The following is a 126,568-nucleotide window of genomic DNA, read 5'->3' as shown; positions in this document are numbered from 1 at the left end:
TGCTTCTATATTGCAGGTTAAATGTCATGGATTGATCCCTTGAATCCAATATTTTTTTTCTCCTGTTCTGAGAAGATAAAAATCACTGAGTAAGAGCAGTAAAATAAACAGCATCAATACAGACATTCTCTATTTTGAAATCTAGCAGGATGTTTATCTCTAAATGTTTAAATTACATTACAAAAGAGTGCTTAATTTGATTTCTATTTGAATAATTAATGGGTAGAGTAGATTTAGGGAGATATTAATGAATAAAAAATTCACTGTTTCAATTTGGGGATCTCCCCGCAGAAATATATGTCTTGAAGAGACGTGTGAAGAGATTATCCATTACTGGACAGAAGCTTGTGGCCAGTTAACAAACTACATTGTTTATTGTATTACAGTATTTTATTGTCAATAATGTAACACATTGTGAAGTTGGATTTTTTCCATTAAAAAAAGAAAATAAAGATTATTCTGTCACATATTTGTGTCCCTACCTTTAAGTTGTCAAGGCATAAATTCCTACATTCATCTTCTACTGGGATTGCAGTTCTTTTGGGCAACAGCGGGCAACTTTGCACATCTCAAAACTTAACTGTAATTAGGTGGGCACGTTGACTGAGTCATTCTGATCCAAAAACATGAGCTGATCTAAACATTCACATTGTAGTTCTGCTTGTATACTCAGGATGAGTCCTGATGGAAGTTCTCCACATTTTCTCAGGTCGATTGAAGTCTCTTGCTGGTTTTCTTCCAAGAAGTTTCTGTGCTTACTTTATTTCTTTCCATATTCCATTCAGTTCTTATACACATTGTTATGCCTTTCTAAAAGAAATACATCCCCTCATCACTATGCTGCCCTCAGCCTGTTACACCACTGGGTAGGTCTTATTACACATACACATAGTCTAAGATTTCAGAAAAACTACATAAAGGCTAAGAGATCTTTACATAGATGGAGCATTTGCTGATTATCTAAATTATAAAACAGTTGGTTGTATTTTATTTTTATTATTCATTGTAAAAGGTAAATTTTTATTTATTTGAATTAGGACAAGCGCTATTTAGCACAAGAGCTAATTTGCATCCACTGTCCTAATGAAGGGGAAAACAGGAAACATAAAAAGATGCTATAGGAGAGAACAGAGTAGACACAAACAGATAAGATGACAGTCACATAAAATCACACTAAAAGTAAGTGAACAGACCAAAGGAAATGGATGCATTCAGTTTTTAACACGTGTGGTTAGTTTTCAACCATTGTTTCAAGGAGGTTTTAAAACCTATGTAGGTTTCACATCTAACAAGGGCTGGCAGTGCAATACAGTGTCCATAAGGCTATCAGAATAAGTTATTTATATTTAAAAAAAAAACAAACTTATTTCTCTTTATATTTTTAACAATGACCATGTTTTTTTTTGTTTTTTTTTAAGTTTTTTGAAAGATTCCTTTTGTCCATTTGTCTTCTATTCCATTTTTCTGTTGTGTTTCAGGTGTTTTCAGGTGAAGCATCTGATTCAATAAACTCTCAAACTGTCATGAAGACTGACGAAAGCTGGCCACAAAGATAAAGTGATGAGAAAAGATGATGCAGTTCTGGGCAACATTCTTTCTGTAGATGAACGCTTTAGAGAATAAAGTACATGTGCCAATAAAAGAATTTAACACTGTGTTAAATGAGTTTCTTATTGGCTGCACTGGGAGCATCAAGCTTTATGCAACATATTTTTGTTGTACTGGCAATAGATTATGACATAGAGTCCCAGCAAGATAAGTTCCATGCATTGTGCGCTAAATGGAGATGGACAGAGAGTGAATGTGGACTGATAAGTGCAATCAAAGCCAGCTGTCTTCAGTTATTGACTCAAGACCCAGGGGTGTGTGAGAATGTGTTTAATATCGGTGTTGCAGGGGAATACTGAGAGTTACATCATTGCCACTTAACACTATAACAGGCCCCTCATCAGACTTTAGAAGCCCAGGGGAAAAATTGGAAGTGAAGTGTTAAATGACTTTAATATAAATGCAATTGGGAATATGTTATGAAGAGATTCCTTCGAGCTTCACATTGTTGATCTCTGGTTGTTGCTCAATCTCACTGTGCCTTTTTATAGGCACAAAGCTCCTCCTTTTCACGTAGATATCAAAACATGTTAGTATTTAAAAAAAATAAATAAATAAAAGTGTGGTTGAAAAAAAGGTTTAGGCAAGTGTGAATATGCCAGGAGAGTCAGCATATATTCCCCTAAAACACAGAAAAAAATATTTGCATGCTTTTGGTGTGGGGGGGTGGCTTGATGTATGTAACAGACTGAAGGAAGCAAACAAGGAGCAAATACTTTCAAAAAGAGCTCACCAACATGGCGTCTCATGTAATTCAGGACATACAGCAGCCTGTCTGAATTATATTCAGATCAAGGTAAAAGAAATTGCAAAATTATTAACAGCCATAAGTTAGGAGCAGTTGTCAATATCATCACTGTGACTAAAATTCTCAAAAGCATGTGGAACTCCTTACAGGTTTCATCTGTTCTTTTTTGTTTTTTGCTTAGTTTTTTTTATGTATCTTAACTGTTTTAAATATAAAAACCTTTAATACAGTAAAAAGTAATCCCCCCCCCCCTCACTAGATTGTACATACATTCATATTAACAGCATGAAGTAGTGTTTCTAAAGTTTACAGCAAACTAAAATTCAGAATTTTGAGCTCAACATCCAAACTTATACATTTGCAGAGCCAGGTGATATTAAACAAAAATTAAGGTTCATTCTGGATACAACAAATTGGTAACAAGTGTTAAGTCAAAGCAGAAGTGCATTAGGCAAACCTGTGTGTTTCCTATCCTAGTTCAATTAGCATATGGAAAACCTGGCATGAAGGAGATATAAGGATTTTCAAAAGACTTTGAATTACTGAATGTAAAGGCACAGCTGACTTAAAGGAGTTTAACAAAATACAATTTTGTCCTCACATGCAATTTGTATGACACTTGCGTATGTACATGCCTCCACGTGTTTTGGTTTAAAATTGACAACTCCAGCCATTTGATGTATTTGTGTAACTTGCACTTATGGCATTTTTTTTGGAGAACGCTAGTCCCAATTTGACAAGCATTGTCCATGTGTGTTCCCATTGCATGATAATGTTTGGGAGGCTAGAGGTTGTCTGATTAAGCACAGCAGTGTTCCTGTCCTACCCACAATAGTGTCATTACTGCTGACCCTCAAAAGAAGGAATAGGAGCCAGGGGCTACAGTTTGCTGTATTTGGATGGATTGAGCTTATCTCATCCTGATCATTACCTGTCCCAACTTCCCCCCTCTGGTAGGTGCTACAGAGCACTGTATGCCCAAAATAACAGCACTTTATTCCCTTAACTAGTCACCTTGATAAAAACCTTGCTTTGACTCAAAGTGTCAGGACCAACTCCTGTTAAAACCCAGTAACTCTACCTTGTAGAGGACCCAAATGCAGAGAAGGAGGCTGAGGTGGTTTCTTGCAGATTATGGCAACAGAAGCATCGATCCAGAACTAACCAGGGAATGCAGGAACCAGAGAAATGGAAAACAGAACAATGAATGGAGTAATCAACTGATTGGGAGCAGGTGTGGACAGAAGTAACTAAAAAGCAGCTAAGGGAAAGGAGAGGGGCACTAGGGGGCAACAGAGAGTAACCAAGAACTACAACAGGGCTTAGATATCTAGAAAATAACTTAAATGACACTAAAGGAAACATAATCTAATGACTTACACAACACAGAATGGAATGATTCAAAGTGTAACTGAAAACCCACTCTGCACTATTGCTTTAATGTGCATGTTTGTTTTCAGTGTGTAAAAATGGGTTCCCTATTCTGTAGCCTTTCATTACTGTTTTATTGTATTATTGCATTTATGTATAATCGAACACACAGTGCACAAATTCTTCATATGTGCACACATACCTGACAAATGAAGCTGATTCTACGGCAGATAATGTCAGGCAGAAAAACCAGGGAATACATATAGGAATTATATTTAGCATATATAAATAAAAAATATTTTTATAGGCCTATTCCCTACAGAACATTTGAACAGTTTTGAAAATAACATCATCCATAATTTGTATCATGTTAAACATTAAAAGTTATACACTTGCATGCTTTAAGTATCCCACATCATGAATAACCCCAACTCCTCTTTTTTTTTTAATAATGTGCAAAGTTGCTGGACAGTGCATTTGTATGCATTTCCCCAAATCTCCACACAGTAATTCATGTATGATGACACTATTGAACAGTATGGTATCTTTAGGGACTCCTGGTTTAGCACAAACCTTATATTTGCCAACACTGCAATACTCTTTGCTATATTTGCTCTATATATGTTTAATGCGAGGTTTCCAGTAGATTTTATTATCCAATATAACACTAAGGCATTTGTATTCTTATACAAGTTCCACACAGATATTATTTATAATTTTTTGTATTGGATGCAGTATTGTTTTTTATTTATTTATTTTTTTTTCATATCATTTATAGAAGCTGAAACTGAGATAATTTGTCAGCGTTAAATGATTATGTTAAATGTTAATGTTTCAGAGTGTACAGGTGAGGAGCCTTAAAGAAATTAGAAAGAAAGAAATAAAGAAGCAAACAAACAAAGCAATGGAAAAGTTTCAAGTTACTGGAGCCTGGGAGCTTGTTCTTCATCTAGCAGGGTAATCAAGAAGCTTTCCATCTTGAACGGAAAGAGCAACAGTCAGGATTAGTTTCACAAAAAAACATGGGAACAGGCAGAAAGTGACGCAGAGAGCTAGAAGTACCGCTGATGTTGACACTCAGGCGCCGAATACCCAGCAGCCAGCTGCTCTTAAGGTCTGCTCATTGAGTCAGAATGAATCACAGGTGCGAGGAGCTGCAGCACATCATCTCTGCCCATCAATTAAACCTGCACTCAGGAAAAAGAAGGACAACACAGGCAGGCCAACCAAAAACTCTGATAAACAATTGGGTAATATATTAGAAGACAGAAAGAGCTTTTTATTAAAGTGCACCCAAGTGCCTCCAAACATAACACCACCATAACACCAAAAAAAGGACATCATACCAACAGTCAACATGGTGGTATGATGGGAAGCTCTTCTGCTTCTTTAGGATGTAGGCAAATGGCTATAGTCTAGTGGAAAATCTTAATATATCAGAACTACTTTTTTTGTTTGTGTTTGTTTGATTTGTTTCTTTACCTTTTAAAATGTCCTTCTGGATTTGTTTAGCTAATCTTTTGCTCATAACATTTATTTTATTTACCTGAACATTATGTAAGACCAAAAAGCAAAAACAGATATCTTTGGGATAACAAAAAAAAACTTTTTTACATTTCTGTATTAATTGTTATAAAATGAAAGTCTTACCTCTATTTTCAAACACTTGTTTCTAAAAGATGAATTTTAAGATTGAAAATATTTGAATAATTTAGCTGGAAACTAAATGTTTTGTAGATATCTAAATTGGGCCATTGAGCTAAATACAGACACGTAAAACATTATTCTTAAAAGTAAAAAGAAAAATGAGATCAAATTATCAATTTATGCTCACTGCAAAGAAAAATGTTGACTTTTTGTCTCGGCACTAGCAAAGGGTTTAATAAAAAAAAAAACCTCCAGCAGTTAAGGTTGGATTTTTATGATTTTTTTTTCTTAACAACTAATGCTTCTAAAAACAAAATGAACAGCTTCTGCTCTAGTGATATAATGGTTTGTCCAGTAGATTCCAAGCATAGAAAGTGTGCTAATTCTATCTTCCACCAAAGTAGAAATATGCAAATAGATTGTTAAAACGCAATTTTTCTTAAACTTTCACTTTCAAATAAACATCTATACAGTCTTTTTTAACACATTCATAATTTTTTATTTGTGTATGTTTAACATCTATATGGTCCTGATGACTTTCTAACCCTTACAAGATAGGAAACCACTATCTTTTTCTGTTTACTTTAGCAATTTTTTCACCTTTGTACGAAATTGATTATTAAAAAAAACAACCTCTTGGCTCTTTGGTTTAGCTAGCATTAACTGCACATTGATCTTAGAGTCTAAATCAGAACCTACAATACATTTCAATTTTATCTTAGGCCCCCTTATATATTTAGCTTCTAAAAGAAACGTGTAAATCCTTCTGAATGATGAATTAAAATATTTTCCATGGATTTTTAGAAAGAGCGACTGCCAACATATCTGTTATCCATTTGTGTGGATGACAAAAGCAAAATTATAAATAAATGATTTGGATAACTACTTCACATGCATAATATGCATTGATGTATTATCATTACAGTTGCAGCAAAAGCTTGTTTTTAGTCTCTGTTTGAGTAAATGTAATTCCGCAATGGAAAATGTGTCTTTTATGTAAGGGTTTTTTAATCAGATACTATGAAACCAGGCAAAAACAGATCTCTTCAATGTTAAGGTGGCTTTGATCTGAAAATGTCACATCAGATCCTACAAACACCATTTAAAAAAAAAAAACTTTAAACAGCTGTCATATTTGGATAAGATGAATACGACCTTTCCTTGTGAAGCATTTACAGGAAACCAAACCACGTTAATCCGGTCCCTAGCAACTATCAATATAAATCAGCGTAAATGACACAAGTATTAAACTAGTTGAAGGGAGCACCAGCTTAGTACTTTTTCAAGGCCTTTAATTTTTTAGATATTTTGGGTGAATATGTGCAGTCAGAACTTAATGTTGTACATAGGAGGACCGATATCTTTAACTTTAATTCTAAATGTTGCTTCAAGCAATGGTCTAATAAGGTAGCGGATTATCTACAACTCTTTTTTAGAAACAATCCTCCAGGAAAAGAGACTGATGTCATCAAAATTTGTTTGTACACATCACTCAACATGATTTAAGGTTCTTCAAGGAGACAAAAAGGCCTTTTAAAAACAGATGACTGGGCTCAGGGCTTGGCTCCTGTAGCTTTATTAGCACCAGGTGAGGGACTCCATCCATCAGGTCTTTGGCATGGTGGTTGATCAGGTAACTGAGGTGGATTGGGCTTGGAGGAGAGGTTGGGTCAGGATAGGGGCCTACGTTTGCCAACTCATTGAGAAATGGATAAGAGATCCTTCTTAACCAGGCATTGCCTTCCACTCTATATATTCTTTTACCCAGATGCACCACAGAGTGCCACAGGAAATCATTCCTGCCTGTGGTCATCAATCTTTACAGCGCCTCCCTCAAGTGATTCAGACACCCCCCTCTGTAATTGACATATATTCATTCCTTGCACGTCACTATCACTTTACTTGGATTTATTTCTCTCTCTCTCTCACTCTCTCTCTCTCTCTTCACACACATATATATATATATATATATATATATATATATATATATATATATATATATATATATATATATATATATATATATATATATATATATATATATATTTAAAATGTTTTGTATATCTGGAGCGTGTAACAAAAGTAATTTCCCTTTGGGATTATTAAAGTATGACTGCTTCTGATTTTCTACCAACATGATGAATCTTTTTGGCATGTGTGACGGGATTTTGTAAATATTTGACACAACTAGAATTTGATTAGTCACATATTTTTATATAAATATGACATAATTCCTTTTTTTAGGGTCTTTATGCTGTTTGCAATCCTAGCTAATGCAGATGTCTGAGTCTTCTCCAGCCATCAGTATGGGTCTCCGAGCAGACCTGGTTTCTCTCTGACTGCATGGTCCCTTGTTTGGTTGTTACTGCATGGGTATGGTTGCTGGTGGGATAGTTGAGGGCAGTTAAGGAGCTGGATCCAAAGAAAGGATTCACTGAGATGAATTGTTCAAATCCAAGTTAGCTAAGTGATGTCTGATTTTCGATTTAAACTGTGATTTGTGTTACAGTGATGGATAAACTGTAATCCAAATGCTGAGGATAAACCCTGTCTTGGCAGGGTCTTGAGGGAGATGATAGACCAGGAACAAATGGATGTGCTGAATTAGGTCTTTATCCTATTTTCTAGAGGTTTTTTTATCTGCCCTCCTCATGTGTAGGGTCAGTGACACATGCTAGAGATAACATGGTCGAATCATTCATTGTGGTTTATTTTAGATGTTTTTATCTAGTTTAGTTTTTTTTCCCAATCAATAAGAAAACAAATACAGCACAATATCCTATTAATCCTGTACACTTGAAATAAATCTAAATGTTTCCTTATTTTTTACCAGTGAGACTTTTTTTTTTATTACTTTAAAATATACCATTTGTTTGAAGTATTGCGGTTTTCTAGCATAAAGTCTTGAAAGGAAGCGTTTTTTGCTCAGATTAGCTGTTTGTGTAACCCCCTCGGAAACATAAACCCATATATATGCAAAACAAATCAATTACAAGGCATATATTTTAAGATAAACACTAACTACTCCAAACCTCTCTGCAAAACTCCATAAAAATTCTTACTCTTTTCATTTGCACATTAAGCAATGTGATAGAATATATAATAAGATTTTAAAGGTAAAACAGGTATGAGAAATCAACAGGACTGATGTGCTGCATCAAAGATCGTGAATACATAACAAAAATAAATGCAGTTTTTCATTGACAAGATTCTTCTTAACTACATTTGTAGTAAGATAACTGATCCTCGAAGTTAAACCAGTTATTGAAATTATTCACAAGTCTGATATTGAAAGCTTCTAAAAACACAGATGTGTCCATCCACCAGCTAATGACTCTCTGTAAAAATCTTACAGCCAAGCAGAAGTGATGTTGTTTTTTTGCTATGGTGGTAAAACATTTTCTTTGCTATTCATTTCCGCATCGTTTGTCACCTAAAATCGTTTGCTCAAGTAAACATTTAGAAACTGCAGAGTAGCGGCTTGTTACCAGCTGTTCAAGGTTAATTGCCTTCTTCCAATTTGCTTGAACTTGTTTCAAAGATTTGTTTTTTTTGTTTTTTTTCCAACCCTTCTTTTTATGCTACAACATAGTTGGTGTCTAATTGGAACCAGAATGCATCTTAAGAAAACAGGGAATTTTTGTTGTGTTATTGACTAGCTTGGAGTGAAAGCATTCCTTATAAAGATTGTATTGAAAATCTACAAGGCTATCTGCAACCAGAGCCCACACATAACTTAAACCCAATCACCTGGGAAAAGATCTCTTTATTGAACTGAAAACGTTAGTGTCACTGATGAGTCTGCTCTTAAGAGGCAAAGTATGGGTATATCACTTGGAGTGTAAACCTCCCATTGTTTTTTCCATCACACTGCAGGGTCAAAAGTTTAAGCCTGTAATGCTCTCAAAATGGACGCAAATATAACTTATTGCTCCCTGGATTTTTAGTGGAGGAAAAAGTCTTTTTAGGTGATACAAAGTGAATTTAGAAATGACTCAAGGTTTTTCCTCTCTTTCTGAATATTGAATTATCATGCAAGGAATTGGCATGCCCTTGTCCCTGCCCTCACATTCTGCCTAGTCTACAAAAGCCCAAAAAAATCACTGTTCGGTTTTGCTGGCTTTACTGACGTTCAAGCAAACTATCTTAAGATGTAGAAAGAGATATCAAAGCCTTACAGCTCTTACAAGAAATGTATATAACACCTCCCCACCATAATCAGTGCAACTATGAGTCAAATTTCAGACATTTGAGAATAACATAACTAATCTAATGTTATGTGTTGTTAATCTAATTTTACCATCTTACAACATTCCTGAGGTTTTTCATTCTGGTTTCAATTCCCATCAAAAAACCTGCATTGATCCGGATTTTTAATGACACTCACTGGTAATTGTCTAATTCTGAGTTTTTTTTTCAGCTATATTTGACAGCATCTACTTACTCGGATCACTTTATAGGCATTTAGAGAACTGCCTTTGACTGGTTTAGGTCTTACTTGACCTGACTTTCTCTGCCAGCTTAGGAGATTTTACATTTTCTTTTGCTCCCCTTTCCTGTAGGGTCCCTCAAGGCTCTTGCACCACTACGTTTTTCATTATGCCTCCTTCATCAGGGCTCTATTTTTAGTTTGCACAGTTGCACCTTCCATCTTTATGCAAAAGATTGCCATGTTTATGTTTCTCTGAAACATCAGGAAACCCACTCTGCATTATTTAAGTTCCCTAAAGGAATACGATTCTGCATGACTCTTAACCTCCTTAATTTTAATGACAAAAAACTTTTTTGCATTTTAGTACACAGGGTCTCCACAGGGTCATCAGCCATGGAGTTTGACCCTTTGGAACAGTTTGTAAAACCCATTATTACCAGTCCTGAGGTAAAAATGGTCAGTGATTTTAATCCTGACAGGCAGATGATCATCTCCGTTGTGAAATTCAGTTTTTATCAATTGAGATATCCAGCGATGGTGAAACATATTCTTTTAAAATAGAACTTTGAATTGGCCGTCAATGTTTTTATTACAACCGGCCTTAACTACTGCAAATCTCTGTATTATGGTGTATCACAAACAGCCTTGTCTCATCAGGTGTATGCAGAATTCAGCTACTTGCCTTTTAACTGGTGCACGAAAGAGAGAGCGCATAGTTCTTGTTTTAACCTCATTGTATTGCATTTTTTTTTTATATTTAAATGGTCTGGCCCCACCCTTCCTCTCTTAGCTTCTGCAGTTGCTTAGCCTTTCCCGCTCACTCAGATCAGCAGATACAGCTTCCTCTGGACATGCCAAGGACTCAGCAGAAGCTCAGAGGAGACAGTTTCCAAGGCTTTGGAACTTGCTCTCATATAAATCCGACAGGCTCCTTCCATGTACATGTTAGATAAGCTGTGCTAATCTATAAGTGCTTATAAATAAAGTAAATTTAGCTTGGCTGAGCTAATCTAATTTTACCTATACATCTGGTTGACTTCATCAGAATTATAATTGCTCAAACTGAAAGTGAAACTCATTACTCTCTTATGTCTGTCATGAAGCAAGGACAGATGGACCCAGTATTCAAGGAGAGACAGTCAGTAGGCAAGTGCAAAACATTTATTAAATGAACAACAAAACTAAAAGGGGAGCTTCTAGGATCCGTAGCATGCTGCGACTGCAGGTGGGGGGCGGGCAGTGTTGTCCTAGTTACTGAAAAGCAGTAACTAGTTTCTGTTACTACGTAGTTACTTCATTTAAAAAGTAATTAGTTACTAACTCAGTTACTTACACCATAAGGTAATGCGTTACTGTGAAAAGTAACTATTTAGTTACTTTTTTTTTTTTTTAAAGGTTCACATTATGCCCTTATAGCCTTCATTTCAGAAATGTTATTGCACTGGAGAATAATACCATCTGTTGAAGAACTTGACATGCATTTGCATCATGAAACTCTGCTAAGCAATTCTATATACAAGCAACAAAGGTATGTTTCAAAGTGCCAATATATTTCAGGGCAGAACAAACTGACAATGCTACATAGAAGCATAGTAAAATTGCCCTTTACAGGTTAAAAATAAAGTGCTTTCAGCATGAAATAGGTATGAGGTATATAAATAAAAGTAGTCACTGTTTTTCCCTAAAGTTTAACTTTAAAGTCCAGGCAGCAAACATAAAACACGTGTTGTGAAATTTAACAGAATGTAAAACAGAAAAGGTGCTTATTGGCAAAGACCTGAATAATGTTTTATTGGAGGTTTACTCTTCGAAACACTGGTTGTATCTCATGAGAAGCAGCTTCTCAAATTTTTGGTCAGAGAGCCTGTTTCTCTTTGGAGATAGTACCAGGCTTCCCAGACTAAATAGTCTCTCCACAGGTGCGCTGGACAGGGTAGCTGCATTTTGCTTCAGACAAATTTCCTTTACTGTGGGAAATTGTTTGAGAATGTCCATACCTGTTTTGGTGGTTTTCAAGTAAGTCATTACCTCAGTCTCCACAATGACAAAGTTTTAATAACTGTCCTTAAAGGAAAAAAAAGTCCTGCTCTTTGTCTTTGGAGGAGCCTGAGTCTGGTGGAGTTGTGGGAAACACAGGATTCCCGGCAGGTTGCTGCTCAGGGCCAGGGAAAAAATTCCTTTGATCCTCTCCTTTTTCCTCTGGTCTCTCACCCACCGCAACTTGAATTTGGGAAGAGTGACAGCTGCCAGCATTGCATCGTTGCTTTCCAAGAGGGATGCAAATTGTCTTTTGATAGCCTTTAAAACACACACACAGAGTGACACAGACATTAGAATAAGTGAGATTCCCTTTTATCTATTTATTGTTGTGTACATTAATTTGTATAAAAGCTGTGATATTGAACTAGAGTATAGTTATTAAGTCAATAAAACTCACTTAGCCAAAAAGGTATTGCTATTTATTTCTGTTTCACCCTACTGTACAATTTATAAATATCATTCAGTTTACTAGTATGCTCAAGACTTATCATTTATGACATTAATGGGAATACATTGAAAGTTTTTTTTTTTTTTTTTTTGCATATTTCAACCGATTTCTTTGGCTATAATGCTCACTCGACTGAAATTATTCAATACATCTACTACTGTATGTTTAGAATAATGAGTGGTGTTCCATTAATTAAAGGTACACTATGCAACCGGTGTTGATTTTCCAGTGAGGCTCCCTCCAGAGGGCGAAAGTAAAAGTGCACTGTCGTAAATATGCACAGCTGTTCTCCTGGTTTCTCCGTCAAGCCAGGCGCGGTTGTTTTGAGCTTAGCAGCGAATGACTAATGCTGCGTTCACACTGGACGTAGCTGGCGCGACAGAAGCAGCGAGTTTACATGCAAAGTCAATGGTTGACGCGCGTCAAGGCGCAGCAAAAGGTCCCGCGGCGCGTTTTGAGCACCAGGCGCAGCACGTCTGAGCAGCTGAAGCAGCGCGTCGGGTGCGTTTAACGCAGGGAGAGAGACACAGCGCTGATGATCACTCCTCTTAAACAGTTTATTGACGCCTAAATTAACTTAAAATGCAGAAATCTGCCGGCAGAATATGCAGTTTGGATTATTTAGATGAAAAACACCTACCAGCTGCCGCGGTGAACCGCTGCTGATGAAGGGATCCATACTGTCGGCGCATCCCTGGTATGTGGGGGTCTGAGCGGCTCCGACAGAAAAAATATTGAAGGCAGGATAATAATCTGAATGAACTGACGGCACTGATTACGTTTTCAGGTGTATTTTCTCACTTAAACACATATTAAAACTACTTTATTCCCGCTGATCACAGCAAATATAGCTGCAAGGCAGAGAAAGGATAGTGAAGCTCCGCCCAACCCGCGTCAGACACACTTTTGCACCGCACAGCCAGAGCAGCAAAGCTGCTTCAGCCGCGCCTCAGAACTAACTGGTACAAGCAGCAAAAATGAAGCAGCAGACGCGATTTTGCTGCTTTTGCTGCGTGAACGTAGCATAACTGCACAAAGATCGCCACTGTGCTAGCAACGAGAATGCTTTTAACTGGGGGCGTGTAGCAGTTCTCGCCGTAAAGCAAGACTGACTCTCACGAGACTTCTGAGCCTGTGGGTGCGGGTCGGTGCTCCTGCAGTTGCAAGTGCAGTATTTCCCCCACAGACCACCAGGGCGGCCGAGAATACCTTTGTTCAACCTGAAATGACTCATTTAATCATCCATAACGTTATGGAACACATTAATTAACTGAAAAATGTTGCACAGTGTGCCTTTAAATACAGTCTTTCTGTACAATCATTAGGGTGAACCAGCTAACTAATACAAAAGTGTTTCAGGTAGGCCCGTTGCCACAGTAAGACTGTCTTTCACCTCCAGGATCTTTGACATCAGTGTCTAGAGAGTGGGCAGGAGAGTGCCAAAGTAACAGTTCTCCTCTCCTTGCAGGATGTCCAGAGCAACTGTGAGTGGCTTCATTGTGACACAATAATCCTTCAAAAAATGAAGTTCCCTGTCACTGATAGACTTCAGCTGTAAACGATCAGTGATGGCACTCAAATCAGTCATAGAAATTTCCACAATTCCGGCAACAGCTTCATAAAATGAATTCCACCTTGTTGTGCATGGCACAAGCAGCTTTTTAGTGACCACGTCGCTCACAACCTCTGCAGCCAGAGTGGACCTGTTTGCCTGGTTTCACAGTGCCGTGCATTTAGCGACCAAGCTTCTGTACAGTGCCTTAGTCCCAGGGTTTGAAACAAGCCACTTCTCTACGTCACTACATGAAATTAAGTTAAGCGTGTGAGATGCACACCGCTGGTGTGGAGGTAAAACAATCCCTTCCTCTGCTATGGTGTTGAGAACTTCTGCAACATCGGTAAAGGTAACATCATCATCATCATGATCTTCATCATCGTCATCAGAGAACGATTCCGGTTGATACATGGCAAAAGCCTTCACAAAATTAGAGCCGTTATCTGTAACGGTGGAAGTAACTTTTGTTGACACTCCATACAAAGAGTGAATGTGATCAATCTCACCAGCAATCAGATCATAGGTGTGCCTACCTTTTATCCGTTTGCAGGCTAACACAGCTTTCTGACGTTGTAAAGTGGTGGGGTTTATCCAGTGAGAGGTTATTCCCATGAAGCTCCTGTTGTGGGCAGACCAGATGTCTGCAGTAGTGGAGATGTAGTTCAGTCCCTCAAAAGATTTCTTTAGCTCGCTTTCCATTTATGTATATTCTCTCTCCAGGTACTTAGAGAATGTTTTCCGTCCCATCTGCCGTGTCGCCCCTGGTATCATACTAACTAGTCGCCTGAAGGCGGGTGACTCCAGAAATAGCCTGCATGTCTTCGACAACATATAACAATGGCTTTATCAACTTTATCCTGGCTAACAGTGCCACGGTTGAAATCCAGCCGCTGCTGCTTAGGTGGTGGAGGAGGTGAAGTGGCATCGGATAGTGAGCCTGTTTGTGTGCTGGTAGCTTCTAGCTTCATCGCAGCATGTTGTTTTTGTAGGTGTTTCAACAGATTAGAGTTGCTGTTCTGGGCTGTAGATAGAATCTTTGATCCAAGGCAGAAATTACATTTAACCAAAATGTTCCTTTCTTTTTTCTCGACAAAAGTAATGAGAATATCTCCAAGTGAAGAAACTCGACTTGGGCTCTGCAGCAGCCACCATGATGACTAGTGTTGGTAAACACAAACACGCCCTCCGCATGTTTCCTTCCTGTCTCCCTCTCTCTAACACAGGAAGACAATACTTTACTGCAGCTTTTAAGTCTCTAGCTGATCCTGAGACTATAAAATGACGCAGGAACGCATCATGTAGTAATGTTAATGGAGTTACTGAATTTAAAAACTAACGCGTTAGCATACTAGATAGTGAAAAAAATACCGCCGTTACAGTAACGCGTTACTTTGTAACCGATCCTGGTCAGGGATCCAGAATAGACAGGAACAGACAGAACAGGCAGGATCCAGGCCTCGTAGAGCTCCCAGGCAAATTCAGAGTCCAAAAGTCCGGAAGCATCACACACAGGAGCAGACAGGATCAGATGCAGACGGGGAGGCTCAGTGGAAGAGGGTAGCAGAGACAGGACGTGGAACCAGAACTTGATGCAGGACCTTTAAACTGGTCTCCACCTTGGAGCCAGGCTTACTTGGATAAAAACGGAACCTCCCCACATACAAAGCCAAAAACCCAGAGGGCTCAGCAGGGGAGGAACAGTGGACAAGCAAGAGACGACACAAAACCCTCCTTCGACTTGCCGCCAGGATCCAGGACAAGAACCTGGGAATCAACATAACAGAAAGGCTAACAGAAAAAGCAAATAATGATCTGGGCCTGAATACTCAGACTGAACAGAATATGAAACAGGTGAGAAGAATAAATGATAATTGAGGCAGGGAGGAAAAACAACGGGTGAAAGAAATAACCAATTAAGGAAGAGCAAACTGGCCAGATCATGACAATATCTGCACATTTAATTGAATCTAAATCTTTTTTTGAACTGAAGAAGAACAATGAAGTCTATTTAGAAACCCCAAACAGATTATTTTCAATATGCCAGCATACAGTGTTTGAACCTGCAACCTTAGTGGTGGTTGAAGAAGTTTTGGACTTTGGGTGGTCCACATAAGGGACTGCTTAGGATGGATGGATGGATGGATGGATGGATGGATGGATGGATGGATGGATGGATGGATGGATGGATGGATGGATGGATGGATGTTATTAAATAGTGCAAAACTAGTGACATGCTTTGAAAACAAATTAACTATAGTTCCATGCTCTTTCTTAAAGGTGTAGTCTGATTCTGTAGCCTCATTGCTTGACCATTTCAGATGATATATTGTAAGAGTTCAGAACCAGTATGAATGACATAACATTAGCACACAGCAAATATCTTCTGTTAAGTTATATCTACAAAGCATCCTTAACAAACTTGTCTTAGGACAGTCTGCTCTGAGGATGAAATCCCCAATGAGAAAGCAGTAAAGCCGCAGATAAGATGAGTCAAAGGGGGAAGGCAAAATGAGATCTGAATTATTTATAGGTAATGAACATTTTGCAGAGAGTACTTTCGTACCCGGAATTCTCTGCATCAGCTTCACTATTTTAAATATTCATACCTGTTTAAACAAATACAGCAGTTGCACAACTTGTATATGAGAGGATAAATATGTCACATATATTCCCCAAAGATGTAAATATTTCCCCCTACTAAAATGTATACAAATTATTCATAATGTCAAACAAAATGATGTCCCTATCTCTGGAGTTGGATGGACTTCCTGTCAAAAAAATATTACACATTTTCAAGTAGCTTCATTTGAAAACCACCCTTTCCCCGCCTCGGTGGACCTATGTTCTCCTCTCTCCCCAGAGAAAGTATTGCTGCAATATTTGATTCATTTATCAGTTTGTGCATTGCCATTGGCAGAATTTATGTCCAAATTAACTGTGCAAGAAATGTCTGCTCGGATTTGGAATGAGGATGTTGCCGGTAATATCTACAGCCACCTGCTGCTTTTCCAGTGTTCCCTGCTCTCAAGTGCAAAACTACCAGCTTTTACTCCAATTCTTTCAGCACTGTAAGTTTAGGATTTAGGGACCTTTTGACAGCATTATAAAGGCATCTCTAGATGATAGGGTAAGGAACTCCAGGGACGGCCCAAAGGCAGAGATAGCGCCTGCTAATAAACTACTTTAAGGAATTAGAATAAGATATTCTCTTAAGTTTAAGCGTAAGCCACCAACTGCAAAGTGTGTGTTGTTACAGATCACAAACACAGCTAAAGGGCCCTTGGGTAATTCACCTAAAGCCCCATATTACTGCAGGCATAATGTTCTGCTCAAAAAACTTTCTGCTCATTTTAAGTTACCTTATGTTGAGTTTGAAATGTACTCTAAAACTGTATTTTTTTCCCATTATCTACTGTTGTACTTTTACTATAATTAAGTAGACAAACTGTAGTTAAAAGCCTTCAGCTGATCCAAAGTTCTGATGAAAATTGAAAAGAGAGATCATATCTCTCCTACTGTATCCTAGCTTCTCTTCATTGTCTTCCTGCTAAATCCAGAATACACTTTAAAATCCTCCTATTCACATATAAAGTCGTAAATGGCCAGGCTCCATCTTACATCAGAGATCTGATTGTTGCTCATACTCCTAACAGAGTACTGTTCTGTCAATCTGCAGGTTTACTAGTGGTTCCTAGGATTTCTAAAAGTAGAATGGGAGGCAGATCTTTTAGTTATCAGGCTCCTCTCCATTGGAATCAACAACCAGTTTGAGTTCATACTGTAAGACAGACAGCCTGTCTACTGTTAAGGGCAGGCCTAAAACCTTTCTTTTTGATAAAGCTTATAGTTAGACCGGCTCAGGTTATCCTGAACTATCTCTATAGTTATGCTGCTATAGGTTCAGACTGCTGGATGACATAGGGACCCCTTTTTCATCATTCTGCTTCATTCTATCTCTATTCTCCCACTCTTTAGAATTAGTTAAATCAATCTCAATGCTATGCTCTCTCTGCTTTTTCTCATAGTAGCTTCATCTGGTAGTCATGGGTGCAGCAACACTGATGCGTCGGTGCATGCGTTGAGCCCATTGAGTAAAACACTGTATTGGTGCGTGTGTTGTTTCAAGAAAGTCATGTGAACGATACAGGAGTTGTTTCTAACTGACAGAGACCTTAAACTGTGTTTAAAACTTGTCTTTCAACATGATGCATCTGCTTTATCATTAAAATTATCAAGAATTTTGTAGCAGCCTAAAAGGCATAGGAACGTTATGTTTCAGCCGTTGCATTTTTATTTTAATTTTCTCATTGTGTCATACTTTTCCTCTCAGTTATCCCACAACTTATCTGAATTAAAGTTAATTTCAAAGTGACTCTTATTTTATTTACTATTTTTACTGTACTTATTGTTTTAAAATTATGATTTAAAAACCTAGTCCACAAGCATCCTCATTCACATTTTCCCCTTAATATTCACGTTATGATCGGCTATATGCTTACATTATATATTGGCAAGATATTTTGAGTCCAAACATAGATGTGAAATCCCAGCAATCAAAAAGTAAATAGTTTGATGATTTTTGGTGTGTATGATTGTGGAAAGAGAAAAAATTCCATATTTACACAAATAGACATGCTGCATAAATAAGTGCATAAATGCATCTGTTACTGTAAAGTACAAAGGAAAAATTCTAGCAATATATATTTATTTATTATTTAGAAAAGACTCACTTATATGAATCTACCCTTTTATGTTTAAGCTGTTTTCCCTATTGCAATTCCCTGTGCATCAATAACACAGTAAAATTACATAAGCTCTCCATGAAACATCTCCATAGATACCAATCACCTAATGGAATAATGCACAACTGGTCACAGAGAGTATTAGCAATAGAAAGCAATAACTGATGCTCGACAACAGTATAATCTCTGAAATACCATCAGGTTTACATAAACCTGTAGCACACACAGTTGATTTTAGCAAATACATTTTTTCAATGTTTTTGTTTTTTTTATTGATTTTTTAGATACATTCTGTAAACACCATATCCATAACTGGAGAGCAAACACCTAATATCCTACACATATTAGTTAAGCTGGACTTTCGAAATTAAATGTTGAAAAAATACTTAGAAAGAAATAAAACACTCATTCATGCTGGATTATTACTAGAAAATGCTTACAAGTCTGCATCAGTGATTAACAAAGAATCTATTTATAATAAAGCTAAAATTTGCACTTAAAAATAAAATACTACATTTTATATTTTTAACAGAAGTAGGTTTTGAACTTTATACAATAAATTCTTATTATCAAAATTAACTCCTCATCAGTGTTGACAAACTGAACTTTCAGAATAAGAACCTGAGTGTTTCATTAATAGGGGACTGTATAGCAGGCACAACTTGTAGCACTGTTGCCTTGCAGCAAGAAGGTTCTGGGTTTAAATGCTGGCCTTTGGTCTTTCTGCATAGGGTTTGCAGAAGTATACCTGTCATGATGGGTTCACTAATAGCGACCCAAGAATGCAGAACACCACTGACGGACACAGGGATGAAAGTTTAACAAGTTTATTTTGCACAAGCACACAGAATGTACTGGTTCAGGTTCGGGGCCTGGACACTGGTTCACCGGAGTCTGCGTGAGAGACAGTTCAGTTAGCGTTGCCAACAGAAGCTAGATTTCCTGAAGATTACTGATTGTACCTTGAGGGTTCTTGAGGTTAGCTTTGGGAGAGTCTCTGTTGGATCTGGAGAGGGGTTCATCAGCAGAGTCCGCTTGCTGCTTCAGCGTCTCACTTCTAGTAATGCTCAGACCTTGGCTTTGGGTTTTCCAGCTCTTAGTCCAGAGCTGCTTGGAGGTTCACTAAGATTCTTCAGGTTTGGCTCAGAGGATCGGCTCAGCAGGTTAGCTCTTCCTGAGCTTCACAGAGGAGTCACTGGTTTCCTGGAAGACAGAGACAATAGTTAGAATCCAGGCTGGATTCAAAGTCACAAAGTTTCTCTGAGGATCTAGGCTTAGGCGCTGACCAACTGGATCAACACTGCGGCGTTGAGGCAAGGTCTGAAGACAGCTTAAGTAGTGGATCCTCTGATGATCTTGATGAGCTGCAGCTGTGCAGGAGGCTCCCTCAGAGGATCCACGGCGGACTCTGCTGGAGAAAGGTGGAATTTCTCCAGCTCCCAACAATACCAATCTCCAGGTGTGACTTTGTATAGTCATGCTTTCATGCACGGGCTTTCTGGATACTCTGGATTCCTTCTACAGTCCAAAAATATGACTGTTTGGTGGATTTGGCTGTCTAAAGTGCTGTTAGGTGTGGGAGTGTGTGTGCATCTCTGTATCTCTAAGTGTTGTTTTGTCCACGGTATACCCTACCTTTTTCCCGTAGGCACCAGCTCGGGGTAAGATGAGCAGCAGAAGCTGCCGAAGATCGATGGATTGACCGATGGATCAATTGATGGATGTTTAATTAATCAAATTAGTTCTATATTACTTGTCTAGCTTAAAAAGTGTTGTAAAGGGCTTATGTAGGCTTAATGTAGTATCAAAGATACTCTTGTTCTCTTTGATGTGTCAAGTTTTAAGCATCACTTAAAACTGGAAATAAAAATACATAGAGGTTAGAAGTTGAGCACAAATAAAGCATTAAGAAGCCGTCAATGTAATCTTTTTTTTCTTTAAGTGATAATTAAGACACAGCAATGCACTAACATATTACTAGTCTGCCAATGAAGACACAAATGGGTTAAGCATCAAATAATCTCACCTGCTTTGTTTGTTTTTAACAACACTGAGATATAGTTAGGCCAAGGTAAAAGCTTTGATACACTGCTGTTGAGATGTATGTAATCCAAAACCTTTACCTCAATGATTCTAAGTTTTTTATATGCTCAACAATCTCACTGGAAAACATTAAAGAATCTAAAAAATACTTAACATGTGGCTTCAGCAGAAATATTAGCAGCCTCCTGTAAAATATTGAAAACTAGCTTCAAATTGCAAAAGAGATGGATGCTGTTTAGGTTTTACTGAGAGACTACTAAAATAGTGCCATGTGTATTTCAGCACTCTAGATACAGGAATAGATTGATAGAACCCTCCCTTCTGAAAATACTGGATTTTCCCCCAGGTCATACCTGACACGTTGGTTTTATTTGTAAGCCTCCTCTGCAACCAAGCGAATTTGTTATTGACCAAAAATAAGATTTATCTCTAAGTAGATCTTTCCCTTCAGCACTCCTAACCTTGTAACAAGCAATGCTGGAAGGTACGTTTTGGATCCCCAGTACCCATGAAACTCAGGACTGCAATAAAGTGGAGGCTGGCCCATTAGTCTTAGTTGCAAAAAGGGGGGAAAAAATAATAAATTGATAACGTACTGAAATGCAAAAGTCAACCAAATGCAATGGGTGATAACAATGTTCAAACTGAAATGCAAATGAAACAAAGATGACCTTATTGGGGATAAGTAATCATAAGACATAAAATAATGATGTCAGACAAATAGATAGATAGATAGATAGATAGATAGATAGATAGATAGATAGATAGATAGATAGATAGATAGATAGATAGATAGATAGATAGATAGATAGATAGATAGATAGATAGATAGATAGATAGATAGATAGATAGATAGATAGATAGATAGATAGATAGATAGATAGATAGATAGATAGATAGATAGATAGATAGATAGATAGATAGATAGATGATAGATAGATGATAGATAGATAGATAGATAGATAGATAGATAGATAGATAGATAGATAGATAGATAGATAGATAGATAGATAGATAGATAGATAGATAGATAGATAGATAGATAGATAGATAGATAGATAGATAGATAGATAGATAGATAGATAGATAGATAGATAGATGCAGTCATACTGTATACAGACATACAGTCAAATTGATTCAAAGTTTTCTATCTAAGGAAAACCAGTTGATTGCATCGACTCATTGACTTGAATGCAATTCCTCCAACTAAGCATGTTTGTAGCGACAGTGGAGAAGAAAAAAACCCTTTTAACAGGAAGAAACCTCCAGCAGAACCAGGCTCAGTGTGAGCCGCGATCTGCCGAGGCCGACTGGGGTTCAAGAAGAAAGTAGCAGAGATACCAATAGCAACTGCAAAAGGTGGCCCCGCAGAGGAAACACACAGCCAGGAAGACGAGCTCAGAGCCAACTCCGATGTCAGAGGATTAAGAGAGCACAAATACTGCCAGACACAATCAGAGAAACAGGACTACATTGAAAAAACAGGCTGATCTCCAACCTCTACAAACAAAGGTGTTGATGGCAGCAGCACAGCTGATATTTCTCTCCAGGATGGTGTCACAGCCAAATAGGAACAGACGAGGCGAAGCTACTATGAGAAAAAGCAGAAAGAGCATAGCATTAGAGATTGAACTAGCAGGTTCTGCAGAGTGGGAGAATAGAGATAGAATGAAGCAGAATAATGAAATTGGGGTCCCTATGTCCTCCAGAAGTCTAAGCATATAGCAGCATAACTATAGAGATAGCTCAGGATAACTTGAGCCACTCTAAATATAAGCTTTATCAAAAAGAAAAGTTTTATGCCTAGCCTTAAAAGTAGACAGGGTGTCTGCCTTACGGACTAAAACTGGTAGTTGGTTCCACAGGAGAGAAGTCTGTCTTGGTTCTGTTGGTTTCAGAGTATTCAGTTTTACTCTGCTCCATGTTTTCTAGTTTTATTGGTTTAATTCGTATTTTGTTGTTTTTTCTGGATATATTTGAGTTCTTAGGTTTTTATTTGTTGCCCTCTGTTTACCTCTTGTGTTGGTCTTCTTTTCCCCTGCTCCTTTCTAATCTCCTTTCTTCACACCTGCTCCCGATCTGCTCGTTAGTCCTCTCTTTGTTCAGTCTACCATAAATACCCTCCTTGTGCTCGTCAGTGCTGGTTCTTCATCTTACTTCGTCTTACCTCGTCTCTCCTCGCCTTTCCCTGACTCCACATGCTTGTTTCCCCTGATGTCTCCATGGTTCTGGTTTGTTTTTTCATGTTGGATTTTTGGATTCCTGCCTCAGTTGTTTGTGAACATTTAATTAAATCTTCAAGAAACTCACCTCTGCCTCCCTGCCTCTGCATTTGGGTCCTTTTAACCTCAACCAAACCCTGACAGAAGGAACCAGCCAACATGGACCCAGCAGAGCCACCTAACTTTGGCTGCAGCATTTTGGATCAGCTGAATGCTTTCAACTACAGTTTGTGGACTTCCTGATAGTAAAGAATTAGAATAGTCCAGCCCTGAAGTAACAAATGCATGGACTAGTTTCTCAGCATCACCACAGAGAGTTCAGGCAGAACATTCAGATGGGAACAGGCAAGCTCCGTGGTTGAGAGGCAAAACATGGCAGGATATCAGGAGCATACCGGTACGCAAAAACCTGCTCTCTCCACTGAGCCAAGACAGGAACAGAGCACACTCAGTGGATAAGAGACAGAACATGGTCAGGAAAACAGGAACACTACAAAACACTAAAAACCTCTCTCACCACTGTCCTCTGAGAATGAAATCATGATGATTACATGTTGATCACATCAATAATCTCAAACTCAAAGATCTGGACCCGATAGCTGGGACTGGGCCGTATATAAGAAGCAGGAACAGGTGAATTAGATGAGTGATAATTGGAAACCAGGCAGAGTTAGGCACATGAGTGAAATTAGCAATTAGGCCATCTGTCTGAGCCATGATCATGACACTATGTGCCTGTATGATCTCGCTACAATTCCTGGGCATGCTCCTGATGAGCTGGCATATGGTCTTCTAGACCTGGACTAAAGCATTCACCAACTCCTGGACAGTTTGTGTTGCAACGTGACGTTTGTGGATAAATCAGGACATAATGTCCAAGATGTGCTCTATTGTATTCAGGTCTGGGGAATGGAAAAGCCACCCCACACCATTACTGACCCATTGGAGGTAATTCGCAATTTTTGCAGTACTTTGCAGTAAGTGTAGTGATCAAGTATTGTATGTATGACATAAAATATGCCTTAGGTTTATTTTTTCTTTATAGTAAATTAACTGTCCTTTGTTACTTTTTAGTGCTGTCTCATAAAAGAGACTTCCTTAACACTTCAACTAAGACAGCAATGATTTTTTTTTTGACAGGTGCATATTCTGATATAAATAAAATAAAAAAATCCAGACCATAATTAACATCTTAAACCCCGTCTGAAGAGAGCACATTTGAGATACCCTCCTTAACGCCGAGGGAAATAGCTGTGCTTCACTGCTTATTAACCAACCAACAGAGTGAGGCAGAAAATTAGGTGGTGCTGTTTTCCTCTTCAAAACTGGGTTAAACAAGGGGGTCACTGCTTTGTGCAAGAAGTGCACATCTTGCAACCGTTTGCTGTTTTCTCTCTGCTTTTGAAAATTAGCTTAGGCAGTAACATAACAAGCGAGCTCAAACGTAAGTAATTTAAAGGTTTGAAAAATAAGAACTAATGACTTCTGCAGCTTAGCTGAAGCATTAAAGGTACGATGCCTACTGCAATCATAGGCATGAATACCACAAGAGCACAAATCTACACAAAAAAATACACTCAAACACAGTGAAGGAAGTAATACCTTTAGGGGGTTGCTATTAAGACGGGTAATCCATGGGCCTCAGGAGGAGCAGGATAATATATTCCAAAAGGAAGCTTTCCGCAACAAGCATCTCGGATGAAGAGCATGAATAAATTATAGTCGTAATTAAAGAAATGTCAAACAGCGGCTGTATAGAACATTATCAATTATGTTGTGTCTATGTTAGAGAATCCTGGGCTTGAATCAAGAATGGTGATCAATTTAAGTTAAATGTATTTTCTATTTAGAGGGGCTACTGCACCTAATACAGTTAAGCTTCACTGTGGATATTGACCTGTATCTCTGTGTATTTGGCAGAAAGAGCAGCATGATTTGCAGAAGACAGTTTTGGTGCTTGTGGTCGTAGAAAACTTGGAGCTAAAAAAAACAGGCTTGAAAACAGACACATGAAGTGTTAAGAGGATAATTTGTCTTGAAGTTCAAGCAAGTGGAACCTGAAACGGCGGAGGAAAAATGCAACTGAAATGAAAATCAATTTATAGTCTTAGGAAATATGCAGTTTTACTATGAACTGAAGCCATCTGTGCATGATGATCAACAGTGCAAAGTATCTGTATTTAGTCCTTCAGCCGTTGTGGTTGCTCAGATTGCTTTGTTTGGCTTTTGTTATGATTTATTGTCTATATTTTGTTAAAATGTTCATATCATGAGTGCGGCTCATACCTTCTCTTCACAAATGGTTTTGGTATGGGGAATTTAGAACCCAGAATTCTAGACAATCATAGAGTTAAAACCAGAAACTTACTTACACAGCATAAAAACATCCGTGTCGTACATTGAATTGAGCAGCATTAGAATTACAGTAGATTGCTAGTTAAAGCAGAGTGGGCCTCTATAAGTCTATACATTTAGCAATGCCATAAGTGTACAGTATGTATCTGTCCCAGTTATGCAATTGGGACAGATATTATGGCAATTATGGACAAGTGGAAATACTGTGGGTAGACAATGAAACACTTAAGTATGGGGACAGATTCAGGTTTCTCACTGTTTTTAATAAAAATGTTCATATCAAAAAGGACAATGTAAAGATGCTTGCTGAAACTGGCACAAGAGTGTCATTATCCACAATGAAACAAGTCTTATCCCAACACTGACTGAAAGGCCATGCATTGAGGAAAAAGCCATTCTTCTAAAAGAAAAAAGTGATTACTGTTTTACATGTTTGATGGTCTTACACAAACTTTACTTAGTAATACTGACCATGGTTGGATTCTGGATGCTTGCAAACTGAGATAGCTATCTAAGCTGTGAAGGAACATGACAACACGTGAAAGCATCATGCAGTGTTAGTATTTTACAACAGGAGGGAAAGGTGCACTTCCCAAAAATACTTTACAACCGGAGGACAGAACTGGTTTTATTTTTCTGCGATATACTAATAAAGTACAGTCATAGTTTTTATTGTACTTTCCCAAAAAGAAACATTCCAACTGTATTTTTGTTTATTCAATGTCTTTAAATGGGGCTAGCTTTTTTGTAATCTTTTAGAGTTGCATATGTCTGTAGTTTTACAGGCTTTGTGAAGTGTCTGTTCCCTTTCACTACTTTAGTCTTGATTTTGAGTCATTACTGCTGACCATGACAGCATGTTCTGCTTTGAATAGTATTTCAAATTATGAAAATGGATAATTGGGCGGTTAAAGAATGGACGAGGTATAAAAATACTCAACTACCTACAGTACTTACATGAACATCAAATAGTGTGGGTTGGCCAAGATTTCTAAGAGAAAATAAATAAATTTACAAGATTTCTCTCACAAACCAGCACAGAAACTAACTATAGTACAGCACAAGATGCATTGATCAGAATACATAACAGGAAGATCTGACAATCAGAGGATAAAATCCATGAGGATACATATATTATGAAATGATGTAGAACAGCTGATCTGATTACCAGATAACTAACAGGTCCGAGGACAGCAGGAAACTGAGGCACCAAGAGAAGGCACCTGAGGGAATAAATGACCAAATCAAAATAGGAAGGACACCCCAGACACAAGTCCTGTCTTTAAAAACAGCTTAAAATGTTATCAAAGATCTGACTCAGTACCTGAAAGATGCATCATCCTTAATGTTTACAAAGTATGCAGCAAAGAGTTTTCTAAAATGACTTTATCAATGCTTAAACACAAATGTATTTTTTTGTTTTGCAGTCCAGTATTAAATAGTTCCACCATCCAAGGTTTCATTGGATTTTTCTAACATTATATCAATGTGTTGTCGTTGTGTAAAATCTACAAGGATTAATTGCTGTGTTGTCTGTAATATGTACACAGAATAGTGGTTACCCTTTGAGATAAGGAGCCTTTTTAACCTTTAATGATTTATGGGATAGATTTATTGGAGACGAGACAACTGTTGGTCACGATTGTTTCATTATGTTCTGTCTCACTATAGACTATACATAATGGACGATTAAAGCAGTTTTGCTTACTTAAACTTTATTGGCGTGCCGACATCTACACTCTGCAGTAGCCACGTTATCCGAACATTCCCGTCTGCTGTGCAACCTCTAAATCCGTCCCCCGTGCAACAGTGCTTAATAAACAATCCTATTGTTACATCTTTCTTTTTCTTTTTTCACGTTATTCTCTTATTTGATCTATCAACATAAGCAATAATCACTCAACAAGCGTAAAACATCTGTTTTCCCCCAAGTGTAACAACATTTGCAACCGATCTAACAACATAAGCGATAGTAACTCAACATGTGTAAAACATCTGTTTTCCCACAAGTGTAACAAGTTTATAAAACAACACATTACAAGTGTAACAAGTGTATAAAACAACACATTTCCATTTCTCCATTTTTTTTTTTTTTTTTTTTCATAGACCATACTCTAATCACTGAGAATAGTCCATGAGGTAGTGGGGTCTGACAACTCGTCGTCCTGACCTGGTGACCGTCTCTTGGTTCACTGGGCCACCCGGTGGTATGGCCGCCTCCGTCACTGTTGGTGTGGGTGTGTTTTGTGTAATTGCGCACTTGGTGCGATCGTGCCTGAGGTGGCGACGATTTCGTCTCAACACCCCTCCTGACTCTAACTCCACCTTATATGATCTATGGCTAACCTGCTGAACCACTTTCGCTGGTCTCCAGCCCTGGTGTGTGTCACAGGGCTGTACTCTCACACTGGCCCCTCCTTCCAGTGAGTCCATGTCTTTTGCTGTGCGGTTGTAGTACTTTTCCTGTCTCTGTCTGTTGTATTTCAGTCCCTGTTCGTTGTGTGTTACCTCAGGCTTCAGCAGAGTGTCCTTAGTGGGAAGCAGGGTCCTGGTCCTCCTGCTTAGAAGTCTCTGCGCCGGGCTTGTGTTGAGGCCCTGGCTCGGTGTGTTGCGATGATCCAGCATGGCCAAGTACGGATCCTGTCTCGCTGCTGCAGCCTTCAACATCAGGCGTTTGGCTGTTTTCACCGCTGACTCTGCCTTCCCATTACTCTGCGGGTATCCCGGCGACGATGTCCTATGTTCAAAGCCCCACTTCTGGCTGAAGTGCTGAAACTCTAGTGATGCATATTGGGGTCCGTTATCTGAGATAACAATGTCTGGGATCCCCTGTCGGGCAAAGTGGGCTTTGAGTTTTTTGATCACTGTGTTACTTTTCGTGTCGGGCAGAAAATCAACCTCCCAAAAATTTGAATAATAGTCTACTGTTATCAGATAGTCTTTATTGTGAAAGGAGAAAAGGTCTGTTCCTACCTTGGCCCAGGGTCTGCTTGCCATGTCATGTGGGTGTAGTGTCTCTCTTTGTTGCTTTGGGTCCACTGACCTACATATGTCGCATTTGGAGATGAAGTTCTTGATCTCATCATTCATTCCAAGCCAGTATACACATTCTCTCGCCCGTCTCAGACATCCTTCTACTCCCAGGTGAGAGGAGTGGATCCTGTGAGTGATGTCCACCCTGAGTGCGTCCGGTATCACGGCTCTGTCTCCTCGGAACACAATGCCATCCTGGAAGCTCAGTTCCTCTTGGAAGGTGTGGTAGTGTCTGATGTCACTTGGTAGGTCTTGTTTCCTCTTGGGCCACCCTAACAGTATTCTATTTGCCACACTCTGCAACTTTGTGTCATCTTTTGTTGCAGCCCTGATGGCACTCAGCCTCTCTGCTGAAATGGGTAGGTAGTTGACCATATTTACAGTCTCTATATCTGTCTCACTCTCTCCTCTGATGCTCTCTGGTAAGTATGCTCTACTCAGCGTGTCTGCGAGTAGCATATCCCTGCCTGGAACATAGGTTACTCTAATATCATACTGCTGCAGCCTGAGTAGCATTCTCTGTAGTCTCTTAGGTGCACTAAGTAAGGGCTTACTGTGTATATTCTCGAGAGGCTTGTGGTCGCTCTGTACTGTGACCTCTCTGCCATAAGTATACTGATGAAATTTTTCCATACCAAACACGATGGCTAAGCATTCTTTTTCTATTTGGGCATAACCTTTTTCAGTTGGTGTGAGTGCCCTACTGCCAAAAGCTACCGGTTTGCCTTTCTGTGTCAGGGCTGCCCCCAGTCCTGTGTCTGATGCATCACATTGAAGTGTCAACTCCTCTTCCTTGTTGTAGTACTGTAGTACTGGTGCTTGAGCGATTTTGTCTTTCAGCCTTTGAAATGCCCCTTCTTGGATATCTGTCCATTCCCACAAGTTCTCCTTGCGCGTGAGTTGTCTCAGAATTTCACAGTCATCTGAGAGGTGGTCATAGAACTTAGACAGATAGTTGACCATCCCAACCAGTCTTTGTACCCCTCTTACATCTGTTGGTCTTGGCATCTCTCTGATTGCCCGTACTTTCTCCGGGTCAATCCTCAGTCCCTCGGCCGTGAGCAGATGACCTATGTAGGGTACCTCTTTTTGTCTGAGCTTTAATTTGTCAACGTTCAGTTTGATGTTGCGCTCTCTGCACCTGCTTAGAAAGATTCTGACTTTCTCGTCATGGTCCTTGTCTGCCTCCTCTTGTGTTACCCCTTCCCCCGTGATTAACACATCATCTGCTATGATGAAGACTCCTGGGAGGCCCTCCAGGGCCTGCATGAGCTTTCTTTGGAAAACTTCCGGTGCTGGGCTGATTCCCATTGGCATCCTTAGCCAACGGAAGCGACCAAATGGGGTGGCGAATGTTGTGAGGTAACTCGACTGTTCTTCTAGTTTGACGTGCCAGAAGCCTTGCTTCACGTCACAGACTGTGAACACCTTTGCCTTTGACATCTCCGGCAGGATGTCATCTATAGTTGGGAGTGGATAATGACTTCTTTTTAGTGCCCGATTCAGAGGTTTTGGGTCTATACAGATCCTCATCTTCCCATTAGGTTTTCTCACTGCAACCATGCTACTGATCCAGTCAGTGCTGCGTTCCACCGGTGCGATTATTTGTCGTCTCTCTAGATCTTTGAGTTCCTCTTGTAGAGGTGTCATCATAGCTACTGGCACTCTGCGCTTTGGCAGTTTCACTGGTGGTACTCTGTCATCTATTTCTATTTTATATTCACCCTCCATGCAGCCATCTCCGGTGAACACATCCCCAAACTCTTCCTTTATTTTGTCCATGGTCACGTGTTCTCCTCTTGTCACTGGGTTCGGCTTTTTCATCACTATGCTGTCTATAGCCAAAATGTTCTCGTACTGTACTTTTATCAACTTCATTGCCTCACTGGCCTTTCTGCCCAGTAAAGGGATTCTGCTATTCTGGTTAACCACTTGAAACTCTAATCTGTATAGCTTGTTGTTTCTGGGGTTTCTGACTTTAACCTTACATGTACCCAGAGGAGTCAGCTTGGTCTTGTTATACATCACTAACACTTTCTTAGTGTGCTCTAACTGTATATCTGGGTTTAGTAGGTCGATAGGGATGATATTGCAGGTGGCCCCACAGTCTATCTGGAAATTAACTAACTGTTCACCTATCTTCATTCCTGCAAAGAGCTGCTGGCTCTGACTGTGGCTGTCTTTAACTTGGTTTACAGTTTCATCCTCTCTATTTACTTCAGTTATGCTGTTGACATCCTCATATGAGTCACTGTCACTAGTCTGTTCTGTAACTGTATGCACGTTCTTGGTTTTCCGACTGCTCTCTCGTCTCGATCTGCACTGAGCTGCAAAATGATTGTCCTTTCCACACTGTTTACACTTTTTCCCAAAAGCTGGGCATTTTTTCTTATTCCTCTCGTGTGTTCTACCACAGAACTTGCACAATATCTCATTGTGTCTTTTTGTTTCTTCCACTGCCTGTTTTACTGTATGTACTTCCTCCGCTATCTGTCCTTGTAGCGTTCTGCTATTTTCCTTAGACAGCTCCGTAGCTCTACAAATGTGCAGGCATGTATTTAGAGTCAGCTTCTCTTCCCTGAGTAATCTCTCCCTCAGCGCTGAGCTATTTGTACCACACACGAGTCGGTCTCTAATCAGTGAATCTCTAATGTCCCCAAAATTGCAGCTGCTAGCAAGCCTTCTTAGCTCAGTTACATAGCTGTCCACATTTTCATCCAAGCCTTGGTTTCTTGTGAAGAATCGGTATCTTTCCACCGTTTCGTTTACCGTGGGATTGCAGTACTCATCAAACTGTTTGATCATTGAACTCACTGTGGTCCTCGCTGAAGGGCTAGCAGTCGACAGAGTTGTCCAAAGTTCCCTGCCTTTTTCTCCGATGAGATAGGTGAATAGTTTCACTTTCGTGGTTTCTTCGGCGTCTGGCATGGTAAGGTCCACGTACAGCGTGAACTCCTCCTTCCAACTTTTCCATGACTTCGCCAAGTTGTTGTAGTCCAAAACGAGAGGTCCCGGGGGTTTTAGCCCTTCCATAGCTAGCTAAACTTTCACTTTCACTTTCACTTTCCTTGTTACTTAATTCTGACAACTTTCGACGTGCACACCGCTGCCACCATGTTTCATTATGTTCTGTCTCACTATAGACTATACATAATGGACGATTAAAGCAGTTTTGCTTACTTAAACTTTATTGGCGTGCCGACATCTACACTCTGCAGTAGCCACGTTATCCGAACATTCCCGTCTGCTGTGCAACCTCTAAATCCGTCCCCCGTGCAACAGTGCTTAATAAACAATCCTATTGTTACAACGATCACCTTAAAAGAATCAGGCTCTGCATCCTTTCCAAGAAAAAAAAAAAACTAAGGAAGGACATAAGAACTTTGTGTAGGTAGTAATTTATTCAATAACTTTTTTTCTGTTGTAAACACTGATATTAAGTTGGAAATGTAAAGCAAGACTTTATTTGTTATAAAAGATATTGATGACTGTAATTACTGTCATGGTTGGTTTAGAAATCAAACTCACATGCAGAACATCACTTGGAGACTGATAAAAAGTTCAACAGAGTTTATTAAAGGTTTGCACAGAGATAACATGAACTGGATTCTGGAAACTGGTCCGGGCAGGATTCTCAGGCGTCTGCAGAGACGGATAGTTTGATTAGCCAGGTTAACAGATTAGTTGTTGAGTTTTCAGATGTTTCTGAAAATACCTTAAAGAGGTCCAGGCTTTCTTTTCTGAGAGAGGGAACCGGTTTGGTCCAGAGACTGTTGGTTCAGCAGAGTGCTCAGCAGCAGCAGCGTCTAGCTTCTGACTTTCTAGTGACAGACCTTGGTTTGAGGGATTAGCTCTTTCCTTAAGAGCAGCAGGTGGATTACAGAGTGAGATCTTCAGGTTTTGCTCTCTAGGGCAGGCAGGCAGGTAACAGGTTAAGCTCATCCAGAGCTTCAGACGAGAGACAGGTTTCCTGTGAGCGAGAAGACAGAGGCAGGTTAGAATTGGGTTTCTCTTAGAGACAAAGATTCTAGTAGTTCAGAGGCTCAGGTTCGCTAACCAAACTTGGTCAACACTGCGGCGTTGAAGGAAGGTGTGGCTGCTGATTATATAGGCAGGTCTCCTGATGGGCTGATGAACGTCAGCTGTGCTGGAGGGCTCCAGCCCAGGGGATTCACAGCGCACTCTGCTGGAGAAGGTGGAGAACCTCCAGATCCCAACAATTACTTTAATAAAAACATATTCACTAGATTACTGTCAAGAAGTATTCATGAAAACAATACTTAAATAACCTTAAGAGCTCATCCCAGCTCAGACCTAAAATGCTATAATGAGACATGGAATTAAAAAGGGAGAAAAACAATTGAATAGAGATATTGATTAAATTATAGAGTTTACTGATAAAACGTTATATCATGTGTTTAAATATTAGAAAATTATTAAATGATCTGTGAGGATGTAATTTAATCATCTGGGATAGATTAAGGCTGAGCAAAATAAGGACAAGTCAGTAATGGGGCCTATAGGATAGGTGGTTAGGTATGTATGGATGGGTGTAATAATTTTATAGTTGAAGATTGTTAAACAAATAACAAAAACAGCTGAAGAGGAAAAAACAAAGATTAAAACAGATAACAACTCCTTCTTATGTTTTTTGACTTATTTCCTCTTCAGGCCAATGCCAGTGAATGCGACTCCCGTCCAGTTTTCTCTGAAAGTGCCTCGATATTTGCTTAATACTTCCAGAGAACATTATTCCTGATGCTCTCGTGTTTACACCGTTACGCCTCTACAATCTCACTTGCCCAGGCAAAAAAAGAATATTCCTCTTATTACCTTTTTACCAGTCATTTACAGGCTCATTTCCCCTGACAACAAGAAGTTTTTTTTAGTGACAAGTAAAGTAGAAAAGAGGTTTATTTGTACCGCACTTCCGACCTATTTTGAAAAAAAAAAAAAAGCTGCTTTTTAAAAAGCTGCATGCAATGTTGATGGAACACTCACCATTTCTGAGTATATTTAACTTCCTACTTTGCAGCTTCATGTTTTGAACCTCTTACAGATCCTTTGCAATGTTTTTTAGTGCATGCATACTTAATTGCTAATGGCTCTCCTCAACCCTAGATATTATAAATGGCATCCACTCTTGCCACAAAAGCTTGCACATCTATACAGCTTTATGTTTTTGTAAAGTGCAAAACAAAGCCGTTAACTAAGACATTACTGTAAAAGAAAATAATCAAAGGTTTGTCCAGTTTCTGTTGTTTTTTTTTAAATACAAGTTTATCCCTAAATGTTAGCTAAAAAACCAGTTTGAGCAGATTATGAGAAATAATAGTTAAAGCAAGAGGAGAAAAAGTCAATGATGTGAGGATTTAACATTGATATAGTTGAGATTAATTTGCTGCTTCATTAAAGTTATGTAAGTTATTATCAGTCAAAGAGCTCTCTTTCTTCTTTTATTTTTTAATGATTTTTTTTTTGATAAGAGCAGACTCAGGACACACACCAAGCAAAACGTGATGGCTATATAAATTGTTTAAATAGAGTCACATCTTAAACCTGCACCGTTTCTCTAAGGTTTTGCTTTGTATTTCTATTGAGATGCATTAATCAGCACTTCATATTAACACATTCAATCAAGTGACAGAAGACGCACAGGTGGAACTAATAACATTAGGGGCTGTTCATGCAATAAATCACTTCAGGGAGCCGTCATGCTAAATAACTCATTCACCCAGTTTTGTTATTAACTACTCCTGTGCTCTTCAAGATATAATATGGCTAAATGTCTGGAAAGAAGCATATTCTACATCAGTAGGACTGTTGCTATGTTTCATGAAAATGTACCAATATATTGGAAAGTGTGCCTATTTTTAACTGACAATCATTGCACCGTGCTTCATGCTTTTAAGTTTGCATTTTCACACATTTTAACAATCCAGTCAATTTGTAATTAATAAGAAGTAGCACAACATTAGCAAGTTCCCATTATGAATTGGTTGACTGTAACATAGGGGGTACTATTATTATTAACTAGTAAGTATTGCTCCATTGATATTAACATTGAAAAAATATGCAACTGATCCAAAGAAATCAGAACAGATTATAGTGTTGACATTAAATAGGAGGAACATGGCAGAAATGGGGGCAATGGAGCTGAGGCATAACCAGAACATTTTTACAAGGGTGGCCAGGCAATAACCAATGTACACGGAGGAGTGGTTGAAAGTGAATAGGCGCCAGGACCTCAGGGTCTACACTGTTCCAACAGGAAAATTAATGAGCACAACGTCCATATTTTCTAAATAAAGACAAATCTTTCTAGGTAAAAGATATAGTGGATACATTTCTTTCAAGTTTGAGTTCTGGGGTGAACATCTTTTCCATTGTCATTAGTTACTTTTATCAATAATCATTCTGCAAAAAAATTATATTTACAACTTCTAATATTTAAATAAATTGATTACTTAATACCTTTTTATTAAAATAGTTATCTATGATTTCCCTGAATACTCCTATATGACTTGCAGCGAGAAATCATTTTCTCTTTACCCCATATAACACAAAATGTAATACTGAAAAGAGCATGAATTCTGTGATAATCTTCTTTAATTTCAGTACATTGATGCAATAATTAACCATAGTGTTTTTGTCGTCAAGTAAATGTTAATATATGAAAAATAAAATGTTTTGAAAATTCAACTTGAGAGTATTACTGTCACCACTATCTGTATTAGAGGGGGAAAATGGTAAGGATGGCCACAGCGGTGGCCAATGATTGGCTAAGGGTGGGGCATGGCCACCTCTGGCACCCCATCTAGCTCCGCCCCCTGCTCTGGAGTCAACAATTCATCTCTATTTCATGTATTTTATATTTTAGATACTGAAGCAGGAGAGTCCAATCTGCACAGTGAATTAACCAGTGTGTAGATTGGACGCTCCTGGATCAGTGGCTGAGTGTATAAAATGCATGACATAGAGATGACTTGTTGACTCCATAGCCCCATCTCTGGGGTTTCAAAATCCATTTCCGTTAAGGAAAAAAGAATCACAACATCTCAGCATCAAAAATTTCCTCCGATTTTTAAGACATGCTTTGGTTTTGGAATCTAGACCAAGGCAATCTCATTATCTTAGGTTGACCTTTTAACCTTAAGGGGGTAGACAAGAGAAAGGGATTGATTAGCCAAGTTAATGATCGGCCCAGATATAATGGCCAAGCCATGTTTAAAATCAGGTAAGCTTATACAGGAATGATTAGATCCTTTTCCAGGTTTCTGTAGAAGTGTTTAAGAAGAACTTTCAAAAATTAAATAAAGCTTGAGAAACTAGGTGTTATTGTTTTGTTTTTTTGGCTTATAGATGTCACTACAAACGTATACAGTGGAGCATAATGAGTAAAAACAATAATAAAGTAAAGACAGCTGAAAGGCTAAATCACAACTTTTATGAAAATTCTGCCAGCAGCTTTTGGCTTGGTTTAGCACTAAACTCAACTGACATCTTCAGAACTCACTAATTAACACTTTCTTATCTTGTGCGCTAAATCTGCACAAAAAGCAAAGTGTAAAAAGCTGTTCCTGTATGGCTTACTGTGACAACAAGGCTCCAGTGAGCTGCTCCGTGTACTGTAGAGTTATGTTTAATTAGTGCATATGTTCTTGATCACCTATATTTCTGCTAAAAAAAATATTTCCCCAAACATCAGACTTTTCAGTGTTTTTTTAAATGTAAACTGAGACAATATAACAATACGTTTCTAATTACTTTAAAAGTCTTAATCTATTTCTTGTTATGCATTATATGAAAGGATATCACCATATTCTTGTCAGATAAATGTTCACTCCATTGTAACTCTGGCTTAGGGCCATTGCTCTACCTGAAGGTGACCTCTCTCTTAAACTCTTCTTTTGCAGCCTTTAACAGGTTCCCTTAAAGGATTGTCGTGTATTTAACTACCATCTGCCCACCAACCCTGGACCGCTTCCCTCTCCCTGCTGCAGGAAGCAGCCATAGAGCCTGATAATGGTTTGTTAAGGGTGATGTACAGTGGGGCTTTTTTTAGTGCACATTGCACTTTGCATGAACACAAATGTCTTATTTGTGTGTCACCTGACCAGACCATCTTATTCCTCTTGTTTGTCCGTTCCATGGATTATCAAACTAATAAAGATACTATATGATGATACCGTAACACTTTTATTTTCAGACCTATTCTTATCGTCATTTTTGTGCATATAATAGTTCCTGTCAACTGATTGTTAGCTGCACATTTTTCAACTCCCTCCAGAGATACAATTGACCTCTTAGCTGCTTCTCAGTTTTTTCAGTTTTTTTGTTTTTTTTCTTAACCTGACAGTTTTTAAAGAAGACATAGCCTTGGTAGGTTGGCAGTTTTCTTTCTGGATGATTTTTTAAGTCGGAGGGTTATGATGATGATGATGATGACTTCCAAAAGGAGCTGAAAATCAAGCCAATAAATAGTAAATGGAATGAATAGAACTCTAGTAATATCAACCAGCTAAAGCTTTTTTTTTAAATCAAATCTTGATTGACCTCAAAACACAACCAACATACACTATATACAGGGATACAAATGTCTGAAACTGTGAGTGCCTTTACCACAGGGACATTAAGGTTTGTTGGGAGGAGGTAGGAAGCAAACCCATCAACTTTGTAATTGTAAAAGTACTTTTCAGGCTGAACCACAGTCGTATAAGAAAAGGATCCAAGCTTCTGCTGACTGCCTTTGAAATTTGCTATAAAAAAAGATCAAATTAAGAAACACAGACAGAAATCTGTGATATGAAACGGTTCATAAAACCTTGCCGTTCATCATAAGAGGCTGTTTGAGAAACAGACTTACAGAGGCTGTAAAACAGTTTGATGTTAACTGGCATAAAAATAGTAATTAGGTGATAATTCATATTAATTGAACTTGAGAGCAAAGAAATTATGTTTTTTTTTCTTAGTACCATGGGCTCCTGCTGCTGCTCTGAGTCAGAATTAAAGTGATTCCTGTAGATCTCATTAGCTTTGAAAGAGCCCTTAGTGATTGAAATTCTTCTGAGAGCATTTGACTTGTAATATCTCCTGCTACAACGCAAGTCTATACATTTTAGGTTTTAATCAAAAAAACATAAAATGTTCTTATGCAAGGGAGGAAAATTTGAGGTAAAGACATTTGCACGATTGAAGCCGCTGAGGCACTGCTGCTTGAATATCAGGAGCACTGGAAAAATGAAATAACTCAGGGTTGATTTGGAGACAGCACCTTGCAAAAGTATTCATACCTGCCAGTTTTATTCATTTTGTCATCTTGCAACCGCACACTTCAAATCACATATATGTCAGATCATTGCAAACTATAGTAGGCTTACATAATTATGAACAGAAAGAAAAGGGATTTTTGGTTTTCAAATGTATTAGAAAGAAATATTATTAGTCAAAGTCTGCTTGTGTTTATTGTAATCTATGATAGAAATAAATCATATTGTTTAAAAAAATAAAAGACCAAATAACACAGCAGACAGATATGGAATGAAGTTGTGGAGAGAAGTAAAATTAATTTACAAAAGTTAAGCTAGAAAACATCATAAAACTTCCAATAGAGGAGTGTCTACAAACTGCAAATCTACAGACATAATTATTTACTTGAAGTGGCAGGTTTGGCATGAATGCAAAACCATGTGGTGCAGAAATTACTGCAAACTTTGATCTCATTAAAATATGGAGGTTTTATCATCAGGATGCTCTTATTTAATAGAGACAGGGAATTTGGTTAAAGTCAATGGGAAGCTTGATTCCAAGAAGTAGTCAAAGAACAGATAAAAAAATAAATAAAAAAAAAGACTGAAGGTTCACGTTGGAGCAGGATAACAACCCTAAATACTGCCAGTGGAATGATTTTGATAAAGCACTTTAATGTGTGAGAGTGGTCCATTCAAACATGTATGTGAATGTAACTGAATATCTATCAAAAAGTGTCTGTTTTTTGGGGTTTTTTGGCTGCATGGACAGTTGCCCAGAGCAGCATTAGAATGGGGACCACATAGCGTTAGTAAAAGAGGAAAAAAAATTTTTGATTTGGTTTGAAGCACCTCTTTCATGCACTGAACTGTTTTACTTGCTTTTTTTTTTTTGCACATAATTTGATTGAGGAGGTTTCCAACCTTTACTGGGTAAGTATCCCTCTTGGGGTGCAGACATAAAGGCAGAGATGGCTGTGTGGTTGCATCAATCAAGCAAAATTTACATGGAGACAATAGAAAACTAAACTGCCTCATCATATCTGCCTTTAAGCTGCCATGTTAGGCTAGACTCAGCTGGGAAATGTTTTTGTTGTTGTTTATGAGGATAAATCGTGTGAAGCTAAATGTTTGTGATGAATTTTTATTATTTGGTTCACAATATTGCAATTCAGGAATCTGATGTCCAGTTATGTTTGCTGGCTGACTTCTGACAAGTTGCTTTCACTTGTTCTGTTGACACTTTGATCAGATGGTTTCATGAGGTGCTTATACTGCAAAGAATGGAAATCTAAATAAGACATTTTTGCTTAAATTAAGTGCATTTTTTATTGAATAGAGGAGGTAAGTGAGACACTTTGCCAATGGAAAAAGACAATTTACAATTAAAATAAAAAAAAAAACAATTGCTTTGTTTTTTTTCCATCGCATATTATCTAATTATCTTATTTTAGTGGTAAAAATACTTATTTCATTTGCAAATCATCTTCTTCACCTGCTCAGATTAAGGGTAAATATACTTCATTTAAGATTTTTTTTTTAACCTATTTCTAGATGGTTTTTGCAGTGTACCCAGTGCTTCACTTATGAAACACTGGTGGTAAGCCTTGAAAACTACTCTTTAAAGCAGGGGTCACCAACTTGACCCCTGCTTTACAAAATGGGCGCCCGTGGGGTGCCCATATTTGGGTGCCCTCAGTGTCCTCTGAAAACAGAGCAACTCAATAGTGGACTGTTTGGAATTCAATTTCATTCTGTTGCTCTTCTTTTTTAATACTTTTAGAGCATTTAATCATATAGAACATCTAAGAATTTATTTCAAAATGACATCTAAAAGAACAAAAAAAAAACAAAAAAATAAATAAAAATATTTTTACTATGTAAGTTTAGGTGAAAGCTGAATCCTCCAATTCATAGGTCAGTATTGGTAACTCCACTTATGACTTAGTACCCATGAAGTACTGTAGCCCTCAACCTTGGCGACCCTTGCTTTAAAGTTAGCATTTATCCCTTTGTACTAAGCTACAGCTCGTTTTCTACTGGGTGAGCAAAATACAGATTGATGTAGGGGAAAAAGGGTTACAGCTGTGACACAGCAAAATGTCCTTTAACAACATTTGGAGGTTTGTAAATGAAATCCGTGCTTTTTAGGGAATATTTGTAAAAGTGAAACCTGGTTTGATTTCTCCTTCAGTCTACAATTATGGACATATGCTAATTTTGTGAAGTAAATAAAATATGCAGAGATGTTTTGAAGCTGCCTGCCTATCACAGAGGCGTAGCCAGAAAATCTTTATAAGGGTGGGCAGGCAATAACCAATGGACACTGAGGAGTGGCCGAAAGCGGGTAGGCACCAGAACCTCAGGGTCAATCTACACTATTGCAACAGGAAAATTAAAAAGCACAACATCCATCCATCCATCCATCATCCATCATCTGACACGCTTGTCCCGAGTGGGGTCGCGAGGGATGCTGGTGCCTATCTCCAGCAGTCAATGGGCGAGAGGCGGGGTACACCCTGGACAGGTCGCCAGTCCATCGCAGGGCAACACAGAGACACACAGGACAAACAACCATTCACACCTAAGGACAATTTAGAGAAGCCAATTAACCTAACAGTCATGTTTTTGGACTGTGGGAGGAAGCCGGAGTACCCGGAGAGAACCCACGTATGCTCAGGGAGAACATGCAAACTCCATTCAGAAAGATCCTAGGCCGGGAATCGAACCCAGAACCTTCATGCTGCACTCAAGCACAACATCCATATTTTCTAAATAAAGACAAACCATACTTTCCTACAGCCTTTGCTAACAAATAGAGGATTATACTTAAACATCTGTGTGGCCACCCCTACCATTTTTTCCCTCTAATATAGATGGTGGCAGCAGTAATACTCCCAAGTGGAATATTCAAAACCTTTTAATTTTTTGTAGTTAATTATACACATCAATATACTAACATCAACAATGATAAGCACAGAATTCATTCTCTTTTCAGAACATTTTGTGTTTTATGGGGTAAAGAGAAAATTATGTGTCTCTAAAAGTTATGTAGGATTCTTCAGTGAATTCATAGATAATTAACCATTTTTATAAAAACTTGTAAAATAATCAGTTTATGTAGATATTAGTGCATATAAATATAAATTTTATGCAGAATGCTTATTGATACAAGTAGCTAAGTAATGACAATGGAAAATATATGAAAATATATGTATGCGTCTATTTGTTAGCAAAGGCTGTAGGAAATTATAGTTAGTCTTTATTTAGAAAATATGGATGTTTTGCTCATTCATTTTCCTGTTGGAACAGTGTAGATTGAGCCTGAGGTTCTGGTGCCTGTCTGCTTTCGGCCACCTGTCAGTGTACATTTATTACCTGGCCACCCTTATAAAAATTTTCTGGCTATGGCTCTGAGGGTAGGGATGGTCACAGGGGTGGCCAATGCTTGGCTAAGTTGGCCATGGCCACCCCTAGCCCCCCATCTAGCACCGCTCCTGTGTATAACATATATATATATATATATATATATATATATATATATATATATATATATATATATATATATATATATATATATATATATATATATATATATATATATATATATATATATATATATATATATGTTATACACAATAATATATATATATATATATATATATATATATATATATATATATATATATATATATATATATATATATATATATATATATATATATATATATATATATATATATATATATATATATATATATATATATATATATATATATATATATTATTGTTCATGGGAACAGCCTGCAGCACTGGCAACAACAGTCAGTGTGCCACGGCTCGTGGCTGCCCCACAGATGCGCAGCAGTATAGTGGTCTGACGCAGAGGGGCGCAATCTTCCCTCCAGGTGCGTCCGCCTCCCCATCCCCGCACCTTCCTCAGCCCAATCCCTGCTGCTGGTCGTGGCCGCTACCAGCCCACCCCTCCTCCTCCTCCTTCTCCTCTTCTTCGCAGCGGAGCGCCGACTTGATGCGCATAATAAATCATCTTTGCAAGATCCCTCTGTGAGCCCAGCTCCAGAAAGACGCGCGTTGGATTTCGGAGCGTAAACAGAGAGGCGAGGGTCTAACCTCGTATAGAAGACACGGAGATATGCTTTAAACGCGATTCAGTGCTGCAAAACAACGTGGGTGTAAGGGGTGTGTGAGTGCCTGTGCATTTTTCTTATTTTTTTATTTATTTTTGGTTAGGGAGTGGAGGAGAGGAGGCAGAGCAGCGATATGAGACGCATGTGTTTCAGCCTCTTTGCCACCGGCCAGCACAGACTCACTTGTACCTGTATGAACGACCTTGCGTTTGTGACCGAAATTTTTCTCACCAAATTATCCCCGTGGAAGATCAATTTTTCTCTGAGGGCTGAATTCAACTCCCGCTGGGCTCAAGACACTTCTGGGCAGGAGGTAAGACAAACAAGCTTCTTAGAGCGCGTGTGCGTGCGCGCAAATTTGGCAAGAAATCATCATGGAAGCGTTGGTTATTTGAACATTTTTAATTTCTGCTGAAACTGATGAATTTGATCAGATTTATGTGTGTTCAGACTGGAGCAGCGTAATCTTCCCTCTTCACCGCAGCCCTTTCCTCCACAGCAGCCTGATCTTTGGATGAGAAGCTTTCAAGAAAAACAATTAAAAAATATACATTTATGTGTTAGTAATACATCCTATGTGACTCAAGCATGCTTTTCTTTGTCAGAGTGATGAGCGGATGCAAGGATTTCAGCCTCATACTGTTCCTGGTGTGATGCCACACTGCAGCCAGGCTCCACATCAAGTCTGAAACACATGAACCCACAGGACATTTCCAATTGATTGGTTTGTAATAAAAGGGAGCTGAGCCTCCGGTAGAAATGAAACACATGATGTCTGTGTGTACTGAGTGGGAGAAATCAATCATGTTTTGTCAATGATGCTCTTTCATATGTGTATTGAAGCATAACACTTTCAGGGAGCCTTGCAAAGTATGTCTTACTCAACTAAAAATGAAGTGCTGGCGTACACATATGCAGGCAGCACTTTTACCTTGCAACATTCTCAAGTTAATTACATACTTGTTTGCCACAATGTCAGCTCGGATATATCTCTGATGAATACAGTCCAGGCCTTCAAACTAAATTGGACACCCACTCTTCCTGCTGGGGTGTTTTTTTTAAGCAAGGATGCAGGGCAGAGCAGGTGGAGTTAGTGGCTGATTTGGTGCTTTTGCACTAATGTTTGTGGCAGGTCAACCTGGTGTTGGTTCCCCTTCTTTGATTGAGGGATAGAGGGATTCACCCCTTGGGGCTTCTGCTACCATTAACATTTTCCAGGAGTGCAAGCTCAAAGTAAGCATGTATGTGTGTAGATGTGAGCGGGGGTGCACCTGTGAGCTCGTTTCTAAATGTGTTAAGAGCTTTTTACCCGTGTGTGTGATAAACATTATCGGTCTGTAAATATGGGCATAGGCTGGCATGAGATTCTAGTTGTATTGTAAGGGATCTTGAGTTTAAAAGTGACTGTTTCAATATTTGAAATGGAGATGTTTTATGTGACGTCATGTACATCAAAAACGTTTTCTCACTGATTCAGTCTGTCTTTTTTGTTGCCCTAACAAGAGATACTACAATGTACCTTTAAATTCTTTAAAATCAAGCCTGAAACAGGTTGAATATTTCATTATCTTCTTCCACTGAAGAAAATCGGCCCTAAATACAATAATACAACCAGACCCAGCATATTTTTTCCTAATCTGTCACAACAGGTTGTATAAAGAAAAACAACTTTATAGCCACCTTGACATTTCCTTACTTCATTTTTAAAGCAGCATTATCGTAATAAGAGTGATACGAGAAGCTCCTGGAGTCAGTACTAAACATGCATCAACGCAGCTATGGAGATGAGCCACTTCAACTTTGTAGATAAGCATGTTTAGTGATCATTTCTATATTATTGTTAAGCAGATGGTGTGTGTGTGTGTGTGTGTGTGTGTGTGAGGGGGGGCATTGCTCATGAAATTGTCCAAAAGTCCTTTGTGATTGTACTGCATACTGTATGTCTTCAAAAACTGGCTTTTTCTTCTTCTCGCCTGATTAGCTAATTTCTTTGACTGCTGACCGTTTGCTGCTATATTCTGATGGAGAGTATTAATGTCAATGCACTGAGCCAGTGTGATCAAAAATATCTGGGCCATATGCAAACATCAGCAGAAACCGCTCTTAGATCCTAGAGGACAAGAGCAGAGGATGACATTAACCACAAACAGGGTTAACTTCTTAGATGTCAATAGAAATACTTACAGAATAAAAAAGAAAAGTATTTTTCCTGTCTAAGGAAAATATAGCCAGCTCAACAGCAGTGCTCAGCAACAGGTGAGAGAAGAGGATGCTGCTTTATTTTTTGTTCCACTTCAATTACTGTATCCCCCTTTTCTTGCATCCCATGCTTGAAACTTAAGTTAAGCAACAATACAACCAAAAAATGTATTGGCTCTCTAGTTATAAGTTTTTAAAGCCTTCATATATAGTGGCTCAATGGGTTATATTGTTGTCTTTCAATCAGAAATTTGAGATTTTGATTGCAACCCTGTCTTATCTCATGTCGATGTGACTCTAGGGTCAGTACTTAATCTCAAGTTGCCTGTCAATCTTCGTATCAGCGTATAGATGTTTGTGCATTTGGAAAAATGTGGCTGTAGTGTAAAGTGCTTTGAGCAGTCACTATGACAAAAAAAGCCCTGTATAAATGAAGTCATTTTACCTCAGCTGCAACAAGTGGTAGGGTGTGAGTGCCTGTCATTTTTCAAAGTTTTTTATTTATTTTGGTTTAGAATAGAGTAGGAGCAAGTATGGATTGAGACAATGTGTTTCAGCTCTTTGTCACCGCACCATAGACTCACTTGTACCTGATGAACGACTTGGTATTGTTGACCGACAATTTCTGCAGAAATATACCCCATGGAAATCAATTTTCTCTAGAGGGCAGATATTTCAACTCCGCTGGTCAAGACACTTCTGGCAGGATTTAAGACAACAAGCTTTAGCGCGTGTCGTGCGCGCAAACTTGCAAGCAACATCATGAACGTGGTTATGAACATTTTAATTTCTGCTGAAACTTGAGAATTTGATAATTTATTGTGTCAACTGAGCAGTAATCATTCCCTCTTCACCGCATCCACTTTCTCACAGCAGCTGACTTGGATGAAACTTCAAGAAAAACATTAAAAATACATGTTTATGTGTTGAGTAATAACATCTATGTGACTCAACATGCCTTTTCTATTGTCAAGTGAAGCGGATGCAAGGATTCAGCCTCATACTTTCCTGTGTAGTACACGCAGCAGTCCACATCAAGTCTGAAACACATGACCTCATGACATTTCAATGATGGTTTGAATAAAAGGTAGCTGAGCCTCCGTAAAATGAAATCAATGATGTCTGTGGTATCTAGTTGGAGAATCAATATTTTGTCAATGATCTCTTTTCATATTGTATATGAAGCATAACACTTTCAGAGCCTATGCAAATAATATCTTATATCATACTATAAAATGAATGCTGGCTAAATATGAGGTCACACTTTTACCTTCAACATTTGCAAGTAATTTGCATCACTGCTTTGCTCACAATGTCAGCTCGATATATCTCTGATCAATCAGTCCAGGCTTCAACTAAACTTGGTACACCCCTTTCCAGCTGGAAGTTATTCTTTGAGAAGGTGTCAGCAGAGCTTGGAGTCATGGTGATTTGGTGCATTTTTGCACTAATTTTATGCAGGTCAACTGTGTTTGTTCGCACTCTTGATTGAGAGATAGAGGATTCCCTGGCTCTCGTACTCATTAACATTTCAGGGTGCAAGCCAAGAAGCATGTTTATCGGTTGTAGATGTGACAGGTGCACCTGTGAGGTCATCTAATGTAAAGTTATTACACCGTGTGATAACATACTCTGTAAATAGCACAGCTGCATTAGATCCTATTGCTATTGTAAGGATCTTGAGTTGAAAGTACAGTTACATATTGGAAGATGGAATGTGTCTTATGGACTCCATGTACATCAAAACGTTTGTCGAGCATGATTGTCAATGTCTTTTTGTTGCCTAACAAGAGATATACAAGTACCTTATTCTTTAAAATCAACTGGAAAACAGTGAATTTCATTACTTCTTCCTCTGAAGAAAATCGCCCTAAACTACATAATCAACCAACCCACATAACTTTACTTGGCCATAATCTAGTCACAACGTTGTCTAAAGGCAAAACAACTCATAAGCCAGACCCGTTGACATTTCCTACTTCATTTTAAAGCAGCATGATCGTATAAGAGTGAACGCGTCAACTGCTCTAGAGCAGTCGGTACTTTAAACAGCATCAACGCTTGCATGATTGGAGATGAGGCTTACTTCAACTTTGTAGATAACGCATTTAGTGATCATTCTATTTATGATGTTACAGCAGATGGTTTGTGGGTGTGTAGTGTTGATTGAGAAAGTGGCGATTGCTTCATGAATATGGTCAAGAAGTCCTTGATTGTCACGCTCAGTACTGTATTACTGTGGCAAAAACTGCTTTTCTGATTCTTCGTCGCCTGATAAACTAATTTCTATATGACTGCTGACCGTTGATGTGACATATTCTATGGAGCGAGTATTAATGTCATGCACTGAGCCATGTGTTGCACAAATATCGGGCCAATCACATCACAGAAACCGCTCTTAGATCCTAGAGACCAGCAGAGATGACATACCACAAACAGTTTAACTTCTTAGATGTCAAAAAATACTCTTACAGAATAAAAAGCAAAAGTATTTTACCTGTCTAGGAAAGTGATGTGAACACCTGCTATGAACCCAGCTAAATCTTTTGGTAATACTCAACTTAATGTATATAACATTCATCCAACCATGTAAGAATTATTCTGAAAATCCGATTGAATCCTATCTGCCTGAATTTAGGATTCAATCTGATTTTATCAGAATACTTTCTTAACATGTGTAAATGGTATTTAACATACGTTGATGATTCAACCAAAAAAATACTTTAAGCTAGGTTTTCCAAGCAGTCATTATATGCCACTCAACAGATGCTCACAACAGGTAGAGATATGGATGCTGCTTATTTTGTCCACTATCAAACGTATCCCCCTTTTCTTCATCCATGCTGAAAACTTAAGTTAAGCAAAAATACAACCAAAAATGTATTGCTCCTAGTTAATGTTTTAAAGCCTTCATATATATGGCTCATGGATATATTGGTTGTCTTCAATCAGAAATTTAGATTTGATTGCACCCTGTCTTAATTACAGTCGATGTTGACTTAGGTCAAGCTACTTAATCTAAGTCCTAACTCTATCACATAAACTTTAGTGCATTGGTGCAATGCATTGAGAGTCACTATACATAAAAGCCTGTATAAATGAAGTCCAATTTTCATCAACTGCTATACAATGTAGCTGTCCTGTCATTTGCACTAGATGAAGGTTTATCTTTTGTACTTAAATAATTGATCAATATTTTTTATGGATAAAATTGTATTATGATTTTTATCAGTCACCATAAGAGACACAATATGTGGTATTGATTTGACACCAACTGCAGGATCACTCCACCCAACGATCCCAAGATGCCGAAAGATTCTTCAACTCAGATGTTTTTCGTATTTCGTTCTACAGTGTACAGCACATACTGGCTTTATGAGAGTTTGCTGGTGCGGCAAACTTCAGCAAAGATAACAGAATTTTTTCTGCATTGAGACAGTTAAGTTATATTTTCAAAGCAAATCCATTTTAAAACCATAACTTTTCAATGAAAGGATGAATAATTAGACACAAAGTCATGTTGGCTGTGAGTAAAGAAGTTGTGACTAATGCCTTTTATAAAAGCAGGTAAGTGTATAGTACATTAATGATGACCTTATGACTTTTTGACCTTGTCAGCACATAGACTTGGAAATAAATGTGTTACACCCTCTAAATAGTTCAGATTAAGCTTGTCAATGTTTCTCATTGACCATATTTAGCATTTTATTATATATATATATATATATATATATATATATATATATATATATATATATATATATATATATATATATATATATATATATATATATATATATATATATATATATATATATATATATATTTATTATTTATTAGGCCTGTATACAGAATTCTATTAATGCTCCTGCAGGGAACAAATCACTTTGGAACAAATCGTAAATGCTGACTGCTCAGTTGTAGGTGAGACTCCTGGATGGATTTATACAGGGTGATTTCACGACAACTTAACAGATCACTTCCTTTTTGGCTACAAATCCCTCATTGAATGAGAGTTAGAGTCTAATAAGAACAAGAAATGGCCCTTACTGTGGAAAGACTAACCTATTCTAAAACCGTTGCTCTCTTAGAACAGTTTGTTAATAGTTTTGCACAAAACCAATAAATAATTAAATAAATAATGGGATTATCGGCCACCCTTATCACACATATTAATTCATCCTTAATTTTTTACATCATCATTAAGGTTTCCACTGTAAGTTAATACAAAGCATATATTTAAAAGTGCTTTCTTACTTTATTTTGTGATATCTGATCAAGAGTTGCTTATATTTATTACAAGCTAAAAATGAATTACATCATACTTTGCAGATTACATATGGTTTGAGCAGTTTGTGGGTTTTAGGGCTTTCTTGCCAGTAAGTCTACCTCAGATGGCAGAATTTCGAAGCTACAAAAAGCTTGAAACTGATTGTTTTATACTGAACATGCAAGAAAAAGAGAACATATAGCTGCATAAATCAGTAACGGTTAAGGTTGTTAATTCATGATATGTGATTGTGTTAAATATTTGATTTAAAGTAGCGCTGAACAACAGTTGTTCTGGTTCCTTAAAAGCAGAAAAATCCTCTTTTGCTTAAGTTTCAAGGTTTGGATTATTCACTTATTGACTTCTACTGCTAATGTTTTAGCAAACCTCAGTGAATTTTCCCATTAACCATCCTTTGTAATTTGGGGGTTAGGGGAATTCTTCTCAGTTTTGTTTCATTTTTAAGCATCACTGCTTCAGAATAAATTATCCATGGCTGATGACTGTTAATCTGTCCTATCCTGACAGTTGCAAAAGTAAAAATTTCACCTTCACTTCCTAATCGTTGTAATCCTGTACCTGAAACATTTGCACCTTGCTGAAAATGACCTGTAAGGAAAGAACATAAGGGATTTCTGGATATTGATGAAGGTAAAAACTAACCTTCTGGTTTACTCTAGTAGATTTCCTTACTAATTAATCTGCATTGTATTATTTTTAATTGGTGTTTTCAAAACTACAATTTTCAGTAAATCTTTAAAATCTGTGTTATGTAAAAAAACAAAAAACAAAAAAAAAACGTTGTGGATGTATTTTTTTTTTTTCTGCGGTCATGATCTGATTCACAGTGTTACCAATATGTATTTGGCCTTGCCCTTTGAAAGGGGCTATTATTTTATCAGCCGACTTGCACAGTCAGCACAGTCATAAAAATCCTGACTGCAGGAGAACATCTGTGGAGAGTCCAGGTAGATAGTTGGTACAGATGATGAAAGTGATGTCACGCAGGGTTTATGATGTTGCAGACAGTAGAGAGTTCTTGAAGACGTGATTCAGGAGCACTGGGTTTGTGTTATATCTTCAGGTGTTCAGCAGAACCACTATTAAAGCTGGTGCTTTCTAATTTCATCCTACTGATACACTAATCATTGCAGCTCTTTCACTGGTCAGACGTTCTTAAGAATCATCTGTTTGAACCATTCCTACTGAAAACATCTTTTTATAAATCTGAAGCATAACATGCAAGGTTGACAGCAGAGTGAGAGCAACTGCATTCTTACTTCTCCCTAACACCATTCCTCTGCACTGGAGGTGCCAGCAGTTTGCACACTATGCAGGGGACTATCACTGAGGTAAGGCATCCAGGACTCTTCTGGAGAGGAAGCATATCAATCCAATTTTGCAAGCTTTGGGGGAAGAAAAAAGGCTGAGCAAACATGAAAGGTAGAGAAGAAAATCCTGGCTGAGACCCCACACGTCTGGTTTGACATCCGGGCAGCTGACAAACAATTAGGCCTTCTATAAGTAGTACTCTGAACCAGACTTGCCTCAGGATTAAACCCCAAATGAGCTTCACATCATGGCTTATGTCTTCTAAATGGAAACTGAGAGTATGTGTGTGTGTGATGGTGTGTGGAGGCAAGCTTTCATACTGTATGTGATGCACATGGTTAGGGAGCAAGTTTAGTGTGTAGGTGTGTGTGGGCTGTGTGACATTCAGCAGATGGATGTTATTATCTGTCCCTGGCCTATCTTGGAACACCTCTCTAGGAGACTCTGTGTGTATGTGTGTGCACAGAAGAGCTTTATGCATGCACATAGCTTCATGCAGGTGTAGACTAATGTACTCAAATCTCCATATACTCCGCACATGCTGCACCGCTCACTTAACTGCTGCGTTATTGCCTGTTCTCCATTGTGTGTACGTTTGACATTTCATAATTGCATCATTACTTGCTCAGTGCATTGCAATTTGCAACACACGCTTCAAGCAGACAGACTCTTGCCCTTGATTATGGACCTGAGTGGAATGGGGTTCCTCATCAGGCTGTCTTGATTCGCCCCAGCATGTGGGGAGACACATGCTGCTGTGGGTGAATCTAATTGATTGGATGACACCCAATTCCCAGGTCCAAGTCTCCTCAGGCAGCCATCGTTGGATCCGTCCAAGTGAAGGATGAGCTGATGCGTCAGTTTCCCTGCTAATAGATTGGCATGTTCTTCCTCCCATATGCCTCAGATGTCTCGGAGGGCAGTATGATCACAATGCAGGGCACAAAGTGGCATTGTCACTGATTAGAAAAGTGTGAATGCAGTGATATTTGGAACATCTGATACCAAACTTCACGTCCAATTTAGCCCTGGTATGTGGGCACAGCGAGAAAACCCCCAAAAAACAAGAATATATTTAAGGTTGGATTTGCATGTGGACCACGCTTCAGGATCACAATGGATTTGAGTTGCTAATGGCACTGTCAAACCTTGACGATTTAACCAGCGTATGCTGACATACAAGAAATTTGGCAAAAACGCTGGCGTAAGTTGGATAATTTACTGGTATGTTTTGTATAAGTTATGAGTACGCTGAAGCACGCTGGCACACATCGACATACGATAAGTATGCCAGCGTATGCTCATATGTGGGGCATAAGTTACAGGTAGGTTATCTGATCGTTGACGCATGTTAATTGGAAGTTACTCATAAGTCTGGGTGTCTAGCTTATCCAACCTGTATCATCCCCATCATTCGGTCAGTGTGAAAGTTAGTGCAATGGATCCTCCCTGCGTTCACGGCCACAATAAACAAACTTCCTAGCAGACATGATACTGAATCTGCTGTTACTGCAAACCTCCTTTCTTTTAAATTTTTTTTTGGCAGGAGGTAAACAGCAGCTAGGTTAAAACTGTGACTGCAAAGTTTATAGGAATCTTCTCGTGCTTTTTATGCAGGCCTCAGGACACTAGCATGTGACATTTCATGGGCATTATGCAGCTGTGCGTTATGCATAATTTAGGCTGTTGCTGGACATAAGTTCTGGACTTGTTATGAATACTCTATGTATATGCACAAAATTGAAAAAATACATGGAAAGTTCAGTGTATGCCAGCGTTTTAGAAGATTCTGGGACGTCAGGCATACACTGGCTAAATTGTCAAGGTGTGACAGCGACATTAAGGGGAATGCAATCAAAAAATATCCACACTAACCTTATAAAAAAGCAGACAAAGCACACACTGTTAAAGAAAGATTGAGGACAGTCAAAAACTGGCAATAAATTCCTTACCTGGATCAAACGTGTTGAGTTTACTAAAATCAGCAGAAGACTACTTTTGCAGGGATACTTGTCAGGCGGAAGCTGAGATTCCACTTAAAGTTCGGGTTGAAGGCTTTTCTCCAGAAATGTTTTTCATGTAATGTGACTTTTTAAATATTCAGCACCGGATCTCTGTTTTGTCAGCCATCACTGTTCAGGTGAGCCACTGGAGGACCAAGCATCTGCTCCCGCATTGCAAAATGATGTTCCACCTGAGGAACACAAATATGGCTCACTTTGTATTGATTTTGATGAAAAGACTATCTAAACATTTTTCTGTTAATATTTTCTAAATATATTTATTAAAATTTTCCTCTCCTTTGGAAACCAGATAATCTATTTTAAGGTCCACAAAATGCATTGAATTTCAGCTTTAGGAACTGAATTTATGGTTTCCAGTTTTAGTCATCACCCTGTCTTTTATATGATCCATTCAATTACACAGCACTCCCTTTTACATTTGTTCATAATAATAAGGATTTACATGTTGTTATATCTTATTTGGAAAAAAAAATATTGAACTAATTATTAACGTTAATAAATCTGCTCAATTTAAATTAGTACAAACATTTATATATATTCAGTCAGGCAAGCAGACTGGACACTAAGAACCTGGCAATATTGTAAAGCCCTGTTCCAGCTGCATAAGTAAGAGTATGCTGTGACTAAATCTGTGATCCTATGAGGCCATTTATAATGTAAGCTGCAAAGGTATGGCCCCGTAGATCACAGCTGACATTCACTGTGTCTGTTTGTATGCTTTGCTTCAACTTGTTTGATCTTTTCCCAAACATGTTTAAAAAAGAATTATAGAAAACAGTTGGCATTTAGGGAGGGGTTAACTCGGAAATGCTTGTTTCAACAGGTCACGCTCTTTTCCCTCTGAGAACGCAAGTGCCATTTTAAAGCTTATTGGATGAAAGTCTCATTTACCCCTGGCTGCCAAAGATGACGCTGCCATGGAAACTGCTTATATTGCTATCAATCATCTACAGTCTGACAGGTAAAGCACCTTTTCATATGAATGATGATTTTTTTTTTTTTCTGTCCTTTGGACATTCACAGTTGTGGTATAGTGGGTGAAGAGATGTCAGAGATGATAGGAGGCTCTGGTTTAAAGGAGTACTCATCAGTATTGACTTCCATTCACACCACAGACACAATACTCTCAATCTTCTTCCTCGCTCCACTGAGATTATAACCCGATGGGGAGATATGATGCTTTTATTCTATAATCTTTTCCTGGGCAAAACATTGAGTGAAAGCTTTCCACTTCTACCAGTGAAATACATTGGTAATAAAAGTCAGAATGATTCTTTTCTCTAAGAACAAACAAAAGAAATTACTCCTTAGTCCTTCTTTGATATATTTTGCAGCATTGTTCTCTGTTTAGATGTAATTTTTTTTCTCTTTTATGTAAATTTATAGTTTTATTTTGTTTATTCACGTCTGAAGAGTGTATATTTACAATTGAAGCAACAAAAAAAGACATGCTGATTTAATAATGCACCCAGATCTGGAATATATGGAACTTTTGGATATCACTTCTAATGTTTCCTAATTTTTAAACTCCAATTTATGTGTTTTTCAATGTTGTCCATAAAAACAAGCATAAATGAGCAATGAAATTGCCATATAGTGTAATCTTCTTTGTACTCAGCCTGTTTCTGTTTTTCTGAAAGACTGTCTGGACAGTGCATCATACCATGGTCCACGGTGGAGGATGGAGCCTGCGGACCTGTTTATCCCTGTAGACTCCATAGAGGAAGAAGCCACCCTTACATGTGATGCTAAGGGAACACCTCCTCCTCAGTACAGGTAAAAGCAAATTTACCTGATAATAAAAATAAATAAATGTAATACAAACGTTGCCAGCGCTTTAGTGATGTAATTATTACAAGTCCTTATGAAAACAAGAGAATAATGGTTTGTAATCAGTATCCTTTTGATTAACAGTAATGTTCCCCCAATCAGATACAGTCCATCTTTTTCTTTCATTTTCCCCATTTGTTTTATCACTTTTGTTTGAAGACTGGTTTGTTGTTGTGAATAAAATCATACTTTTTTGGATCTGCACTTTAAAATGGCATTAAAAAAAAAGGTTAATGAAATGGCAATATTACTAAAAGCAGGTATGGAGGCATGCTGGCATTTTTTTTTTTATTAAGGTCTGTTTTTTGTGTGTTTTTTGATGTATTATTGTACAATAAAACATATTTTATAAGATACAAAAATAACACTGATTATCATGCTAATAGGCATAAATTCAGAAGTATATTGTAAAACATATCTTTGAATAGAAATACAGTTTTAATTTATTTAAAAAATGATGTTAACATAATCTAATTTACTTTTAAAACAGAAAAACAATATTTCAATATCTGCTATAAGATAACAACATATTGCTTAACAGAAAGATTTACCCCATTTTACATGTTTTTAAAGATCATAGTCACTTAAGATTAGATCTGTGCAATTACTGAGTCCCAGACTCAGCTTGCCGAATGCAAACCCACAGCAAATACATATTGTATTTGCTTTGCAATTACAAAATTACTGCAAACACAAAAAGGAGAAAAGGGTTAAGGACTACAAAAGAGAAATGCTGCAATCATAGAAAATAGACAGATGCAAAGTAGCTGCAAATATATAAAGGGGTTACAACCATAAAATGCACTGCAAGCATAAATAATGGTAACACAAAATACATGCAAAGAAAAGAAATTTTGCAAGTAGCACAAATAACTGCATTAACAAAAGCTGCAAACTTGGGAGAGAAGATCATCAACTTTTATGGGACCAGGCCCTTAGTAAAGACATAAAGCTTATTAACATTGTTTTAAAAAAAAAAGACTATAAAGAACTTGTACCTTTTTTTCTTTCTTTTTTGCCTTTCGTCTTTTTTCCAGTGAGTGTTTATTAAAAATGTACTATTCATGTGATCAGTGGATTATTTTCGGTTACCAACATATGTGGTTGAAGAATCTGAAATGTTAGCTTCTAAACTAAAGCCCATGTGTGAAATGTGGGCTTCTAAAAATGCCTTAAAATTAAAGGTCAGAGTTTTCTTATATCTTGGGCCAATCAAAATCCCCATGAAATTCCCTGTTTACTCATCTTATGAAAGAAATATCCTCAAATGAAAAAATCTCTTTTGCTGTTTGGAATTACTAACTCTGAGTGGGCTGCAGCAGTTTACTTGGTAAAAAAGAGAAAAGCAAAAAAAAAAAAGACTGTTAATTGTTGGACTCTGCTTTTTTGCATTGACGATATGGGCTTCTTTTTAAATTATTTTCTCATAATTAGATTGAAAGGCATATAGGCACTCCGAGCAGCGGTGTCATTATGGCTTTACTAACTCATATTGACTTACACACGACCGATCTGCCTCTTTTCTTGCCAACAGAGTATCTAGGAGACACGTGCAGCATCCAAATGATCGGCCCCTTTATTAAAACACCACGAGAGCTATGCAGGTTGCTAGACACCAGTTGGCGCTAAGAGACATTGATTATGATTGTCTTCTGCGTTTACCGTTGCATTTACTGCAGTGTGAGCTGGCCACCTGAGCTGCATTGGTAGCATTGTGCAGCGTGCATTCTCATTATTTCAGGCTTTTCACATTCCCGCTGCCTAAGACCAGGTATTTCCATGTACTGATTAAAGGTGAGATGTTTAATGTGCTGTCTCGTCAGACTGCCTGTGCAAGGCTCTGCGTGCCCCTATAACCTTTTTGGCTCAGCTCTTGAAGTGTAAATGGGCTCACGTTGCTCTACCATCCCCTCTTTTCTTCTTTACCTTCCTTTTCTTCCTTCTCTGTCACTCCTGTAAGACTCTTATTCTATGCACTCACAGGCAGCATAATAACTAAATGGAGAAAACCAGCTCTCCTATTTAAAAAAGCACAAAACCCCACAAACAACTTCTTTTTAACAGTATTTTGTAAATGTGAGCCTCTTCAAATCTTTACTGTAATATTCACTTGACCTGAGTTTTATGCCCTGTGGCTCGCACCGCAGGATTATACAGACCTTCTGTATCTGGAAGGTCAGTCTGTATTCTAAAAAGCATTTTTGAAGCAGTTGTTTGGTTTTCCCTTGTTGCCAGTCAATCCTGGCAGCACAGATTGTCAGAGGCTCTTCAAAGCGGGTCGAAAAGAGGTGAAAATCATAGCTGAGGGTCAAAAAGAAGGTGGAACATTGATATTGGCAGTATAGCTAGTGCAAGCAATCATTTAGGTAGATATTATGCTCCCTTAAAAAGAAGAAGGCTTAGGAAGAGTTTATTCAGCATTATAATATTTTTGGAAAGTGGCAAGATGTGTTAAATCCTTTAAAAATAATGTTAAAAGTTGGAATATATTGGGGAAAAAACTGTGGTTTTCACCTTAATTTATTCTATCCCCACATATATAAAAAGCAGTATATATCAATATAGCTGATGGTGCGAAATAGGTATTTTATAGGAGGGAAAAGTAACTGAAATAACGTTAATAGTTCTCCATATCATTTTCTAACCACATTCAAAAGAAGATACATAATGGCATTGTGGCAGAGAAAGAAACAGAGGAATTTCTCTCTTAAAAGATGAATGATTTAACCTGGTGCTTGGGTTCTTTCATGTGTCTCATTTATTTTTTTCAGTAGCTCAAACCTGCTGTGCAAATATTTTTGTCTCATACTCCCATGCCGACATGTCGCGAGAAATAGGAGCTTAAAAGGCGTTTTTAGTTGCATCAGCTCACTGTTACCTCTTGCCGATTGCTATGTTGGAAAGTCAAAGGTAGGATAGTGTCACATTATGTTAATATAATGTGACAAAAAGGAGGTGATTACAGTTAAACTGATGATAGCCTCCAAAACTGTGATCTTTGACTACCCTTTAATAGCAGAGAATAGCTCTGTGTGTGAGAGATACTAGAAGATTAAAACAGAACGATCCCTTTGGGGAGAATAAGATTGATAGTTCAGCGAGTGTTGCCATAGCTAAATAAAGGGAATGAAGTACAGAAAGGAAACAGAAGGTGAATTTAAAGAGATTTTTAGTTGTTTTTTTTTAAAGCAAACCTGTATCTATAATTAATGCATATTCTATTTAATGTTTCCTGTTTACATAATACCAATTTACAATGCATCAATATGCTTTAAAAAATCCAAACATATAGATGAATCAATTCTAAACATCAGAACTCAAATACGTTTGCTGTACACAGATGGATTCATTACATTTATTTTCCTTTCATTTGAGTTATGATGAAATAAAAAAAATAATAAACCCCTTTTTTAACACAGAGAATTACACCTGCAGAAAATAATGTCAATATCCTAGCCATTAAATGCTAACACAGAGGTAATCTTTGGCTCTGCTGTGGTGTTAGTAAAGACTAGGGTTATTTGATAATCATCTCTACATTTTTGGATATTGTGGCTCTAATTGTCTTGACAATAACTAATAGATTATCTGTTGGATTTAGGTCCAATCAGTTTGCAATCTTTTTTTCTCCTTAGACCAGGTAAGATTTGACCTTAACCATGGTTCAGAAGTGACTTAACACTAGGGATCTAACATTCGTAGCTCATATCCTATACATAGATTATCACTGTTCCATGATCTGCAAGTGCTCATTAAGCTTCATGTTCAACTGAAAGGGTCCCCGATGGAATGGGTGGGTTGAGATAATCAAGATTTATCATTAACTGTTTACTGAACTAAATTATCCCAGCTTTATTATTAGCTTATAGCAATCTGGAAAAACAACAAGGGAGTGTTACATTTTAGGCAATGGGTTAAGCTTGAAACCAGCCTATTTTTTCCACATTAAATGATTTTCCTCTCTAATGTATTTATATAAAATGACCTTTGACTTATTAAAAGGGCAGAATTTAGTTTTTATTCTTATTGTGCTTCCGGACTGGACATGTAATTGGCAAACAGAGCAGCTCCCCAATGGAAAAAGTGCTTTCAGGCTGATATAATGAGTTTGCAAACACTGGCTGCCCATCAAACAGAAATCATGGCCAGCTGCTTTATATCATTTACAGTACTGTGTTAAATCCCTGTCGCAGGGTGAGCAAGCAGATCTCAGGAGGCTAAAGCTGGACTAAGATGAAGTACAGCAGAAAATGTAGCAGATATTCTGCCACTTCTAATTTATTTTCTGATTAGTCACTTAAGGTTTCATTATAGACAAAGTTTGCTTATTGCTTTCAACTTAAACAAATGACTGCATATAATTAAAGTGTTTTCAGTCAAACTTACCAAACTGATGATATTTAAATTACATGAGAATCATGAGCAGAAAAACAGCTAGGTTTGAAATTAGTCTGAATCGAAAACCTGTATATGTTAAGTCAACAAATATCAGAGAAGCACGTGGAGCTAGGGGATTATATTTGCCTTGATATAGAAAACTAATATAACATGATGATGCTATGAGGTGATTCAACTTATAGTGGGATATTATGTGACTTTTTAGCTGCATTCTTTTGGCAATGCTAAGTGTGAATATCTATTTTTAAAAAAAGGTGTGATGGAAGAAGCATCTTTATTAAAGGTCTAAAGGTTAAAACCCAAGAAATAATTAATGGCAGACATGGTACCGGAAAAATAACTTGTTTAGTTTAAGATGCAGCTATGTACTTGAATATAAAATATTTTGTAAAGGTCATTTTTTATCTCCTAACTTTTTTAAATAGAACAACCACAACTTTAAATGTATCCTGGGTTTATAAACAAAGGACCAGGCATGTCCAAAGTCGGTATTTGAGGGTCGCCCTCCTGCGGCTTTTAGAGGTTTCTCTGCTTAAACACAGCTGATTCTGATTATTGCAGTTTAGCAAAAGCCTCTTAATCAGCTATCAATGTGCTTAAGTAGGAGAAGCCCAATGAATAATATAACCATACAATGCTCACCCTTAGTTTAACTTTGCCCCATCCTGCAACTCAGTTTTACTACACTGAAGACATAGAGCAATTACATGTAAATGAGCAATCATGGTATACATGTAACTCATGATATGCTACTGTTATTACTTAAAAAAGACATTCTAGGCAATAATGTTAAAATTGCAATACGTTTGGCTGAAGTTTGTGATTTTAACAAAAAAATGTTTTGGAAAGGAATGTAAAATGCCGGGCTGTACAGTGGTGCAATGCATAGCACTGTTGCCTTGCAGCAAGAAGGTTGTGGGTTTGATTCCTATATCGGGTTCTTTCTGCATGGAAGTTGCATTTTCTCCCTGTGCATGCATGAGTTGTCTCCGGGTACTCTGGCTTCCTCACCCAGTCCAAAAACATGACTGTTAGTTTAATTGGCTTCTCTAAACTGTCCTTAGGTGTGATTTTGTGTGTGCATGGTTGTGTGTCTTTGTGTGTCTCTGTGTTGCCCTGCGACAGATCGGTGACCCTCTCGCCCATAGACTGCCAGAGATAGGAAGACCCTGACAGGACTAAGCTGGAGAAAATGGATGGATGGATGTAAACTGCCATATAGTGAATGTGTTATTCCAAGTTGTGCTTTCCATTCACGCCTTGTAACACCTCCTTGGTTGCTAGAAAGCGATGCACCACATATTTGCCGCCAACTGATGATGTCTTTGCCCTCACAGATGGTCACTAAATGGGACTCTCATAAATCTGGGACTGGATCGTCGGCGTCGTCTGTCTGGGGGCAACCTCATTATAGGCAATCTGAACCGCTACCAGGATGTAGGGATGTATCAGTGTATGGCCTACAACACTGTAGGAGCTATACTCAGCAGGAGAGCGAGTCTACAGTTTGCCTGTAAGTTAATTAATTAGAATGTTTGGTATTTTTACTCCAAACTGCATCAAAGCTTTGCTGTATAAAGAAAAAGAAATGTGATTTGAATAAAGCAAAGATACAGTTGCCATGTTTCAATGTGTATTCCGGTGCAGTCTCTGCCACTGTGATTTCACTCTTTCCATAAACCTGTCAATGCCTTTTCTCAGTTTTCATGTCATGCATTAGATATCTATTCATTAGCAAAGTGAGCACTCTGACTTAATCATGTTTCCCGTGCACATTTTTCATGACAAGGTGCAAATTAACTGAAAATGTCATTAGAAGAAACAAACACACAGTCAGCCATAACACTCTAATGCTGTTGGATACGGTTTTCACAGGGCCAAATGTGAGGTGCTAAAAGATGTGGCAAAGAAAAAAAAAAATAGCCTGAAAGAGATTCAGAGGTTACATCATGCTTTTTGAGAAATAAATACCCTTTTTTTATGTTATGCAAAATAGTTTTTCTAAGGCTGAGATTATAATAGTGGGTCACTAATAGGTAGCAGTAGGGTGTAGAGGGGTTGTTGGTGTGAACTCAAATTGTTAACAATGAGCTTTTCAGTTTAACTATTCACTAAAATTAATCTGATCTAAGGACCATTTTATAAATCAGCAAAATAGATTTTAGCAAGGCCGTATTCATTAGCATGCATGAGTTCACATGATCCACTACAAAAAGTGGCCAAGGATAACCTTATGCTTCCTTATTTAATTGTTTCTGCAGCATTCTAATTGCCACTGAAAGGTTTAGAGGTCAATCCTACGTCTTTTTAATGTAATTCACCATTTATAAAGCTTAGTCTTTAAAGGGCATACATCAACATTTTCTAATCTTTTACATTTCATTTGTTCTTGGGGTTGTAGCTCATTTAAAATCTTTATATGTCTAAATCTGGGGGTGAAACTTTTAAAATAAGTAAACGGAGGACATGGCGGTTGGGGACATTCTTCAAAGTTGTAGATGGGGATAATGTTACATACAGAACATCAATTCTTTCATTGGCACCCGAGATAAAAAAAAAAAATGTTTTTTTAGAGCTTTATCTCCGATGTTAGTTTATAAGGATTTAAAAGTGAATGTGAATAAACTTGGTTGTTTAAACCATAACTACTAGGTGGGGACTCATCTGAAAATCTCACTTTCTTACATCTAATTGATCTGTGTATAATTTACTGGGTACTAAGTCTACTGAAATAAACTAGCTGTCAAAAAATGAGTGTGCAACCACTTAACCACTTATACTTTTTTCTTTCAACTACGCATTGTACTACTATGTCACCCAAACATGTAAAATTGGATGTTTGGAAGCAAAGTCGAATTACTAGTCATTCATTGGCTCAGACACGGAACAAAGAACTCCCAGCTGCACTTTATTTTGATTGATAAGCATGAAAAGATTTAAAACTGAGACCTCTGGAGATCAGAGGTTATAATGATAGTAGAAACACGAATATGGTAAAAAAAAAAAAGTCTCCACTCTTTCATATGCCACATGTTCATTCATATACATTTGTAATTTAATCTAGGTCGTAGAAATGCGTGACTTCAAAGCTCCTTTTTGTTTGTTTTTGAAACTGGGAGTAATATAACAGCCATTATGGTTTATTTGTGTTAAATTTATGGGTTTCCCAGCTTTGCAAGATGATATTTGCTCAAAGAATTGAAAAACCAACTAAAACTGAGGCTATATAAGGAACTTCTCCAAAGTCTTCTCGATTAATTCAGCTGCCTATTGTGTTTACTCAATTATTCCCCTGAGAAAGGCAAAACTTACTTTCCTATTGTTAAACATTGAGTTTTTGGTCTTAATAATGTAGCAGATTGCCTGAGAGCACTGTATTTGTTCAAAAATAATTGAATCCAGGTGAATACACTACCTGGTAATCTCACAGTAGCGTTTGGATTCAGCAGCTTTCTTTTTCTCTGGGAGAGCAGTTCTCATAGTTGGGTCATAGGACTGCAACAGTATTGTTTTTTTTTTGGCTTTCTTAATAAGTAAGATCACTAGCTTCTGTTTTTTGTTTCTTTTTCTCAGATTTAGACCATTTCAAGGTTCACACCAGAAGCGCTGTGTCAGTTCGAGAGGGACAAGGAGTGGTGTTATTATGTGGGACACCAACTTCATCTGGAGGTATAGTCTCATAGGGGAATTTAAAAAGCTATTTTGCAGGTGTGAAAATGTTTGCACGCTTGAGGCTTTGTGTGGATCAAATTCTGACACTGGACACAAAAGTAGTCCTGCTAAATTAACTTTCAAGCAAACCGTCTCTCTATGTTATTGTAGTTAGCATCTAATTTAGATAGGCCATTTTGAATGGATTTATGTCAAAGTCTTTTTATACTCACTGATTTTAATAGAAATTAAAGGCAGACAAAAAACATTGTTACAGTCTTATAGAAAAAAATACAATGCACTGAGACCAAGTGTAGATTTAGTTGCTGGAGAAGAAATAGGGGATGTAAAGCAACCTACAAAAAATGTTTAATATTGTCTCATGAAGAATCTATCGCCTCTTCCTATAACATATTTTAATCAGTTTCTGACCATCATAAAATCATGCAAATTATCTAAATCAACACATATAATTTAATAGAATAATTTTATGAATATTAAATTATTTTGGTTAATGAAGACCATTTACATTTACCCAAATAAATCAGTTAAGGTAATATAATAACATAAGGCAGTAAAGAGTGTATTTGCATAAAGATTGATAAGACCATTATCAAATTCAATCAAGACACAGAAACTGTTTTTTTTTTCTTTTTTTTTTTAGGCACATTCTTTTTTTTATGTGTTTTTATGGGGCAATATTATCAAAATCTTTCCTGTTCAATTTATACTGCTTGCAGCCCTGCTTTGAACTTCGAATTTTTGTTTCTAATTTGCACTTCATGTACTATTCACTGAAAAGCCCAGAGGTGATTATAGAAGCATGCACAGAAAACAAGTGATAAATGCAAACATGAGACTGAAACATTGGAAGGGACAGAAACAACAGTAAGCTGATTATTTCTTTGTTTATTTATGTTTTTTGGCACTGAGATGTATAATTTTTTTTTTTATGGGAGAGTATACTCAGTAACCTTTTCTTTATTTGTGCTAATTTAGTGTGCTGTTAATGTCTATATTATTTATTGCCATTAATTATAAATTTAGACAACATATTTATAGAGCTGAAAAAAATGACATTAACCAAGATTAATTCTATATTGAAATAATCATCAACTAATTTATTGATCTCATAATTGTTAATAATATAACAAATCTAAAATATGCAGTTTGCTGCAAGAACAATTCTATCAGCAATAATTAAGCCAACATTGGACAATAAATATACACATTTCCATTTAAAATGAAAACCCCTATTTCATATGATAATATGCTATCCGTTTCCTTTTCTGGTTGTTGAATATATATTTTTGCATTTTAGCCATTTATGACCAAGGTAAATCAGTAGATAATTGCTGAAGTAGTTAAATAAAAAGGACGGAATTGTCACAGGATCTGGAATAGTTTAATGAAATATTCTTAAGTTTTGCGTTTAAAAAATGTTTTCGTTTTTTTTTGTCAATTGAACTATTGTTGTTTGAAATAGCTTTAATTTGTTCAGCTTTCTCTTTCTGTATGCATTTAGTGCAGTCTGCCTTGTTAATTAATTAAAAATAATAATAAGCACATGCTGAACAGCTCCCAATACGTAGGAATTGTACTCCTTTGTTAATTACTCTGCTTTTTTCTAAATTACAGTTTTTCATATAAAGGCAATTAAATCCACTTAATGGTCAATCGAAATTTGAAATCATATAAAATTGCTGAAAGGCTCCATCACTAGCTCAAATGCATCCTTGTTTATCTTTTAGATCTTACTTATGCCTGGGTCTTCAATGAGTATCCATACTTTGTTCAGCAAGACAATCGGCGATTTGTCTCCCAGCAGACAGGAAACCTTTATATAGCTAAGGTGGAGCCCTCTGATGTGGGGAACTACACTTGTGTGGTGACGAACAGCATCACAAAAGGCAAGGTCCAGAGCTCACCGACATCTCTCATCCTCAGGACAGATGGTAAGATTCAGCATATGGTCCTGACGTTGCAACTTTTTCCTCTTAATGACCTTTTTATCACCAGATTAGCATACAACTATTTGGCATGTTGTCCATCAGTGCATTTGAGTCCCTGATTGCCAATAGCTCTTTGTAAATAGTTGCTGCTCAACAAAAAGGGTCCCTAAATATCCCCTATGCTGACTTAGCATTCTTATGATTTCCATTCCAATTTGCCTTCCTTCTGCTTTCACTTGAATTCTCACCACTGTTCTTGGTGCATCGTTGTTCTGTTCCCTGTTATGGTTTCATAGAAAGAGTGAATAAAGATTGCCTCAAATGAATTAAACATGAGTCATACGTCACTGGACCATTACATTGAGTGTTCTGGTGGCTCGACTAGTTAGTTTCCACTCAGTGTACTGTACATGTAGCGGCATAAATTTAAATCCCATTGCATCACTGTCTGATCTCCATCTTCTATGCCTTTCTTGAATACTGATATAGACAATAAAACTGCCCACTCAAGCTTTGAAGTAATAGATAAGAAGCCTGTGACCAAAAAAAAAAAAAAACAAGACAGTAATTCCCCCCCTCCCCTGTGGAGCTTGAAATTATTGTTTGCTGGCTTTGCACAACATCCCATGACTGTATATTTAAGTGATGCACTGCTAAGAGTTTACCCATGAGAGAATGTTTGTTCATGTGCCTTTTATTTGTCCTCAGCACCATAGCTTGAATCGCTGAGCCATTAGTATTGTTGGTAAGTCATAAATAATAGAAGACTGAGCCGGTTCTTGTGCTTGCTCCTCACAGGAGTGATGGGTGAATACGAGCCAAAAATAGAAGTTCATTTTCCAGACAATGTACCTTCTTCTAAAGGATCAACAGTTACTCTAGAGTGCTTCGCCCTTGGAAAGTAAGTCAAATTCCTTGTAGACTGTTTTCAATTTTCCTTAGCCTATCTTTCCAGACGAGAAACCTCCAGATTAAAAAAAATGTAAAAAGAAATTCCTCTGGCAATTATTTTCTGACTGTGTGGAGAAAAAAAATGATGGTCGGTATTAAAAGTGCTGAAAAGCTTTCATTTTTTATGGTTGGATTGGGCTTAATCTGAGCCATTCATCCACAAAATATACACAGAGGAAGCTTTTATAGTCAGTCAAATGCTTCATTAATGCTGGATTTTTACGGGAACCTGCAACCCAAGCTACTTTTTTGTTGCAGTCCTGTCCCAGAAATCACCTGGAGGAGGGCTAACGGAGTGCCTTTTCCCAGCAAAGTCAAAATGAAATACTCAAATGCAGTACTGGAGATTCCCAGCTTCCAAATGGATGATACAGGAGGGTACGAGTGTGTGGCCGAGAACAAGATGGGAAGGAACACGGCTGCCGGTCGACTGGCTTTTTACGGTAACACTACTTTGAGTTGTCTTACTGTAAAGTGTATCATCTATGGCAGGGGTCTTCAATGTTTTCAGTCTGAAACCCCGAAATTGATGGTCAATTTAGGGGTTCTTCGCAATGTCTGCCCTCTGTGGCATTTAGTGTTGAAGTTTTAGACAGCAGAAAAGGAGAAGCTGAAAAAGGTTAACATCAGACAGGGATCTAGGGTGCTGACATTAAAGATTTAATCTGTAAAACCTGTAAAATCTGCGTGTTTTTTTCAATCTAATTGCTGCTTGAAAACATGTAGCAAAAAACATTCATGGACTACTCAACAGCTTTCAAGTTTTAATGCAAACTCGTGGCCCCTCTGTATAAATAACATGTAAAAGTCAGCTTTTTTTCTTGTTTAAACAGATTTTACTACTATTGAAGATTTTAGTATTCTGGAGACAATTGTGGAATATTGCCATTTCCCCCCTACTGTTTCTCCATAACCAATTAGGGGACATCCTAATTGAGTATAGCAACTTTATGACACAATACCTAAACAAAAATCCAAGCATACTGTAAATTTTATAAGATTGGTAGAAACTCTGAAAAGTTCTTGAAAACTACAAAAATGTCTTACTTATTAGAAGCATAGTATTAAAAAAATGGTACCCGATTCAAGACTTTAGCAAAAGACTGGAATTTGCTTCAATTGCTGAAACAATTAGCAATCAGAGATGAAATAAACAACTTGCATATTTCTGTGTTTGATTTTTGCACTCTCATGTGCACCTATAACAGAATTTATTTTCACATTTAAATAAAGAAATTCAGTAAAAAAATGTATCTTGCTTTGAGCAATTCTAAGGAGAGTGTTTGTGGTGATAAATGTGGTTTAAATTATTAACCTGTACATGCAGAAGTTTTTTTCCTACATTTTTGAAAAGCTCTTTTATAATTTTAGCAGCTAGCTATGTTGCCTCACAGCGAGCTGTGTCTTTTCAGTTCTAATCTTGGTTTTGTGGCTTTTCTATTTAAGTTTGCATATTTTTCGCCTCGTGCTTGCTCCCAGCTTTTCTCCAGAGTCCGAAAAAACACTTGAAAGGGTTCTAAAAATGTTAACCCTTTCACATGTCAATTTGCTCACCTTATGTAACATTGTGAGAAAGATAGTTTAGTGATTTCATCGGTGTAGGAGCTTAAAAAACTGGAAAAAGAGATTAAAAAAATGTCTTGTTTTTGTATTTAGTATTAGTTTTATCTTACTAACTGTGTTGAGGTGTTTGATGAAATTTGGCCCCTTAGCTTTCCCCTGATGCTGTTTTTCTTTGTGAATTCATTAAAGAAGAGAAAATGACACCTATGACATTGGAAATGACAGTATATTTGGCACCTGCAAAAGAAACTGTGCTTATTATGAGCCCTCCATTCTTTCCATACAAACACAACAGGAGAAAAGTATAGAAAAGTTCTGCATATGTTATGCTGAAAGTTTTGTGCAGGAGTGATGGTTTTCCTACACACACTTAAGGTGACAGGTTGTGGTGGGCGAAGATGTTGTCTGCACTCCACCAGTGGTGAGAAGTTTTCCGCTTTGTGATTCAGTGTTTAATGGTAATCTTGTGTAGCCACAGGCTCGTGAAACCTTTGAGTGATAAAATATTCAACCGTTTCTCCTCCAGCCGCTTAAATACAAGCCCATCCCGTTTGAACTGCCAATCCATGCTTCCTTTGAACCATTTGGGAAGCAGCATACTTAATGGCTCGCTGCCGTTTCCTTGAAAGGCACTCCTCTGGGTTCACGTGTGATGTATCATGAGAGCGTGTTTCTGTGTCTTTAGCCAAGCCTCAGTGGATCCAGACCATGAAGGACACTGCCCTGGCCATAGAGGAGAGGCTGCACTGGGAGTGCCGTGCTAACGGCAAGCCTAAACCCTCCTACGCTTGGCTGAAGAACGGTCAGCAGCTTCTCTCACAGGTAAATCACAGCCAACTCAAAATGTTTCATATCTAATACTTAAGCTGCAGCTTTGACTCAGCATTTTTTTTATTTAAAAGAGCCCAACACAAGAGCTTGTTGCTGTTTTTTCCAGAGTGTTAGACGAGAGTGTAAACATATTACGAAGGTGTGCCAGTGATGAGACTTGGATTTCGCTGGGGCTGGTTCAGCTTCACCTTGGAAGATTACACCGTCTTAGAGAGTGGATCAGTCGAGTTCCCGGGAGATTGCTCCATTTCATTTGAATGGAGTCGAGAGTTGTTTTTCATTATTCATGATGCATGTTTAAGCTCCCTGAGATTTAGGGACAATGGGCTTAATCTACTGTGAAAATATACTATATGGAGCTGCACACCTCAGGTCCAAACCACAAGAGACACACACACAGTCTGGCACATTTTCTGCTGAGTTTCTTTAAACTTGGCTGATTCTAACTGGGCGGCTCCTGAGATGTATTTTTTTTTTGTTTTATGGTACTTGATAAGCCTCACAGCGAGACACTGAATTACACAACATATAAAATTTGTTTTTACATAATTGTTAAAGAGATTTTCTAAATATCACTTCTTATTTTCTTGGCATCGTAGCATTTATCATGTACAAAAAGAGTATCAACAGTGGCTTGGAAGAGTATTAATATAACTTTTTTCACATTTTGAAAGAGTTCAACTTCAAAATGAATTATATTTTATTGTGATTTAATAGACAAACAAGTTTTATATGCTAATAAAGTTGAAGGATGAGTTTTTTTTTTTTCATATTTCTAAGAATAACATTTCCTTAAAATTTTATCTCCATTTGTATCCATCCCCTTAAAACTCTTTATGGGGAGTGGTGGCCTAGTGGTTAGAGGATTGTGCTTGGGTCCCGGAGGTTGGGTCCCACAGACCGCCACTCTGGGTCCCTGATCAAGACCCTTAACCACAGATGCTCCGAGGGCGCCGAACAATGGAAGCCCACTGCTCCTCAAAGGGATGGGTTAAATGCAGAGAGTGAATTTCCCCATTACGGGACGAGAAAGGGATTAACATTTACCTTTCATGAATTTAAAATTTATTACGTATTCTTACGTATTCTTAACACATAGCTTAATTTTCTGAGGTTAGTTAGTGAAAATACTCAACAAATTGCTTTACATAGACAGTTGTTAACTTTGAACCTACAACACAGCCATCTACCTAAACAGAAAAGACGAAGAAAGTAGCCAAATGGGCTCATGGCTTCTTTTGGAGCTTCAGAGATCAACAGCTCAGGTGGAAAAATCTGTTAACAGAACAAATAATATTCATACACTGTACTTATTTTACCCTACTTACAAACTAACTCAGCATGCACACCATCCTGCTGGTGGCAGCATCATAACAGGCTCACTTTTGTGGATGTATTAAAATGTCTGGAAATTTAAAAGACCAAGTCTAGATGAGAAGAAGAAAAAAGTAAAATGCTTGATCTTCTAATATAGGTATGACATGCAGATGTAGATTTAGCACATGCAGCAAATGACTTGTGAAAACTGCTCTTGTGTCCCCAAATCCAGTTCAATTTATGGTGTTTGGAAAATGACAGACGGTGACAAAGTTCAAGAGGTTTAATACTTATGGAAGAAGCTATATATTCAGCTTCATATCCATGGCGTATGATACTGTTAAAAACACACACACACACACACACACACACATTTATATATATATATAGCTCTCATATAGTAGTTGCTCTAAGTATTAATGGTAAGAACAGCAGCCCTAAAATTTTGTGATTCCTACAAGCCTGGTTTGCTTTTATTTTGAAGCTCCTTCGCCCTTCTTGGCAGCAGGAATATTTCAGCTGTACCTGATGGGATGGGGAGCTGTAGTGCTGAGCCATATTCAGTTCTCTTCTGAGATCTTGTTTCAGAATCATTCCTAACTGGCTGATCCTTGAACAGTTTTAGATCTCCCCTGAAACAGCTTTTGTTATCTTAGTCCAACACATCAGTACCTTGGCTTATTACAATATACACCTCCGATCATAAGCACACATTTTCCTGGCTTGTTTCCCAGTTTCTCTTACAGAGAGGGGTTTCTAGAAGATGCTGCTATGAGAATAATGGTCGATCATGGTGTAGGTGAGGCTCAGGGGTTTTCTTTTATCCAAAACATTGTAAAGGAAGCTCAGAAATAGTTTGCTACACTCTGATATAAAGTTGTTTTTGTTTTACTGATTGTTCTTCTGTCTTTACTTAGAAGCTGGTGTTATTTAAACTGACCAAAGTCCTGTTGGTTACCTGCTGATTCCAGCCCTCCATTCTATCCTATTATGCTGAATAGGCCATTAAAAGGATTTGTTTCCCTTCCACAGATCTGTGCCCAGAAATAACCTTATTGTACATCTATAGATACTTTTTTATATCCCATATATGACCATTAGTGAGACCTGTGTTACTATCCTATTCGTACTGCTTTGCATGACCTTGTTGAGCATTGCTGACATTGTGTAAAAATCTTAAACAAATTTGTAGTTGAACTGTTAGCATGAGAATCTTTTCCGTTCTTTTATCCCTCTTTTCCATGGAATGTGGATGTTTTTTGGAAGCTCTGCAGTGAGCTGCACTGCGCCTCAACAGCATTTCTTGTCAGTTATGGCGTATTTTTTGTGCCACTGACTAGAGTGTGCAGTTAGCAGTCTGAGTGAGCAGTAAGACTGGTGTGCAGCGTTTAATCCCTCACCTGCTCAATCAAAATGTGTCTGGCCCACTCCTACTCCACTCCTTTTCTGCACTCACTCAACTACATTTCTCTGTACGCTTAGCTTTGTCTTCAATTTAAAAAATGACACAAAAAAAAAACATATTGGAACTCAGTTAATCAAGATAGATTCTAAGAAAACAAGGTTATTAAATGACGAGCAGACATGTAGCTGTGGGTAGTACTGGCCAAATAAACACTTTGCATGTTTATTGTTCTGTTTGCGGCCTTAAACAACACTACTACGATATGAAGATGCAATTCCTGTGTTATGCGAGTCAAACTGCACAGAGATGCTCCTCTATGAAGCACTGGTGGTGGAATAATACCTGACAGAAAGCATAGCACAGCTACAGTGCTCCCATGTATAATTGAGCCGAGGGATTACATTCCTTCTCTCTGTGTGGATCGAGATGATGAAGATGGATACTTAAAAAGTCCTGTTCGACACAATTAGCAGTTTTCCTGTTGCTATTTCATGAGTTTTGAAAAGCCATTTGTCTTCCTTTAATGCTGTGTTCACGTCTTTCCAGTTTTGATAGCAACTAAAAGATTAAGGTTTTCGTTTTTTCCCAATAAAAAATTTCATTACAGATTGATAATTAGGAGAACCTCATTGCTATAATGTTAAGTCTGTGTAAAAACCTCTACAGTATCAGGGTACCTACATAAAAACTACACATTGATTTGAATCCATCATGAGTGCTGATAAATGTGAAGGGATCTGTTTATTTCATGATTTGTATATTGTAAGCAGGACAAGCCTTTCAATGGTAAGAGTCAATTGTCATATATTTTTTTGTGAGGAACAATATGCACATAAAAATGAAAATACACAATTGTCTACAATGATGCTAACATTCATTAGTCTGATGTGCAAAAGCAAAGGACTACATTTAACTCGGGCAATAATAGCTTTTTTCATCCCTCTCCTCACAGGACAGGATCCATGTGGAGGATGGGGTCCTGACGGTGTCGCCACTCACTCTGTCAGATGCTGGCATGTACCAGTGTGTGGCTGAGAACAAACATGGCGTCATATATTTTGGAGCTGAGCTAATGGTTTTAGGTAGGATGGCATTTTTCTCTTAAATCCCCAATCATTCTAGAATCTAAAGGTAATCAAACAGTCTGTCTTAAAGGTTTTATGATTAGTGAATAAAGAGATCACAGAAAAAAATATGTTTCTGGTGTCAAAAACATTTAAATGTATTCTCCTCTTCCTGACTGTGCCTTGCAAAATGATTAATTGCTCTTGCCTTCTTTTTCTATGAACTGTGATATTACAACCTGAGTGTGATTTTAAATTTTTAAGTATCATGAATTACAAAGCAATTAATAATTGTAAAGTAGATGTTCTTTAAATAAAGATCTGGTAAGTGTTTATTTTTGCTCAAACCCTATTTATCCCAATGCCTAGAAATAAAATCCAAGGCATGAATTTGGAAATCACCAACAATGTAATTAGAGGGAAGGGAAGTCGTTGTGTTGAATTGGGAGGAGCTACAGAAACCCACAGCTCAGGTGGGACTATCTGTTGACAGGGCAACTCTAGGCCCTACATTGCCTTAGAAGCAAATATGAGTGTAGAGAAGATTCACCTTTCAACAGGATATCATGTCTAATCTTACTGGTAGAGCTGCATACAATTGTTTAAGGCTGTAATAAACAAAAATTGATTAATCTGTCAATTATTTTTCCGATTAATATATTAATAATCAGATATCAAAAGGTTTCTTAAAGGAATAGTACACCCAAAACATGATTAGCCTTCATTTTCTACTCACCCCCATGCTGAACAACACTCTGGAGTACTTTTTTGATATCTCAAATGCATCTGGAGATCTGGGAGGCTTCTTGCTGTCTGCTGACATTCAAATAATGGAGGTCTACGGTGCCCGAGACAGACAGGTCCATAAAAGTCCATAAAAAACGTGTCAATATTCCTCCATACTGCTCGTCCAATGTATTCCAAGTGTCCTGAGTGGGTAGCATCCAGAATTTACTCGAAACGAAGTCATTTAGAATGTTTTTAGAGCATAAACAGTAGTGTATAGGATTTCCTGAAAGCGCGCACATGCGCGTTCATGACGCTACGGAAGCCGGCAGACCAACCAGATGAAAGTGCGCATTCAGCGTCTGCTCTGCCAATAATGCAAGCGTAGAAGAAGAAATGTGCTGTTTACCTGTGCAAAGAAAGAAACAACGAAAGAAAAATGTCTGAGGACTTCAGTGTTGAGGAAGAGCATGAGTTCTTTGCCGAGCTGAATGCGCTGGTTTGGTCTGCCGGCTTACGTAGCGTCGTGAACGCGCACGTGCGCGCTTTCAGGAAATCCTATACACTACTGTTTATGCTCTAAAAACATTCTAAATGACTTCGTTTCGAGTAAATTCTGGATGCTACCCACTCAGGACACTTGGAATACATTGGACGAGCAGTATGGAGGAATATTGACACGTTTTTGTGGACTTTTATGGACCTTTCTGTCTCGGGCACAATAGACCTCCATTATTTGAATGTCAGCAGACAGCAAGAAGCCTCCCAGATCTCCAGATGCATTTGAGATATCAAAAAAGTACTCCAGAGTGTTGTTCAGCTTGGGGGTGAGTAGAAAATGAAGGCTAATCATGTTTTGGGTGTACTATTCCTTTAAAGAAGATCTATTACAGACTTAAACCAGGTGAAAAAAAAGTTTTTCAACTTGAGGAAATGTTTATATGTTTGTTTGTTTTGTTCTTTTTTAGTATAATTACTGCTCTAAGCCAGTTGCACTGTTAGCCAAAACAATGTTTTCGTCTCCATACTCCAGTTTACAATTAATCGATTACTAAAGTAGTTGATGATTATTTTAAAAATCAATGAATCACGATTAATCTGATTAATTATTTCAGCCCTGGTAACATGTAACCTTTGAGCCACGTATAACCTTACTTTGAGATCTACTAAATGACTTCTCAGATCAACACGTGTGTTTTGTATCAGTGCTCCATGCAGACTGTCCTTCTCTGAAACAAATGCGTAACTTGATTGAACCAGAGCCCTGCTGTACAACAGTCTGAATTCCCCTTAAGGAATGGAGCTAACTAAAATAAAAGTTGTAAGGGAAAAAAATTGTATGTCCTTTAATCTTATCAAACCTATTTTTGGTTCGCTGATGTAGGATTTATTCTTTACAAGTAACTCCATGACTTCTCAATCTGCTGGTCTAAAGTGGTCTGTTCCACTTCCAAAACATGGAGGGAGATTGTTTAATTTTGCAACAGTGCAGTGAAGTAGGCACCAAGCGTGAAAGTTACAGATGTAGCGCACCTTGGTAGCTAAAAATGACATTGTCGCTGTAAGAGTTGCAACCTATAAATTTGTTTTTTATCCAGTTTAACTATGTTTGGGGTGTTATTCAAAGACGAACTGCAAAATGTTCAGCCACATATTAAATGTTAGTTGAGAAATACCACAAATACCTTATAGTGTTGGAAATGCGTCTCTATAAACTATCGAATCAGGGGACAAGAGAAATAATGCACAAATAATTCACATGCTTAAACATAACATTGTATGGATCTGTTACATGAATCTGTTTTAGTATGGTCATTTTATAAATCAATAATTTAAAAAAAATCTATTTTATTTATGTTATTTAATAGTTGAGCAGTAAAACTGTAGTAGATCAAGTTGGAAGTGTTATTTTTAGTCAGAAATCCCTTCTAAATTTTTTAATTAATTAATATAACTGAGGTTTTTAATCAACAATACCAGACTAGATTAATAAAAAATCACAACATTGTTGCTATCTATTCCATTTTCATTGCAAATATTTAATCCTTCTGTCTTCATCTCTTCAACATTTATTGATTTTCACATATCGAATTACAGCATGCTTCAATTGCCCTGTGGGATCCACTGCAGTCTAGTGTTAAAAGACAGTTTGCTTTTCCCATCAGCTTCTCCTCCAGACTTCGCAGGAAACATCCTCAGAGCTTTGCTCAAAGCCAAAGCAGGAACAACTGTGGCTTTGGACTGCAAGCCCCTGGCCTATCCCACAGCAAGCATTTTGTGGAAGAAGGGGAATCTCCCTATTCCTATTCACACCGATGACAGGTAATCACAGAAACCGGTTACCATTCCTCCCTACCATGTAATCAGGATGACATTGGCATTTTTTCTCACGCTCTGCTCTCTTAGTGTGATCAATAATGACTCCTGATGCAAACACTGATTGACTATATCTTCATGTAAATGTACAACACAGTAAAATGAAATTATGGTGTATTTATTGATTAAATGTTGATTATACAAGCCTCAGTGGAAGCAAGATCTTTACTCCTGGCTTTATCTAAGATCTCAAAATAAGGAGTGATATTTTTTTTCTGCAAATGCAAATTGCATGTGCAATTAGGGGTTTTGTTGCAGGGGATCTACAAAGACTCCATGAGCAATTAACAGGGGCAAAGGTAGTGTGGCCCTACCTTTAAGAAAGTGGATTTCATGTGTATACCAGGTATTTGTAATTCACATCCACACTGATTGTCTTATGTTAATGGATTTAATTAGAGCCAGCACCCAAATTTTTGCGTTTGCACATTTTGGACGTCCATAACGCCATTGGTGTGAAAGCAGCATTAGTCATTCTCAAGTTCCCCACAATCTCTTTGGTTTTCATTTCGCTGACTCAATTGTCCAACACTGTCCTACTCTCACTTTCCTTATCACTAGTAATGCATCCAACCACTGCTGAGTCAGCAGAAAATTCCTACAGATAGCAGGTCTCCTTGCAGTGGTCGAAATCTGTGGTGTAGTAGAGAGTGAAAAGAAAGGGAGACGGGACAGTCCCCTGCAGCTGGGAGGTGTTGCTGACGTTTCTCTCTTATGTACACTGCTGTAGACACACTGAGGCCTGCCAGTCAGATAGTTCTTCTTGTCAGTACCTCAGCCAACAGTGATAAAAAACTTGAGAAATAAAACAAAACCATGATTTTCACAGAGTCTGAAAACACCACCCTAGCTGGGAAGGTGACAGCATCATGTGTGGTGATTGTTTTGCTACAGAAGGACCTAGAATCATAATTTTGCATTGTCAGATTGATATGTAGCTCAATATGAACAGTATCCTTCTGGAAAGGCTTCTGTGAAAAGTGTTTGCAAAACGGAGGGAGATTCAGTACAATTCTTTGAGCTGATTGAGTGAATCACCAAGTAGTACCTGCCTCCCATATCAAGCATTTAGCCAATCACGGCAGCAATAGCAGCTATGCTGTATCACATTCTTGATTTATATCACAACCAGCGGAGTTAACTGATAAATCAAACATCTTTCCTATACACAGAGGCACAAAAGTTGTCCTTTTTGTTTGTTTTTGAAAAAAGAAATAGAGGGTAGACCAGCTAAATCTAGTGCAGCCATGTTTGATTTGCCTTAGCCAACCTCTTTTCAATCGCTACATTTCATTGGTCTGAAACATTCAGTATTTGAGGCTAATGGATCTACTGGCTTCTGGCAATATGCTGTTTTGCGAGTTTGTGAATTCACACATCTGTCAACAACTCATCTTGCTTGCAATGTAACTGGAAGCAATCTTGGAAAAAAAAAATGTCTCCAAATGGGGCAGTCACTCTGATATTACCAGATTGTTTGTACAGTTTAATTGACAAAGATTCTAATGTTTTGAGAGGGCTATCTTAAAGCCTTCCACACAGGGCTTCTTAAGCACCAGTATACAAAGAATCATCCTCGCTGTATAAGGCTACATTCACACTGCAACCTGAAGTGCATCCTGTGTATTTCCATGACAGCCAGAACAACACAGATCTGATTTTTTCCAATGCGACCCAGGCCACTTGGCTATGTGGTCCTGAATCCAATACATATCTGATCTTTTCAAATGCAACTTGTGTCTGAACGTCCATGTCGCATTCATCTGACCTGAACGTCATTAATACGCAACAAAGGTTACTATTCTGCGTCTTGCTATGCAGAAGCGGCAAGAAAAACAACAACCATGGTGGATGATAATGCAGAGAGTAGTAAATATGTTTAAAAATCTTGAAAAGATTGTGTTTTTCGCTAGATGCGCTCCAGCACTACCATTAATGTCTGCATCCGTAAACACAGAGTCCTCTACTGCGCATGCAGGACACTTACCTTGTAAGAATGCAGTTCACACAGGAGACAAAAAAAAAAATCGGATTTCACAAAAAAAATCGGAATTGAGCATTAAGGCCTGCAGTGTGAACATAGCCTAAGCCAAGTGCAAATATTTAAATAAACATCGGAATTTTAAGTAAGTTATGAAATTACCCAAAATACTTTTGGTGACTAACTGACGAAAATTAAAGCAAAAAAAAAAAAAAAAAAATCCAACTGGTATACAGTAGTTATTTAGATTTTACTCTTTTTACTGAGTAAAATAGTGCTGTTAAGCTAAACTATGTTTAGACATCTGGTATCAACGTTGTTATTACTGTGTGTTTCCCTCCACCTGTATAGGATCACGCTTTCTCCCGATGGAACTCTAAGGCTTGCAAATGTGAGTAAATCGGATGCAGGCAGTTACACGTGCTTCGCCAGGAACAGATTTGGGATGTCAAGCACAACGGGAAGGCTCCTGGTTACGGGTGAGTTGTGCTATTAAATAAGCCTCCACTGAGTAAGCACAATTCACTGCTCGATATGCATCAGCACAAGAAGAAGCTGCTGCATTTAGGTCATTCACACACAAAAAAGGAATTTTGTAGCATGAAGCTTTTGCATATTTGGCAGCTCTGAAATTTAGTTTTTTTAGTTTCTGTTTGACAATCAACAGAAGCTTTGCAGCATGAAAAAGCTCATCTTTTAGGAGTTTTGTGAGGTTGCAGTAATCCACTCGGAACGTATTTGACAAAGTACTTGAACAGTGTTTTCCTCAAAGCAGCTGAAGCAACCAATTTACTGCGGCTAATGAAAGTGCCTTGAGTGGAAGCAATGAAAGCATTAGTGAGGTGGTGTCACAGATGCTGTTATTGTCAAAACGTGTGTTGTGTTTTGTTTTGTTTTTTTCTTTCGCCTCTGGAGGGACAGCTTAGTGTTGCCGGGGTTCTTATTGGTTTTGTTAATGTGCTGAATTATATTGTCTGCTGCCATAATTGCCAAGGCCAGTTATTTCTCTGAATGGCTCGAGAATTTCTCTTCGCTATAAACCAGTGCCGCAGAGCTCTGACCGAGACATTGATCCTTTACCAGCTTAGAAACAGCAGGTACCTTTCTTTCCTCTAAAACTTTTTTTTTTTTTTGCTACATCTTGACATTCAGAATAAGTAAGATGTAAGAGTACAAGTGCTCTTTCTTTGTGTTCCACCTTCTTTCTTTGATTCCCTCACTTTGATTATTTTGCCTTTTATGAAGCTCTAAATGATTGCTTTGGTAGATTTTAAAGCAACGCTCCTCGTTTTGGATACTTGATCTACACTGGAGCCTATTATGTGAAGCTTTATCTGATCAGCAGCGCATTGCAATTTCCATCAGGATTTCAGAAGATTATACAATCTGTGTCATCCTATTACCAATTCTAGAGGCAGCAGGCTGCATGTAATCACCCACTATTTGACTGGGACCTTTCTGTACAAAGACAACACAGCTAAGCCTGTGACTCACTGTTTTACAAAGCTTGTGTTCCAGAGAATGTTGCATTTCTGTTTCTCTTTCAGTGGATTCAAAAAAAGGTCGGCTCGTCCGTTTGCAATGAAACACCTTGTGTGCTTTTAAAGTCTGGCAGCTATCCTTCAGAATTGTACATTTTTTTTCTTTTTGTGGCAGATCCAACCAGAATTATTCAGGGACCGGTGGACATGGAAATCATTGTAGGGGAGAGCATTGTATTACCCTGCCAGGTGGCCAGTGATCCTGTCCTGGACGTCTCCTTCTCCTGGGCTTTTAACGGGCAGCTGATCACCAAAGGAGACGGCCACTTTGAGCTTGTGGGCGGCGTGAGTGACCCTTATTCAGAAGTGCATCGATTCTTCAAGAATTGTGACAGTAAAAAAATATCTCCAGTATTGCTAGTAATTACTTTGCACCAGTTATTTGTGTTTCCACTACCACAAACCCTGATTTTGGCACCAATCACCTAATCCTATCTTGGCTTCAACTTATACCTGAGTTGAAGCAGAGGAAAGAACTACCATCACAACATAGAAGCAGGGTCTTAAAGATTAAACACTGATCAAAATGTTTACAGTGTCATATCCAAAATCACTGATTTGCTTACAGTGGCTGTTTTTCCTTGAAACATTTCCAAGTCAGTTATTTAACACTATTAACTTTAAATGTCACCAGATAGTAAAAGTCTTGTGGTAAAAAAAGAATTTAACTGGTAATACCAAAGATCAGGCTGTCTGGATTGCATAGTACTGTTATCAACAACAAATAAAGAATAAATTAGATTGAAAATCAATCAGAATGAACATTTTGAGCTTCCTTCAGCACATTATAATAGAAAAGAGATAAGCCTTTTAGAGCAGTTAGCATTGGTAATTCTAAACAGCACTATTCCTGTTTATTTACAAAACAATGTGATAAATAAAAGTGAAAACACGTTTCTGTAAAACATTTAAATCCTACCTTTCAACTCCATTTTGATTAAACTTGTAGTCCTCAGAATAAGAGGCTGTTGGTAAAAAAAAAAAAATTGCCTCTTACAGTTTTATTTATTTTTGCTTTTTTTCCCTCTCCAGTATTCTGTTTACCAGTGTTTCTGCAAGTTTCAGTAAAATCTTCAGAAATGTTATTAAAATATTCGATAAGACCAAGTACATCACAAATTTACAACCTGCATCAATAATGAAAATAACAACGATGTTCAGTAATTTTTATTCATGAAGTAATTAAATTATTTAGATTGTTTTTTTGGCTCCAGTATTTAACTTAAATGCTTTAAATGCTTTTTCATTTAACTTTGCTTTTCCCCTAACTTCTCTGAACAGTAGTGAGAGTAGAAAGCATCATAACATTAATCGACAACAGTTTAACCCAGCTGCTAATCTTTTTTTTTTTTTTCAAAGTCTGTTTGAACCTCAGTAAAAATACATGACCTTGCAGAAGTTGGTAGCAGATCAGGTCACAAAAACATTGATTTCCATTACCCTAACATGCATAAGCCAGATTCAGAAACATTTTTGTGCGTGTTTGCACAAATAGTTTAATGTTGCTATAAAATCCCTTGCATTGGATTTTTTTCCCCTCACATTTCATTATGGGGGGAGAGGTGACCTCGTGGTTTGGGCAGAGGGTTTGGAATCCTGAGGTTGTGAGTTCAAAACTCGCACCCACAGACTGCCAGTCTGGGTGTCTGAGCAAGACTCTTAACCCCCTGGCGTTGCACAGTGGCAGCCCACTGCTTCCCAAAGGCGATGGATTAAATGCAGCGAGTTAATTTCTCCATTGTGAGATCAATACATTTCTATTTTTTTTTTATTTTTTTATTATTCCTTAATGGCTATTTTATTATTACTTACAGCCTTGTGTTAAACACCACTAAATTGCTTTTCAAAACAATTAAAAAGGTCAAATTAAAGAAGCAAAAAGAAGTACAAATTTAAGACCTTACTAAATTAATAGTTATCTAGATGTTCTGACCTGGTACGATTTAAACATTACTTAGATATAAAGAGTAGCTGGATGAGTCTTTCTTTTGCAGTTACAACTTCCAGAACAAAGTGTGCTAATGTTTGTGCCATCCTTTGGATCAAAGTTAAGATTTACTCTCTAAGTCGAAACTGGACAGAACCCCAAAAAGGGGAGAATGAACCAGTTCTGGTCACCATATCAGTCCTTGGTGCATCTCTTTGCAGATGCTTCCATTTTAAATCTGCAAATGGACATGTGCTTCACAGCATCTCTGCCATTTCTAAAGAGACCAGTTTATGGTTCTACGTGGGTTTCTTGGAAGTATTAACAGTGACCGGTATTACTGCAGCCAGTGTAATACTATCCAGTTTGCAACTTTAAAAGTGTCCTCTGAGGCATAAAAACCCTGTGCGCTTAGGAGAAAATCTATGAGAGAAAGTGCAAATAGATTATTGGAGTTCTATGTGCCGGCAATTGTATTTCTGTGAATGGAAACAAGTCAGTCCCTATGCTGAAATGCACTTCCCATATAAAATTCATTTTGTAGGTAATGTGCCAGGTGTTCAGCCATTGTGACAGGTGGAAGTCATTTTAAGTAGTCTTCTTCAACTCCAGCTCAGTCTCAGCTCAGCTCATCTACTTTTTAATAAGCTCTGGCTCGCCTTGAATTCTGCTTTGACATGGCCTGCTGCACAGCCTCATGTAACAGGAAGTGGATGCACATCATTAGATGTGTCTTCTGAAGGAATCAAAGCGTGGAAAACACCCAAAAGACTAAACACTTTCTGTACATCCTCACACCCTTGAGACCAACCAATCTTCCTGAGCGTGTCTCACTGACAGTGTTCTTATCTGAATAGAGATTCCTTACCCAGTCAAACCAGAATGTCTCCACTGCAAAGAGATTATCAACTAAACTTTGCTGCTTCGGGGAGTTTCATTTCCATCATTAAAACATGTTGGCTCTGTGGCCAATTTTTTTTCTTGTTTCACTGCAAATTCCTATAGAACAGTTTCCTCATCAATTTAGTTTTCTGCTTACCGGTGTCCTCTTAGATGTGAAAAAAAAAGTGTCCTTCTTTCATATCACTAAGAAAGAACCTACTAAATTCTTTTTTGTTATTATTTCCTAAATTCTTCTTCTTTTTTTATTTTTAAAGGACAGCTCATGACCTCTAGAAGTATTTCACACTGAAACCTTGTCAGTTAAAGAGACAAAAGTCTCTCAATTTTTTTTGTGTAAATTCTCCCCTTGCTACTTTTCATTCCAGCTTGATGTGATGTGCTCTGATTAGAAATTTGGTTCAAAAGCCTCCCCCCTTAAAACCTGCAAATGTTCACAGTATCACTATTTACTGAACCTTACACATGCTTCAGTACTTTCCTTAATAAGATGCCCCAGGGTCTGTTATCTTTCATGCTACATAAAGCCTTCTCTCCTCCTTAGCAGAGAACAGCCGGAGATCTGATGATCAGGAACATTCAGCTATACCATGCCGGCAAATATATCTGCGTAGTGGACACAGATGTGGAGAGCCTGTCAGCCGTAGCTGTATTGATTGTGAAAGGTAAGAAAACCTTCCCTCTGCTTGGCACCCTTTAATTAAAACAGGGCTTGCAGCCAAGAATTCCTAATTAGTTTCTCCTTTTTATAAAGAAAAAAAAAATCCACTCTTTCCTGTAATGTTATTGATAGAACGAGTTAAAATGAAAGGATATCTCTTGCTTGTAACAGTTGCCAAAAGGTAGGCTGTCTTTTTTTAGGAATTTTTTCCAGTGCCAAAATGTCAAGTGGAGCTTTTTGAAGTGAATATTCTTAGCTTATTGAGTTAAGAAAAAATATTTCTTAATTTTAAATCACATACCTGCTTTTTGGAAATTTGGTGTAAGATGAACTAAATTGAGGAGTCATGCTACACACTAGGGTTTAAAGTTGCATATGCCTATAAAAAAATAGACCAAAAACATTTTGATCATGATAAAATAATGTTATACACACACCAGGCGTCCGTCCTGATAAGGTAACCATAGTAAGCACCAGGGGCATTCAGCAGACATAAACAGACGTAGCCTCAAGAAGTAAAAGCTGTTTTGATCACTTTTTTATTCACACTAGATCTTGGACTTTCATTGTTTTCACACTTTAATGGGGGGGTTTCTAACTGGTGGCTGTGAGCTACGTCCTTGTTTAGCACTTATGCACATGCACAGTATCCTAGCGCCGTTATTATTGTAAATTAACACAAAGGGGTTTATTTGAGCAAAAACAAAGCGGAGTAAAGATGAAGGAATCTTTCAAAATAAAAATTTTGTATGCAACCAGAGTGAGCTCCCGGCATATAAATTACAAAAATGGAAAAAAGCTTATAACTCGACTAAGTGCCTTTAATATTTATAAATTGAAGTAATTATTAATAAAAAAATAACTACAACTATTAAAGGTATTGTGGAGGATTTTCTCGAATAATTTTCTTTTAAATTTACACGAGAGGGCATGCACGAGCCCATTTCTCCATGTTCATGCCCTGTTTAAAATGTGCTGCTCTCATAGCTCATACAAGCTTACTGTTCCCAAACATCTGCCCTAACCCCTAAATCCTATATAGATCACTATATAGAGCAGGGACTTTATAGTGGACTTTATAGTGAACTCAGGTAACAGAACGTTTGGACAGATGATCACTACTTTTTTCTCCCTGTTGGTCACGTAACTTCTCCTCTTTGTCATTAGTCGCCGCTGTCGGTTAGCGACAGCCTATGGTAACAGCAAATCTTATAATGCTTTGCGAGGAGAGCTCTCTGTGCAAAGCATTGTGGGATATATCAGCCTCTTCTGAGGCCTTTCTTTTCTTCTCATACGCTTCGTAGACACCTTTTCTCTTATGAACCTTGGCCATTTTCAAAGAATGCAGTGAGAAAGGTGAGCTTAAATAAATGTCTGAAACTGTGGCCTACCACAAATATACGCCCGTAAGTGTGCATGCACATATCACCAGAATGATTGACAATTAGGAAAACCACTTATTTAGATGATCCACCCGGAAATAAAAGGTCATCCTCTACTCCTTTAGGGTCGAGTATAATAGACAGATTTTGCACTGAAAAGACAAAAGGTACACCACATGATGTGTATGATGCATGTTCAAACTTCTTTGTCCTGGATGTTCTTCTGTTTTATCAATGGTCTCATTGCAACAGATTTTCTCAGAGTTTAGGAGCATATAAATCTTTTATCAGAGTGTAACACGATGCTGTAGAACACCAGCCATTGGTGCTATTTAAGTACCTTACAGTTAGGAAACTTTGCATGGGGTTTAGAGTTGAAGACTTTTTTTTTTTTTTATAGCAGCAGCTTTTTTTAATCCCTTAGCAGTTTGCCAGTGAGGAGGACAATCTTTAGCCCTGATCATTAACAGCAGAGATAATATATGTAAGGAACACAAGTATTCATCATAGTCCAGGTAACTTGTTGATGAATGATTTTTATTTGCATTTGCTTAATCTGAGCATGAAGTTATAAAATCAAGAATCACAGCGATACATTGTGAGTACTCATAGTTTGAACCCTCTGAATTTCAAGTGATAGGATGTCAAAGTATTTAATAATTTATCCTCTTTCGGCTTGGAAGTTGGATTTTAACAGTTTCAAGCCTTAAAAATTTCTATAGATCATTGTTTGAAATTTTAGCTGCTTCTTCATCAATCTGAAGTGCACATTCAGTACAGCTTTTGCAACCTTAATACATTGTAAAAGTTCTATAAATAAGTTTTATATGAATTTCTGGCAAGTTGTATATTACTCAAGCAGTAGCATACATAGTGATGGGGCAATATCTACTTTGAGAAAGTCCCTGTAGTATTTTTTGATTCAAAGAGTTAAAAACGATCATCTTGTTTTTCTAATTGTATTCAGCCTAGGGTGAAGGACAACAAATAGAAAATCTAAACTCGGATCACACAACAAGACAATCGTGCCAGTCTCTTCCCTAATGTCCCCCTTCTAAGAGACCTTGATATTAGTGCCTCTCACCCTGATTATCGGGGAGATCATCCTGGTGTGTGTGGTGTGTTCAGCTCTGCTCAGGAGAACATTGGGACCACTCATAAGAAAATCCAACATGTTAGATTATCCTGATATCCATGTGTGTGTAGTGTCCTCAGTCAAGCATGTTCAAATCTGATGCTGGATTTAAAAATAATCTCAGCTTGTATTGCTCAATCTGGCACATTACCCAATCAGAAGTTTATGCAGAAGCCGACAGGGAGATGCACCAAAGCCATGATCTCCCAACCTGCAGAGATATCATCATAAAGCAATGAAAGTAAACAAGAATTATATATAAAGAGGTTACACTTCACTTTATATATAATTCTTGTTTACTTTCATTGGTTTACTTTCAAGAGGTTACACTTAACTTAGGTTTACTTGAAAAGCTAGGAGAATGTATTTTTTCAAGTCTAAAGAAAAGTGAGTGGGCTCTGGGGATTCATGGATAAAAGAGCATGCAGCTTTCATTCTAAAAGTGGGCAGTGTAGAGAATTCTGCGGCAGAAAAAAAAGGCCGATGTATAAAACCGTGAGTATACGTGTTACCATACACCCGGACTTTATAAATCTCAAATCTCGGAGAATCAAATGCAGCTGGAGGAACTGCTTGGAATGCCCAGTGCTCACGTACAAATCATTTGTAAAGTAGTAGAAAGAGCCGGAATGCAGCAACGGTGCATCAAAATAACCATTGACAATAATGCTTCCATGCTGTGGCAGAGAGTAACACACCTCAGGGAGATTTATTACAGACAATCAAGTTATGTTAATGACATCAGTGACTCGCTGAAGCAACCAGCTAAAAGAAAAATAGTCTGCAGGTTCCCTTTTTTTTCAGTTTTTATAGAGTTCAAAAGGTGCTCTCTAGTTGCTCGATGGAGCTAAAATTTAGCAACATTTTTTATTAATGTATGGTTTAACAAATAATTAAGACGTGAATATGACCCCCTTTTTTTGTAGGAGCCACCATTCAAGCACCTGAAGCAGGCTACACTTAATATTTAAAAGTATTAAGGTCCCCCCCCCCCATTGTTATATTGTAGCTGCAAAAAAGGAATCCTTGGTTGAGCGCAGTGTAGGTACCTGAACCGCTTGGTTGGTCAGATCTGCTAGGGCTCTGCACATGCCTGTGACGTTCTGCTATATTATTGGCTTAACATTGCCACATGACCTATACATTGTGGTTGCCCAGACAAAGATAATCTTAATATCGTTCTTATCGATCTTAATAAAAAGAATAAGAAGAGACACTGAGACTTTTTCTGTCACCTTGTTAAATGGCAGAGCTCAGTCTATCTTAGAAGGCAGTGCTTTCCTTCAAGACTGAGAAAGATTGTTTTCTTTCTTCGGCTACTTTAGATGGCCAATGAAACATAAAATAGTAGCAAATATAGGTAATAGTATGTTAAGACTCCAAAAGAGATTTGATTCTTAAGAAACGAGAAAGGGGCAGGGCCCCGAGTAGATCTGACCACCCGAGCAGATCTGGTACCTACACCGGCCAATGTGCCACTATAAATACACATTTCTGCAACACATTTGTTGTAGCTTTGCTGCCATTTGTAAATGGCCTCCTTGATTCAAACTGGGATTTGATGTGTATCCTTTTTAAGCACTCCTTCTGGGAATTTTACATATCTTTACAACATACAGGTATGGCCGTCATGGGGACGGCTCAAGATGACTTTTAAACACTCAACATGTCAATCATCACCTTCAAAAATAAACACCTGTTACACAGAGGGGTAGTTACATTTTAAAATGGCATGGATACACGCTTCCTTAGCGCCCCTCTTTGACAATGAACAATTTAAACCAGCAAATAAGACAATCATCATCATTTACCTATAGGTTAGCAGCATCTTTAAGCACACACAACCCTCTGCTTTACTCCCCTGGTAATGTCTTCCAAGCAGTGCCAAGGTTGACCAGCATCAGCAGAGTTATCAATCACCAACCAAAGAAATTGTCTTTGCTCATTGAAATGCTAACCAAAAGTAGGGTGGATCTGACTTCAGTGATATAAACCACAGGTTATAACACAATGGTACCTTTATTAGCTAATAATGACACACAATAACTACATAAACGATAAACCTCCCTGAAAATAAGCACAGGTAAATAAAAGCAAATAAACAGGAGAAAAGGTACGTTCAAGAGTCTCTGAGGAATGTTCAATACGTGCCTGGTTCAGACGCGCAGTCCGGGCACCCCATCCATTCATCCAGCAGGTAGCTCTGGAAGAGACTTGAATTATTCAGATGTTAACAGCAGAATGAAACTTTGCAGTGCTTAACTTTGTAACGCACAATAGCCTCGTCCACGGGGGCCCCCTTAAGGCAGCGGATAGCTTGTAGCAGCGGCTCAGACGGCAGCAGCACAACTACAAACAGCTTCTGAATCAACAGCTCACAGTGTCATGTTTCACAGTTCAATGCAATAAAAGAACCAGTGTTGCATTCGTCGGACGCCCCTAGCGGCTTCTCGGCAGACAGCAATTGGGCCCTGCTATTATGTGGGTCAGCTAAAACTTGAGAGTTTCTCAACAGATTCAGCAGACCGGTTTACAAAACATTGCATTCAATCTGGTTTGAATAGGAGGAAAAACAAGACGCTGTGTTCAGTTCCTTGCGAATCGTAGGCAGGGTGCAGTTTGATTTCGCCTGCGGACACAGACTCTTCTCCAGAGGAGTTTTGGCAGTTACAAAGCAGCCTGAGCTGAAAACCGGTTTGTGTCTCCCCTTTCGAATCCCTAAAGCCTTAGGCAAGCGGGCATGGGTTTGGAGTCGGCTGCTTAAGTAGACTCCGTGGTAGGGATATGACATCAGGGGGTGTCGGTCTTGCTTACATCGCCATTTGATCCTCAACGATGTTTTGAGGTGTACAATCTCATTTAAAAACCAAAAAAAGAATTCTAACTTATCATAGAAAATAAAGCAATTATTATTATTATTAGCACTATTTATAGCATCTGCCATATCCATAGAGACTGACAACAGGCATCAGAAATGTCCGAATACAATTTGCTTGATGTGTGCCAAGAACTTCGAAAAAAGCTTGTGTGAGGTGTGCTTTCCTTGTTGTCCGGCTGGAGACAAAAAACTTTAAAAGTAAAACTATTTTAACTCTAACTAATTTTTTTATATCTTATATTTAAAAATCACCTGACAGATTTTAAATTGTGCCATTTGAATGACCCTTTACGAGACAAATAGAACACCAAATATTGGAGAAATTACAGTTTGTGTCTTGCAAGTCAAATTGGCATGTTAGGGTATAGTGATTAAATACTGTTTTTTACAGTTATTCCTAAAATGATGGTTATGAATAGTTTTTCTGGTGTGTTACATCCAGTAACAACTGCTTGTTGGGTTACCCCTTTCTTCCCTTTTTTTACTCAGACATGTTTGTTGGCAATGAGGTTTAAATTTTGAAAAATAACAGAACCAGAAACATTTCACATTTTTCTGTCTCCTCTAAATGACTAATATCCAATATTGATGCAATCGAGCTGACAGAAAAATATGTTGACAGGGAACTTGCTCTTGTTTATGCAGTATGCATTGCTCCAGCAACACGGTTATGGAAAACCACACTTGGCAGAACAAAATAACTTCTATTACCAGGAGTTACAGCTTATATTTGAGGGAGTGGCAGTTTTTTAATGCAGGGGCGAGAAGAGATTGTTATTTCTGGCTTAGATCAATAACAGCCTTGCAAATTGACACACCGCAAATATGCTAAATGTCAGATGAGGTGAGGGATGATCTTGGTGTCAGGATTTGAAAAGGTTGGATCCATAACTTTATCTTGTAAACATACCTATCAGTGATTTAGCCTGGCATGGCATGTTAAGGCAAATTGCAGCAATGAGCTATAAGAACTAATGAGAAATAACGCTTGCTTTTCAAGTCGAGGTAGGAGAATGGAAAGGAAAATAGATTGGCCTGGAACTGACTGGAAACAAACTTCACTGTGACTCAGACTGTGCATTATTTACACTTCCTGCTCACGGCAGCTGTCACGGATGTCTCATGGTTTGGATTGAATTGCTTCAAAAAAGCATGAAGCTGAGTTAGAGAGCCGGCAATGGAGGTTGAAAATGTCTTTATTTGATCACTGCGGACCTTTAACAAAATGGCAGGGGATGCATGCATGTGTGCAGAATACACGTGTTATCTAGCTTCAGACGCTAATATCCCTACACCTGTGTGATCCACAGATGACAGAAAAAGCAAAATCATCAATTCATTGATAGGTTCAGCTAAAACTAAATAGGCTATTTTTTGTTTTTTGTTTTTGTGAAGCTCCTTTTGTTTTTAAAGCTTGTGCATGTAATTTGTAGAGGATTACAATCAATGTTTGCTGTGAAATGATTCATTCTGCGGATATGTTATTTAGATGACTCAGACATGATATTTGGATTCTATTCAAAGTTGTGCTGTAGTTTATCCTCGAATTCAAACCCACTTGAACAATTCCGAGAAATCCATCTTGATGCTGCTGCCTGTAGAAAATCTATTACTGCTGAAGATTTGATTGCAATGCATTGTCCAAGTGGTTTACTGTAGATCCATTTAGACAGTGTTCAGTAGTATGAACTTATGCTTGCTTGCCAGCACCGAAAACCCTTTAACCCTTTTTATTCTCTTTTTTTTATCCTGACTTACTTGTTCCAATTTAATTGGCACAAGTAGCTTTGTCCTCGATGGCCATACGAACTGTAATATAAAGCCAAGAACAGCATGCAAATTACACGACAAATTAGGTGGATTTGCATTTAATGTAAGACGCATTATGAGACATTTGTTAGTGCTTTGGAATTTGGAGGGGCTCATAAATTCTGAGAAAAATAAGAGCATGGTCACAGTGGACGCAATCTTGTTAAGTCACATTAGCCCCTTTTCCATGACAATTCTGGCTAGATGCATGATGATTAGAGAAATTTGATGCACAAAAATTTTCAAAGTTCCTGTTAAGGGACAGAAGTTAGTTCAACTTTGTGCTGGAATTCTAAAAGAGGTCATGCACTATTATTTATCAGCTAAAATAACAGTGTGTTATAAAGGGAAAGATCAGTGTTATTAATCTATTAGGCGCAAGGACTAAAGGATAAAACCAGTTGTGTTATCTTGTATCTGCCACTTGTTGGAGTGAATGTTTAGTGAGCTTTTTTTAAGTCGAACTCTTGCAGAGACAAAAATGTCATCCTTTTGCTCATTTTTCAAAATAGAATTAATTGTTTTGCTATCTTTGTTTTGCTTAAGCCTGGCATTTCTGGTTGCCATTATACACGTCACTGCATTTAATTGGTTTGAAATATTTCTGTTTTCAATGCTAATTCATCTATTGACTTCTGTATTTTTTGGGAAGTTTATGAATTCACTAATGTTTCAACAATTCATTAGGCTTATATGGTTAATGAAGGCAAAATACAATAGTATTTGAGGAAGTTCACTCTATCTGCCTTTTTTGTTGTTCCTTAATCAGGCATGCCCATTGTTGGTTGTTTAGAGGTTTTCCTGCTTTAACATAGCTGATTCTGAAAATTGCAGTTCAGCAAAAAAAAAACTGTTCATCAGCTATCAATCAAAACCAGATGTGCTGGATCTGGGAACCTCTAAAACCTGCAGGACAGCAGCCTTCGAGGACTGACACTCGGCATGCCTACTAGCTGAATATACATAAGCTATACCTATTGCACTTCACTGCCCCCATGATTACAGGTAGTAGCTTGCTTTGTTTTGGAACACTTCTGCAAGCTCCCTGATGATACGCTAAAATAAATAAAATGCTGAAGATTGACAAAAGGCTCCACCTTTATGATTCTGCATATTTAATGTTGAATATGAGCATTCTCTTAAGATCCTTGGTTTGTTTTCATTTATACACTGTTCTCTGAATGTTTTCTAGTTGCTGCCATTTTGGTTATTTCCCTAGTGTATATTTCTTAATGCCTTCCTGTGCTCTTTGTACACTGAGAGCCTGAGCCCGATTTTCAAAGATCCCAAATAAGAGGTGGTAAATTGCACAATATTTTTTTTTCATACGTGCAATAAGTGGGCGTGCTGCAGGTCACCTAATAAAGCTGATGTGCAAATGTTAAGACACTCAAACCAATTTGATTCCCTGCATTAAAATGAGCAGATTGTCTATTCTACAGGCAGTTTGAGAGTGGCTGTAAAATAAATATGAGGTCCAAAGCCATGGAGATGGAGCAGATAATGGCAATTATAGCAATGATAGGGGTATATCTCTGTAGGCTCTTTTCATGTTCTATTTTACATAAACATACCACACTGTATAAGTCAAGTCAATTTTTTGGATTCGTTTGAATTTTTTTGAGACTATCTGCTGTCCAGTCGCATTAATCTGTGCCGGCCTGTAGACATTCTAGACATTTTTCTTTATTCATATTATTCTACTAGTGTTATTTTTTAACTGTCAAAATATGTCCGAATGCACAATGTATCTCTCTCTACTCTCTGTCAATGTACAATTCCGCCTTTGTGGCAACAATCACAGATAATTTTGCCAGTCAGTTTAACCAGTGTTGTTTTTGACAACCAACTTAGATTCGGTCTATTATTAGTTTTATTAACGTTTAGTCATTACTATATGTGAAAGTTTTAGTCCAGTTTTACTCGACTAAAACTCAAAAAAGTTTTAGTCTAATTTTATGCTGCAATTCATAAAACAGCTATCCTTTACAATTTCTAATAATAACAAGATTCTCTACCAGACTGACCGCTCTTGCCTAGCCACTACAGTTGCTGGAGATACAATGCCGTGGCAATCCAGACATAAGTTTTATGAATATGTGAACTAAAATGTTGAAAAAATATTTAAAGATCTACTTACCTTTTCATTTGGGTCTTTATCCAAAAATAAAAAGCATGTTATTAAATATTTGCTTTTGATATAATTTAGGGATTCGTTTGTTAGAAATGAAAGAAGGTTTTGCATCACCTCTTGTGAGCTAGAAGAAATAAAATCCTGATAGACGAAATAACTTTTTACGCCTGGCAGAAGATGATCAGCAACATATAGTTTATTAAGTAGTGAGGGAAGGATTAGCCTTACTGCTGAGAGCGAACCATCAGTGTGGAGCATGAAGCGCAGACTCAGCTAAGCGCATGCAAAGACGCATTTCTACACAAGCACAGCTGGAAGAGCAGAGTTTGTCAGAGTGAAGCGCTCATTCCGGTTTATTTTCACCCCTGCCACTGCTGTCACGGTCCATCTGTGGTCCTAAAGAATGTGCATCGCTGCAGGCCAGGTGAACGGCATGACCAAACAGGACGCAGTAGCAAGGGTGATACTGCTTAGCTTCTCTGTCAGTTTACATAATGAGGCATTTTAAACGTCTGACAGACCGCAGGCTAGCTTTTTCTATTCAGTCTTGTCCCGTCAATGAAAACTCACACCCATGACTCGTCATGTTTTCGTCATCAAAGATCCACGTTTAGCTCGTCATTTGTCGTTATCGTCACGGAAAAAATTAAGCATCCACAAAATAATTTCGTCATTGTTGTCATTGACTGAAAAAACATTGGTCTACACTAGGGGTGGAACGGTTCACAAACTCCACGGTTCGGTTCGGTTCACGGTTTTGTGGTCACGGTTTTCGGTTGGGTTCGGTATATGTTGATTGTTAGCCTGACATGTTGGTCGTGTTGCTATTAACATAAACAAAACGTGTTGCACAATGCTTGCACACTGTTTTTATCCACAACTTTCTTTCCGCCATCATCGTAGGTCAATCTAAAAGCAAAGTGGTCCCATACAGCAGACCTATAAAGTGCTGCTGGCACATCTTCCAACTCCTGTTCTTTCCCACTCGCCATACCCACACAAAACTCCACAACAACAGATTTTTTTCTGCTACATCTGGCTATGCGGCTTAGCTTCTTCTTCTTGTTTACTACTGGTGGTTGGCTTTGGTCGCAGTACCACCACCTTCTGCTCTGGAGTGTACACGCTTCGCCTATGAGAAAAAGGAGCAGCGCATGAACCGAACGCAACACACGCGAATCGAACCGAGACAGTCGAACTGAACGGTTTGGACAGATTTCATAAACCGTTCCATCCCTAGTTTGCACCTGACTTTCAGAAGTACTTAAAAAAATGCAAAAAAACTGTTACTGGGTTTCTGTTTCTGAAGATCATTTTGCACATGGGAAATGTTTACATTTGCATATCCACCACCCATAAATTTGTGCAGTTTGGTCATTAGATTTTTGATTAAGTCAAAACCTTCAAAAAATGGTTTGCACATAGCAGTATCATCATTGCTTTCTCCTTTAAGAGGTAGTTTGAGGTTGCTATGATCCTGCCAGATTCTATTTGAATCATGGAGAGGAATTTAATCCTCTGATAGTGTGTTCTTACTTTAAATGTCAACTCTATTCCAGGTAATCTCCTTAGCTATGTTTGGTTTCTTTGTTGATTCTCTTCTAAGGTAAACTGGTTAACTTTTTAAAAAACAGTTGAGTTGCCCATTCTACTTTGCTTCAATTGCCTGCAAGAGCAAATAATATCTTGCTTTACAGCTCACATCTTTTGCTTTACAGCAATTGACAAAGCCTGCTGCAAATAGCTATAATTTCCTTATATTATGTTAAGTTTGACACCCAAATTAAAGTCTGCACTTCAGGCAAATATCACCACGACATTGTTTGTAAACAACTGAAATTGTGTAAATGGGAATTGTCTTAACATCAAGCTGCTTTTAAAGCTTTCTAAATGGAAATGATGATTTTCCTAATTGGATGCACAAGATGCAGCTGACATGCATACAGAATTTAATGTGATTATGATGCCTCACCATCATCATTTCAGCTACATTAAGTATATGCAATCAAAGAGATTTTAAAGCTTGGTCAATCTTTACTTTCATCATTCTTTTTATATGAAAATAGGACTCAGCTTAAGGGCTTTTAATAATTATGTATGGGTATACTATATGCTGATGCAGTATAACATCAGCCAAACCACTCATTTACAAATGAAAAAGGGTCATCTTACAGACCTTTATTTTTTTGTTTACACATTAGATAAAACAATCCATTAAGAACCCTTGAACAGCATTGAGGGTTGTTGAAGAGAATAATGTAATTTAATTCATAGCTAATCTTCTCCTATTAAAATAAAAGCTTAACAAAAAATAGGTTCAAATTTGTTTAGATAAATGAAGCTGCAATCTCTATTGGCACCATTTGAATCATAGAAGCATCTACATTAGCCTGATAATAAGTTAAAATGGTTATGGTTTGGATTTGTAATAATACTTGATTTTAGAAGAATATGTTGAGTTACAGCTCAGAATTTGATGTAAATTAATACATTTACATTAATTATATCCAACTTAACCTCAGAAACACCTTACAATGTATGGTTACTGCTTTGTGACACAGATTGCAGTTGTTTGAGACTTATTTTCAGGTTGTTTGAAGCTCCAGCCATCATATGTTATTTATCACCAAGTGATTTAATTAAAAGCATTCAGAACTTTGTTCTTAAGCAATAGCTGTTTGAACTTATATTTAATTAAACATTGGTAATGCATTTAGTGCATTTAGATGTTTATTAAAAAAAGATTGCAAAAGATTTTAACAAAAGTCTGTTTTACAATTAGATGCATAATGTGAAAGACTACTTTAATTTGATGGTCAGTATACTGATTCCTCCAGGTGATAGATATTTTTTTAGGAACAAATATAATGTTTAAAATGTTTTTGTGAGAGAGAATAGATATTGCACATTATGGAGCTCTGCTCCAATATATAATTTTGCCCTATTAATAAAACAATGATGTAATATTTTCAGGGTAGCCTTTTTTACCTGGTCTTTCAAACATTTTATTATATAATTATTAGCAGCTGGCAACAGTTTTTGTGTTGTCTTTATGAGTAGTTCCTCCATTCATATTTTCAGGCAGCAGCCCAGGAACTATCTACAGTTAAAACCAGATTGGTACATATTTTGTAAAACAAAAAAAAAAGACATTTATTTATTTTAACAGTTGTCATTAAATCAGCCCAAATCAACTTTGTGTTGCTTGTAAGTCAAAATATGAAAACATTTTGTGGTGGTTTGTTTCTTTGTTTTTACACAGAATTTTACAGAGATTCATTCCATCTGACAGGACTGGATATGACTAAAGCCTCTTCCTTCTGAAATAAGCGGGTTAACCCGGGTTTTTCAAACATGGATCGACCCGCTAACAAGCGCAATTTGGCTGGGTCTTACCGCCACTGGCAAGCTGCGTGGCATCTGTCCCTACGTAGCTGCGTGTCGGGTGACACCATGACGCTGGGTTAGCGTTAATGGTGACATCAGTGTAACAGAAATCAGGGAAGTAAACAACAGAGAGAAGCAGGTATGGAAGCCAGGGCGTAGTCAGTGTGCTTTATTGTTTCACTCTTTTGTTCCTTTGAATCCCTTCTACCAGTGCTGCGCCAAGTTTATCGAATGTAAACAGAGTTGTTTGGGTGACTGGTGCGGTGACCTCCATATGTTGGGTTCAATGGTGTCATGTAATTTAGTGGGTCAACCCAGGTCTGGTGTTGCCACAGCATGCCGATCAGAGTCGAGGCGATTTAAACATAAGTCTCTTGCCGAGTTGTTTGACCCGAGTAGAGACAAGTCAATGAGCCGATCCTTCCTCATGTATGAGAGTTTTAGTTTCAACTGGTTTAATTCCATTAAAAACTTATCTTTAAGGAACCATTTGCAATATAATTATTAATCCAAAAAATAATGAGCAAATAATAGTTAGTTGCAGTCCTAATTGTTAGTATGGTCATGGAGTTTAATTTTATTTATATTATACTACCAGACATGATTCTAGAAATAAAGGTCCCTAGGGATATTGTGAACTAAGATCTGGCTTCACCTATGGTGTTTTGCAGAGGAAATGACACGGTCAACAAAACTAACTTAATTTAAAACATTGTGTCTTACTATGATCAATAATTATACTACAAATGTGAAAAATATAAATGTATAAAATCACAGGGCAAATGGGGTCCCAAGAAAAAGCAATGGGATTCAGACGCTCTATTGTCCTTTCAGATTCGCTTCCAGCAAACCAAATCTCTTACTGTAGGAAAAGTCTGTTAGTTAGGAATAGCCAATGGGTCATTATTTATACCTAAATCTAATACGGTTGTGGGGATTTAATTAATTTAGCATTTATGAGTGAAAAAATGAAAACGATATTTTTCGTTGTGATCACTGAGTCCAGGAGCGGCCATTTTTACCCAAATATAGTAACACTTCACTCCTGACATCTTCTGGCAGTGACGTCACGGTGCAGTACGCCTAGCGCCATTCTCCCCGCTTTACAAGCAAAATCAATGGGAACTACTAGACACATCTGCAATCAACAACAATTATTAAATATTTTGATAGGACTTCACTATTGAAATTTGTGACAGCTATAGTTAAACCAACGATTTATGTGCATGACAGTTGGATATTGTAATATATCAGGTAAAATTGGAAAAAAAATCTGTTATTTCACCTTGCCAATTCGTGATCCTCCACGGACGGGTTCGTCGTGGGATTGCCAACTTGAAGAGGGAGGATTAGCCATCGAACTTCTGGCCAGAGAAAAAACACATCAATAATCCGTTACTCTCTGCTTCGCATAGTGCACTGGTCGTCACCATCATGGATAATAGCGTGTTATGACAAACACCAAATACAGCACTGGGACTTGCTCAACAGCTGATACCGCACCATGACGTCACAAACCAGTAGGTGGCAGTAGTGCTCTTTGACAAACATGGATGTCTCCGGAAAAGCACATGCAAATGAAATTACTCTTACCATTTATTAAAAAGTATGTAACAATTTCATACTTAAGGTACTTTCAGAGGTTTGTATTCTGAATGTGACCGGACTTTTCCTTTAAGTGTTTTACGGTTGGTATTACCAATGTATCAACTGGTAGCTACAGAAACAGCCAACCCTGCGACAATACTACTTAGAGTTCTACAACAGGGCAGTGCGTCGGCCACAAAATTATAAGCAATAATACGTTTTTTTTTCTGTTTTACGTTTATAATTTTCACATTTGTAATACAATTTTTTATGGCAGTAAGAAACGATCTTGTACACTATGTTGGTTTGGTTGACTGTTTTATTTCCCCTTTAATGTCCCATTGTGGTTTTGTGTAGGGATGCACGATATAATCGACCCCCTATCTAGGGCTTCGGTTCTTTTATGGTACCGACCGAAATGCTTCGGTTCTACAGAGTATCGAAACATGCCTCGTCTTTCGGTACCAAGTTTCGGTGATTGGCTGTAACACTTAACGTGATTGCGTCATCCAGGAAAAATACACAGGTGGTCACGCCTACAGCCAGGGTTCATGTGTATCTGTTGTGAACTGGTTGTAGCGTCGTGGAACCCCTTTAAAATGCCCCCCAGGTCAAAAGTGCGGCTTCACTTTATTAAGACTGATGCCAATAGTGTGCAATGCAATACATCGTGCACGGAAACAATTTAAGAGCAGAAAGTTGCTCGGTGTTTGACTGCAAGAAGAGCGGACCGCAGCCGGCGCGACCATCCTCCTCTCAGCAGCCCGTGGGCGGAGCAAAGCCAGAGCGGAGTGAATCATGCTGCTTTCAAACTGGACGCAGCAAGAACATCAAAATTGCGTCTGCTGCTTCCTTTTTGCTGCTTGTACCAGCTTCTGATGCGCGGCTGAAGAAGCTTTGCTGCTCTGGCTACGCGGTCGAAAAGTGGCTCTGACGTGCGTTTGGCGGAGCTACTCTATCCTTTATTTGCCTTGCAGCTATATTTGCTGTGATCAGTGGGAATAAAGTAGTTTTATTATGTTTTTAAGTGGGAAAATCCACCTGAAAACTTAATCACTGTAGTCAGTTCATCCTGCCTTCCAATATTTCTGTCGGAGCCGCTCAGAACCCCACATACCAGCAGTGCGCTGTCAGTAGGATCCCATTCAACGGGCTTGTTTGTCAGACATGGTAATTTTTCTAAAGGAAAACTGCTAAGTAAAAAGGTCCTCACAATGTAACAGTGAATATTAGAAACTGAAATTTTTTTTTATGTAAGAGGAAAAATGTAAATGGTAAAATCAGAGCTTAAAATAAAACTCAAGATTTGTACTTTTTTATGTTGTGTAATTTTCTTTTTCTTCGAATTGATATTATAAAACTGGTATCGAAAAAAGTATCGTTCAGGAACCGGTATCGAAGTGAAGGTATCGGTATTGGTACCGGAACCGAAAATTTTTGAACAATACCCAGCCCTACCCCTATCGGTATCGGCCTTAAAACTGAATATCGGACATCGGCCACCCCACCGATATTTAACCATATATTTGATCAGCTTCTGAGTTTCTAAAGTCTAAAAAAAATATATATATATATACTACTTCTTCTTCTTCCTCAAAAACGTCTTTTTTACAGACTTAAAAACTTCTAAAGACGAGGGAAAAAATATTGATACATTAAAATATCACAATATCTTCATATGCTGATATATTGCCATTTAAAAACACCATATCAATCTCTTTTACTAATGAAATATTGCTATAGGACATTGTTATGCTACAAAATCCCCCGAAAATTCACAAAATTTGGCATATTTTTATATGTTGATATATTGATGCGGTATCGATCTATTTTACTAACAAAATCTCACAAGAATTTGCAAAATATCACGAGAGTTTGTAACAGAACTATGAAATTTCATGAGATTTTGAAAGTAAAATAGATCGATACCGCGTTTTTAAAAATCAATTTGATATCAGCATATGAAAATATATTTGAGTTTATTATTTTTCAAAGTGTCAGAAATGGATAACAAAACTGCTATTTTCAATGACTACTTATTTTTGTCCAGCTTTAACATCGGTATCGATATCGGTTATCGGCTACATGAGTTTTAAAATATCGGATATCAGCCAAAATCCCAATATCGTGCATCCCTAGTTTTGTGCGTTTTTTTGTCTTTTATTTACACATAAACATCTGCAAATTGTACCACAGGATTACTCAGTTGTTAATCTAGCAGAAGCTGGTTATACAGCTATGATATCATCATCTAAATTTCCTGGAATGGTTTAAAGTCAAAGTATCGTAGTGTAGGAAAACACTTTAATACAAAGAAGAAGGGAAAAGAAATCCGTGATCCAAACAATCTTGCTATAAATGTAGTTGTCAGATTTAACGTAGGATGGCAATAAATGGCTATAGGAACAAGGTTGCTATATGTAAAGTTATATATATATGTTTTGTGTGTGTGTGTGTGAGTATTTAACACAAAGGTATATTAATCACAACTTTTAAGTGTTTTCAATCTGAACAACAATAATTATTTAGTATTTTTAAGAATTAAATAAAAGCTAACTTAGCCTTATGTTATCTGAGGCAACAATCCAATGTGCTTAACACTACAAATACTTTTCTGTTTATATTACTTGACTAAGGAAATGACAGCACATGCTTTCATTTGTAATGATAGTCCTAGTTTTGTTTGCAATACCTCATATTTCACAATCTTATACTTTGTTTATGTTGTAGAGTGGGGTTTTCAGTCTTCTTTTTGGTCCCCTCCCCTCGCCGCACTGAAGGTCAATGATAATCGCTTCTGACACAAAAGGCTCCTGAGTGATCATTTGGGTGCTTGTTTTCAACAATAGCAGCAGTTAATGCTTCAGAGGATGCCTCACAAACACTCCTTCAGACGAGGAGGATGCTTACAGAGAAGGTCACTGTGTAAAGATAACATCATTGTCAATAACGTTCAAACCATGTGGAGAACACTCTCGCTAAAGTTTGACAGCTGCATTCCCATTATGGCCCTCAAAAAGAAGTGCGTCGGTCCCTCTGTTTTGTGTGCTGCTGGAGCTTTATCATTGTTTCACCAGTGTTATTCAGACCTGAGAAGAGATTTCACAAACTTTGATAGGGTTCCAATAATCTCAGTATAATATATAAATCTGTCTCTGCAGAGTAAGAAATAAAAACCCAGACTGACGCTTGTCTCTCCATGTTATTGAAAGACCATTGAAACGCTCCAGGGAGACATCCTGTTGCCTTCAGCCAACCAAATATAATTAAGAGGATAAGGAATTGGTCCTTGATTGTCTGCCCCATTAATATGTATTAATGGTGCTAGTGTATTAAAGTTTTTTGTTATCGAAAGCCACTAATGAGTTTTAAAACGATCAATATCTCTAAAGCCAAAGCTTTAAGGCCAAACATGAGGGAAGCATGAGGTGTAAGCTGTAGATTACTTGTTATGGGGCATTCATACTAATTTTGTAGTTGTTACTTTTTTATGATAACTAATTAAAATATTGTCAAAAATTTATCAGCTATAAATAAAAAGGTGGGTTTTTTGAGCAAAGTGTTTTTTTTTTGTTGTTGTCTCATTATTCTGCAGACTGACTCAATGTTCTCCAGTGGTCCATTATTTCTGAGAAGCCAGCACATTCAATAAAACAGGGAACTAAAGTAAAACATCACACCGCTTAATTGGTGGGATAATTCAAATAAATGATAAAAGTTTGGCTCCTTTGGGCTGGAAGGGCCCGTCTTCATCTTTTAGCTTTTAATTTGACTCCCTGCTTCTCTGCTGTTCAATCGATCCATTACTGCGAGCACTATGAAAGGCAGGGATTACATGTTGGGAGAAAGAGGAGGATAAATCCTGAATTAACTTTTAATTCTTTGTGAAGGGCACTGCTTCGAATGGAAGTTATTTTTTCCCTTTTTCTTTTCCGGAATGTTCTCCTGCTAATGTTGATATGAAGACCTAAAGGCTGTGGAGGATTACAATATGACTGGGATGTATTTCTTAATCATTGTTAGTCACGTATGTCTCATAGAATGTGAAGGCACACTCATCCTTTTGGTGAAAAATTGGCGTCTTTGCACGTGCGATTCCCTCACCGTGTCCTTTCCCATGTTTGAGCCAGGTCCCCCCAGCCCCCCGGACTCGGTGACGGTGGAGGAGGTGACAGACAGCACGGCCCAGCTAGCGTGGAGCCCTGGCAAAGACAACGGCAGCCCCATCATCAACTACATAATTCAGACAAAGACTCCGTTCACGGTGGGCTGGCAGAGGGTCAATACAGGTACTCCATGCTTGTTAATACATTTACATTTTAAAGCATAGTCACTGATTTCTACTATGTATGTAACAACTTGAAGGTCCTTGCAGGGAGGTTTTTGTGTCCTAGGGTTTAACGCTATTTAATTTGTGATTTAATATGCTTTAGTACAAAAATATACACAATTGAAACTAGATATTACACATAAAATGAATGGATATTTTTTCTTCCGACTGTCGCTTGGCATGAAGAACAGATAGCTTGTCATATTTTAGGTCAGTTAGGATTATTTTAACTATTGAAAAAATATAAAGCTTTTTTATGTCAAAATATTACATACATTTCTTTAATGTTTGGTTAAACTGCCCTTTAAACTGTATGTTCAGAACTTCCTCAAGCTTCTCCAAAGCCTTTTCTAAGATTTTGGCCCATCTCTTTGAACCAGTGAAACTGAGTGAAGTTTTGAAGGCAGCCTTTCCCTTGGGACTAAAAATTGGTCTTTGTTATTGTCACTCCAAAACATTGGATAAGTTCTCTTTTAGCCACGTTGTAACAGATTTTGCAGTCATTGTCAGATTTAAAAAACCCATTGGTGCCCAAGCTTTAATATCCTGTCTGATTTCTTCAGTTTTTGCACATTGCTTTTCCCTCGTGATGCAATCTATTTAGTGAAAAGTAGATTTGTCCATTCTGCTGCAATGTCCCACTTGTAACAGTATTCTTCTACCCACGTACTTCACATCAGGTATGATGTTCTCATCATTGTAGGGTTCAAAATATTTTATTCATTGGTGACACCTAAATGTAGCTATACAAATTAGGGTGGCTATTTTGATTAATCAAAAAAGCAGATTAATAGATTCATAATCAGATGGCAAAAGGTTCTTTAAAGAAGGTTTTACACTGAATTCAAACCAGGTGAAGCTAAATTTGTGCACTTAGAGGACTTCTGGATAGAGCATGTTAATAGACAAAAAAAAAGTTTTTCATCTTACAAGCAAACATTTTTATTTATTTTTTTTACAATTTTGGAATAATGACTGCTTTGAGTGGGTTTCTCTTTCAGCTAAAGGTATGTTTTAATGTCTCTATAATCAAGATAATATCTAATCGATTACTTAATTAGTTGATGATTATTTCAATAATCAATTAATTTCTATCAATCCAAATAGTTCTTTAAACCAAATGTAAGGGCATTTTGAATAATTTTCAGAGCTTAAAAGCCTATGGGTTCAGTATAAATAAAGATTTAGAACCGCAGAAATGTTGTTCCATTGACACATTTAAGATGTGTTGCACTTGCAATATGCAGCACATATAAAAGCAAAGATTTAAAAATAGAAACATAACATGCAAACAACTGTATGGTTCAATCTGTGAAGTATATAGAGTGCATTTATATCCACAACTAGCTACTATAAGACCAAAATATTTAATAAAAATTTGATAAAGGGCAGTTTATTATTATCCAACCTCATACAGTGTGTGTAGATCTATTATTATTAATAGATTATTATTTTTGTCCTTATTATTGTTCTTACTTATGTTATACACATTGATCAAATGTGTTGACTATTTCCAAGTTCAATTGTGTTGAATAATCCTTAAGCATTTAGGATTTTTATTTATTGAAATAGTAAGAGGATAAATAACATATTTGTATTCCAAACAACCATAAAAGCATTAGAAATATTGTCATTCCAAAAGTACTGATATGTGCATTTATTTCAGTAGCAGCCATAAGTTGGGAAAAAAAATTATTTAAAGCTACGAAATAAAATTGATAAAATAATATGAAATAAAATTGAAAAGCTGCTTCTGCTCCCTACAAGCGTAGTTTAAAATGGAATTAAAGTGCTTTGCAGACACCAATGCCAACAGCAAAACCTTTTTTTCCTAAATTATACATTCATTTTTTACAGCATTTATCCTTTTTATATGCATGAAAAAAGTTGATAGTCATTTTGAATTAATTTTGAACTCTATGGGGAATTTATCTATTTTCAAACCCTTAGAAATTTTAAACCTGCAAGAAAATCTTGGGGTGGCAAATAGGAAGCCATGCACAGATTGGTTTTAAATGCAGTTCTGGGTATGATAGATTTACACCTTAGTGAAAAATTCAGCTTCTAAACTCACTTTGATCCACCTTTCCGGTTTTTATGTGTTTTAGTCTTAAATCCACTTTATGATGTAGCTGAAATGCTTTATGTGTATTTATGTTGTTATCTCTTTCCACTGTGGTTGTATGTTTGATAGGGTTTGGACTCTATAACAATGTCTTATTTCTTACAGTTCCAGAGGTAATTGATGGTAAAATTCTCACTGCTACTGTGGTTGACCTGAACGCCTGGGTTGAGTACGAGTTCAGAGTATTGGCCAAAAACGGTGTTGGTGTTGGTGAACCTAGTCCCGTGTCAGTGAAGACTAGAACAGAGGATGCAGGTGCAGAAAAATCGTTGAAATTGAATCCTACTGCTTTGTTTATATATATGCAGATGAGTAGGGCAAGTTGTCTTGTTTTGCAGTTCCAGATGCAGCCCCAGGTGATGTAGGTGGAGGGGGAGGAAGCAGATATGAACTGGTCATCACATGGGAGGTAAGTCATCAGTCTTATGTTCTTCTCTATCTATTATTTACTGCTTACAGTCAGTCTTTTTTTATCTTTGCGAGAGGTCAGGGGAAATCTGACGATGCCTTTGATTTGGTTTATTTCTGCGCTGTTATTGTAGAGAAAGTATAAACAGTTGTGTCCAGTTTGTTGAAGACAAATACTTTGTTGAACCAATTTCTCAAGGCAGTTATGGTGAAAAATGTGTTTTGTTTTGCTTTGTTGTTGTAACCATCTAGAACAGTTTTTACCTGCTGTTCTTTATAAAACTGTTCTAAGCTGTCAGATTGGATGGAAAGGGTCGGTGAACATCCATTTTAATGCCACTGATATTAAATCTTATTATAATTTAGTTCCAGATGTGGCCTGGGTCATTGTAGCACATTAATATGTTTTTGAACTTATCTCCTTAGTGTAGCTTTAGATGTATATGTAGAGTTATTGACCTATTTGAAACTTGTCTGAACCATTTTTCTCCAGCCTCCAACTGATTTTCTGTCCAATCAGCACTGACCAGCTGTTCTTTTCAAATAAAAAGCATTTCTTGAGCTCACGCACAATTATATAGTACTCTGTTTGCTTTTCACGTTAAATTCAGATAACATAAAAAAGGTTTGCCGTAGTATTACACTGCAAAATTTTCTGAAAATGAGTAAAAATGTCTTAAATTAAGTAAATTTACCCTTAATTCGATGATGGAATTTGTATTTTCTACTTTTAAATAGGATAATTAGATAATAAGCACTTGAAATAAGAAACTGCAATTGTCTTGTTCCATTTGCAAATTGTCTCTCTTACCTCCCATTTAAGAAGAAATTCACTTATTTTAAGAAAAAAATGACTTATTTAGATTTTATTTTTTGCGGCGTACACATAAAATTGAGAAATGCTCAATGGTACTTCTGTAAGTCTGTATGCAGTTTATGAAGATCGGGTGGGTTTTCAATTCTTTTAGCTTATTTAAATCCACACCTTTTAAGTCTGCCATTGAAGCAAACTGGTTTTGTGGCTGGATAATAAGATTCTAAGGTTCTGAGTTACAGGGCTAATTTAGTACTTTATTAAGTGCCAATTAACTTTTATTTCAAAAAACAGCTTGCTTGGTCTGTAATAAGCACAGAGGCATTTTGAAACAGTATCTTACTTCTCATTTCATTATCTCAGGTAGGTCATGAAAGCAATTTGTGGGTCATGTCTGAGTGTGCAGTGATTGCATAAGCCCAGTGCCGGAGTGAATGTGACTGGTCTGTATATATTTTAATATCACTATAGTTTTGTGTTTCACTCTCAGCCTGTCCCCGAAGAACTGCAGAATGGCGAAAGCTTTGGCTACATCATTGCTTTTCGCGCCTTCGGAGAAGTCAGCTGGACTCACGTGGCCACCTCGGCCCCCGGTGCGTCCCGCTACGTGTACCGCAACGATAGCCTCGCACCCTTCTCTCCTTTCCATGTGAAGGTGGGCACTTACAACAGCAAAGGACAAGGCCCCTTTAGCCCTGTTGTCACCATCTACTCTGCAGAGACAGGTAAGTATGGATATAATGGGGGCCGAACTAAGAAAAGCTTGAAAGCTACTTGTTTCTGGGAAAAAAGGACAAAGATCACAAAAGTGGTTTTACTGCATCTACTGCTTTAGAAATCACTTTTAAAGCAAGAGAAAGGCAGAAAATGTGGAACACAATTGCAAGACATTTATGTAAGAGTGGGTAGTGCGTTTTCATCCAAATATCACCACTCACTTCAATGGTTTTACCAAGGTAAAAAACCAGTTGGCATTTAGCTCGATGCTCCCTCTCAGCTCATGGAGAGGCAGTCAGTTTGTGCTGTAGTGTGGGTCTATTTACCAGCAGCACCTTTGTGCGGTGACTCATCTGTGCTCGGATCAAGATTTATAAATGTAAAAATGAATAAATATATATCTGCTTATCTCCATGATGCTGCATCCTGACAGAAATGCCGGGTCTCATGTTTTCTGTTTTTCAGAGCCAAGCGGAATGCCAGCGGGGGTTTGGGCCGGGAGTGTCTCAACCTCTGAGATTGAGGTGAATTGGCAGGCTCTCACCATCACCCCTGAAAGGGTCCTGGGCTATGAGGTACTTTTCTTTTTACCCATATAAATGGAAGCAGATATCAAAGACGACACAATTCAAAACGCTTGTCATCACCTCAGTTTTCACCTCAAAGCCATCTCTTCAAAACTGCGTCGCTATGGAAATGCTATCCTCGCTTCTCTTCCAGACTGGAATTACACACTTCTTTGTATCAGCTTGACAGGAAAACATGTCAGAATTTTTTTCAGGAGAAGAAAGGAAAATTACCCATCTGCATGCTCGCTCTGATCTAGCTGTCATTTATGCAAAATCATGACACACATGACCTTAAAGAAACACTGGTCTTCATGTCAGTGAATAGTATTTCACAACCCAGATTCTAGTAACTATAACAATTTTTCGCTTTTAATTGTAATGCTAAGGAAATACAGGATGGATTGATTTTGAACTCAAAAAGCTAATATTATTTAAATTTATTGGCGGACACTCGGGCAACCTGATTAATCTAATTAAACCCGAACCATTCAATAGTTCCCAATTTCTTCACAGAAAACATATACTGTCTTTCTTTTTCATAAATCACTTGTTTACAATTATCAAACAAAGAGAGAAGCATAGGATATAAGAGTGGGCTTCATGTTCACTAGTGTTATTTATTGTTATTCTAATGATTAGGAGTGATAAAAGCGATAAAGTACGGTACGTGTCAATTTAGAATTTAATCAGTCAGACTTCAATTAGTGTAATTATTTAAATTTCATACTTTATTACGCACAACATGATGTATTGCAGAGTTAAATTATGGGACAGTAAATCCACGAGTTGAGTGACAAATTGTTAATTTCTCTAATTGTTTTCATCATTTAGATTGATTAAACGGTTGAACATTTGCTTAATTCCATGTTTTCATAATGTTCCTTTGATTACAGCCAAAATCACAGAATGTCTGTGTGACTGTGTGATATCCCCTTTCAAAAGAGCGAGTTTAGAGAAAGACTCTACATTTACAGTAGAAATAAAATGATCAACTATATCTGGCCTAACGTATGCTGCCATTCTTGGTCTGATGTGAGCAAGTGGAAAAATGCAACAGCCCGTCTTGTTAGATCATCAAAGCTGACCTCTCTTTGGAAGATTCACCCAGAAGCATCATTTTAAAGTCAAGCTTTCTGCCGGTTGACATGAAATAAGTCCAAAAGTTGCCATTTCCGTCCAGATACACATGAACATGTTTCTGAAGATTTAACATCGTCTTAGAAAAGTATTCATATCCCTTCATCTTATATGTAGGTTGTGACTTAATAAGGCTCAAACTTCAATGTATTTTATTTACATTTTTAATAGAAACTGAAAATGTCATGGTCTTAGTTCTGCCGTTCTTTACTTTGCTCCTTGTTTTCTAGATTTATTGGTTTAATTCCAGTTTTGTTGTATTTCTAGTTTATATTAGTTCTCATGTTTTTCTGTTGTCCCCTTTTGCCCTCTTGTGTGTGTATGTTCCTTTCCCCTTGGCTCCCTCGTTGTCTCCTCTCACACCTGTTCCTTGTCTGCTCGTTAGCCCTCCCTTTGTCTCTCTCTCCTATATATGCTCTCCCTCTGCTCTCACTCTTTGTTGGTTCCTTGTCTTTGCTGTCCTCCCGTGCTGTTGTCCACATTCCTCGTCTCTCCCTGGCTCCTCGTGTTCGGTTTCCCCCAGGTGTCTCCATAGTTCTGGTTTGCTTTGATTATTAGTTGGATTTTTGCATTCCTGCCTTTGTTACTGTTTTTGCCCCCATTAAACTTCCCAAGAGTTGTCCTCAGCCTCTGCCTCTGCATTTGGGTCCAAACCACAACTAAACCGTGACAATAGGAACCAACCACAATGGACCCAGCAGAGCCCAGTCTGGACACCCTAAGGGACTTTTTCCTCAATCTAGGCAATACTCTGGACTCAATATCCAACCTTACACCGCCTTGGAAGAGGGTGAGTGCAACCAGCCAACTTAAACAGATTCTCCTCTCAAACTCCACACTCATTTCTCCCCCAGTACTATCTGAACTGTTTGAAGAGTTGGAGTGGAACCACCAAGCAGCCAGCGCCCAGCTCTTCAGCAGACCTCCACCACCCAAACCATCTCTTCATCTCCTCCCTACCCTGCTGTCAATCGCCTCCGGTCCAGTTCCACCATCTTCACCAGCTGTTGGTCCCCCCATGCCGTCTGCCTCCTCCAGGCGTAGAAAGGCCGCCGGGGGAGGAAATCCACTCCCTCTCCGGCGGGTCAGCCTGACGCCTCCACTCCCTCTCCGGCGAGTCAGCCTGACGCCTCCACTCCCTCTCCGGCGGGTCAGCCTGACGCCTCCACTCCCTCTCCGGCGGGTCAGCCTGACGCCTCCACTCCCTCTCCGGCGGGTCAGCCTGACGCCTCCACTCCCTCTCCGGCGGGTCAGCCTGACGCCTCCACTCCCTCTCCGGCGGGTCAGCCTGACGCCTCCACTCCCTCTCCGGCGGGTCAGCCTGACGCCTCCACTCCCTCTCCGGCGGGTCAGCCTGACGCCTCCACTCCCTCTCCGGCGGGTCAGCCTGACGCCTCCACTCCCTCTCCGGCGGGTCAGCCTGACGCCTCCACTCCCTCTCCGGCGGGTCAGCCTGACGCCTGCTTCAATCCCACTCTTCTTCAGGTCAGTTTCCCCTATGGCCTTGGCCGTCACCTCCATGACCAACAGCTAGCCCCATCCTTAAAGAAACTCATTATTACACCCCCTACAGTCAGTGCTCCCCATATTGAGGAGTCTCAATTATGGACCTTCTTTTATGGGGAGAGGGAGGATCTATTCCCTTTCCTTCCACCTCCATCAGTTCCCTGTCAGCCAGCACATCTCAAGCCCTTTAGCGGGCCGGTTTCCCTAGCTCCAGAGCCCTTTAGCGGGCCGGTTTCCCTAGCTCCAGAGCCCAGTAGAGGGCCGGTTTCCCTAGCTCCAGAGCCCAGTAGAGGGCCGGTTTCCCTAGCTCCAGAGCCCAGTAGAGGGCCGGTTTCCCTAGCTCCAGAGCCCAGTAGTGGGCCAGATTCCCTAGCTCCAGAGCCCAGTAGTGGGCCAGATTCCCTAGCTCCAGAGCCCAGTAGAGGGCCAGATTCCCTAGCTCCAGTGCCCAGTAGAGGGCCAGATTCCCTAGCTCCAGTGCCCATTAGAGGGCCAGATTCCCTAGCTCCAGTGCCCATTAGAGGGCCAGTTTCCCTAGCTCCAGAGCCCATTAGAGGGCCAGCTTCCCTAGCTCCAGAGCCCATTAGAGGGCCAGTTTCCCTAGCTCCAGAGCCCATTAGAGGGCCAGCTTCCCTAGCTCCAGAGCCCATTAGAGGGCCAGTTTCCCTAGCTCCAGAGCCCATTAGAGGGCCAGTTTCCCTAGCTCCAGAGCCCATTAGAGGGCCAGTTTCCCTAGCTTCAGAGCCCATTAGAGGGCCAGTTTCCCTAGCTCCAGAGCCCATTAGAGGGCCAGTTTCCCTAGCTCCAGTCCCCCTTGGCGGTCCTGTTTCCCTAGCTCCAGTCCCCCTTAGCGGTCCTGTTTCCCTAGCTCCAGTCCCCCTTAGCGGTCCTGTTTCCCTAGCTCCAGTCCCCCTTAGCGGTCCTGTTTCCCTAGCTCCAGTCCCCCTTAGCGGTCCTGTTTCCCTACCTCCAGTCCCCATTATCGGTCCTGTTTCCCTAGCTCCAGCTTCCCCAGTGCCTGTGCCCATTAGCGGTCCAGCTTTCCCAGTGCCCATTAGCGGGACAGCTTCCCCAGTGCCTGAGCCCATTAGCGGGCCGTTTTGCCTAGCGCCAGAGACTCCTGAGCCCATTAGCGGGCCGTTTTGCCTAGCGCCAGAGACTCCTGAGCCCATTAGCGGGCCGTTTTGCCTAGCGCCAGAGACTCCTGTGGCCATTAGCGGGCCGTTTAGCCTAGCGCCTGAGACTCCTGTGGCCATTAGCGGGCCGTTTAGCCTAGCGCCTGGGACCCCTGAGCCCGCTCAGAGTCATCCTGATATCCCTGAGCACACAAGTAAAAGGCTCTCTAAAATAAAGCTCAGCGGGCGCTCCAAGCCTCCACGGCCCCTCAGCGGGCGCTCCAAGCCTCCACGGCCCCTCAGCGGGCGCTCCAAGCCTCCACGGCCCCTCAGCGGGCGCTCCAAGCCTCCACGGCCCCTCAGCGGGCGCTCCAAGCCTCCACGGCCCCTCAGCGGGCGCTCCAAGCCTCCTCTGAGGCTGTTCCCGTGCCGCAGTCGGCGGCCCCCTCTGAGGCTGTTCCCGTGCCGCAGTCGGCGGCCCCCTCTGAGGCTGTTCCCGTGCCGCAGTCGGCGGCCCCCTCTGAGGCTGTTCCCGTGCCGCAGTCGGCGGCCCCCTCTGAGGCTGTTCCCGTGCCGCAGTCGGCGGCCCCCTCTGAGGCTGTTCCCGTGCCGCAGTCGGCGGCCCCCTCTGAGGCTGTTCCCGTGCCGCAGTCGGCGGCCCCCAAGGTTCCTGCAGCTGCGTCTGAGACGGCGTCCCCCAAGGTTCCGGCAGCTGCGTCTGAGACGGCGTCCCCCAAGGTTCCGGCAGCTGCGTCTGAGACGGCGTCCCCCAAGGTTCCGGCAGCTGCGTCTGAGACGGCGTGCCCCAAGGTTCCGGCAGCTGCGTCTGAGACGGCGTGCCCCAAGGTTCCGGCAGCTGCGTCTGAGACGGCGTGCCCCAAGGTTCCGGCAGCTGCGTCTGAGACGGCGTGCCCCAAGGTTCCGGCAGCTGCGTCTGAGACGGCGTGCCCCAAGGTTCCGGCAGCTGCGTCTGAGACGGCGTGCCCCAAGGTTCCGGCAGCTGCGTCTGAGACGGCGTGCCCCAAGGTTCCGGCAGCTGCGTCTGAGACGGCGTGCCCCAAGGTTCCGGCAGCTGCGTCTGAGACGGCGTGCCCCAAGGTTCCGGCAGCTGCGTCTGAGACGGCGTGCCCCAAGGTTCCGGCAGCTGCGTCTGAGACGGCGTCGCCGGTGCCTCCAGAGGCCCTCCTCCGTCCTCCAGAGGCCCTCCTCCGTCCTCCAGAGGCCCTCCTCCGTCCTCCAGAGGCCCTCCTCCGTCCTCCAGAGGCCCTCCTCCGTCCTCCAGAGGCCCTCCTCCTTCAGAGACGGCGTCGCCGCCGGCGACCTCCAGGGGCCCTCCTCCTTCAGAGACGGCGTCGCCGCCGGCGACCTCCAGGGGCCCTCCTCCTTCAGAGACGGCGTCGCCGCCGGCGACCTCCAGGGGCCCTCCTCCTTCAGAGACGGCGTCGCCGCCGGCGACCTCCAGGGGCCCTCCTCCTTCAGAGACGGCGTCGCCGCCGGCGACCTCCAGGGGCCCTCCTCCTTCAGAGACGGCGTCGCCGCCGGCGACCTCCAGGGGCCCTCCTCCTTCAGAGACGGCGTCGCCGCCGGCCCCCTCCAGAGAGCCTCCTTCGTCAGAGACGGCGTCACCGCCGGCCCCCTCCAGAGAGCCTCCTTCGTCAGAGACGGCGTCGCCGTCCTCCTGAGCTTCTGCCTCGCCTCCGGCCTCATGGCCGCCCTCCAGAGACTCTTCCTGGCCTCCGGCCTCACGGCCGCCCTCCAGAGACTCTTCCTGGCCTCCGGCCTCACGGCCGCCCTCCAGAGACTCTTCCTGGCCTCCGGCCTCACGGCCGCCCTCCAGAGACTCTTCCTGGCCTCCGGCCTCACGGCCGCCCTCCAGAGACTCTTCCTGGCCTCCGGCCTCACGGCCGCCCTCCAGAGACTCTTCCTGGCCTCCGGCCACACGGCCGCCCTCCAGAGACTTTGTTTGCCCTCGCCCACCTTGGGTGGGTTGTTTTGGTTTTGTTTGGACTCTGCGTTTGGTTTTGTATTTCGTGCCCTCCTTCCTGGTTCCCCCTCCGCCCACCCAGGGTGGGTTGTTTTTTGTTTCTGGACATTTTAGGGCGTCTGGGATCCGCCCTTAAGTGGGGGGCACTGTCATGGTCTTAGTTCTGCCGTTCTTTACTTTGCTCCTTGTTTTCTAGATTTATTGGTTTAATTCCAGTTTTGTTGTATTTCTAGTTTATATTAGTTCTCATGTTTTTCTGTTGTCCCCTTTTGCCCTCTTGTGTGTGTATGTTCCTTTCCCCTTGGCTCCCTCGTTGTCTCCTCTCACACCTGTTCCTTGTCTGCTCGTTAGCCCTCCCTTTGTCTCTCTCTCCTATATATGCTCTCCCTCTGCTCTCACTCTTTGTTGGTTCCTTGTCTTTGCTGTCCTCCCGTGCTGTTGTCCACATTCCTCGTCTCTCCCTGGCTCCTCGTGTTCGGTTTCCCCCAGGTGTCTCCATAGTTCTGGTTTGCTTTGATTATTAGTTGGATTTTTGCATTCCTGCCTTTGTTACTGTTTTTGCCCCCATTAAACTTCCCAAGAGTTGTCCTCAGCCTCTGCCTCTGCATTTGGGTCCAAACCACAACTAAACCGTGACAGAAAACAGTGTTTCAGCAGTTGCTGCTCAGTTAGCCATTGGTTGCTGGTTATATTAATCTCTGAATTCTGACTTTGTTTAAGGTTATTAATGGAGAGTAGACTTCTTTTCCATGTTTTAATATTTTGCAGCCATTTTTCTCTTTCACTTTATCATCCAAATGTGCTTAAAAAAAAACCTTATCCATGATCTGTGTGGTTGCTACCTTGGTCCTGGTGATAAAACTTACCATCTATCGTATTTATAGCTAAGTACAAATTCACATTACAGTCTGCCCATTTTATTTGCATAAAGGAAAAAAAATCCCTTTTCTTCCTTAACATAAAACCTTTCTAAAATACTTTAGAAGATTCAGTAAAAATATGGCTAACTGTAAAAATAGTCCAAAAGACAATTGTATTTTTTGCAAGTTATTGTATAAATTTTTTATTTTTTGCATTTGCTTTCTGTTTCAAAAAGGTGGTTTACTGGGAGGATGATACCAAACCAGAAACGATGGGGAAAGTTAGAGTGCCTTGGAACCAAACCTCAGTAACAGTAAACAACCTGGAAGGAAACACGCAGTACTTTTTAACAGTTAGCGCCTTCAACACAGCGGGGACCGGCCCCTTTCTCCCTGCAATCAATGTCACAACAAAAAAGCCACGTAAGATGCATACATTTATGTAACAGTAATTGTTTTTGTAAAACCTTATGTTCCCTTTAAATTTAGGCTTTTCTTAGTAAACCAAAAAATGCACATCCTTTACTCATACTTCTTTAAAAAGATAACCTGATATAGTAATAGGATGGTTCCATTATGCCGATAATGCAATCATGTGCTTCTGTGCCCACACTTTGAAATAAATCATTTTTATATCATGCAGCGCCTGCCCAACCACCGCTGAATGTAGAATGGACCCTAATTGGCTCTCAGCTGTCTCTTTACTGGGAGCCTGTGGTGGCAATGGAATCAGAGTCAGAAGTTACGGGATATCAAGTGAGTTTCTCTGCACTTGATGATGCCACGTTTATTAGTGCTGTATATTTGGCTGCAAGAACAGAGCTGGAGGTAGGGATACCTATTTATATTGCGTATTTTTCCTTGTCTCCCCTCCCACGTTCAGCTTTCATACTGGAGACAGAGACATAAAGAGGTAAACAGGTTCACATCAGCCAATTCCACAGCAGACCTGACCCTCCCAGAGAACGACGATGACTACATCATTCGCATTCAGACGCTGAGTGAGGGAGGACTGGGTCCAGCTTCAGATCCCATACGAATCCACAGACTGAGTGAGTTATTTGTTGTTGTATTTTTTTTTTATTCCTGTCAAGTTGAAAAGACAAAATATGTGCTATCCCAGTTTGTCTGCTTTTGCTTTGGTTAAGTAAATAAATAAAACATATTTATTTAATAGTTCATCATTGTCACATAGCCTGTTTTATATAATTTTTTACTGACTTTTTGAATGAAAGCAGTCAACACTTTTAATTCTGACAGGGACGTTTTGTCCTCCATTAACTCAACAGTACTAATGTCCTTTACCACCCTCATTTGGCTCTACTGTGCTCATGTTTTGCTGAAATATGCAGCCCCATCCATCTCTGTCACCAGCGCTCTTTTTACTAGAAGCTATTACTGTCTCTCGGAGCTCCAGGGGGGCTAGTTTTCTCCTCTTAATGCTGCTGTACATTGTTGGGTGTTCTACGTAGAATCCCTTAAAAACAGCAGTTTAGGGAGCTTTTCTTTTAGATAAACACTTTTTTTCCCCTTTTTCTTTTGGACACAGAGTGAAAGCTGCGTGCAAAACACATTAGCAGGGAAATATAGAGCACTGTTTACAGAAAGTGGATTTTCTTGAAGTAGTTTCAAATGCTTGTCCAGCCATTAAACATTTCTTATCCCAGGGGGGAAATTTTTCTTAGAATGTTATTTCATAATAAATTGGAATCCAGCTGCACGTTACTATTAATTAAGTCACAAATGTCATAAAAATGTTGGAAATCAAACTCAAGACATAAATTAGTTTTACTACTTTTATGATGGGGCAGTTTGAGTATTCTTTTTAGTGAATACAATCTCTTTAATCATTCATCTACCATGACTATAAGTCATCCAATAAAACATATTGATAAGATTTGCTAACCCCAAAAACTGATACCATGCTTTGAATATTTTATATGTTTTTTTATTCTTCTAAATGTTTTTGATAGCAGTCATTACTGTTTTCTGTTCCCCAGGAGCGTCAAACATCTTAAAGTAATTGTTTTAATAAAGAACCATATAGGGTTCCCACCAGGATGTTTATGAGCGTAGCAGGATAGGGGGTTCGCTAATTGACTTTATCACATTATATAGGTAGATCAACTTTAGCAAGACTCTAAATAAGTTTAAAAACTCAAGATGAACTATATAAAATTATATCTAGCATTCCAGAGGGTTATTTTAACCTGAATTAAATCAGGTTTATGTAAATCAATTTTATGTTATCCAATTCCACTCAATGAATTAAATAGATTGGGCATGTATTTTAGTGCAACAGGTTAAAAAAATACAGAGTTTTACTATTTACATCCCTCTTTTCAATTAAGGGGAGATTGGTGGAAGCTTTGTGCATGGTGACTATTTTTCAATGGTGAAACGGTCCATCTTCTCTCTCTGGCTGCAGAAATGTCCTGCAGCTGCTGCGTCTGACTCAGGAGGGGCTCGCTCACTCACTGCCCCCTGAAGAGAGTAAACGCAACTGCTTTCATCTTGTCACCAAGACAGAAAATAGATGCTAGATTTGTCCCTAGTCATTTAAAAAAAGAAAAGAAAAAAAGAGTCACTGAAAGGGTCTTAAAGTCACTAAATATTGCAACAAAGTCGCTGAGTTGGTAAAACCTGCTTTGGGGAGCAGAGCCAATAGAAGTCTTTGCACATATTATTTGCACATATCCTCATGATATGTACAAGTAAAAACGTAAATGTGTTTAAAAACACCGTTTTCGCTGCCATTGTGCTCATTAAAAGTCAGAGAATTGGCGTTTTTCCATTGTCATTTTACGGGTTTCAGCTTAATCTGCTGCTCTGCCAAAATGTGCTGAGGAGGAAGCCCAGATGTCAGTCAAAGGGCCGCTAGATAATAAAACAATTTATGTAATGACCAAAATTTTTGTGTAACCGTGACCTTTTTTGAGCGTAATTGCCTGTTACCCAAAAAGCACTGGCGAGAACCCTGCCATTCTTGGTAACTTAAAGTTACATTTGATTTGGGAGGCCTAGGCGGTGATGATTTTTGTGATTAGCTGAAATGGGAAGCATCCCTCTTACACCGCAGTTCTTCTTGTCAATTGACTCTGGATCTAAGCAATGAAGTTTGCAAAGACGAGACAGAATACTGGATACAAGGCATGATGGGTAGTTTTATTATAAGTGTTTGACACTGGAACTGAGGAAGTCGAGCAATAGGTGGAAATAGACAACGAGAGAGGAAGGATGACATGCAGCAAATGTTGTTCGCTTGTTGATTCTCTCTAGTGTTGATCCCCTTAATATTTCAAACCATCTCTAGTGTCTTTTGACTAATTAACATGATAAGTGCCATTACCAAAGACAGGTACTGAATTAAAGAGAGCAACTTTCCTGTGCTTTATTCAGTCTTGCTGCTATCAGATGAACTTTGCCCCACGTCAGTTTGCTCCTTCAGCTGTTCAACAATACGTACCCATGGTCAGTATGAATTGACCACAGTATTTATGCACAAAGAAGTACGTAAGAAATTAAATTTAAAATGCCAACACATTTAAATGAGCAGCACTTTAATCTCTATTATAGGAGCCTGAAAGAAAACCAAACATGCCAAAGTAGAAAATTGTTTCCTTTTATGAATAGCTTGGCTTCAAACAAAAGGCTGGACCTAAAAAGACACCAAACAAGGAGAAGCTTTACTTGTCTGCAAAGTACTTCAGCCAAATTCCTGCCAGCTCCTCTGGACAAGATGCATGACAGATTGAAAACCAGATACTGCTAAAGCGGACATACACTGCGCGATATTTTCAATCATTGCACGCAGCTACAGCTCAAACTGTACGATTAAAACCTCAGGGTTTAAAAGTTCACAGCTCACCATGCATGTTCTCACACTGTGGCGATCTTACGATGGCCGACTGAATTTCAAACATGTTTGATTTTCTCCCAACCTTGCAATTCCTGATCGGGAGGTGGAAGTGAGAGGCCCAATCGAAAAATTCTCGGAACAAGCGGAGAATCGGCCCGAAAAGGGCCCAGCTTAAAGAAGTCACACCAGTTTTGTTGTTTGTTTTTCTGCTATTATTAGACATTTCTGAGTTGTTAAGAATTATACCAATCAGAAACATTAAATTAGGATAAAAATGTAATAGTTTTATCAGAATAATAAGTCAGGATAAACAGAGGAGCAATCAAAACAGCATTTGTTATAACTGTAATTGAGCATCATACAAAGATTTTCTTGATATAAAGCCCCACCATGTTTAGTATTTTTACCTGTTAAGCCCGAAAATTTTCAGCTAAACAGGCCTGCATATTTTCACATAGATTGCTATAAATTATGCTCTTATGGTAACCGCATTAAAAAAACAGTCCAAAGCTATAAATCATACCATTATAAAACATACCTAAGGTTTGCAATCATTATCAATTACAGATGATTATCATCACAATAAATCACAGAAGTAATACCATTATTTATTTCTTTAATAACAATGAACAAAATGATAATTTTCTATCCATACTGGTGTCGGAAAGCTTACTTTGAAAACACATTTGCGTATTTCAGATAAGCTACTGCAACTATTATGCAAAACCTCCATGGAAAAGAAACTTCCCAATTCTTCCTTTATTATTTTGAATTGTTAAAACCAATTTCATATTGAGTACGGTTCTATGTATAGATGGGTTGTGACTCAGAAGAGCATAAGAAAGTGTAGGGAACCATCATTAGATCTAAAAAGTATACTTTTTCTGTCAGTGGTGCCTTGAAAAGGTTTTCTATTGTTTTTGTGACTGTGAAGACAGTGTGGAGTTAGTGGTTCCTTCTTTCTACTGAGAACAGAGAGACTTTTTAAAGAGCTTTTTGCTGCATAGCACTGCATATTATCCAGCTCCAGAATTAAGGTGGTTTCCTGTATTTTAGTTGGTTATCTAAACAGAATGAGCAGCTCCTCGTTAAAAAAAAGCAGCCACAGGTCATATTTAACAGTTTCCATTTCTGTTCAAATGTTTTCAGTCTTCTAGTATTTTGTAAGTTAGAAATAAAAACAGTTCATCACATGAATGTAAGCATAAGGAAATTAAGTTTTAACCATTTTCTTCTGTTTTTGTGTGCTGCAGGTATGAGCGCCCGTGGCTCCAAAGGCCTGAGTGTGGACACATCCCCTCTCTCCTTAATCCTCACTATTTCAATATGTACATTCAGGTCAATGTTGTGACACAACCTCTCTGCTTTATTTTCCCACATTTTTTCTTTCCTTTTAAAAAGTAGCCATGTTTTATTTTTCTTCTTGCTTGGAAATGACAGTTTTATCGTGCTCTATAGAAATGTGTGAAGAAGTTGGAGCGTGCTGCTGAGTTAATTCACATTATTTGCTTGCCTTTATTTACTAATTTTTACTTGTGGGTGTGACATTTTTGCCAGTTGGGAACAATATACCATTTCGGCTCTTTACTTTAATTCTTGAATAACACAGATGCCTTACTTCCATTCATGTGCCAAAGTAGTTTCAGCCTTCTTTTTGTAAAAAAAAAAAGGATAGCATCATGCTTTTCTCAGCATTCAGTTTCATGCAGTTTACAATCATTAAGCACTCGGTGTAACTTTTAGAGGGCCTCGGTGAGAGATTTTAGTTTTGATCTCCAAAATTTCTGTATTCTCCTTCATGCCTAAATCCGACCGTTTTAACATGTTAATTCTCACATGCTTGTGCCTTTGAACATTCTCGCAACGGCCCCAATTATAAAGACATCCAGCAGCCTGTATTTATACATATATATGCTCCATTAGAAATTGGTTGTGTCCAGAAGTTTTTTCATAAAACACCCCATAGTGTTACCCATTTAGCTTATTATGGTTTAATTCCGTAAAGCTGAATGTTGGCTCCTTAAGGCTTTAACGTTTAAAAAATAAATAAATAAATAGCTGCAGTGGATCGCTGCCTAAAAATCTGGACTTGGCATCTAGAGACATGGCATGAGCCTGCAAACGGCAGTAGGAGCAGTGCTGCATTGTACAAGCGCCAGAGTGTTTTTTTTCTTTTCAAATTATCAGACGACTACAACAACAAAACTCTGGCATTTTTATGTCCAAATAGTAGATTCTTTCATTTGAAAAATTTGACAGTTAAATATATGATGTATTGTGTCTTTCACTTCCATTTTATAGGAAGGAATAAAACAGGTGAGCCATGAAACATAGATGTCTCAAAACGTTGTGTTTTGCCTCAGTTTCCCCCTGAGCAAAAACCTTAATGAAAATGTAGAGAGGACAAAATTCACTTCAATCTATACAGCAAGAAAATGTAGCCGGCGGGCGAAAAGATGTTGAAATAGAGATGTTTATTGAGATGTAAATGATTTTCAAAGGCTTTCTTCCAACATTTCCGCTCAAGTTCAATTTGAACAGAATGTACGGACAATACACAATGACTACCTGAACTAAAACAGGCATAAAAAGCCTATCGTTTAGAGGGTTAATCGTTCTGTATCATAAACTAAAAAGCTGTAGAGTGACTTTTAAATCAAATATAAATTTATTTATCTTTTCCAAATAAAACACCCCACTTTAAATCCAATGTAAATGAAGCTGTTATACACTATATTGCCAAAAGTATTTGCTCACCTGCCTTGACTCACATATGAGCTTAAGTGACATCCCGTTCCTAATCCATAGGGTTCAATATGACGTCGGTCCACCCTTTGCAGCTAGAACAGCTTCAACTCTTCTGGGAAGGCTGTCCACAAGGTTTAGGAGTGTGTTTATGGGAATTTTTGACCATTCTTCCAGAAGCGCATTTGTGAGGTCGCACACTGATGTTGGACGAGAAGGCCTGGCTCTCAGTCTCCGCTCTAACTCATCCCAAAGGTGTTCTATCGGGTTGAGGTCAGGACTCTGTGCAGGCCAGTCAAGTTCATCCACACCAGACTCTGTCATCCATGTCTTTATGGACCTTGCTTTGTGCACTGGTGCACAGTCATGTTGGAAGAGGAAGGGGCCAGCTCCAAACTGTTCCCACAAAGTTGGGAGCATGGAATTGTCCAAAATGTCTTGGTATGCTGAAGCATTCAGAGTTCCTTTCACTGGAACTAAGGGGCCAAGCCCAGCTCCTGAAAAACAACCCCACACCATAATCCCCCCTCCACCAAACTTTACACTTGGCACAATGCAGTCAGACAAGTACCGTTCTCCTGGCAACCGCCAAACCCAGACCCGTCCATCAGATTGCCAGATGGAGAAGCGCGATTCGTCACTCCAGAGAACGCGTCTCCACTGCTCTAGAGTCCAGTGGCGGCGTGCTTTACACCACCGCATCCGACGCTTTGCATTGCACTTGGTGATGTATGGCTTGGATGCAGCTGCTCGCCCATGGAAACCCATTCCATGAAGCTCTCTGCGCACTGTTCTTGAGCTAATCTGAAGGCCACATGAAGTTTGGAGGTCTGTAGTGATTGACTCTGCAGAAAGTTGGCGACCTCTTCGCACTATGCGCGTCAGCATCCGCTGACCCCGCTCCGTCAGTTTACGTGGCCTACCACTTCGTGGCTGAGTTGCTGTCGTTCCCAAACACTTCCATTTTCTTATAATACAGCTGACAGTTGACTGTGGAATATTTAGGAGCGAGGAAATTTCACGACTGGATTTGTTGCACAGGTGGCATCCTATCACAGTTCCACGCTGGAATTCACTGAGCTCCTGAGAGCGACCCATTCTTTCACAAATGTTTGTAAAAACAGTCTGCATGCCTAGGTGCTTGAATTTATACACCTGTGGCCATGGAAGTGATTGGAACACCTGATTCCAATAATTTGGATGGGTGAGCAAATACTTTTGGCAATATAGTGTATCAACATTTACAGTTCGTTCAGAATTCACTGATACGGATTCCAAAATATATTGTGCCAAATTTGGATGTACATTGAAGTTTACAAAAAAAAGTATTCACTGCTCACTTATAAGTTACCTGTTTGTTAACAGTGAGTCAGCATGGCAGCAAAAATGCACTCAGGTATCTAGGTGTGATGGAGATGACTTTCAACCATGTGAAATGGGCTGGTCTGAGAATTTCAGAAAGTGCAATTCATTGTCTTGACTTCACACAAAAATTGTCCAAAATGAGAAGAAATGTCCAATAAGCAGCAGCTGTAGGGATAAGAAAATGCCCCTTTTGGATTTTAGAGGTCTGGAAAGAATAGACACACCGGTTTAAGAGCATAGAAATAACCCTCTTTACACTGTATACAGAACAATAGTCTGCACACAAACAATGCAGCAAAAATCCAAAAATGCATGTCACTAATATCAGCTAAAAAAAAAACTATGCTACAGTTTGCGCAGGCCCAATAAAATTGGACATAAACAGATTGGATCAACATTTTGTGTATATATGAGACCCGACTTTAACTGCAGCATTCAGAGTTGGTATAAACAACATGACAGCATGGATCAGAAATGCTTTTTATCAATGATTCAAGCTGCAGCTGCAGGGGGCACAGTAGTGCGGGAGATATTTTCTTAGTTTATTGAGCACATACTACCAGGGCATCTTTACTGAGTATACCAAGCTCACAGCCTAAAGAGCCAGTTAGTTTAATTGGAAAACAATTTTGGAAACAAATTACAGTTGTTATTGTTCAAAAGTATTTATGTCATTTAAGGTTTGTGTCATTTAAGGTTTGTGGGTTGATTAAGAGCTTGCAAAGTATTGAATTATGATCGTATCACATTTAAATTCTGACTTTCCAGGTAAAATATACTAAATATCAAGGAACAAGGAGATCTTTCTCTATTTTATATATACAGTATTTTAAAGTTATTATTTATATTGACTTTACCTTACAAAGGAAAGAAGATAAGATCAATATAGAGACCAATGCTGTAGATATAGAAAGGACAGAGTGGCAAGGTGCAGAAACTGTGAGCTTTTGGAATATCGAACACAACATACTGCGTGAATCGCATTGTGACACACAACTGCATAAAGAAAAAACGACCTAATTCCTTAAATTGAACCATGTCAACCTGGACATAAAGCATAGAGCTTAGCTATGTGTCTAATAGGCTGGATTTTAAAGCGCCTCAGGGCTCGGAACCATCTGACGTCAAGGACCAGCAGCCACAGAGAGCCCTCCCGCTGTGTTTTTTTCTCACATCTCTAGTATTTGAGAAAATAATGGAAATGAATTCACCACGCAGATGACCTCTAACAGCCAACTCCAACAGGCATTTTGCTCTAGCACAAAACGACTTCACCTATAAATAATTAAATATCGTAGCTGTTTATACAGTTTGTAAAAGCCAGGATATTATTAGTTCATCTTTTAAGTGGTGTTTTATGTCTGATCCAACAAATGTAGCACAAGTAAATGTGAGAATTACCTTGAAGTCCATTGATCACCACTGTATACTATTATTTACTCTGTATTCAAATTTAGTCAAAGGCAGGAGAGATGTTCATGGTTGAAAAAGATATCGTGCTTTTCAAAGAATGAGATGAAAGTCAAAAAGAGTGAAGAAAAATATCCTCATCGGGTAAAACAACTTCCACATTTGTGTGACTTTTCATAGCCAGTAGCTACGTCCATCTGTTATACCGTCTAGCATTTTCTGTCACCAAAACCGATAATCTGACGTTCCCCTCACATCCACTTTACACCCTCTTCACACCACCACCAGGCAAGTGGAGGTGAGAAAAGAAGATGGCTTTCAACATCTTTCTCACTTGTTTTTGGTAACAGATCCTTGCATTTAGAAAGGAGTTAAACACTGAAAAAGCCTTCACTAAAAGACGACAGTTTGAACAGTTTTTGCAATTTTCTAATATCTGGCAGATCAAAATACTCATGAATAGTCAAATGGTGTCCTAACTATAAATTTATCTTTTCTATTTCCTAAGTTCCTAAGAAACATATAATAATACATCTCTCTCCCAGCTAAAGTAAGCGCAGTTGTAGGCCACAGTTTGTATATATATTTGCTTTGCTCAATGAAATTGGTAAAAGTTAAAATAAATTATATTTTACTTAATTGATTCGCTCAAAGGAATAAGCACGTTTCTGGCAATGTTGACATAATTCTACACTACAAATCATATTTGTCCATTTAAATGTTACTATTTAAGACCAAGTGCTCAACATCTGGACATCCAATAGTTCAATAACAGCATTATGGCAGAAGCATAATAATAGCATGTTACTGAATTTTTAACACCTACAAGCTCAGATTGAAGAAAATATTTTAACAGTCATTGTTATGCACAGATGATTTTCTTTAGACGAAGAGAATTGACAGACACCGCAGCTGACTTTTTCATTAAATCAACTTTTTTTTTTTTTATCTAAAGTAGAAAATAAAAGTAAAATATAACAATTGGCTTGTGATCAAGGCATTAAAATATTCTAAAATCTTAAACAACCTTTTTGTAGTTTCCTCTAACAAAGAGGCATGTTTCTAGTCACCACAGCTACGTTGATTGCCAAACATAGCTTGGCAGATAGTTGACTTCAGGATTAGCACTGCTACTAAATTCACAAAAACTGGAAACAAGCTTAGATTCGTTATCCAAAATCAACTCTCTGAACCACATGACATACAGCAGCTGTTTTCTTGTACTAATTTGATATATTCATTTACAATGCAGCCTCTATAGCAAATCAGCCTTACTGGCTTGTTTACAGTAAATGATAATGGAGAATAACAGCCAATCCAATTAAACCTCAGTTATGTTTTAATCAAAATGTTTAGTTAGTATTTGCTAAATACTAACTAAATACTAACTAAATACTAAAAGTAAAGTATCTGGTGCTGTAAGGATGTGACGATTACTGAATATTGTGTTAAAACCAAAGTAAATATTTATTATCGTACAAGAAAGGCAGATGTGTAACATATGAAAGCCAGTTAAAAGGGGGAAACGAGAAGTAAATAGACTATAAAGTAGATATTTATTACATAGGATACAAAATAAAAAATCAAATAACTTCAAATCAGATTATTTTGCTTGAAGAAAACATTCACAACAATTTCTATCCTGGAAAAGAAAAATAATTTGTAAGTTTAGATTTTAAACTATCAGTGGGATCATATCCATATGGTTAACATTTGTAAAACTTAATTTCATAAAACACGTTTCCTCACTTCCGGTCCTCGAGGTCTGGTGTTTTTCACCTTTTTTATGTTTCTCTGCTTCATCACACCTGAAGCAGAGAAAGATCAATTATTTTACTCAGGTGTGAGTGAAATAATCTGTTAATTAGTTGAACTCTTGGTAATATTTATAATATATACCACATACTGCGGATTTAATTTTAGCCATTTGACTTAGGTGTGTGCAAACAGAGACACACCTAAAAGAAGCACGACACACAGGCCCCCGATTACTGGAGATGAGGAACCCTGCCTGCTCTGGCCGCTATTCAAAAAGCTGAAGTAGTATCTTATAGTGAGGATGAACTGCAAACGTGTCTCAATATCGTGTCAAACATGCTGCTTTGCTTGAGTTTGAGTTTTCATCTCTTCCTTCCCTCTGCTTCCTTTGAACTTTTTCATAACAACATAACAACTGAAGACTGTTGCTCATGCAAGCTTGTAGTGCTTATCTGTGGTGGGTTAACACATTAGTAAACATTAGATGAGTGAGTTTCCAGCCAGCTATTCACCAATCAGGGCCAATCATCCTGAAAATCAACTAGTCAACTAAGCATTTTTCTTTCCTTCAGATGATTCTGGTTATCATAATGCTATATTACCAGTTTACTGTCTTTTTTATCTGAATCATGGTGAAAGAAAGGAAATGATGAGGTTTCTGTGCCGAAAGAAACAGACAGCCTACCGCAATGGCAAGTTATATAAGATCTTTACCTATCATTTCAGCTGGATTAAATAAAGGATCAAGAAACATCTTGAACATTTTAAAACAGGGATATGGACATTAGAGTACAAGAGGCTGAAATATTTATAGGAAACTCCAATGATTTATTCATTAATAGGCCATTTGAAATAGGATTTTCAGTCTTTCTCTACATCCGTCTGGGCACCCAGCCGAAGCCAGCTGATATGCATCATCATCATCAGCCATTATAGTTGGGACAGGACGTTCAAAGTGCTGCCAATTGTGCCAGTCTGAAAACTGCAATCTAGCCACCAGCTCTTAACATTATTTGGCTAAATATATGGTCAGCTGTGTTTTATTTCTATGTGAATCTGTCCTTTGCTGTCAGTTGTATTATTACCTTTTTTTTGTGTAGTTCGTGATGTCCCTGTTTGCTTATATATTTCAGTGAAAGACCACCGCCGCCACCACTCAGGTACTTAGACCTGCTTCATTCTATCATTCAAATGCTCCAAGGTGGCAGGAGTGAATAGATCAGAGAGGTATTACTTCAGAACACAATGGCCCATTTAACAGTCGGACTTGATGAATGGAAAGCCTGACGTGTGCCATGATTTAGCAGACATTAAAACATCTTAATAAATTAGAGCAAGCCTGAGGGGGATCTGTGGGGAAAGGGCATTCGACTAATGGCACTAATGACACCCATGTAAGACTAATATATCAGGATTTAGGGAGGACTAAATCAGGATGGTTCTATCAGGATGACACCAGGAAAGGTGTAAGCAGGAGAAAAAAAGACCGAACCTCGGTGAGCACAATTGTTTACGGTTATCCTTTAATCCCACAGAGTCATGAGCAAGTGATTTCAAGAGGACCCGTCTGGTATTTAAATATACATTTTTTCCAAACTCTTTTCTTGTTCGTAACAATGCTTGTGGGCGCAGGGTAAGTGAAGCATCATGGGCGTTCGAGTACAATTATATACGCTCAGTGTCTGGTGCGAAAAAATGGATTTGACCCGGTCAGGAGCTACAGTGTGCTTTTATATTAAATGACCATAAATTGTCAGAGTAAGAGAACTTGTGGAAAAATCCACAGTATACAGACTATGTTGGGTGCATCTGTCTTTTCACCACCCCTCGTAAGTGTAAATGATTCCGAAACTGCTTTGAAGTCTGATTCAGTTTTTCTTATTTCTGTTCCTGTGGCTTTCTGTGCGAGATGACCTATGTATGTTCCTCCATCACTTTGTTTTGAACCAACTGAGGTTACATGGGAACGATTTGACTGATGTATGGCTCATACAAGCTGAAAAAAAGGCAACATTTATGTCTTTGGTAGATGGAAGCATTGCCAGCCTCTTTGTTTTGTAATGTATTGGTACTGTGGAGATGAGCTGATTTGGATGTTTTCTTTCTAAATGTTTGATATGGTTCCTAATTGTTCCTGTTTTATTTCCTTTCTTCTCTGCACAAAGGTCAAGTGTTGTTTAAAATGATAATTTCCAGTATGAAAACCAATCTCTCTTACCATCTTATGAACTAATATTACATACAGCACCCTCAACAATTATAGATAGATTTGTAAAAAAGCTCAAAATAAATTCATCTTTTAATGGAAGCAGTGCATAAAAGTTAATTTCATGTAATTTTATCTTGTATTCCTGGGGAAACTGGAAGTCAAAGCTTAATGTTACATGGGTTTCTATTGTATGGTTTATCGCGTTAGCCTTGCAGCTATTAGGTCATGGGTCTTTCTGCTTGGACTTTGCGTGTTCTTCCCGTGCATGTGTGGGTTCTGTCTTGGTACAGAAACATGGCTGTTAGGTTGATTGGTGACTCTAAAATTGGCTTTAGGGGTGTTGTTAGTTTTATATTGTATGACTGACTTGCCCTGGAGTGGACTGGCAACATTTCCGGGGTGTACCCTACATTTATGAAAAAAATGTAGGCACTCCATGAAGCTGAAGGATGAGCAGTGGAAGATGGAGTTTTTTTTTAAAGTCTTACATACAATCAACTCAATTTGAGGCCATAGGTAGACTTAAAATATGTCAGGATTTGCATTTAGTTAAATTAGAAATTCAGATGTCATGATTTGGTTTCTCTTTTGACTTTTTTTTCTTCTGTTTTTTCTGTTTTTGATAAATACTTAAATAACTTTTGCTGTGCATTTAAGTTCTGGCTAAATATTTATCATCAACCATATTAATTATGTTCTGTTAAGATTGAGTTAAAAAAATATACAGCATTATGTATATGCTCGGGTCCTTTACCAGGCCTATATATATATATATATATATATATATATATATATATATATATATATATATATATTTTTTTTTTTTGCATTTTTAAAAAACTGTTAAAAGGGAGATACTTTGGGGAGATACTGATGACAATTTTTCTCTTTTGTAGTTTTGAAATAGGAAAGTTAAGTTTCCTTTAGGATATAATTATTTTTGTAAGAATTTGGTTAACAGTTCTTAAACCTACCTGTTTCATTTCAAGCAGCCTATTTGTATATTAAATATTTATTAGTATTTATTTTCTTTCTAGAATTTGAAATAATTTAAAAATCTGAATTATCTTAGGATATATTTCCTATTTATATAGGACTTTAGTTTGAAGTATAATGATCTGACTTAAACTTTACCTGCAGAAACCTTCATTAACCTGCATTATATATTGTTGGTTACATTAATATTTTGGAATTTTTAGAGGCTTAAATGTCCTAAAGGTTGAAGTTATGGCAGGCTTCTATATTGTAAAAAATGATGAATTTATTTTAGGTGTTCTTACTGTCTACCAATGCTGCCAATAAAAATTGAGGGCTCTGAGCTGTATGTAATATGTTCCCCTCTCAATTCTGAGATCTGATTTTCATGTCCTATTTGGACTTGAAAATATCTTCAAAAATTACTTGAATTTGGAATAGAAAATGTTCCGGCTGCTATGTCAGTTTTCTGTGGCCTGATGTAATGTACCACAAAACTAAATACGCTCTATTAATATTTTTTTGGTTTTTATATATATATTTTTTGGTTATTATTATTCACAGTTGGAAAATTTGACTGTAAAACAATTTAAGATACCTAAATTTCATAGCTTAAAATATATCAGTGAAAATGATAATTGGAGCTCCAGATGACAACGCTTGGCCTTTTTTATTTGTGACTCCTCAGTATTTTCATGTCCTGGTGATCTCTGTGAGATCTTTGACTTAAACATTTTCACATTGAAAAGTGAACAGTTGATATGCGGAAGATGTGCATGTATTATTGTTTGGTGGATTTGTGTTTTCTAAATGAGGGACTTATTAAAAACAGTTCACTGAGAATCTTCTTGTGAATTTTTCTGCTTTTCTATGGTTATTCTATTTTCAGTATCAGCAGATTTACTGTTTTTTACTGCATGAGGAATTCAAGGAGAGCCCTTGGGTGCCATGGTACCTATAAAACATATTATATAAAGAAAAAGCTTATAAAATGAGGGAAAATGGCTGCAGTCCTCTTAAGAGGATTTGATGTGATATTTGTATTGTTACGCATCACTATGAGAACCATTATTAAAACACATTTAATGAGTGTAATTATACATCTAATATTTCCAAGAACATCTTATAGAGCTGAGTCAAGATGTTGGCCTTACACAGCTCTCTCTTTCAACAGATCTGGGTTTGTTAGGGCTTTCGGGAAGTTCAGAGACTTTCCACTGAAACAACAGAATGACATAGAAAGCTGCTGTGAAATATTGATCTAACTAGTGTTGCAGAGATGCTTTTAAGATAATAAGAAGGAGAGGACCTTGTGAACAGATCGATTCAAATGGGAAGTGAAGAAAAGAGAGGTTTCTCCCCTCACACCACAGATCATTTATAATGAGGTGGTGTGTCAATACTTGAGCTCTTCACTGCTATCGACCACTGGACCAGGACAATGGGTTGTGCGGTTAATGTTAACACAAGGAGAAATGAAAGATTTTCAGTGGTTATTTCTAAATCATAGTGTAATACTGAAAGATGGATATATTTTGCAGAGATGCTGGTGATTACATGATTGGTGCATATTGCTTCTCCCAGTGTAGCAGCTGTTCCATAGTTACCACAGTGTTATAATGTCCACACTGCCCCCTCATGGTCGTAGTATCCCGATGCACCTTTCCCAGCCGAGATCAGGCAACACAGAAGATGTTGCTGTGTCTGCAGTATCACTGCATTGGATGGATGCACTGTTGACCAGCGCCTGCTCCTGCAGGATTTGTGGCAAAAAGCAGTTGGATTTCTGAGCAAAACTTAGCATTTGAAAAGGCATCAGCGTATACGATGT

General features: G+C 38.6%; 2 protein-coding genes across 3 annotated transcripts; one reads left to right on the top strand and one right to left on the bottom strand.

Annotated features, from left to right (window-relative positions):
- Nucleotides 1-26,909: 26,909 nt before the first annotated feature.
- LOC119782184 (uncharacterized protein K02A2.6-like) lies at nt 26,910-30,371 on the bottom strand. The gene is made up of 2 exons (XM_038283024.1): nt 28,185-30,371; nt 26,910-28,040 (listed from the first exon to the last, which is right to left on the bottom strand). The coding sequence occupies exons 1-2, from the start codon at nt 30,267-30,269 to the stop codon at nt 27,330-27,332; spliced, it is 2,796 nt and encodes a 931-aa protein (XP_038138952.1). The 5' UTR covers nt 30,270-30,371; the 3' UTR covers nt 26,910-27,329.
- An 11,072-nt stretch (nt 30,372-41,443) lies between these two features.
- cntn3a.2 (contactin 3a, tandem duplicate 2) lies at nt 41,444-116,998 on the top strand. Of its 2 annotated transcripts, none has more exons than XM_038283143.1 (23): nt 41,444-41,953; nt 52,289-52,426; nt 53,106-53,241; nt 59,031-59,206; nt 61,267-61,362; nt 63,096-63,299; nt 64,095-64,197; nt 64,506-64,690; nt 66,496-66,632; nt 70,316-70,445; nt 73,319-73,475; nt 75,862-75,989; nt 77,167-77,336; nt 80,426-80,543; nt 98,982-99,140; nt 101,412-101,561; nt 101,645-101,715; nt 103,019-103,253; nt 103,711-103,820; nt 110,653-110,839; nt 111,060-111,172; nt 111,300-111,468; nt 115,529-116,998. In XM_038283143.1, exons 2-23 carry the CDS (start codon nt 52,372-52,374, stop codon nt 115,624-115,626), a joined length of 3,087 nt encoding a protein of 1,028 aa, XP_038139071.1. In that variant the 5' UTR covers nt 41,444-41,953; nt 52,289-52,371; the 3' UTR covers nt 115,627-116,998. The 2 variants fall into 2 exon arrangements, with proteins under 2 accessions (XP_038139071.1, XP_038139070.1); XM_038283142.1 differs by having other exon boundaries at nt 80,423-80,543.
- Nucleotides 116,999-126,568: the final 9,570 nt, after the last annotated feature.

This window comes from Cyprinodon tularosa, unplaced genomic scaffold (genome assembly GCF_016077235.1).
Source record: "Cyprinodon tularosa strain WSP-4 unplaced genomic scaffold, ASM1607723v1 ctg19, whole genome shotgun sequence".
In the NCBI taxonomy this organism is placed as follows: Eukaryota; Metazoa; Chordata; class Actinopteri; order Cyprinodontiformes; family Cyprinodontidae; genus Cyprinodon; species Cyprinodon tularosa.
Note: the sequence above shows the minus strand (reverse complement) of the source record. Positions and strands in the feature narration are given on the sequence as shown.

Excerpts from the sequence above, each read along its gene's own strand:
- cntn3a.2 (XM_038283142.1), top strand. The coding sequence starts at position 52,372 with ATGACGCTGCCATGGAAACTGCTTATATTGCTATCAATCATCTACAGT. Across the intron at positions 64,691-66,495 it reads CGGTCGACTGGCTTTTTACG|CCAAGCCTCAGTGGATCCAG; the intron begins GTAACACTACTT and ends CTGTGTCTTTAG. Across the intron at positions 80,544-98,981 it reads AGCTGTATTGATTGTGAAAG|GTCCCCCCAGCCCCCCGGAC; the intron begins GTAAGAAAACCT and ends TGTTTGAGCCAG.
- LOC119782184 (XM_038283024.1), bottom strand. The coding sequence starts at position 30,269 with ATGTATAACAAGACCAAGCTGACTCCTCTGGGTACATGTAAGGTTAAA. Across the intron at positions 28,041-28,184 it reads CAAGCAGACCCTGGGCCAAG|GGGATCCCAGACATTGTTAT; the intron begins GTAGGAACAGAC and ends TTTGCCCGACAG.